Here is a 144,179-nt window from a genome sequence, read left to right as displayed (position 1 = left end):
TTATTTATTTATGTATGTCCAACGAATCTCGAAAACTGCTCTAACGAGTTTGATGGAATTTGAAAATAGTAGATTCTTGATTAGACATGTAATCAAGATTAAATTGCACAGGGTCTCATTCCTGGGAAAACTCGCTGAAAGAAATTGAAAGGATAATAATAAATTCATCCTTTTAAAACAAATGATAATTTCGTCGTCTGTCGAAAATTAAAGATGCGAACGCGTGTGTGGGAGTGAGATAGAATAATTATGTTCAGCTGTTGATCTCACGAGAACTCTGGAAAGAAACTGATCGACTTGATCGACGTATCTGATTTGTTGACATTAGCAACGATATGATAATATTCATGATCAATTATTTTCATCTATATTATGATATATTACGATATTATATTATCCAATATCAATTATTTCTATCTATATGAGAATATATTTTTGCTATGATAGTATATCATTCTAAATTAAAGTACTTACATCAACATTTTTAAATTTAATCATTATTTTACAGTTTTAAATAATTAGTGAGGGTTATTTGTTATTCAATTTGGTTTGTGAAAAATCTAAATTCGAACTTTTCTGTTTTCAAATGTTTTAACTGAAAATTGGACTCAAATTCATAAGTGTATGGAACATAACCTACAAAATTATACATCAAAATTCGGGGAAGAAACAGTTTTGGGCCGTGCCATTTGATCCTTCTCCAATCATTTAAAAGAATTGTGTTCTGTGTATCAATAAATCCTATTATATTAAGCGAGCGATTTCTGTATATCTGTTTATATTTTTATATCTGGTTATTTATGCTCAACGGATCTCGAAAACGGCTTTCACGAAATTTGGAACATAGTAGGTTTATGATATAAAAATTCGATTGCACTAGGGCTCATCCTTGGGAAAACTCGCTGAACGTCATTAAAAGGATAATTCATCCTTGGCTGAAACAGCTGATACTTCTGTCGTCTGTTGTTATTAAAAGGTGAGCGAGTAATTCCGTGGAAAATCAAAATATCGCATCCCCGAAATCCATAAGCTGACATATAGCCAGCTGTAAAATATAAACACGATCATTTGAGAGAATTGTGTTTTGACATGGCTTACTCTATCTATAATAGGCTATGGTTCTGTTTATCTATATATAATTATAGAAGCGGAATGGCACTCACTCATTGACTGACTGACTGACTCACTCACTTACTCACTCACTCGCAGAACTAAAAATCTACCGGACCAAAAACGTTCAAATTTGGTAGGTATGTTCAGTTGGCCCTTTAGAGGCGCAAGAAATCTTTTGGCGATATTTTAACTCTAAGTATGGTTTTAAAGGGTTTAAAGTTCGTCTTTTAGCATGTATATTCTTCTTATTCCAATATCTTAAAATTATAATTGAAATGTCCATACCATATGTTAATAATATAACTATAATCTAGAGAGAGTACCTATTCGAAACAGTTGTTCTGGTAACTAAATTGAAAATTTTGTCAGGTTAGCATTAAGTTGAGTTGACTTTGTTAGGTTGGCACCAAGTTGAAGATTGAAATGCATTTATCCAGGACCTCCTAAATACCAATTTATCCAGTACCTCCTAAATACCTATCTAGGAGGTCCTGATTTATCGCGGAAAAATTGATTGGGTACTGCTACTTCAATCAGAGCTATTCCTGGGAATATATATTACTAGCCGTCAGGCTCGCTTCGCTCGCCATATCCGTTTAGCCAGACGTTTAGACTGGATCGTCCTAACATATGATGAAAATATGGCATAACATTTCAAATTTGGTAGGTGTGTTCAGTTGGCCCTTTAGAGGCGCAATAAGAACGGATTTGGAAAAATTTCCAAAGATACGACCAAAATCTGAGTTTTTTCAGTTTTATCGAGAACAAATAAACAGAAAATGTTCAAATTTACTACAGAAGCTCAGCTGGGATGCAATAATGTTGTGTTAGAAGGAATTTGAAATAACGCCAAAGATACGCACAAAATTAGCGTTTTCTCAGCTTTTCTGCGTTTCCTCACCTTTTTCAATAATTGATGGAAATATATTTAAAAAAATTCAGTACACAGGTTTAGCTGAGGTGGAAGAATTTTGTTCGCCAAAGATACGCCGGTATAGTAACAGGTGTTTTTCGAGATCAAATTGACATAATACGTTCAAATTCGGTACAGAGGTTCCGCTGAGGTCTACATGTAGGCGAGTGAAGCGAGCCCGCTGATCTCATTTTTGGACGATCCAGTCGGGGGTCCATGGGGCGGAGCCCCCTGGCTAGACGGATATGGCGAGCGAAGCGAGCCTGACGGCTAGTCAATAGATAAAAATAACGAGCGAAGCTCGGTGCCCCGATATTAAATATAAACCATGCTTAAATGCTTTTGTACTCCAGAGCAAAGCTTGGTGCCCCGATATTCATCATTAATTAGTACGATTATAACACTGTTGCTTGGCAATTGAGTTATATCAGCTAAGTACCGTACGTTCTTGAGAGTATTTTGTAGACACATCTGAAGTTGGATTTTCGTTTAATAATAATAATATGATGAGTAATTAATCCTTGTACGCGAAGAATCGTTTCAATGAATCCTTTCAGCAGCCTATAGCATACAACCACAGATAACCAAAATAGATGTATCTGTGCTGGAACCTGGAGGCAGAGAAAACTTCTATACTGTATTTTGTATTATTATTCTGCTGTATTCTGTAATGTAGGGTAAAATAATTATCAAGTATAACCTGTATGCAGACACATGATTCCTAAAAAGTTTGTTATCTAGAAGAATAATAGTACTTTATGAAAGGAACACGGTGCGGAATAAACCAAGAGATGCCTGGGAAATCTATTCCATTCAACCTGCGTGAAAGTTATTGAAATAAATTGAAGGCTCACTGTTTCTTCAATGTTCATAATGGCAGATAGTTGTTGGAAAACGTCCGCCCCTCAAATCGATACGGTCTGGAAGTCAGCTAATACTTCAATAGAGGTAGCAAGAAAGACCGAAACCTTCAGTCGACATAAAATGTAATTGGAAACTATTAAAAAGCAGTAAATTTCGTCCACAGCTGCTGAAGCAATAAGTGTGTGTCATTATTGTCTGGCTTTTAGCAGCTTCTTCCTTCTTTTATCATTTTCTATTTTCTTTTGGCGAACTTTGTAACTCGTGGAGAAGAGGTCCCCCCTTCGGAATTATTATTTCTGTCACTGTTGTTATTCATTATTTTTCTTTGTATGCGTTTAATTGACGTCACTTGTCATTTTTAGCAACGTATCGTACATTAACATTAATATACGATCGACAAAATGCGACAACATGTTTTATGTTTCCTATTCATTGATCTTTGAGTGAGAATGCAGCACAATGTGAGGCGCTGTATATTGCAACGATTTATCGTTATCTTCAGCAGACAACGTATGAGCGAACAAACGGTCTCTTCAAGACGTGCTCAAGTACTCGTGTAGCTCTCCAGGTGTTTAGGATGCCATAAAACGGATTTATCCTTCGTTTTTTGAAACCGTTTCCGGTCGGAAATCAAAACTCGAAAATTCAAATGGAGAATTTACTCCAGCAAGTTACAATTATCGTCAATTTTAAACGTGTACAAAAATGTTGTTTTTTGTATCAATACTGTCTCTTGATTAAAGTCTCCTCCAGAATATTGTGTTTCGAAAATGTGTTGACCATATATAATAATTAGACCTATTCTATCATATTATAGCTATTATTAATGTACTATTCAATAGATAGATAGAAATAGATTGATTGAACAGAGGGTAGCATTTGCAACCATATTAGGCGTTTTTCAGTCGTTTTCGGATGATTAGGTAGGGCAGGAAGCTCTCCGATTAGCTGATTATCAGGTAATTCATGAACAATCAGCCAATCAGAGAGCTTCCTCCTCTTCGAATCGTCTGAAAACTCCTGAAAAACGCCTGTATGATCTCGATCGTGGTCATTTTCAAGCGAATGCTAGGAATCGAGTCACCTGTATCAAGGTATCTAGAATACATTGTATTCTAGATACCTTGAGCTGTATAATCTAAGTATATTAATCTTATCTGTTTAGCCAAACTTATGAATAGTTGCTAGTCACTAGATTCTAGTTTTTGTTCTATTATTGTCCTATGATTCAAGGTACTTGGAGAATCTCAAGTATGTTGTTTTCAAAGTATGATGAATAATTTACTCAAACATTTTTTTCTTACTCTCATATCTTCTTCATTTTTCTCCAAAATCAGGTATTTTCCAATTTGAGTAGTTCTTGTATATCTTTTGAAAATGACCCTTGGGCTTGCGATAATCTCATCAAGCTTGGGACAACTTATCAAAGCCCTGTCTTAGCAAAAGAAAAATTATTCCATGCTGTATTGAAATACTTTGAGATCAAATATAAATTGACCTTTCAGTTGAAATTTCATGCTGGTGAGCGTAAATAGTTCTATCGTGATTGATTCATGTTAATACGATTCAAGAGTTAAAAGTCAACAATATTATGGTGTTGGTATACTTGAATTTTAACAAGAGATCATGACTTTTTAATTCACAATTTACGTGAAACGAGTCTCTTCAGATTATATAATTTGTGATAGTGTCCATAAACTTTGTGATAATCTCCACATCATCAAAGTTTGTTGAACCGTGTGGGTTTCTGTTCAAGAATAGTGTTGACGTAACTCACACCATAGTCCTAAGAAAGCGTATCAAATGTGTAATGTTTTGATGAGTGAGAGAGTTTTTTGGGGTGAAAACAAGACTACAACTGAGAGTTTGAGTAGATGATCTATATAGTCGTCTAGTAGTCGCCAACGATTCCCAAACAGAAAAAAATTGGCGCTGCCTTTTGAAACGGAAACACACAACCCGCTGACATAACAAACGCGGATGGTTCGTTTCAAACGTACCTCTCTCTTCATTTGAATCACCCTTGCTTCTCACTCTTCTCCTTTCATCTGCTTTACCTATTCCTCTTTTTAATCACCTTATTTTTTCGTCTCAGTCTTTCATTTGGTCTTCTGGATCGTCGTTTTCCTCTTCTCTTTCACTTTCTTCTATTTTCTCGTCATATTCTTGGTTACCCCTTTTTTCTATTCTTTTCTTCTCTCCTTCCGTGTATTTTTCTTTCTCATATTGCTTCTTATCATCCTTACTACTCATACTCAGCATGATCATGTCATATTCTCCACTCTCTTCTCTTTCTCCATCTTCTTCATCTTACTCCAACTTTGTTCTGTTCATTCACTCTTTCCTCCCTCTACTCCTTCTCTCCTCCATTCTGATCTTTCTCATTCCTCTCATCAAACTATATCTCTTCTCCTACGATTTTTTTCTTCCCCACTGATCTTAACTCTTTCTGCATCGACATCCTCTGTTTTCTTACATCACCTTATACACTTTGTTCAGTTTCTAATTTTTTGTTATTTCTTTCTTATTACTATGACCTTTTCCCCCTTCCCTACTTCATTTCTCGTATATTTGGAAAATTCCTCCTTTTTCTTACTCATCCACCTCATCTTCTTCCACTTTTTCTTTCTTCTTCTCTTGTCTACAATTTTTCTGTTTCTCTTGATAATTCTTTCGTTTTTCTGTCGTTGTTTTCTTCTTCATTCTTCTTCATTCATCCCTGCTACTTTTTTCTTTTCTGTGTGGAGCTTCTTCATATCTTGTCCAGATATTATCGTCTCCACCTCGTTTTACAAGTTCATCACTTTCTTCTTCGCCTTCTCCTACTCCGTTATTTTGTCAACACTACTACAGTTCTTCCTCTTCATCCTGCTTTCTCCAACTCTTCTCCACTCCAATCCGCTCCCTCCCAGAAGACGCGTGTGAGATTCAGTTGGCAAGCTGAATGGGAAAGCACTATCGCTTGTTAGCTTCTTAATTTACTTAGTAAAAAAAACTCACTCTCTTCCCCACTCGGCTGAGATGAGATGAGCTGGCTGTGCCAGCCGAGGGTTGACAGCAGCAGTCTTCTTAGGAAATAGATGTAGTGATGATGCAGTAGCTTACAAAAACACAAACACATCTTATTTGTTTTGAGGGATGCCTGTGAATGGCGGGGTGTGGTGAGGACGATGAGACGAAGAAGAAGAAGAGAAAGACGCGTATAGGCGGAGAAGTGAGGGAGCCAAAAGTCTGCATCCACAAGAGACAACTGTGTACCTACTCTTAAAGGACTAAACACTATAAATATTTATTGTGTCTTTAACCTACCTCAGTTGTTGTTATTCAGTGAGGTCTACTCAGCCTCCCCAAGATTTCACAACGCTTTCTTAACCCTTCTCAGTTCTTCAATCTTGTCTGTGAGAGTGAGCACTCTATTCTCTCTCCAAGATGATATTATTAAGATCTAAATCTCTTTTCCTTTCCTGATCTACTGCTTCTTGGAGATAATGTAAATGAGGATAATTCAAAATTTGTTGACTTTCTCTTGTGTTTTTAACACATGCTGTACAAGATGTGGACTCTTTATGACAAATATAATGACAAACAATATGACACAGTACCTATTGAATATTCATAATAAGGTCGTAAATATAATGGAAGCATAATGATTAATTTTTTTGTCTATAATTATTAGCAGTTCATTATCATACGCTATTATTGATGTTTATATACCATTGGATGGTATTACAAGATTGCTACGATTCTTTTCGTCTCTATGATCTTATTTTACTTCTTCTATTATCTTTGTCATCATATGATTTTGTTTCTATCTTCTATCTCCTAGTTTTCAGAGAATGACTCTCATCTTCTAAACTTCATTTCCCCTTAAATAAATCAATATTATGTCTACTTAAATGAAGGTCAATCTTCTCAAAAAGTGACTTGATTCTGAGTGAATTGAATTGAATTGAATTTGTTGAAGAAGTGAAACCTTTCAGATCTTGGATTCAAGATCTGAGTTGTGAAGTTGTGAACAAACATAATGAGTTGTGATTGAAAAACTTGTGTGACAAGATTTTCAAAATTTTATTTCAATAATGAAACCACAATCATTCCTCATTTGCCATAACTCCTTCATTTTCATTTCAATTATTCTTGTGAGCAGTTTACCTTGACGAAGTTTACATTGTTCGAATTGATTCTTTAGAATTAGCGATAAATGTCTCGTAACAAATTCAATTTTTTCAGGTGATTCATCTTGTTCTTATATAAGAATGAATTATGACCTCGTTAGAATCATCTCAATCACAATAAATTAGTTGATACAGAAAACCAATCACAGGTTTACAATAGTTAGAAAAGAATGCAAATTTGAAATAACCTTCCTATGCAATGGGTTGTAATCTATTGACTGAAAATATGAAATACCGCAATAGAGGCTATTGGAAATGATTTATTCTATTGTTTTTTGTGATTGAACTATTTATTCTGAGCAGAATTTCTCGTTACATCGAATAAGTCAATTTACAACATCATTGGTTTATGTGTTTTTCTGTTGTTGTTGGTACAGTAATATGGAATGATTCCCTTTCCTGTGCTTGTAGCATGATCGAATCATGTAGTTATTGAATATGACACAATGAATTAGTCTACTGGGAAAAAATATATAATATCAATGTTTAGCAATTCAATTCAGGTTGAGAACCTTCTGAAAACATTAAAATTTGAAGAAAGACTTGAGAATAGTTCATTAAAAATATCAGAGTACAATATTCACCTAAAACCAGATTACGAGAATATATTAGTTCGAATCATGATTACAAAATTGGCGTACTTATTTTAAATCACAGTATAATCGAGACTTCTCATTTGTTACGTTCTTTATAACTCAAGTTATAAACCAGGCTACTCAATAGTACATCTATTGCTGCTCATCGCCAATGTTTGAAACGAAATAGAGTCTAATTTATAAAAGACTCCATTAGCGATAATACTTTAACTGGCTGAGATAATGGACCGAACAAAAGGCTCTGAGCAAAAACAAAAGACTTGAAATAGAACCAACAAATTTGAACAAGTGTTGAGAGAAAATATTAGTCATATATCTCTCAAATTTCAACGATTGACGAGCTGCACATGTTATTGATGTAGCTCAGTATTGATCTGAGAAGAGTCGCATGCCAAAGATAAACTCATACTCAAGATAAACAATATGGTTCTCACCACTTATAAAAAAGGTGAGTGACTTCTCTAGATGAAATTCAAAGTTTGGCATACCGCCAACCGCCCAGCATGAGGGGAGCTTGTTGTGAGATTTCAGATCAGGCTTAAATTGTTGATAATATATTATTATGATAGTGTTTTATTATTCCTTTAGATTTATAGGTCATCTTTCACCTGAAGAATAATAAGAAAAAATTCTGTAATAATTGGTATAATTTTGCTTTCCAGAAGAATTTATTATACGTAAATTTTACATTCGCTTGATGTAGTTATTAGGGATGGGTATCGATACATCAATGTTTAAAAACATCGATGTTTCAACATCAAACATCGATGTTTACTGTTCAAAGTTTTTCACTTATCCATGATTTTACCTAGACATCGGTCATCCGATGTTTTTCCCAACTAAAAGGAATTTTTCAATCAGGCTCTTTTGTATTTTTATGTGTGACTGTTGGATACTCTTAAAGATTTAAACAACTTCAGAACTTCTGTAGCACTTGTCAAGGTTAGATACTTATTTAGAATTGAATAAGAGGTCGGATTCTTCGTTTCTTAGGGAGAAAGTTTTCTCTTACAGTATTACAAGTGATTTTCTCAACATACGTTTAACACCAATTAATCTAGCTCTGGAATAAAGGTCCTCGTATTGTAAGGAGTGTAGATATCCATATAAAAAACTTTATTCATTTTAATTTGCTGAATAAACCAATCAGGTATCGAATGAATACGATATGAGTATCAATGATTGATAAAATCAGCTTATGATGAAAATTCCAAGACAGAATCTTCGAGGATACCCCGAGAGGTTTCTGACTTAACTATGAAGATGACAAGTCTTGTGAACTAGAGTTGATGTATGTTTCTAGTCACAACCTGACTTTAATTATCCGAAAGACTGCTACTTGAATACCAAAAGTCCAAAATCGTTGTAATTCCAGTTAGTAACTGTTAAAATATTGGAAAAAGCTCCAGCTGAAATTGTATTGACTTTATAAGTTTTTTTTGTACTTTTAAGTATTTCAAGTTCTATGAAAAATATATACCTATAAATCAATCAACTTCCGAAATAATTGAGTAATATCTATACAGAATAATAAACTAATACTCTTTAAGCTTATTAAGCTGTATAAGCTTAAGAAGTGATGTGGGTTCAATCAAATTGATTTCACCCTGTTTCATCAGAAGAATAAGTGGCAAGTATCATATACTTTACATTATATCATTTCAACTTTATTAAGACTAATAAAAATCTATTCATCCATCGTATCTGACATGTCTTTTGAGTATTTATCATTCAAAATTATTTGATGTCGTCCGATGAGCGATTCGGGAAAAATAGTCCACTGAGCGATCCATTTTTCAGAATAACAATAAGGATAGGCAGACGCTAAGAATGGTAGGACTCTGGTGTCATTAATCATCAGGGACTGTGACAGATGAAGGCTAAATGTTTAGTGTCACTCGCAATACGATATAATTATTGATGATAATGATTGAATCAGAACTTCAGAACCCACCACCTTCCATAAAAACAAATCATTTGTTGAATAATATTTTATCCAATGAACTGTTATCAAATTTACAAACTGTTCTCAAAAGTCTGTGCAACTGACTAACATTTTACTGGTGATTTTAAAAAATCGATTTGGGTACTATTACTGGTGATAGTAAAAATACTCCTTAAGGTGTAACGTTTGTAGATTGGCATAAACTTGGAATTTTTGATTGCTTTTGAATGTAGATTGCTTCAGATGTGAAGTTGATCTTAAATCTTCTTGATATGTGTGAGATACTTCATACCTCATCTATTTGCAGTAGTGTTACTCATTCACTTTAAAAATTCAGATGATTGATAGAACTTGTTTGAAAATTGTACATTTTTATACAAAAATATATTATAGGCTATAATGAAGATGAATTTGTACTGTTCGAAGCTGAAAGCTATTCGATCTTTGCTTAACAATTACTGATTCCTTTTTATGGAAGGTGGTAGGTACTGATTCAATCATCATCATCAATATAATATCGTATTGCGAGTATACACATACGCTTGTGGCCTTCCTCCGTTACTGTCCCTGATAATTAATGACACCCAAGACCTCCCAGTCATAGCGTCTGCCTATCCTTCTTGTTATTCTGAACAATGGATCGCTCAGCGGACTGCTAACCCCCAAAATCGCTCATCGGACGTAAAGTAACATTATTAGTTCAACTTTATTCTATTTACAAAATTTGGACATAAGAAGAATACCGTCTTAATTTATTATATACTAAACAAATATTCAAATCTATAAAACAATATTTTAGAATATTGGATTCTCTTTTTTATATTCGATTAATATCGATCTCCGTTGCTAAACGTCAAGTCTGATTACCTACAACTAAAAATATGTATAAACTTTCATTTTGCCTGTTGCCGATCAATATTATTCCTTTATTGTTGACTACTTTTCAATAGCTCTGTCCCTTTCTTTTACATGTACATAAAAAAGGAAATTGATTCCACTATCTGAGTTACTCTAAGGATATAATTGTCTTCCTAGTATCATCCGTAAAAACGTACGGCGATTCATCAATGTTTAAAAACATCGATGTTTAATTTTCGATGATTTTCACTTATCGATGTTAAGGTAAAAAATAAACATCGATGTTTTGTCTTTCGATACCCATCCCTAGTAGTTATGGTGTAGTTTATCCCACGTAAATTGAATTGATGCATCTGTTGAAGCCAATCAGGAACCTTCTAATACTTGAATTTTTTTATTTAACCGAGTAGTATGTATAAAGACGCAAATTTCCAAGTTATTACCCCGACTGCAAAACTTGAGTATTCAATTGACGAGAAGTGTGAACTTATTACTCAGCGATTATATTGGAGGCTGTTCAACAAATGATTCCAAACCTCAAAAAAGTAATTCTATGATCAGAATGCTCATTTTTAGCTATTCCTGGACATGGAATTCATTTAAAATTACCCACGTACGATTTCCAATTCTATTCGGTCAACTGGATATCGTAGGGTTTCCCTACACTGACAGATGTTCCTTTATCTTATTGCAATATCTAGTTGATAGCATGTAAACTCACACCATTTATATTGTGATAATATTAACAATAAAGTGGGGATAGGCTCAGATTTCAGCAGACCAATAACACGAGTGTGAGCTAACCACACTGTAAAGCATCGAATTTGGGTAGATAAAAATCCCTAACCGAAAATCCCTAACCTAGTAATAGGTCTGAAAATAAAGTAACTGGCTAATATCGCCAAATAGATAATAACTAAGATTAGATAGCATCAGCTTGTTCTGGCTAAACGGTACAAAAACCTAAAAGGATTTGAAGGAATTTGTTGCTAATAAATATTATTATATAAAATATTTTGAAGATTGAGGTTAGGTATATGTATTCAGGGATCGGTGACCTAGAGATCGATCAAATCGAGCAACGTAGAATCTGACCAAACCCCCTTGCAGAGCTCTATTGCAATCAAACAGTATGCAATGTGAAAAAACACATGATCACGTGGCTAATTATTAGGTAGCATGACAAATATTAGTGTATAGAATATTAGCTAGCATGTAGAGAGCATAACCAATAAAACCAAATAAAAATAATTAAGTGTATTCAGGAAATAGGAGGTACCAGGCGCATGAATACCGAATAAAATTTGCATGCACCAATAGCAAAACGGCAGTTAATAGGCGGCAACTGTAGGCCAATTCAAAAATATTTCTATATATTTATATAATGTACTGGATTTGTGTTAAACTTTTGTATAGTCTATGTTATCGATATGGCTCGAAGGCAAAGAAATTATTAAACGCACAACCTGAGTAATAATTTGATATTTTTTGTACGATCTATTTGAACCTAAATGGCGGAGGACTAAGATATTCAAATTTTATGTTAATTTGAAAGTCGGAAATAAGATTTGTAAAATTGAGAAAGGAGAACCAACACTCGCCAGCCAAATGCCACCATGAGAGGACCCCAAATATTTTAGAGCATAGTACCTTGCTAATAAATTTGTAAAAGTTAAAGTTAAATCAAATTATAAATTTCTTAAAAGACTTCGTGATGCTATTGTAAAGCAGAAGTCATTTTCAATTTCAAATAAATTTATAACCCCTTGGAAGAGACGATTCCGGCTACCATATTCCAGGACCACATGGAGTTGGATCGACATCGGCGGCTTACAAGAAGATTTTCGACACGTAAGTGATAAATATTGAATTAGTGATGGGCGCCCTAGTGCTTCGAATCTATCTAATGATCAAAGCTAGCTCGTCGAAAGGGTTTTTATTATAAATTAAGAATCTGATAAGAAAAATACTTGCGCAAGTAAAATTAGTATTAAAGGTATTTTATTGAAGAAAAAATATAGATCAATACATTTCAGAAAATTCCATTGGATCAAAGAAGTATAAAATCTAGGCTATTAAAACATATGCATATGATATTTAATTTTTGCAATATAATTGCGATAGTTTGTTATAGCTCTAATTCACTAGATGAATGGCTCTACCTATTCCGTCAGGTGCCGAATCTGCACCCTGAGATAAAAAATATATATTCAATACAAAGAAATCTACTAAGTATTAGAGAATTTAATATATATATATTTGGATTATTAGTGGCTAATTTATCAAGTTGATCTTAAAGAACCTATTTTTTAATTGAATTGTCTAAGTCAACAAGTATTAACAAGAGCATATCGCAGCTACATGCCAAAGGATGCATATGAATTTTAAGATAAAGGCACATGGTAATGATTCGTGCCATAAATCTAGAATATAAAGTTTAGCCTGTGATATTTTACTGATTTAAATTATTGTTCTATTTTTATATTATATTTTTTATCGCTCTTTATATATTTTTTGCCTCGATCTATTGTTTTGCATTATTGTTTAATATATGTATGATATGTTTATGGTGTGCAATTTATTTTTATTCCTCAACACTATAGTATAAGTATCATATTTATATATATTTATTTTTATTGAATTACAAGAGTTATAGGAGAAGCCCATACCTAGGCCTAGAAGATTTTTATGAGACTGAATCCTATTAAAAAACCACGACCTAATTATATGATTATATCAAATATCTCATGCTTTACCGACTGATGCCAAGCAGGAGGCTAATCGTTATTTAAATATAAAGAATAACGTCAGAACACATATGTGGAATGATACAGTAGCGAAATTTGAGTTGTGATTCATCGATGATGAGACGAGTATAGGTGGAGATAGAAAGAGAGAAAGGCATGAATAGTCTTGAACCGGAGAGAAAGAGATGCACTATTCAGAATGAAGATGGAAAAAGATAGAAAGAGAGTTTAATCACAGTATATTGAATCATAGTAATCCTCACGGACTGTAGATGTAAATATGATTGTGGCTGAAGTTAGCGAAATTTTTGGGTTATTTCTGATCTTTTTCCCAGTCTATCAATACCATCAACTCTGTCAGCCAAACTCACTTAATCTACAACCTATATGAGAAATTTCATGGATTATGGATTACGGCGAGAAAAATATAGAGAAAGAGGATCAGAAATTGAGGGGGGTGCGATAGAGCGGGGCTATCTGATATGTATTCTGATAAATAACAGAATGAAACATACAATGGAGAGAGAACGTGATATTTCATGGAGTGGAACTATATCAATGATCATTGATAGAATTTACCGTATGAAAACTTATTTGTTTGGGGTGTGAAGGGTAAATCTATTTCAGCAATGGTCACCCTTCACAGCAAACCCCTCACTGTCTAGATCACGTTTCAGCTGGACGGGGCACCCAAAACCCAAGGTGTCAGCCATTATAATGACTGTTATCAGTGTGTTTCATCTTGATGCATTTTTATCAGTCATCTCCACTCCGATGCCTGACAAGCGAGGTCCCCTCCCTACCAGACATAATACTCAGAATACATAACAAAGCCGAAATCGTCATGTTCGCCATTATATGGAGGTGTTTGGTACGTGGTTACTGAAGAATAGTGGGGCCCCACTCGCTATTGTGGCAACTGGCCTGTCAATTCTCAACCACTGGCTCAGATTGTATCATATCGGAGATCTCAGCTTTTTTCACGTCTCTGAGTGTGAACTGATTCAACCAACGGGTCTCAATATTCTCAGGGATCGATAGCTTTCTCATCCTCTCTCTCCCGCTTTTTTTGTCTCTCTCTCTCTCTCTCTCTCTCTCTATTTTTCCATTCCATATCTCTGAATTATGTCCATGAATGAAAAAGGTTATTGATCATTGATCAACATGAGCAATTCATAATTGTAATTTGTAATTTGTAATTTTGGGACAAGTGTAATATCCTAGATACATATTCATCAATTTTAATACACATAGGCGCAGCAGTATCAGTTCTCTTCAAGACAGTAGTAATTCAATCTAAAATTGATTATATTGGAGATTTATGTTTAATGTTGAAATAAGAAAAGCTATCAGGATCGAAAATATGATGAAAATTAATAATTCAGAGAATTTATTGTTGAGAGTTCCAAACCTTATAGTTCCATATTGGCCACCACTGATATTATTTATCATAGTCCATAGGGAATATTGAAAATGAAAATTTCGTAAACTATCAATAATCATTATGATGATATATATTTAATCGCTTTTGAAATGTATTGTCCAATATTGTGATTATTCTCATTTGAAGGGGACGTATAGGCAACCAGCAAGACACTGTAATTTTTTACTTGCGTCATCATTTTTTAACTACAACTTCCAATGATTATACTTGAACATCACTACAGGATTTCTGACTATAATGCATTTTCTCGATACCTTAAATATATTCACAATATGTCCTAAGTCATCCGGTCTCAATATTTTCAACACTTCTTATAAAAAGCTTATAACATGTTGCTTGACTCACAAGATTTTGCTATATAAAGTGCTAAGAAACTCAATGGAAACCAATCATTCATCATTACTCAGACATAATGTCGAACTGATAATAATGATAGCAATGATTGATATAACTGATAATAGTTTATGAACTTATTTCAATCTTGAAAAGATTCCTGCCCAATAAATTTATTGAAAATGTTTATATTTGATGATATCACCCTTAACTTGCATGCTGTGATTATTCCGTAGGAAATCTACAGTCAATCATAATAATTCATTCTTCAGGAATAGATTCCTGCCTCCAAGCAAAATAGAAACTGATATCTTAGAGAAAGTTCCAACAAACATTATCTAACACTCATAATCATTCCTTGTTCCAACACATCGAATCAATGTTCGAATAAGGAATGCTCCAGTCGTCTCTCCGACGCTCGACTGATTGCATGCTTATGACCTACTTAGGCCCGTTTGCACAAGAGCCGGTTAAATTTTAATCATGATTAATTTCACGAGAACCAATCAGAGAAGGCTTTTTTATAAGATGGCTACTCTGATTGGTTCTCGTGGAATTAATCACGATTAAAATTTAACCGGCTTTTGTGCAACCGGCACTTACATTTGGTAAGTCCAAATCAAATTTTGATCGATGCAAGTAGCATAACTTTGCTTGATAGCAGAATAGTCAACATTTCCACTCATCTACTTTTTATCATCATCCAAGTTTTTTCAAATGCTTCAATCAATCAATCAATCAATCATTTATTTCTTTCCAAAACATACATGAAAATGTACATGAAAAAGTCAAAAACTAAAAACTTAAAGCTAAAGAGAAATTAGTGACTGTATAAAATTCATTTTTTTACAGTAAACTCGTCTATACTGTAGCATGCTAAATCCATCAAATATGCTCTCAGCAATTCCTTAAATTTTGATCTATCAGGTTCATGTCTTATGCAACCTGGAGACAACCAATAAATTTTATTCCCATGTACGTTGGACTTTGTTTATATTTTTCCTTATTGTGTTTCTTTATTGTAAAATTATTTTTATTTCTTGTGTTGTAATTATGTATATCTACTTGCCGTGGGAATCTAGATTCGTTAGTTTTTATACATAATATTGTCCTATAAATATACAGGCTGTAAACCGTCATGAACTTTAACTTACTGAAGAATGGCTTGCATGATCGCTCTCTATCAAAATTTAGAATTATTCTTATTGCTTCTTTTTGTAATAGGAGTATTTTATTTAAGTTTGAGATGCTTGTTCCTCCATATATTTCAACTCCATATGAAATGTGGGAGTGGATCATTGAAAAGTACACTGCTTTTAACGTTTCTAAGTTCGAAATTTTTGCTAGTCGTCTCAGCGCGAAAATTCCTGAGCTTAATTTTTTGAATGTGAACGGACCAACTAAGTGTGTTTTCAAGATATAGACCTAAAAATTGATTTTCTTCCTTATTATTTACGGAATTAAGTTGTTTTACCTCTGAATTTCTACAAGTAAAATGGAGGAACTTTGTTTTTGTTATCATAAGTAGCAGATATCTATGATTTAGGTACTTTTTAGTTAATGATATAGAATTGTTACATTCAATTTCTGTTGTGTTCCAGTCCTTATCAGCAATGCACATACTTATATCGTCAGCGTATAAGCATAATTTACTATTTTCAACTAAATCGCACATATATTTTGGCAACCCCCCTAAGTAGCACAGAAACAAAAATGGACCTAACACCGATCCTTGTGGTACAGAATAGTTATTACATTTTAAGTTTGATCAATATTGTACTGATTTTTATTGCTTGTATACTTTATATTTACATACTGTTGCCGTCCTTCTAGATATGACTTGATCCAGCTAAGCTCTTTACCTCTAATTCCGTAATTTTGAAGTTTATTTAATAATAATTTATGATTCACACTGTCAAATGCTTTGGTTAAATCCAGGAATGCTCCTACAGTATTTAATCCCTCATCTAAGTTTTCTATGAACTCTATCAAAGCAGTAATGGTTGACCTGTTTTTTCTATAGCCATGTTGTTCTTTGTCAAGTATACCATTAGTTTCAAAATAATCAATTAACTGAACTAGTACACACTTTTCAAATATTTTAGATAGGGCAGGTTGGATGGCAAAGTCTGTAGTTGAGAGGATCAGATGGATCTCCTTCTATATGCTGGTATTACTTTTGATATTTTTAATTCTTTGGGTACACTCCAGTTATAATTGAGGCATTGATTACGTGCAAAAGAGGTTTGATGAGTGATGACTTAGCATCCTTGATTATTTTTATTGGTATGTCATCATAGCCGGCTGACCACTTTGGTTTTATCGAATCTATTATTTTACTTAGTCCTTCTCTTCAATTGTATTACATCTAATGGATGACAGTCAATGAGATGAGAGACAGTCAAAATTCTTCTCATTCCTTTGAAGTGAGTAACATACAAATATTTGTGAAAAGCATACTTTATCACGTCTCAAGAGTCTATAACTATGTGAGAAAACTCATCAATGACACAAAATCAACAATATCACAGAATTTCAAGGTTACGGATTTGGAATTTATCAGATTCCAGAATGGTTTATTCCAACTCATTATCTATCCATTAAATAGGCAAGTTAAATACAATCAGATAGATAATAATGTACAAACAGGCTCTATGTATTTTTCAATGGAAGTTCTCATCGATTCATAATCTTAATATAGGCTTATCAATGACTAGAATAGTTGAAGTTGTTTCCAAGTTATTTGAACAGAACTCCAAGTTATTTGGAATGTTATTTCAGTTCGAAAAGAAAGAGTGTATGAGAGTATTTCCGAAGATCTCAACATTAGTCAACATTATGATATTTAGAAATTACATTTTTTCTACATCAAACAGAGACATTGAATTTTTACTTTCCTTGCCCTATTACCATAGGTAAGAAAGTATCGCTTTCCGAAAAAATTAAGGTACCCCAATTTCTAAATTTCTATACGTTTCAAGGTCCCCCGAGTCCAAAAAAGTGGTTTTTGGGTATTGGTCTGTATGTGTGTGTGTGGTGTGTGTGTGTGGTGTGTGTGTGTGTGGTGTGTGTGTGTGTATGAGTGTATGTGCGTCTGTGTGCACGATATCTCATCTCCCAATTAACGGAATGACTTGAAATTTGGAACGTAAGGTCCTTACATATAAGGATCCGACACGAATAATTTCGATCAAAAGCGATTCAAGATGGCGGCTAAAATGGCGAAAATGTTGTCAAAAACAGGGTTTTCGCGATTTTCTCGAAAACGGCTCCAACGATTTTAATTAAAGTTATACCTGGAATAGTCATCGATAATCTCTATCAACTGTCACAAGTCCCATATCTGTAAAAACTTCAGGAGTTTCGCCCATCTATGCAAAGTTTGATTTTAGATTCTTGATTATCAAGCTTCAGATACAATTAAACAAAAATTTTGAGTGGAATAGATTGAGCATGAGAATCTCTATAATTATGTTCAGTAACATTTTCACCTAAAATTAAAATAACTCGAAAATCGAAAAATGTGATTATCGAATTGCAAACTATCAGCAACTGTTGATTCTATTAAATGATTCACTATGAAGAGATAGCAGACCTCGTGTGTTTATTTATAGACCAGCGTTATTACCCTTTCACCAGCTGGCTCTAATCTTTGAATAGTAGACTTGAAATGCGCGGGAACACTACCGTAGCGTCAGGTGATCAATTTTCATAACGGCAAGGAAAGTTGTATGAGTGCGCCACACCAGATTTTTTCTACATCAAATAGTGTGAAATACTAATACCAATAATTATCGCATGTTTCTCAATTTAGTGAGAGAAAATAAAGTGATTTTAGTAAACTTGACTTGAATAAAGTGTGAAAATTACTATTCATCAATGAATTGAACATTGATTCGTGAATGAACAGCAACTGCAGTTTTAATATCCTCAAATATTGTTGTAGAAATAATGCTGATGCATTGTTGGCCTGATCGCAGTCCATTGAGAAAATTGTTCAAATTGTTGAAGCAAAACGCTGAAAAATTCAACTATTAAACCACCCTCATCCCCTTAGCACATGAGTTAGGAATGGGGACTTTTGATATGTTCTCATCCTAACTAGTCTCAACAAAGCTGCAAATCGAAAATTATGTTTAAAACAATCCCTCAAGATTCCTTTGTCAATTGGTCTATTGATGCGAAAATGGAGATTTCACACTCAACATTAAAGCTGTTGCAAAAGGTGTAGGGAAATTTGTAAAAGTGTGAAATTATACATCAAATTAAAGAGAATTTGTTGCTCTATAAGCTCATAATCAACATGGATTTTTCCCATCGATTTTTAAAAAGTTATAAGAGCAAAAATAGAAAAAAATTGGTGACAACATGTTTTTTTCAAAAATGAAACCTCCAAGAGCGGATATCTCGAAAGCTAGAGGAGATATGAAAAAAGTTGTGGGATAAATATTATAGCAAATTATGTAAGCTTCAATTTGTTATATGACAGTCAAGTCCTTAGGATGCATAGTTTTTCAGTTTTATGCGAGAAACCAAAAAATTGTACCTTTGAACCACCCCCACCCCCTTAGCACAGAGGGTAGGGGTGGGGACTCTTGATATGTTCACCTCCTTACTACCCTTAACAGAACTGCGGAGTAAAAAATCGTCTTCCAAACATTTCCCTCTATACCCTTTTTACTTTCCTTGCCATACTACCATAGGTAAGGAAAGTATTGCTTTCCAAAAAAAATTAAGGTACCCTAATTTCAAGTTTTCTATACGTTTCAAGGTCCCCTGAGTCCAAAAACATGATTTTTGGGTGTTGGTCTGTGTGTGTGTGTGTGTGTATGTGTGTGTGTATGTGTGTGTGTGTGTGTGTGTGTGGTGTGTGTGTGTGTGTGTGTGGTGTGTGTGTGTGTGGTGTGTGTGTGTGTGGTGTGTGTGTGTGTGTGTGGTGTGTGTGTGTGTGTGGTGTGTGTGTGTGTGTGTATGTGTATATGTGTGTATGTGTGTATGTCTGTGAACACGATAACTCCATTCCTAATCAACCGATTGACTTGAAATTTTAAACTTAAGGTCCTTATACCATGAGGACATGACAATAAGAAATTCAATAAAATTGAATTCAAAATGGCGGAAAAAATGGCGGATAATTACTAAAAAAACCATGTTTTTCACGGTTTCCTCGAAAACGGCTCTAACGATTTTCTTCAAATTTATACCATGGATAGCTATTTATAAGCCCTATCAACTGACATGAGTCTCATTTCTGGGAAAATTGCAGGAGCTCCGTAAAATTCTTGTGAAAAATGGCGGATAATCACTAAAAAACCATGTTATTCACTGTTTTCTCGAAAACGACTCTAACGATTTTCTTTAAATTCATACCATGGATAGCTATTTATAAGCCCTATCAACTGACATGAGTCTCATTTCTGAGAAAATTGCAGGAGCTCCGTAATATACTTGAGAAAAATAGCGGATAATTACTAAAAAACCATGTTTTTCACGATTTTCTCAAAATAACTTGACCGATTTTTTTCAAATTCATACTCTGTATAGTTATTTATCAGCTCTATTAACTGACATGAGTCTCCTTCCTGGGAAACTAATGGGGGGTCCACCCCATCCTTAAGAAATGGACTTTGTAACCTCCTTCTCGTGATTGGGGTAGGTAGGTAGAGCAGTTCATAAAAAGAACACATAGTCGAGATATTTCATCTGTAGAAAAGCTGTCTGACGACTTTAAAAAAATGACGACTAAAAAAATCATCGAATTTCACAATTTACACAAAGGAAAAAGTACTCTGAAAACAACATATACAAAAGTCTTAACGTAGTTTCAAATATGAGCAAGGAAAGTTGTGTGAGTGTACCACACCAGATTTTTTGAGTATTCATTGCCTGGACTAAATTCGTATGGCTTTTGTTGGTGGGGAGTCCCTTGCGGGAAGGTCCCACCGCCTGAATATATAATTTAAGCCGTCAATGGGCCTTACGAATGCCATACTTCAGCCGGGACCGACAGCCCATCCGATAACACGGGAGTGATCTGGTAAAAAAAAACGTTTAATAATGAGAGGGTTTGAACCCGGGATCACTCTGCTGCTACGCAAGCACTCTATCCACTAGACCACGGATCACTCCATGAACCAACCAACCAACAACAAAGATCAGTGATTTAAATTGATTCTCTAATGAATATAGTGGGATTCAACTTGAAAAAAAAGGTTGATCATCAATATTCGTTCTTCTGCATTATTACATGGTCACTATCCCATTCACCATCTCGGTGAATAATAATCTCATTCCAATAAAACTTCGAAAATTCTGACCGAATTGATCCTGATTCCCCATTTCAAACTGATGAAAAACGATGCATAAAAAGATTCCGTAATGGATAGAGAACTTCTCCCAGGACTCTTGTTTTTATTCCGACCGTATCTAATCTTTATTATCACAGGATTCCTTTTGTTTTATTTTGGAGGGATGAGAGAATTGTTCTTAGCCCGCAACATGAGAAAGGAAGTCACTTCTCTGCTGTGAGGTCTTTATCGATCAGCCCCAGCTAAGCCAGCTTGCTCAGTGGAAACCCACCTTTCTAGAGATGCGTTCCCCTGCATTTTCAAATGGAACTTCTACGTATTTCAATATATTTGTGGTATTGTGGCATAAACTAGAGTATGATCTTATCAAATTTATGAATGAATATTACATTAATCTAACAAAACTGAATATTTTGTGACTGAAGGAGGAGAATACATTTATTAAATTTATAAGAGTTAAGTCAATTATAGTTTGAAATACGCTGAATTATAGCATTAAATCTATTTCATTTACAAGAATTTTGAGAATTTTATCTTATTATTTTTTCAATAATACCTCTTGTTTACGAAAGGAATATATGAGAGATTACATTAAATAGAATACTAATGAATATATAAATATAATTATATTAATTATGAGCCAAAAGCAAAGTTGTCAATGATACAGTTATCTGTTTTTGTTTATCTGATTTTTATTTGCATTTTTTCAAGAATTAAATATATTCAGGCATTTACAAAATATGTTTTGTAAATGTTGAAGAAGAGACTAATCTTAATCAAGACCGTGATCCTTAGATTGCTTTTCCGCAATAGATCATAATGAGATTTGTTTGTACTGAGAACCATAAATAATTAAGTATGTATCTGAAGTGATGATGTATATAGAACTGAGAATTCAATAATCATACCATGAGATCTGTTACAAGAATCTATAATGATAGAATACAAAGCAACTGCATCAAGACAAAGTAGCAATCACTACTTCATGAAATTAGTTGACTTATTCTTAATTTGAGGAGTGATTGGGTAAGGAACAGGAAAGTAGATTGAATGAACTCTTGAGATAGGATTAAGACTGAGATCATTGACAGATTCTAAGAAAAAACTATCTTACTCAACTTCAAATTGCACAACCACAGAAGCAAAGCACGCCAAAGTTAATGAAGCGTGTCAATTATTACGCGTCTCTTGAGCAGGTCCCCCCCTGCGAAGAGGAGACCCTATCGATCGTACCTCCCCACCATCACCAAAAATGCGAGAAGGAAGATATTTGACTGGTGAAACAAAGAGAGATTGAGAGTTTTCATAGTTAACGAACAGTTGTTTCTTTGTTTTGTTGGTTAAATGATAGTAACAGTAAGGGAAAGAGAAAGAGTGAGAGAGATAAGTAAGTGTGTGTTTTTGTGATAAAGAGAAAGAGTAGCGATGGGAGAGGGGTGGGAAAGAGAATAAGTGAGTGTGAGATAGTGTCATTGTGTGCATTGAGATATCTAGATGATGAACCAATGAGAGATTGAGAGTTGGAGAGAATTCCTCTATCTCTCTCGTGAGAAATAGAATCAAAGTGGGAGAGAGGCACAATGAGTGTAGAGGAAAAATGAGTGTGATGGATAAATAATGAATGGACGCATAATAGATTATTTTAGATTACCGTATTCACTTGGATTACAAAGCATTTAGAGGGATAGAAGAAGAGAGACAATTTATTTGTATGAGAAGACAGAGAAGAGAGTGAGAAATAGAGAGATATTGCGTGTGAGAATGAGTGCTTAACAAAGAATGAGATGGAGAAATAAGCTTCATGAAATGAAGGTGGTGCAAGAGTGAGTGGAGGAAGAGGCGATTAAATATCGGTATGATGTCGCAGAGTAGAGGAGCGGAGAGTGGTATTATGGATGGAAGTGGGTAGAAGTTGTAGATGTAGGCCTACGTAGACGTTGACGAAGGACGGACGAACGGAGACGAGAGAATAATTTGATGGTTTGGAAGGAAAGTAGCGTTTTAATGGTGTACAGTTGCTGCTGTAGTCATGCTTCCCGCCACCCCCCGCCACAGAGGAAAGGAGCTAGGTTGTTGTTTGTGCCTCACTCCTCACCACCCTCAGACCGCGATCTGCCAGTGAATCTCAGTCGCAGATCCATAGCGGCTCACTGTCTGGGCTGAAACCTATCCGGTAAGCGTCGAGCCGCGCCCCGATTGGCCGTCGCCATGACAACGCCCCTGGAGGCGGGGCTGCAGGGGGGCGTGGCCTGTTTGGGCATCTGGCCCAGGGTGCTGGCTAGTCTTTAGTCGTTGGTCGTAGAGAGAGGCGCGTGGTGATGCTGAGCGAGCGTGAGCCGAGCATGGCGCTTTCGCCTCGGCTGGTAGTACCCAGTCCTGTGTTCGCGTTACCTACCCTCAACTTCACCGTATCGCAGGTAGCAGCTGTTTGCGAGACCCTCGAGGAAAGTGGAGACATTGAAAGGTTAGCGAGGTTCCTGTGGAGCCTGCCCGTGGCTCACCCCAACATCGGCGAACTCAACAAGAACGAAGCTGTCCTCCGCGCGAGAGCCATCGTTTCCTTCCACTCAGGCAACTACCGCGAAATGTATGCCATCCTGGAGCAGCACAAGTTCACCAAAGACTCTCACGGCAAGCTGCAAGCCATGTGGTTGGAAGCCCACTATCAGGAAGCGGAGAAACTGCGCGGCAGACCCCTAGGTCCGGTGGACAAGTATCGGGTGCGGAAGAAGTTCCCGCTGCCGCGGACTATCTGGGACGGCGAGCAGAAGACGCACTGCTTCAAGGAGCGGACGCGGAGTTTGCTGCGTGAGTGGTACCTGCAGGATCCCTATCCGAACCCGACCAAGAAGCGTGAGTTGGCTCAGGCGACGGGCCTCACGCCCACGCAGGTCGGCAACTGGTTCAAGAACCGCCGGCAACGGGATAGGGCCGCTGCCGCTAAAAACAGGTCAGTCATCAATCATCAAACACAAATATCAATTTATGAAGTCGATAATGAGGTGGGATTTGGGGTAATAGTATGAAGAGGGTAACCAAATTAGCCTATGAAATGGTTGTGGTTGTGTCACAACTATCAAGAAACTGATAAATTTAATAAATAGTTAAAGTTTGAATCATCAGTTTTAAAGGCCTGTACTAAATAGGCCATAAAAATTATGTGTGAAAACTGTCAATTAGCTCATGATGTGGAATATGGGATTTGGAAAGGTTGGACTAAATTATACGTCCAATTCCAGTAACTTATATAAAGTGCAGTTAGCTTAGGAAGTATCTATGAAAGTGAGAAATGGGATTTCAAGGGATGTACTCAATTGACCATTCATTCCAACTGCAACTAGCATTCGGTCGAATAAGGTTATGTTCATATTCACTACTAGAACTAATGAAGTACAAATAGGGTTATGCTCATATTCAAATTCACATCAGATAAGTAGTATCAATTCAGAACCAGCAACCAGGAAAAAAATAATCGCATCAAATCTGTTTCTCAATCTCATAACAAAAATACTTGTCATAATAAGCGTAGTTTCTACATCAATGAACATTCATTGATATCATCAAAACAATCTCCAGAAAGTCATAAATCTTCCAAACGAATATCACTATCAATTTTATCCTAAGAGATTCTTATCAGGCTACCAGTAACTTAAGTATGTGAAGTGAGTATCTGTAAATGTTCTTTGGTCTGTTCCTTGACAAGGCAGTGTTTATGAAGTGGATATTCATTTTTCAAATAAGATTTTTTGATAAGTAAATCAATAGATAAAATGTTAACAGAGTCACAAAGGGTACCGCTTGTTTTTGGGTACCCTAAACGTTTAAAACGTTTGTTTTGAAAAATGAAAATATTCTATTACTTTTGGAGTGCTTAATGTTTAGGAGAATATCTATCAAATACAAACATTCTACAATATTTTAGTTGCTGTCAGTCTTCACTCAAAGTTGGTGATATATTCAACAGAGATGCAAAGTTTTATCTAAATTCTCATGATTGTATGATTGTGGTTTAATAAGAAACTATTTTGATATCACTGCAATAGGAACTTAAGTCGTGATTTTTGAAGATAAAATTATCAGAATCTCAGAATATTATTTCGTCAGGTCTTGGATCTGATTAATTTGGTTTCTGGAGTGATGAGAAAGGCTCTATGCAATGTATGCAATGTCAGTATTAAGAAAGAATGGCCCAAAATGTTAAAAAAATGTTTTTATGGAAAAACGTCTCGAAGCCTAGTAATTTAATTACAGCGTTTACTTTAAAATCCAGGAATATTGCTTATAACAATGAATAAATTCAGGAAAAAATTTATTGAATGGAATTATAACGAGGAATGGCCAACCTCAACATTCGTTCAAAACCTTTTTCAAAAAATCCGAAGATAAATAGGTAAAGAAGCTTAGTGGAGCAGCATACTTGCAAGATGTATTTATTATCCAACAATACTGGGGAGTATTTCATTTATTTACAAGACCTGATGCAGAATAATGTCATTACAGACGATTGAATAAGTAGTATATTTTTCAGATTTGATTTAACCCTATGGTGCAGGCTTGTAGAACTGAATTTTATTTTTACTATTAATTTCATTTTCAAGTTGATAACAGACTTGAAGCACCTTTTCTTACTCAGTTACGTATTTTTCCCTTCTCAGATGTTCTATACTCCCGATCGATCCCTAACCTTTCAAAAAAGATCCAAATTCTACATAATATTGGCAAACTGTAAATCGATATTTATGTGATGATGTGGAAAAATCATTCATGGATCAAACAAACCAACCGCTTATATCTTAATAAGGTTGCACATACGTATGCCTTTATTTAACTGAACTTGACATGATATGAGTAAGGTACAGGAAAAAATGGTTTATGAGCCTATTTTATGAACTGTGATCTTCTGTTCTGTGAACACTCCTTGTTCTTATACTTCTTGTAATGTGGTAGAATCGAATTTAATAAAACCTAAACATTTCTATATTATTCGGAATTAAGAAAGTATATGAATTCTCAAGATATAGATAGAGCAATAGGCCTGAAATTATTAAAAAAGTCATTCACTAAACTGTATATGAGAATATCTGGAACAGGAATAGGATTTTCCTATATGAAGGAGACTTTAATTCATGATATTATACAGTGATTGTACTGCAGATCAATCTTGCGAGATCAATCTTTATGAGGTGTGGGGGAAATCAATCTTATTGATAGTACGATTAGATAGTGATAGTGAAGTAGCAAAGACCTAACTTACAGATTAGCTTATTTTGTCAACAACTGACAAGAATAAAATTCTAAAATATTATAAGACCCGGTAATTCTACTACTACTAAGCGTATTGTCATTATAACTACAAATTAATATACTGTACATTGTCTTCCCATTTTTTGATATTTAATCTGGCATAGCTAAATTATTGTAAAATGAAGTTCGAATCTTATAGTTTTTCCGTGGATTGCAGTGTGTTATATTGAGAAAAGTAATAAGATCAATAGTCTAATAGCAATAGTTTATCTATCTACCATCCGTGGTTTATGGAAAAATGCGTTCTTCCCCTTGTTTATGTCTTGAGAATATGGGTCTATTCAATAATCATAAAACATAATCGTTCTTGTCGTTTGTCAGTTGTTATTCCAATTTTATGAATTTAATAAAAACGTAAATCAAAATCTACTTTGAAGTGCAAATAAATATAATATTCAGTATTTCACTAGGTGATATTGAACAGTGAACTTTGAAATGTATATTTATTTATACATTAATACATACAATATCATTCTCATATGTTATAATATTATAAATCAATATATTCTCCATGTTATAGTGGAGATCAACTAAAACAGCGTTTGGTATCTGTGGCTATGAAAATGAGAATAAATGTAGACTATTTGTTGAATATATCGAATATTTGTGTCAAAATATAGGATAGATATTGAACTTCGAATAAATTGAGAGCTGCTCCCTTAATGATTTTTAGAGTGAGCACTTCTCATGTTAATTTCAATTCCCCAGTCAAATCTAGCCTATCAATGATTAGTTATCACAATTCCCTCAACTAGTGATAAGTTAATTAATGTATATATTATTCAATCTCACATAATGCTCCATCAGATTATCTACTGATGTCCTGTCCTATCATCGATCATCGAGTTTATGTAAGCCTAGTCCTTCAAATATTCTGGATTCATTCTAGTAGAAAGTCTAGAAAACTTTAGTAGGCTACAATACGACTTTTGATTTTCTAGTTGCATATCACATGTTACTGCCTAATAATAGCTGGCCATATGTGTATTCTGCGTGCTTCTATCATGATAATACAGTCATCATGGAGTTCCCCAACTATTTTTATTCGCATTGTTGGCATAGAGGAATTCAGCAATGCAATCCATTCCGTATCATATCGACTGTTAACATAGTCTTGAAAGTGAAATTACTTGAACAATTATTTATTGATTCTGGATCAATAATTCATCGAGAAAATTGGAAAATGATTCATCCCACCAATCGACTACTTAGACTAGTATGTTCAGTTGGAAAATAATTAGTTTCTATTTAAGCATAGTATATGGTATACTATAATACACTGTCTTACAAATTATTCGGTGCTAATAGTAGATTATCGAAGATATCACATAGATTGTACTGATTTGGCCACATGGGTTAATTAGCTTGGTTTCACAATATAAATGGTGCCACATTATTATGGTATGATATCTGTTATAATAGTACATATCTTAGTCACTGATCATTGATCCAATGTCACCATATCAGCAGGATTCCCAATGACTGTAGATTTATTATTCACTGTTTAATGTGTGCAATGAATTGTGGAATTGTTAAGTGCAATCAGGTAGCTGATTCGTCAAATAATTAATTTTGTACCTCAGTAAGATTTTTTCACCATAAAATGTGTCTAGCTAGTATGCAAATAGCTGATAAATCTAGACTACGTCAAACATAAATATGAATAAATTAAAATTTGTCAGTGAGGTTAGCACGAAAAACAGTACTTGCATAGTTTAAATTCCATTTAGTGACATTGACATTAAATAAAGGAGATGAAAATAGTAGCTCAAGTCTACATCTCATACATTCAAACCTATTCCTAATTCCATCTGTCCAGGAAGGATACAACATTATCAATTAGGATGAGCTATAAAGTAGATCTTTAATGTTGTGTCCACATATCCCACTTGGTGAGAGATCTTCTACAAAAATAGTTTCAATAAATTGAAATAGACCTGATGAAAATCATCCAGTAATTCAAGGCAACAATTAACGAACAAATAAGATCGGATAAGTTTGGAAATATTGTTATATTGATATTGTTAACAGCTTTTAATAGCCTCAATAAGATACATCTTGCTATAAGAATAGCTTGCGGCTTCAAGATTCCAGATAATTCAAGTTTTTTGGCTGCTATCGTATCATAGTTAGGCTAATATTCTCTCCGGTATTTTCCATTGCGCAGTTCTTTCTGAATTCTTGATGATTAGTGATTGCTGTGGAGATATTTGTCTAAATAAGGCGATTGCCAAGCAAAAATTATTGAATGGATTATTATGAGAATTCATTATAGAATAACATTATTTTGCTCAGCTACACTGCCGATAGTTTGCTTCGAAATAGCCTAATTAGAAAATACAAGAATGTTTAGCAAAAGAATATGACAGAAATTATCCTTGAGTCTAATTTCTGAATTTTTAATCATGATTTCTGCTTACTTGTTGCAAATGTATTTTCAATTCTGTTAAAGTATATTTCATTATTTCTGTGAAGTGGGAAAGTAACTCATATAACTGTTATCTGATATCAATTCTGAAACTCAAATAGAACAAATGCAATAATCCATGTGTAATTTCGGAATAACTTCTCAGCGGTTTAAAACAGCCCTAAAATTGTTAATTAATCTATGTGACATTGTCATCTTCCAGTTATCTCAAATGTAATATTGCTTGTATTGAAATACAGAGCATTAATAAAACTCTTAAGAGTTTTTGAAAATGTAGTTAAATGTAAAACTCATACAAGAATGTTCAGCATAAAACAGTCATACCAATACTAAACAACCTATCTATATGAAAGAGCGTATGGTATTCTTCCATTTGAAGCCGATAATTAGTTAGAAGGGTGAAAAATTGGTAAACATTGATAATTGCAGTTCAGATGAAAAACATCACAGACGACACCACTTGTTTGCCTAATCGGTAATACGTTTACTTAATTTGTTTACAGATAATTTGCTACACTTTTTAGATAATCACTTGACAAATAATAAACGGATACTGGAAACTATTAGAACCATTCGGAACAAATTGGAATCGATAGTTGATTTGTCATGGTTCTTACTATAATTATATGAATTAAGATTTTTCAAGCGGCGCCTAGAGAGAATTTGATTCGGTATTCTCAGTTGAATAGTTGAATAATTAATGGTTTTGGGAATGAATTTTAGGCTTTGTAAGTTGAAGAGTGTACTATGTGTGATAAATAAGCTTGGTTTGGGAACAAATATTTTCTGAAGAGGGAATAATGTCTAAAGAGGTGGAACGATGGAATGGACGATGACAAAAAAGAAAAGATTGAACAATTTGGGGATAAGAAATGTCGTGCCGACCTGGAAATAGAAAAGGACAAAGATTTGTTGAAATGAAGGAGTAAGTAGAGTGACGATGAACATTGAGGGATATAAAGAGAAGCAATTTTGAGAAATGTAACGGAATAGAAAGGAAGTGTATGATGAAGAAAGAGAGAAAATGAGGAAGATGAGGAATCAGATTGAAAAGTAAGGTGAGCTAATAAAGAGAAGGAGTAGGGTGAGTGGGAGAGAGGATTGAGAATAATAGAAAGGGATAGAAGCATTTCGTGGATATAATTGTCGTTACATGAGGCGAATTTCGTTATAGAAGGGGGTCTAGGAGGGAAGGTTGGCTGGCCAATTATCATATCAAATCAAGTTTGATTAGCATTCATTACGAGATTGAGATTTATCCGTCCAAGGAACCGTGTGGCACGGTGGTGGGAGGAAGGGGAACCATCTTGGTCGATATCTCTTCAGTAGATTGGTAACGATTTATTTCGGCTGCTACCTAGTTTTCGTTATTTTGTTGTTTCTTGACAACATAACTTCAACCATTGATTGATATCGATAGAGTATTCTCAGGGTTGACTCCGAAATTATTCTTTGTGATCACTCTGTAGAACTGGACATTATTTCCTAATTTGTTCAAGATTCGATTCCTTCCAATTTCATATCAACAACCAAATCTTGGGAATCGATTGAGTCAGAATAATATTCATCCCACATACAATCGCTTCCAGTCCTACAATCAAAAGAAGGGATAGTACATTTCAGAAAAACTCACTACCACTCTTAAGATGGAGCAACTAGCGATCTTAATTCATAAAAATTCAATAATTGTCAAATTATCAACTTGCATAATAATTTACTAATTCACTAATAAAGATTACTTCATCAACCTTAATAATTTTGTGAGGTCACTCTGAATACTGTATAAGAAATTAGTAGTCAGCTTTTCAACTTCAATTCCAATAAGAACTAGAATTCGGAACAGATCTTTGTCCTATTGATACAAGATAATTGAGTTCTTGATATGAGTACAAGAAGCTAACTATGCATTGATTTTAGTGAAGAAGACAATCAAATTTCTCAAATATTTATGATTGTACATTGTGAGGAACTATCTATATCCATTCTTTTGATACATATCTCAAGAATGTTTTGTAATGACAATTACAAATTGAGAAGAATGATAGAATTTTATGCTGTTACTCACAAATTAGTTGAATGTTTTAGAGAATTCAATTTAGAGATTTATTGAATTACTAATATGTAATATATCATCATTGCAATAAAATCATCATTTTTACTAAGATGAAACTAGAATACAAGATGAGTGTAATTGAAATTATTCGTATTAATATACCCGCAAACTCAGTTTCTGTTATCTAAGTTAGCTAACCAATGAATTCTCAAAAACCAAACATCTCCACAATTTTCATAACTGTTTCTCTATCTGTAACCTGTTATCGATCGGCCTAGCCAAGTCGTTCTGTCTAATAAACATCTCCAATGAACAGTTACGGTAAAGTATATTAAATTTTCGAGTCTCGATAACAATCCTCAATCTAGTTTTATGCTATTTCTTCTCATAGTAAAATAAAATAAAAATAATAAAAAAAGAAATATAACTGAGTAGAAAAGAAAATATTAATAAAAGTTGAGGATACCACTGAAATACAAAAAAAAAAATACATTTAAAAAGGAAAAACTTAGAAATTGACTACATCTTGAATTTTTACTGCTAAAGTATAAAAACTGGCTCTACAAAATTTCAAATAGTCGGTAGCAAAGCAATAAGCTTACTTCAAATGAATTTCAAAACTTCGATAGATGACGAGTGAAGACCAAGTAAAAGAAGAGAACAATTTTGATAATCAGAGAGTAAAAGAGAAAGCTACTAGAGAAGGACTAAAATGCATTTCGGTAGAATGAGACAGAAAAATAGAGAGTATAATTGCTTATCAAAAAACGGATTTCAACTTTCAAATAATATTGTTAAAGACAATCAAGCTTTGTCTCTTCCTATTCAATTTCAAAAATTAGAAGGAGAGGTTCTTTTCGGAAACTTAGTTCAATAACAAGATAAAAATATGACAAATGAATTTGAATCATGTAACAGTGATTCCATTTTCCTTGATGGCTTCACACTTGTCAATTCATCAGAAAGGACAAATCAATCAGAGCAATATCAATACAACTCAATGATTCGCGCAAACTGATGAAGGAATTGGAGCATCGATTGAGTAATCAATATTCAACTGATAATAATTTATTTGAGGCATGGTTACTGATTGATATGTCACGAAGTCTATCACATCAAATAAATCTTGCCGCTATCATTCGGTTTGATCATTTGGTCCCTTCAGGATTCAGTTATCATTTGTCTATTTGGATATGAGTGTAATTCATCTAGGGCTACAACAGCAAACTTCAAGGATACAAGATATATTGAATGATTTGGTTGAACGTTTTTATAAAAAATTGAAATACTTCTTCGCTTCAACAAAGCATTCAACTTTTAAGCATTCCATGTTGTTGTGAATGTGATTTTGTATGTTAAGTGGAAACGGCTTGATATTCAATCAAGACGCGTTTTTTCAATATGGATTTCTATCACATAATTCTACCTGGCTGATCCATTATTGATTCATCCAAAAAATTATTCATTAATATCGTCACAAAAACGTACAATTCATTAGCAGAAACCTGAATCCACTGCTAAAAATCATCAAGGAACGATACCATTTCCAAGTCAAGTCGGATCTCGAGCATGAGGGTATGCGCCCTCACTCTCCCCACCTCATTCGTTTGAAGCGCGGAGCGTGAAGTTGAGCTTAACATCGTTCTAATGGTACTTGATTGAATTGCTATGCGTTGTTATGAGAGTTCGTTGTGAGCACGGTAACAAGTGATAGATAGACTACCGAGGAGGGATGATGAAGAGAGAAAGAATAAAAGATGACGAAGAAGAGGAAGAGGGTGGAGAACGAGTAGAAGAGAGAGTGAGAGAGTCAAGAGGTAGAGGGTTCAAGATGCCTGCATGGAAGCGTAGGCCTTCTACCAACTTCAGCAAGTCAAAAACCTTCTCCACCTCTACCTCTTCCTATATCTATTTACAGTATACAACTTTAGCGTTAATATTCTCTGTGGAGTAGTTAAGCGACGTAGAAACGAGCCGGAAGTAGCAAAGGAGCCGCAGTCGGTAAAGTTTCAGCGACATAAACTCATTAAAAGTTGTTATCTGATGTTTGCTGTTGTACCTAGTGAGCGGAGGAAGAATAATTTGTGTTATGCGCAAATTGGTGACGGGCGCTTACTTCTCCCAGCTCAGGCTGGATAACTTTTATTTGGGTTTCAAGTGAATACGTTGGTTTGGCGAATGCATTATTTGGTAATTCGTAAATTAATAAACTCTACAATTATCGTGTTATTTTATTAGTGTATTCAGTTTACACATTACATTAGGAATAATCATCATCCCAAAAGTTTCAAGAATAACAATTTTTAATGGGATGGAATAAATTATTGAAACTGCGTTTGGAAAGCCGTGCTTCTTTTCAATTAGCCTACGAAGAATATAAAGTACAAAGAATAAATTCAATTCACGGTTCAAATCGAATCAAAATTAATATATCTCCCATAATATTACACACAAATCAGCTTCCTTCAATTATCATAAGATTCACTGTAACCAGTTTAAATCATTCCAATATTATTTAATTCCCATTTTTCAGGTCATTGTGATTGTTACAGTTAGATGATGAGGAGTGAGGGTCTCTGTACACGTGTCATGTCAGTAGGAGCGAAAATCCTGACTATACTGAGGGAATTTCCCTTTTTGCAGCACACAAGAAGAGACGACAAATATGACATTGTGCTGCTGCTGCAAGACAGAATAACTCATAAGCCTGTGTAATAGGCCTGCCGAGCCGAAATAGCTTTGTTGTGGCCAGATTGTCTTTTGTCAGCCAGCCAGCCGTAACGAATGAAAAAGAAATTGTTATATTTGAGCCCCCTAGGGGCGGGGGTGGAGGGAAGAGGCGAGTTAAGGGAAAGGGGCTCTAGGGATAAAAGGGGACGAGAAAGAACTGTTTAGATCACGTAATTCGATTCTCAGAATGGAATACAATTTTTGCACTCCCTCACCCGCTCACTCGGCGTACTTATATCGATTTTCAAATTAGGACTGAGATTCGGATAGAAGGGTCCGACTTCAGGCTATCACAACGCTCTTTTCAAGTCTTTTGTCGACCGCTGCATGTTTAGAGGCCAGGGACACTGCTCAATTTATCCGAATTCAACAAAATCAGGCCTGACATCGAAAATCATTCAAACTCTCTGAAATATCACAAGAAATATACTGTAGAGCCCTGACATCTCATATCTTATATCACGCTCGTTTCAATGAATTATTTTTGTCAAGAGGTATTTTTGAAAGAAAATGGTCACTTGAGTCTAATGCACGATTACCGTACAATATAACAGCGTTCTACCGTTGAAACGAAATCTTATTGTACGTATTGTATTCTCACTATAGAGAGAAGAAACGTCAAAAAACTATGTTTACTCGCCTTTTTCATTATGTTTTGTTTCGAAGGTGATTCTGTGGTAGGTATATTATGAGGTTGGAAACAACTACATATTGTTAAAACCACTTATTTATCAAAACAATTCGAGATACTTACCACCATTATCAATCTTTAATGAGCTAAAACTTTCAAAATTGTGCATCAGAATATATTATAGGGTGAAGCCCTACGATTGGCCATCAACAGTTGACCAATGAAGGTTGAGGTCTACTGCCATAGGCCAAGACAAGACAGGCTTAAGTATCTCAAATATGGTCATGAGAAACGTTTGCTAGAGATTGTTTACAACCGAAATTGGTACATAAAACTATTTGCTGAATAAGTGATTTTGACAACATTAAAACGTTTATTCAACTTGCCTTTATCTTTACACAGTGATGATCCTTCACGATGAATCAGCCAAATTAAGGTACATCCAGAGAATTGAGAGATGCAACTTGTTAACAATAACTAAAAAGATAAATCCTATTTATATAGTGTAAAGAGAGAAGGAATGAATATTGATTTGTTTAAAATCTTTCATCACTATAGTACAGGTTGAATCCGATTATGATATCAAAGAGAAAAGCCCTACAACAGGTGTATAAATAACTCCATATTTTTCAACAAATAATTAGATAATAACCACATTACAATTTATATTATTGTTTGTGAGATTTTTGAAATTATAACGACTCAGCTACAGTAATCGGATGGAAGGTATTGCAGTGTGAAAAGAACTGTTGTCAAAGAGCTTATCTCGTCTGTACAAACATACGTGCGCTTTTGTGTTGAGAACAATGCCGGCCACCCCATGCAATTTGGAGGGGTCGCATTAGACAATGCTAGCTTATTAGTTGCCGATATAGAGTGCGTAAGTAGAGTGGAAACATGTTTAGTTCTGCCGTGAGGGATGTTTGTCCCAGAAGAAATGAATTTTGCCATTCAAGAATGGTTCTCTCCCCCATCAACTGTGAAGGATCAAAACATCAGATTTGAATTGAATCTATAATACAATAAATATTATTTAAGATTTTTTTAGATTTAGACGTTTTATGTATTTTTGTCATAGTCATTCAATTTCAGCTGTTTTACTTCCATGAAATCAAGCCGGTAAACTGGTACAAAAACCGCCTTTTAGCGCTCCAGGTGGAAGTTTTGTCAACTAAAATCTAGACATTTCTGTTTCGAAACTTGTAAACTAGGTTATGTTTATAGAATGCATGTAGTAATGTCAGCACAAGCAAGTAATGTTTCCTGCTTCTCAATTATCCTTTTCTAGATTATTATGACAAAAAATAGTGTAAGTTACTTGGACGTGAATATCTTTTGCAGTGCTCGAATGAAATTCTAGTATCGGCTAACGCCTCGACTAGAAACATCATTCTCGCCTGCAAAAGGCCCCTTCCCGTCCTTGTGACTTAAGATACTATTGCCTATTTGGAATTTTCACTAATATTCCGGGAAGAAACAGATTAGCCTACCTGTTGATTCTTTCCCAATCAATGCTAATGATCTGATTCGGTACTTGTAGAAATAAATCAAATGTATTGAGGAAGAAGATTTTTTAAATCATTCATCACCTTAGATTATACCTCAACGAAATAATTATTTTTTCATTCATCATGCTGTAACTTTTGCAAGATCATCCACTAAACTGAGCTTTAGCCTATAGTTCATTTAAAGCTCAACTATCAAACACATAATACTCCAGCAGTCTATTTTTCATCTTACCAGGAAGAAATCAAATTCAAATTAAGATATAATAATTATTGGAGAGGGAGATAATTTGTACAACTTAATGGTGTAGTTGTTCAAAAAGCCACAAATAGGAGTAGATGTTTCTAGTTGGAACAGGTACTTTCGACCAAATACTTGAAATATGACGACGATAGTAATTGATTTCCAGGTCTATCAGTTTCATAGATTAATCAATAGCCTATGCTAAGAAATTGATGAAATATTATAGAAAGATTGGTGATAAATGTAGTGATATTTTGAAGACAGTTTGTACCTGGACATCATAAATTCATCTGTTATTGCGACTCCACTTGGTATGACAGCAGTGCAGCGTGGCCTTCTAGTTGTAAATTCCAAGTACAACGTTGTATGAGTTCTAAGCGATCTTGTATATCCAGAATAGGTACTTTGTTATTCCTTCAACTCCGCACCCCACCTCACCCAACTGATATCCCATCTCATTCAGTTGCAGCGAGCGGCTAGCAGTAAAGAGAGTAGGTGTCATACTTGAAACAAATCGTTCTCACTTTCTCACCGCTTTTTTATTAGTTGGGAAACATGCCAGATGCGTTGAGGTTATTAATAATGAGCCGGCCGAAAAAACGCTGAGAGCTTCATCAGTGGGCTCCAGTTTATCACCGGTGATATACAGGGTGGTTGATGATGAGGGATCCGGTGTCTAAGAGGACAGGACGCGGCGTGAAATCGATTGAGAAGGCCGTGACTGATGGAGTCATCAGCGGCCGAGACGGACGGACGGCGGGACGGACACCTGGCCGATCATCACCCGCCAATGACAAATTGAGCCAATCCTTCCGCGGCTCCTTTAGTCCTTAGCAGCCGCCCAATCAAGCCCGACACTTGGGCTCAAAGCGAGTTGAGTGAACACCCCGGACGACGCAACAAAGCTGCTTGCTGCTGCTGCATTGTTTCTGTGATCGATTCGCTGCTGTAATTGAGTTGTCGGTGGGATGGGATGCGATGGGAAAGGTTGGCTGGAAATAAGAGTTAGGCAGTTTAGACTGTAGGATTGGTTCAGCTGTGATATTTGTTTCAAGGGAAGATGAACTAAGGAAGAAAAGTGAATAATAAGGAGAGGAAGAATTGGAGAAAATGAGGATTAATTGATTGATTGATTAAACCTTTATTAAAAAACCTTAGAGGGCGAAGTTAGGGCGCAGCCGGCCATCTCCTACAATTTCAATCCTCCAATACAATAATTCTTAGTAGAGTAGGTAGAAACAAAAAAAAGAGAGATGGGAAAAGAGACAGGAGAAAATTATAGCATGATAAAAGGAGAGGACGAAGAATAGCTGCCTTAAGAAGAAGAAGAAGAAGAGGAGAAAAGAAGACGAAAATAAATAAATGGTGAAATATCAGGGAACAAGGCAAATAGGAAATAGAAAAATGGGAGGGGATGAAAGGGCAGGTAATTCGAACTCATAATTAGAAATGCAACTTGCATTATCTCAGCTGTTAGACTCGGTTCGAGAATAGAGAGAAAAGTGTTGAAAAAGTGAGGGAAGAATAGAGAAAAAAGAATGAAACATAAATATAGATTAGGGAGAAACAGTAACAGGAGTGGTGACGAGAGTAGAGTATACAAAGAAGAAGCAAGACAGGATAGAGACGATGTTTATAAGCTTATAGAAAATACTGACTATGGTTACTGTCAGGACAAAACTGAATTTAAGGTTTCAATAATTAGAGAACTAGGTACTTTCTGTATTAATTTTGAAGGGAACTATTGAATTTGTTATCGGATAAACACAATATATTCTCACCAACTCCAGCTGTAGGCTTATACTCTCGGTATGCTATTGTTAGTGATAGTGTATTGTAATGAAACCTCAACTTCTCACCCTGACGTGCATGTTGTTCGAGCCCTCATGTTGGTTATCCAATTGCTTGGGCCAACATAAATTCTGCAGTTTTTCAACCGTTATTGCAAATGCAATTATATTATTACTGCTGGGAGAAGTCAAAGGTGATTAAGGTCTGCTTTTATGAGCCATTTAACCACGGATACCCAGAAGAAGGTGTGAGAGATTGTTCACAACAAGACTGTAAAATATACAGATATAATACGACTCTAATAACATCATAAAGTTATTATAAGTTAACTAATCTATCATTAACATCTTTCATACGTTTACTTTCTCAAAGTCATGGGTGTTCATTACCATACCTATCAGGAAACGTTATTCCAATATGAGTCTTTTGATTTATATGTTTTTGATCATATAATCCGTGATGCATTGAGCATCAAGCAATTCTCACAAACAATTCATCCCAACTTGATGGGATATTCGTGTTTATCGTAATTTGTGACATGATGTATTTATGTTTGACACATCCAACTCTGATTGACAGTGAATGTGTTTATGATTTCAGGTGAGGTTTCAAGCAGGATTGTACTTTATGTTCAGATTGATGAACTTGAACCGTGAGTAACTAGTTTAAGAGAGGAGACCGACATCTTGTATCATAATTATTCAGCTGACAATTATTCATTTTCAGGTAGGTAACATAAATGAAACTCGATAGTCATTGGTGGATGAGAAGTATTGTTCATAAATTAGAAATAAACTTGTCACTTTGAACACTTCCACTGACAACTACAAGAGCCAAATGACGCTGACAACGATAAGTAGTACTTGTTGCCGCGGAGATTCACTTCATACTGTCATTATTCCCTGTAAATAACATGAATGTTCCCCATTCAACCAACGCAGACATTTCAAAGTGAAACTCGCTATAACTGAATCGCCTAAAGCAGAAAAGCCTGATGACAAAACATCGACTAACAAGTTGGGGGTGATAAAACCTCATCGTTTACGAATGTAAATGGGGTTGCAAGTCAAGGGAGGGGGGACTTGATGCTTCACATTGAATTGCTGCTTAGGAGGAGCAAAGCGCGCCAGTTAAGTGTCAATGGGACTGGCTGCTGCACGGTGGGGGGAGGCGACGTACATGTTTTAGCGTGTCAATATCGATTAAGTAAGACGCGTTGTAGTTAGGCATTGTTTCCCTTTCGGTGCCATCTCCGCTCTCATCATATAGTTCGCACACCACTTATTTTCTAAAGGCAGCAATTAAAAGTTGAAGAATCGACCAACCGCTCTCCAGTCGTTTAGAATACACTGTTGCATGGAGGAGTTCTTCCTGAACTAATTCATTAGCAACTTTCCAACCCTTCACGTCCCTCGTTATAATAGAGGGTGGGTGTTTGAATCCTCCAACAACGGCCTTTTGACGTGGCCTATTTACTGGAAACTAATGTCAAACTGGTGAAAATGTCGCGCATCCAATTAGTTTTGGATTGATATTTTTAATCAATCTAGTTGTGAATGAATCTTATTTTGTTGTCTTGAAGGATATTGTCGCTATGTTCTTGGCCTTGCGATCCGTTATCGTGCGGGTATGTTGAACCAGTTTTTACAAATTTGTTATTCAGCTACCACATAGGGAATAGTTCTCTTGGAAGGACAATCATTTATTATTGCGACCGTAAAATGACCGAAGCTCTTGAACCATCGTTTGCACATAGCAATTATTTATTCTGATGAAACAATTCCATCATTCGCACTTGCTGTTGAACACTATAAATAATTCAAAAAAAGGGTACTAAGATTTTTATTTTTATTTCTATTTATTTTTATGGTAATTTGGCAAGACCTGTAGCTCCATCTAGACGGCTTCAATCAGTTGTCACAGTTAGGAAGTCCTTAAAGTAAAACCCTATATTATTCCATTCCATGTGAATGAATGTTAATGTCTGGGCTTTACAATATTCATTACACAAAACTTCATCCTGATCAGAACCTCATGACTGTGTTTGATACATGTTTTACAGAGAACTTCATTCTCATCAGATGCTCTCAAGTGGAATACACAAAGCTTCTATCTCAGGCAGATCAGTCCATGTTACTTAGTATCATGTTATACCTGGAAACGATCTATTCTAATCCAAAAGCCGAGCTCCATATCAGTTATTTTCGCCGGTAATTAAACAGTTTGCGTGTTATGAATAATTGACGCATAAAACAGCGTATTAATTCGTTGCACAAGGGGGATAATATCGCATAAATGCGCGCACACAAGCACATATTGAAACCTAATACGCCTTTGAGCAAGCTGCTTTCCCAGGCGATGCTTGTGGTGAGTAACCACTGGCGATGCTTAAAGTATTATACGAGTTGAAGGGATGGAGGTGAGAGAGAGAGGAAGAGTGAGTGTGTGATGAGAGGGAGGAGGAGAGGAGGTGGATTGCCACTAATGGTCGTATCTTGAACAGTATTTCGTGAGCCTTCTTCATGCTACACGAGCTCGAAACGCAACTCGTATTATGCCACATACTTGTAACACGATAATTGGTTACATGCGTTCAACAGTCGGACTGCACACCGGACTGACAGTCGTGCGGTTACATCTCCCGGGTGGGATGACCGATAACAAAAATGAAAATAGAAGAAGAAGAGGGAGAGAATACGGAATTAAAAAAAGGAGGAGAAGTCGAAGGATGGCATGGAGAAGAATGAGGAAAAGGATGAGGAGGAAGAGAAGTGGAAAGGAGAAGAAGGATGAGAGGCAGAAGAAGCAGAAAAAGTAGAAAGAGAAAGAGGACAAGATGACATGTGTGGAGAAGGAATGGAGGCGAAGATAAAGGAGTAGAAATACATGCAGAAGTAAGTAAGTAAGAGGATTAGGTGGTAAATAAGGAAGTGAATGGGGTGAAGGAGGAGAACGACAAGTTGGAGGAGGATGAGAAGTGTAGGGGAGAAGAATAATACGTTGATTAGAAAAAACATGGGATGAGAAGGAAAGATGAAGTAACAGGAGAGAGAGATAAGAATGTTAGAATTCAAGGAGAAAGTAAATATAATGTAAGATGAAGAAGTATGAAAGGGTGATGAAAACACAAGAAGAAAGAAAAAAGAGAATATAGGCAAATAATAATCATAATACAGGATGAGAAGTGTAGGGGGAGAAGTGTGGGGGGAGAAGAATAATACTTTGATTCGAGAAAAAGTTGATGAGTAGTAAAAAGAAGAAAAGTGGAATGAAGGAGAAGAAGAAGAAGACGACGAAGACGAAGAAACGTGAGAATAGGACAAAAACAAAATATATCAAAAGAAAACTGGGAAGAAATCAAAGGGAAACAAGACATGTGAAGAGACAATGTGACGGGAGAAAATATATGGATGCAGGAATAATTATGTGGAGACGAATAGTTTGGAAAAGGCTAATAAATACATGAAAGACGACAAAATGGCAAGTCACATGGAAAAGAATAGAAACAAGAATAAGAGCAACTGCTGAAAACTAGATGCTCTCTCAACTGTCGGCGAAAATTTGACGCATGGATAGCTGAGTTTGACTACCGCAGCAATCACCACATGGTAGCACGCAAGCATCAAAGCTCGTAAAAGAGTCACTCCTCTTCAAGCCTCGACTCAAATTCAAGTTGATGTGCAGTGGAAGATTGTGTTCATTCTTATATGTATTTTTATTAGTTGCATACAAGCGTCAAGTCTCTCAAGTTGCCAGAAGAAACTGGACTACGTAATAAGTTCTCTGAAAATTATTAAAATATTGAAAAAAATAATGATGAAGAGAAGAACTGTATTGAGAAGATAACAAGATGTGAGTAGACATAGATGTAAACTGAGGTATTTTGAGATTTGATTCACAATAGAAAATTATGATTGACATTCCTTCATCATTTTACTCAGTTATTTTGTGGAAAGCATTATAAGAAGGTATTCAGTTATTTATTAAAAGTATTCTGTTGTGACCTTATGAGATATTATTATGATTGATAATATTAAACTGAACAACATAATCGTCAATTTCAACACCTTACTTAAATAACAAGACACCAACACCTCATCTCTTCAACATTCCGTGACAACATATAGAAGATTTCAAATCTCAATCCTACTCCCTCGAATTATATCATGTACATGTGAAACAGAATGCTGTAGATATGTTATCCTTGTTGTATTCAACTTTGATTATCATACAGGGATAATTTGAAGCTGAATACCGCTATTGATAACGTTCGTTAGATATGTTATCCATCCTGTCTTCAACTTTGATTATCATACAGGGATAATTTGAAGCTAGATACCGCTATTGATAACATTCGACGAACACCAGCAGAGTATTTCACAGTTCGCTGGCTTCATTTATTGAAAAGAGCTGATCGAAATGATTCCGCCTAATCGGGTGTAAGATTTAGCTTGGAGGAGTTGCAACACATCACCCCTGATTGCTACTGCTGATGCCACTGGACTTGAATGACGCTGAATGAATGAATGATACCACGTGAATTATTCATCAACTCTGGCGTCGAAGTGAATAGGCTCACTATTATCTTTGCTATTTACATCTATTTACATAGCACCCTTTCGCTGGCCCGGCGTAACGTGTCATTTGAAACATCCCTCTCGTTATTGGAATTCGTTAGTTCTGTCGCCACCCTATTTGCATCTAGATTTTCTCATTACGGGAGCTACTTGGTGTGGGAATCTTCAATCTTCAAGTACAGTGAATTATTGCTTCAGTATTTTGTCAAGAAACACATGAATTACAATAAAAATAGCAGTCTATTTATGAGCAGATTGAAGTAGTTCAATGCTTTAATGATTTGATAAGAGACATATGATGTACAATGAGGAGTATTAGCCTGTCCGTAAGCAGATACAATCCTTTACAATTCATTTACAGTATTTTGGAAGGAAATAAATATTGAAATAGTATACAATATTTGTAGCTAATAGTATAATAGTATTAGTACTATATACCACAGTATGCGATTCAAGGGCAGATATTTGGAAAGTTGTGTTTCAAATTCAATGTGATTATCATGATAATTATATGAATCATCATGATATTAATAATCGATCACTTGATAACACTGTTATAGCTTGTTTGCCAATTCCCAATCAGCTTACTACCGGCAGTTCTTTGGATTTTCGTCATTGGTTTTCATCATGGATTTGAACTGGAGATTTCTTCCATTTTTACCAAATTCAATTCACAATAATTGATGTACTTGACCATTACAAGAGAGACATTCATTTTTATAATTATAAATGATTTGATGCGCTGTTATCTTTCAAAATATAATTTCGATCATATTCATTCGATTTGAGATTGATTCACGATTCATCAAGCTTCAAATTCATTCCACAAGTATAAAAAATATTGCAGAGGAATATTAAAGAACTATTTCGAGCATTGAAAAAAATCAACTGGAGCGATAAATTACATAGCTAGAAGTGTTGCAAAGATGACATACTATCAGAGATCACACATTGCTGGAAATGTGTGAAGAGGAAGCTGTTAGAAGACGTGTGATCGAAGGAAAGTAGAACCAGAATAGAAGTGTGAAAGTAACCATTTGCCCACCCCTATTGAGTGAATGATGACTCAATCACCGAATCATTGTCGCCGACGTGTTAAAGGAGGGGATAGGTAGGTGAGGGGAGGATAGTGATAGAGGGGAAATAAGGGAAGGAGGAGAAGGGGTGACCTCTCGACCTCCCACAGAGGCTGAGGAGGCACTTGGCTCACTAAACACTCGCGTCTTGTTTACGTCTCTTTAATCGTTCTCCCGGCTTGTGTCCTTTGATTGAGTGTGTGTGAGCTGGGAGAGTGATTGATGAAGAGACGGAGAAAGGAAGTGATAGAGGATAAAGGATGAGAGAAAGGGACAGAAATTACTGGCTTAGGAAATACGATAAAGTGTGCAAAAGAAAAATAAATGAAACAAAAAAGAGAGAGAAAACAGTGCTGAATAAGTGAGAGAGGACGCTGTGATTGTTGAGGAGAAGCTTTTGAGGAAATAAATATAATAAGATGAGGGTGTGTGTAGGAGAGAGACATTTAAGAGAAAACCGATAGAGAGATAAAGAAGATGCATTTTGAGAAGGTAACGTAGAAACGTAAGAGAGGGGTAATTCAGTGAGAGAGGGGGAACATTTGAATGACCAAGAAGGAGAGGAAGTAATCGAGAGAGTGATTGAAAAGTACCAAAAAGCGGATTTGTTTCTTGTAAACAGGAGTAGAGTGCATAGTAGTCGACAGTTTGCCAATAGAGGGTGCCGCTCGATTTCAATTTGACACATCAAACACTTCTCACGGCTGCCAGCTTAATGGAAACCTCGTTAAGTTGAATAATTGGAAAAGAAGTTCTAAGCGAAGATTGTTGAGGATGCTGGATTGTGAAGATATGAAGAGGTCAAAATTTCTGTTTATTCGATTCTCATTGGTGAATTAAATGGGCAGTAAGAAGAATTAGACAGAAAGATGAGGAAATCGCAAAGTAGTTTTGAAATTTGTTGGAATGTTGCTCATTTGAGAATCAAATGAATAGTAGAATAGACTGGTTGAGAAAAAATTATCGTTGAGGAAATTATGACGTATTACTTGAGAAGAATATCAGCGGTACTTTTTTGGACTAAGAATATGACCGGGAAAAATATTGGTACGGTTTTCAAAATTCAAAAGAAACGTCAAAATATGAATTAGAGAAAATGATCTATAAATGAGACTGGCTAGTCAAATTCATTTGCTTTCAGCTATTGCTCTATCGCCACTCAGTGTTTTTCTCTCACTATGAATGCATTCAAACTCCCTAAACAAGCATAATTAAACTGAGATTAAATTAATCTACCATTTGGACCGCCAGTTATACTGTTTTATGTAGACAGTTTTCTCTCACTAGTTTAGTTATGAAAGTCCTCATTGCATTCTATAAAGTTATTTATATTGCGTAACAGCCTCAAACTATATCATGATTCAGTTTAACTGTTATTCAAATATTGATTATTGTAATTGGGCCAGCTCTGATATGCAAAGCTGTGAGAATCATAAATAAGAAAGATAGTGATCAAGATATCCAGCTTATTCTGAGCTGGAATTCATGAGCGATAACAGATTGTGATGACGTTTACTATTATCTCAATTTTTGAACTAGATATATATATATACTTTCATAGTGGATATTTGGCCTACTGAATGTGAGAACCTACTGTATCAAATGCAAATAATGAAAGTCTCTGAGTATCAATTATGGTTTTGATGTTATAATACGCTCCCATTTGTCAAATCCATGATTCAAACCTGTGAAAGGAAAGTATTGGACTAATTTAATTATGAAATTCGCTTGAAATATGGTGGAATAGAAAACGTCATTTCACTCTTATTTTCCAGCTCAATCTTCCTTCAAAAAAGTGAGAAAGACGTATTAGTTCAAAACTGAATCTTTATTCCAAACAAAATCGCTGAAACCAATTAGTGCTCAAACTTTTTAACTACTATGATATAGCATCAATTGTATCCTAAACCTCCACTCTCTAGTCTTTACGATTTTCTCAGCTTTAATAACATTATAAACTCGATTAGTCCAGTCAAGAAACTGTAATCTTCCATAAATTGGATACTGATAGCTATTGACAGGATGACAAATGTTTTTATTGTTATTTAGTAGAGATTTCAGCATTATCAATTACTTGACGTGGGCCTAATAGGATAAGATGACTGTTAATCACTGTTTTAAATATTACTAGTTCATTCACTCCCTTTTCTACTCTTTTATTGAAAATTCAAATTTATTAAAATATTTATTGGTCGAGTAGGATAGATTCATTATTGGTAGTGTACATTATTGTGATCAGTTCATACAGTGATATATGAGGACATACAGTTCATACATTAATATGTGATTCTTACTTATAAACAGAATTATCAATAAGGCCTCCGTTGCGATATGGAACGTGATAGATAGCTTCATAGTGTTCGTGATAGATATCTCCATGGTGGAGGTTATGTAATTTCTTGAAGAAAGCCAGTATCTATGATGCCATGATATACAGTATAACCTAATCTCATCTATCAATGTGGAATTTCATTTTTCGTCCTCTCCGGTAATTTTTAGTTTTCGTATTTTCGATTTCAGTGTGATTCCACCCAGTATTCAAATATAAATATCCTGTAGCTCTCAAATCAATTTCCAGATTGATTTCTACTACTGAGTTTCAGTGTTATAGTGGATCATAAGCCACCTATAGTGTTAAAGTACAGTATCTATAAGCATATATCCTCAGTTATCCTCAAGTCCGTGCTGCTATTTGTGTCAAGAAAGCAATCTCAGGAGCTGTCTCCGTTTGAACAAACAAGATATTAATGATCGTCGGAGCTATACTGCTGAAACAAGGAGCTATACCGCCATAACAAGAGGCATCATCCATTTGTATTATAGCAGATGAGAAATGCGCTACTAGGAACGACAAAGGTGAATTGGAGTGTATTATATCGGTGCCGAGATGAGACGGGGATGGCAAGGTATATAAGAGATGATTAGAGGTTTATAATACTCGACTGTCGTACACAGAGGCACGACGCAGAATGCGTTTGAGAGTGTGACGCTTGCTGCTTTGCTGCTCGCGATGGAAGCAATTTTCGAAATGCAATCAATGATAGGACACAGTAACGAGATTAGGTGTGAGCGTTATACTTGGGGATGTTAAATTATTCCCTTTGAAGAACAAGTAGTAAGAAACAACAGTGGTGGGGAAGGGTGTTATTGTTTGTAATCACGTAATATCCTTCGACTTATTCTTCTTCTTTTTCTCCTTCTTCATCTTTTAGTCCGGCTTTCATCCCCAGCCTTACCGTCAGGCTTGATCTGCAGACACTTTTCGCTTACTGTGTCTTAGGCCGATGCTTTCTCGCACCCCCTACCCTCCTCCTACAGGGATTAATTCTTCTCTCCTTGATCTTGGCACACTCCGCCGTAACACCCTCCTTGTTACACCCCCACAATCACTTACCTACTACTGCAGTACCAATGCAGGAGGGGATTCGTCTTTGTGTAGCTGTTCACTGCAGATGTCAGTTAGTCTTTCCTTCCCTCTTTTTTCTCATTTTCTCCCTCCCATTATTCGCCTGTATTTTCTTATTTACTTATTCATTTATTTCGCCCATCAGCTTCTCTCCGAGAGAAGAATCTGGAAAGAAATTGCCAACAGTTTGCTGAAGAGATGATGAAACTCGGCTGTGCTGTTTGCATGAGCTGGGAAATTCACAAAGCTAGTCGTTCTTCAGGGCTTAAATTGAAATTGGTAAATTGATGTCAGGCTCTCATTTCTATTGAGTTTTCAGTCATCGAGAGCTTTGAAAGCGTCCAATATCCAGTTTTAAAAAGCAGCACAGTTCCTTGTGAGATCTGCAATGACTCATTATCATTATTGGAAGTAATATGGGGGAATAGTATATGACTTTTGGGAGTTTTTATTTTCGAAAGTGAATTATTTTATACCTTATACCTTGAAAGAATTTTTTTATCGTATGCACTATGCTATGGAGCTCAAATCTCACTCATAATCTCATTTGATGTTGAGTGATCCGTCCTACTTGATCTCACTCAAACTTTTGTTTCTTACACAAGCTGTAATAATAGTCATGAAAAATCTCCTCAGTGTTTCCGCAACATTTCCATGGATCATTTATACTGTATTTTGTTTTTCAGTAAAAATCATTCATCGATATAAATGATCGTGCCTTCAACCTGTCAAATCCTTCACATTAACCCGTTTTTTCATATGCATATCTTGGAGTTCCATAAGGATTCTTAAAAAAATGTCGCTAACATTCCAACACATTGCATAATTTTAAACTTTGTTTCAACGTAATGAAGTATTTTTACTGACTTGAGTGACACTTTTACACTCCAAACACAACTAACTCTTTCTCGGAATTCGACTTATTTCCAAGACAGTTCATTCGTCTGCACGACTGGCTTGCACGCTTGTCCAGCAACAGTCACTTCGCTTTGCCACATATAGAAACACGTGTTTTATGGTGAAAGTCACAAACAAACTTGAATACTGAGGAAATGTTATGGAGCTGTTGATGACGATGATGTTGTTAATGATGGTGATGATAATGATGATGATCATGATCATGATGATGCATACTGATATAGAAGATGCTAATATTGATGTAGAAACTACTCAGGACCACAGAATCACAGAATATAGTTCTGTTCTTAGGGCTTCATGTACACGTAGATCTTACTTTTACGAGCAAAGTCCAAGCACGCCTGAGCTAAGCTCATCCTAGTTTGTACTTACACTCATGTACACACTCACATACTTATTGTACCTATAAATGACTCGTTCCCATCTGTATTAAAACTATGGTTCCCACTTAATTATCTCAAAGCAATAAAACAGAATCGTAATCCTATTAATATGTTGAAGGAGAGTCTCAAGACGAAAATTACAAGACACGATTCTTCACTCTGACCATATTTGACTTGAGAGTGTATTTTAATGACACCCCATGAAACGGAGATGTCTCTATATCTTGTTGAGTATAAAGCTTATGACTTCCAAGAAAATGGTGCCGTTATATTAATCATGATTTTATACCCAGCTCGTTTCCAGAATACCAATAATATTATTGACTAGTTTTATTTCTAAACTAATATCTCTAACCTCATGTACCAAATCCATAAAGGCGATTTCTCATGCATCGAAATAATATAATAAATCACTTCTGTATTTGAAGCATGGAATAATAGAGGTAAAAATAATCAACCAATGTGAACCAGAGTGAATAATCAAAGTGAAGAGAAATGAAACTAGTCAACAAGTGTAAATTTACAAAAAGGAATTCATTCTATCTATTTTCTGTTTTTTTTTTGTATCCTTCCAAAATATTGGAGAATATTTTATACATAGTTAAAATATCTAGCTAGGTTGTAGAATATTGGACGGTGGCAGCATAAAATAAACACTCCTAAAATGATAATTCAGGAATCAGAGTAGTCTTGGAAGAAATGATCTTGATACACTTCCTAGTTTGAGTTCTGAACTATCGAAGGGACTCTATGTGGAGTAATTTCGGAATTTTTAGTTACTTATTTCAACATCAAAACAGGAAGAAATGCTTTCCTACAATGACCCCAATCAACAAAAATATTGATTTTTTCATAGAATGAATGACCTCCCAGATTAACGTAGTCTAATTAATGAAAAATTAGTGGAACCTCTAGATTCTCTTGTGTAACAACTTTTCAATTCCTCATTACTGATATAATAAGTATCAATCGGAGTAAGAAATAAGGAAGTCTGTCAAGTAAGAAGCAAAACTTTTAAATTTCAACTTCGGTTGCCAAGTGTATTTAATAGGAAGTATTGTCATATTTGTTTAATTAATGGAGAGTGGAGTGATTTCATCTAGATTTTCTTGTAATTCTTTGTAGTCTCTTGAATTCTAAAAGCGCCCTAACTTCGCTCTCTAGGAAAAATAAAGGCATTATTCTATTATATTCTAAACTCCGACTAACAATAAGGAATGAAAATTGTTTCATTTCCCGATACAATAAGCTCTGTCATATTTTTGTAATAAATAAAAAATGAGTGAGAACTTCTTGATTTTCTCGGTAACACGTTGTTGTCTCCCCCAAGCGAGTTATTGTTGACAAGTGGGGTGATAATATTAGCTTTTGAAAGGGAAGCGCTCGGCAGGGTGCGGCAATGAAAATGATAGACTGAACTAGATTGGATCATCCCTAATCAGGCATAAAATAAACTGCGTCTACCTCTTTTTATCGCAGCCACCCCCTACCCATCCATTGCCACCCCCTTCATCACCACCCCTCACCCCACAAGGCCCGCCCGCCACTTTCAAACGCTCTAATAAAATAAAGACTGCTTCAGTAATTTCTTGTCTGCCGACTTGTCATTCTTTCACTACCAAATCTCGTTACTCCTTGGTGATCTTTTTATTCCGCCGCTCTAGATGTCTCATCAGAGATGGAGAGTCAGAAGCTGGCTTAGTTGTTAGAGGCTTCTTTCCTGGAACAATATTTTGCTTCTCATTCTTTAAAACGGTATTATATTTCGAATAAGAATACTCACTCATATAAAACAGATTCCAGTGTAGTGAATGCTGAAGAATGATAATCAATTTTCGGCCTACTTGGAAATGATAGATTCCAGAATCTATTATGAGATTTCAAACGTTGTGATACCACTTGTTTGTGAGGCAATCAGAATAACATATTCGCGTATAAACCCGCAAAGGAGTGGCAGTAGAAAAAATTCACATTGATATTACAGAGTAATCAACTAGTAATTTCATATGACACTTCTGGTAGCATAAAACCTTCTCTATGGCCAGTGAAAATACTTTATTTTTCCAAAATACAAATCAACGTCCAAGTGGATTGCTCAAGATTTTCTTACCATTTTTGTTCAAAAACATTCTGGAATCAGTAACCTATAGGAACTTTCTATGTCAAAATGAATAAAGAAAAAATCGGAATACCCCAGGACTGTATGATTGACACAAGATAAAATCATGAATTTTAATCATTGTAATTGCATCAATTTACTCCATTCGAGATCACTTTTGCTACATGTCCAGCATATTATATCCTTCGCAATCAATTTCCACAGCGAACCAAATAATTTCGCTACTCATGGGATAAGTAATATATCAAACTTGTGACAAATGAATTATTTATCATTACGTTACAGGAATATACATCTATCTACCTTGTGCTGAGTGAAACAACTTATTTCTCAAACAACATTTTGATCAGCTATAAAATTCCAATCGAATGAAGCCAATAGAAGGAAGAATGACCAGAGAACACTTGAGTGAAGGACACAGACAGCATACAGTGGGGAAGACTCAATACAATGGCAAACAACATGAATCATCACCATATCTTCCGATGAATGTGAACGGAGTTTTTCGAAACCACTTGTCCATATATTCGAGTACCTGTTTCCGTTCAGAAACAGTCATCGAGCACACGCTCGCTTGCGCGTGAGTAAGCAGCCTGCAACTGACCATTCATTCATACATATCTCATTCATGAACAGCTTCGTTACGTTCAAGAATGGATGTGTAGTGTGGAGACTGTAATCGTAGTAGCTACTCCAGTGATTGGGAACAAAGGATTTATGAATGAATTTTTGCAGGGTGTCGGGCAGTCGGGAAGAAGACAAGCTAAGCTATTCTTTGAGAAGGCAGGAAATGCTTGTCAAACAGATCCGTAATGGGGACCTTATGCTTCAAATTAAGCTTAATTCTGTAGTATAGAGTATAGAGATTTCCTCCTGAATTATAGTGAGATGGTATACCGTTGGTTGAATAAATGCTTTGCATGGGGAATCTGCACATCATCTGCTGTAGAAAGTAAGAACTAATTTTGGCAACAGGCTGAGTTACTGAGCTAATTCACGGAGGATCGAGTTTGGTGAGCTTAGAATTTCGCTGTGATTATACTGTTAGACTAATTTTGAAGAATGCAAGGGGTATTCCTGTATAGGAAATTATCTCCCGTTTGGGACAAATAATGAAGGTTCTTCCATCAGAATTCAAATTATAAATACTCGCACCTTATATGCTCCAATACATTCGCAATGTGCCAATGATTGATATTCCACTTTTCAATGGAATAGACTCAATAATACCGAGTATGATAATTGATGAAATAGGTAACTGAACTTTCAATCCAAAATTGGGCCTATTCTTTCATCCCGTTGAAGAGCCGTCGACCCGTATTCACGTGATAAGTGATAACTACACTAAACTTAAAGTTTGTATTAAAAAGCTATATAACGAGCATAAGCTATATCACTTGACTATTATTCATGGTGGATACTGTTGTTCATTGGTGCTGGTGGTCATTGCTGATTGTTAATGTCATGAGTTTGACAATTGAACTGCAACATTTATCTGCAAGACCCATCTACATTAATATTGTATATTAATCGAACATATATGTTTCACACTATCATACAGTTTGTGAGTCTACAAACTGACGCACTATCCCCAATTATTATTTCATGTGTCCCACTTCCCATTCATCCCATCTCATAACTTTCTCACTTGATTTACATCACAAATCTATATGGCAACATTGTGGCTAGCAGAAGGGTTGGAACCAATAGTGAGGTTTCTTCAATCAGATTTTAGATTAAAAACATTCGCACCGTAGAAGGGAAGAGGAGGCTGACGTATTAGTGATTGACAGCTGCCGGGAGAGAGAGTTTAGGGATGCTTGTTTCGAGGTTCTTAGCTGGGGATGAAGGGATGTTTATTAAGGGCTGTGTTCGGGAAAGGATTAGGTTGGTCCGTCAGTCACTCAGTCCATCGTTTGCAAATCTTCTCGTTGTTGGCGTCTCGCCTTTCGCCTACCCTTTCCAACAGGCGACAATCTACATGCCCTAGACCCTTCAACCCCCGACTACCCTTAGGGCCGATCACTGCCGACCAGATCTGACGTCCTAAACTACCTCCGCGACCCTTCAGCTCGGCTCCCAACCTATATTCTGATTGGACTCAATTTGCCTGGCTCCTCTCTATAACAAGAGCCATTCCCTGGAGACCCCTCCACCCCTCCGATCAAGCCACCTCCGTTCGCTGTTATCATTTTACCGAATTGATTTTTGTCCGACTCGATTTCTTCTCGTCTGCCTGCGCTCGATGGAGATGATAAGATTGCTGGGCTGCATCGATCGCCCAAGTGAACCCTCAATAGAGGGCTGGACAGTGTTCCACATCCCAACAATTTAAGACGGTTATTTTTATCTGTTCCAATTTGCAAAGAAAACAATCCATCCTGTAACAATAATTTTTCAAACATCTCTTGATAAGTCATTTCTTATGATTTGAAATCAACTCAGGAGATGTAAAGCTATTATTTGATTACAAGAGTTCTGGTAGTCTATTGAAAATTTCACATCATCTATTAAGTTCAACTCTACAATGATTGGCTGTTAAACGCTTTTCATTGCATCGAATTATTTTTGCAATTGATTGACAGCTGGAGATCAAAAAATAGACCAAAAAAAAGTGGTAGGTATGTCAATTATAGTACGTTTATTGACAGCTTAGATGTAAAAATTGAATTGTCTACAATATTGTGTTCATCTCACCCACTACGGATGGCTTTATAAACTTTGATCAATATAAATGGGAGTGATTCTTTGGGGATTTTCCAACAGAGATACAACAAGAATGGTAGCAGTGGAGTATTCCTCAATATCGTAGTGGAATAATTATTCGCATAGAATAATTAAGTATTAATCTTCTTTTGAGGTTTCTATCCTAAATTGAACTATTTCAACTAACCTTTATTATATGATTTACCTTGATTTGCGATGGATTTAATTATGAATAGCCAACTCAATACAATCCAAAAAAATGATAACAAAAACAATCTTGAATGCTTATTTTGGAACAAATAAGGAATATAAATGAGTTTAGTGAATAGCTATGGATCGAGGATTTCATGCTCACACCATACTGAGTCCGATACAGATTACGCATAATTGAGTTCAGAAGTCTGTTAATCATCTCCGTTAAAAGCGTTTGATGCTCTCGAGATGATTTGAAGACCGTCGGGTCAAATTATTGCAATCCCCAGATATAGAGCACAGAACTATTCCGATTCAGAGGGTTGTCGAATAATGAGACAGCTCCAAGTCGATCTCAATCTGAATTCTCTCTCAACTTCATCTACTCAAACCTCATTCAACTCGGTTGAGTTACACTGCAAGTTGGCTTCAAAAAGGCATTAGACGTCGAAAACGCACATCAAACGGACAGTAATGTGCTTTGTAGACCGACCCTCAGATGGTTTAGAAACGCCTCGAGGCCACATTTGCTCACCGTTTAGCGCTCTATCTGTTATTTTATGCTTACTCGTCGCTGTGATCATCATATCTCCACTCACTTCTCTCATTCCTTCAACATCCTCATATTGTTGAACCGTTAAAGTTGGAGCCTACGCAACTCATCACAAATATGTCGCTATTTTGAATATTATCTTTAAGACCCAATAACAATGCAGGTTGAATGAGAGCAGTTTAATAAGGATTTGTAGTACTCGTATTATAAGGTCTTCCCAACTATAGTGAGTTATATTGTTATTCTAAATAATTTCCAATCCTTATGACCATATTACTTACAAACTCTGCTATGGAGGAGAGAAGAGATATCGGAAGATCATTAATGAGATGATTGTGAATTGGCAAATATGCCCAATCCTTGAAGGTAAGAAGAACAAGGAGAATTTTGAACTACTACATCATACATTAACTTCACTGAAGTGTGTCAATTTCTATGTAATATGAAGTTTTCAAATGACCTTTCGACAAAAATGGATGTATCTGAGTAGTTGGATGGAGCTTGATAGTGTGATAAGGTGTTATACTCAGCATAATAAATTTAGCAAACTACTTGACAAGAAGCGAACGAATTTTTAGAAAACATTGTAAGTATCTAGTATTGTTGATATATCCCCTGTTAGAATTGGAAGTAAGCAGAATAGGAGTTGGGTAACCACTCACGGTAGTTTAAAAATCTTATAAATGAGGGTCCCAGAGTTATTTCAGTGTACCACTCTGGTATTCTAATACTATGTGCTCCAATACTCAGTACATGAGTATAAAGCATCACAGTATGAACTACATGAACTTTGAACTACTACACCATGAACTTTACTACTACAGTCTTTACTGCAGACTATACTAGAGATTGTCGATTTCTAAAATGTAGACTTGACGCCTCTTTCAAAAATGTTAGCCATAGATTCATTTAAAACTAGCAGGTAACCGTGCCAACCGGGCAGATAGCTGTGCTCCGCAAGGTTCTATTTCAAAACTTGACAAACTGAAATCTTGACGTAATGAGACTTTGAAGAATTGAATATAGGCCTATAACGATCCTCGGTTAATTAAGATCCTATATGCAAAATTTCAAGTTAATCAGTCCAGTAGTTCAGACGTGATGATGCGTCAAACATAATTTTCCTATCCCGTACGTAAAAGCCAGTTCTTTACTTAATCATAGTAGGCTATAGATGGTTCCTACAGTGATACTCTAGATTACGTTCCCATTTAGTGTTGACTATTTACATATATAGACTAAGTGCCTTATTATAGATAGTATCTAGATTTAGTAACTCACCACCTTGAATATAGATAAAGCTTACTTGATACTCTCTAGATGACTAGATCATGTACCACCCAGCGCACGCCGGATTACCGGATGTCTGCATGAAACCTCAATCCACTTAGCATCCAGTCGTCGCGACTGGCTAAAATTTCCCCAAATTAGGTAGGCCTTTGTTGGCCGGCCTTCTCCTATCTGGCAGGCCTTGTTGTTCCAATCGAGTTGACGCACCGCATCGTGGTCAAAGAGACTCCTCCTGAACCTCCTCAACTGCCTGGAGCGTTTTCGTTTTGGGCCGACGTATCCGGTCACCGGCCCCATATCGCCTTACATTGTCACAAACCCCTATCGTCACCCACCGTCATCTTCTATATCATCGCCCGATAAATAATATCGTTTATCGCAGGTGCGCTGTCCTGTCGGTCTGTCAGACGTGCTGCCCAAATCTTTTTTTTTTTAAACTTTCTGAAATCTGTGACACGATACCTGGCGAGTGTTTTGTAACTGGATACAGCTGATCGGCAACTGTCCGCCCGTTCATAAAAAACACATTATTTCGTCATTTAGGCACTACGGCACAGACCATTTCATTCTTAAAAAATATCGGAGCACCGTCTATTGACAGGTAGCAGTGGGTGGTATACCTGATGTTCTCGATTACGGTTTGAAGCTGAGAGACGAAAATATCTTAGTTTATCTTGATTTTAGAATTTTCCTTACGTTAAATCTGTGTCTCTATCTGTTCAGCATGTAATGCATTGATAGGACATGAACTTCATTGATAAAAAATAAAGGTTTCTGATATGCTCATTTTTCAATAATAATTTTCATCTACATATTTTTCATTTATTTCAATAGGGCTACTTGAAAGTTTCATTTCACAGAATTACTAGTCGTGTCCAAGAGATAATAAGAAAGGGTTCCAGTTATTCGATATAAAATCTCTTATGTATTAAATTTCAAGTGGAAATGAATATCAGCTTCGATTAGAATTTGTTACAGCTAGCTACTTGAAACCATGTTTCCTTTACCGTTTTTTGATATGCACATCATGGAATAATTTGGAGAATATTCTCTCTCTAATACCTTCTCACCCAAAAATGTTTCAAATTCTTCTTCCGTAATTTTTAAGACACCCCGTCTCTCGGGTGTGTTGAGCTATTCCTGTAAATGGGGAGTCAAAAATTAAAAATGGCACTAATAAATTATTAATAAAGGGAGGAAATAATCCTTGTGAGTTCCGAATACGTATTTGATTGTTCGCCACAGTTATTAAAGCAAAGTACATTAAAGAATTGTTTTTGGATTGCTCATAGTCTATATAAAATTGGACTAATCATAATTTGACAAATTAAATTTGGAAAGTGTTGAAATCTCACTATTGGAATTTCAAAAAAAAATTCTTTTCGATTATTATGATATCAACTTCAGATTATGTAAATAATAAGCACTCATGTCGATGAACTTAAAAATAGAGGACATCTTCATGAATTCACCGAGTGTATGGTGAATATGTTAAATTTTTCCTCAACTAATACAAGCGTCGAATGAATTCATGAAATAAAGTATTAATAGTCGGTTTCCGAGCTCGGGATTTAGCTAAGTTCTAGTCTTTCAACAGCTGGAGTCAGAAAATTGGCTTTCCGAAAGAGGGCGTAGTCGTAGTCCACGTTTAAATTAAATTTCGAAAAAACTAGAAAATTGAAATGAAATAAAGAGAAACTAGTGTAGGGTTCCAGCTATTTTTAACTATTTAGGAATATTTCATTTCGTCAAGGAAAAACGTTTCCAATAATAGAAATGAGAAAATAAAAATTACCATAAAAACTGCGACTACGCCCCGTTTCGGAAGGCCTATTTTTTGACTTCAGCTGTTTAAGAACTTAGATGAATCCCGAGCTCGGAAACCGGCCCTAAATACTTTATTTCAATATTTGAGGAAAAATTGAACATTGATATCCATACACTCGAATTCATGAATAATATCCTCTATTTTTAAGTTCATTGACATGAGTGCTTATTATTTACATAATCTGAAGTTGATATCATACCAATCGAAAAGCATTTTTTTTTTTTTGAAATTCCAATAGTGAGATCTCAACACTTTCCAGGTTTAATTTGTCAAATTATGATCAATCCAATTCCATATATGGGCAATCCAAAAACAATTCTGAAATGTACTTTGCTTGAATAACTGTGGCGAACAAGCAAATACGTTATTTGGAACTCACAAGGACTATTTCCTCCCTTTATAAATAATTTATTACTTCCCATTTACAGGAATAACTTTTAAGGCCCTAAATAAAGGCCCTAAATACTTTATTTCATGAATTCATTCGGTGCTAGTAATGATTGAGGAAAAATTTAACATATTCACCATACACTCAGTGAATTAATGAAGATATCCCCTATTTAAATTTTTGAATTCTCCAAATCACCAACACTTAATTTGAACTCTTAGACATCGGGTGAATGGAAGGAATCTTATGTCTGACTGAAATTGAGACCATAGAAGAACGCTGTACGAGGGGCACTAAACACTTCCTGAAGCAAAACAGTCGTTTAGGTGTCATGCGTCTTAATCTTTAAACGGTATTAGTTACGTGTCTTCAATAGCAGACATGCAGAACTGCATGAAGAGAAGCCAGAAGTGTGCTCTCGCTCTGTCTTGATTGTCGCACAAATCTGAAGGGTAATGGGGGTTAGTTTACACGCAGTCTGATTACTCAACCACAGACTGGCAACTTACTTCTTCAAGTTTGAAGGGAGCCTAAAAAGGTGAAACCCTGCTTTGTACCGACTTACGTTACAAGTAGAGTATAATATAGTGGTCATGGAACGTTCAATTATGAAATTGGTCTTGAATAAGTGACCAAGCATTCACCATGATATAGATTCTCAGAGTTGATCCTCTAGAAATTCAGTTTCATATGACGAATGAATAAAGTAAAGTGAAGTAGAGTATGATATTTCAAGGGTTTACTTTAAACTACGTCATAAAAGTTTTCTCTGCTAAATCAATAAATTTATCTTGATTTTGAAGGGATTTGGAATGATTTGAGAGTATGGATGGATAAGTATTCTACAGATAAAAAGATTATAGAAGAAATCAATCCTCCAAATTGACCATCATTTTAAAAATCGATTTATTCCTTCTTACAACCTCCAAGCTTTGATAGTGAAAAAAATCAAGATGGAAAAATTAGCTCATCAACAAACAATTTTCTTCCCAAAACTTTTTACATGTCCTGAAACAATGGTACATTTCTACCTTCCACGATTAAAGCTCAGACTTATTTAATGTTTAGTCCAACTATATATAATCTCTGATATTCTTTATATTTAATAAAAAATCTATTCTAATCTAAAATTTGATTTTACTTTCATTCTTCAGTTTTGGAAACTATATGACCACTTTGACAAGTTACGTAGTCTTCAGTATTGTTGGTAATTTTATTTGTTGTAATTACAAGATAAATTGTTGAGACATAAGAATAGATCAATTTTTTTGTAGCTAAGTTTATCACTTTACAGACTTTTTAACGCACGACTTCTGCAGCATCTTTTATTACTATTCTTAAGAAATGAGATACGGTAATTATTGTAATTATTATTCGTGAGTGCCATTAAATTATTTGAGATACCTGAAATTTATTAATAAGGCTATTTTAAAGAAAGTATCCATCAATCATCGGTTTCATCAAAATCTGTCATTGATGAGTAGACTCGATTTCCTATTGTTAACTCATTTCCAGGGGTAGAAGACGCTAACAAAGCATAGATGATTGTGCAGATTGCTACCACAACGATCGTGGTCGTTCATTGCTTCAATTGGTGGCCGATAGAGAGGGACACAAGAAATCAGAAACCAGGGCGGATATCGAATTGGAAATGCAATATCCTCGGTGTCTAGCCTTGGAGCCAGTAAGATGTTGAGACAGGGACGCGTCTCGATCAATGAGTGGTCCATTTTCAGGTGGTTTGCCATTTGTGTGTGTGTGTGGCAGAAAACATAGAAAAGACACACACAGATGTACATTACTCACTAATACACACTCATGCGAACTACTGTTGTGGGCATCGGAACACAACAATATGGTCACATGGAGGAGACACACACATACACATACACAGACCACAGACGAATACAGACAGACGAACACAAACAGACCAGCCAACATTTGAGCCAATTTGTCTTCAACAAAGCGGAAAGGTAACCCCATTAGCAATGGCCGGAAGTCGCACTGAGAGGAGAAGGAGGATGGGAAGGACGAGGAGGTGATAGAGGCGAAGGAGGGGAATGAGGAGGTGGATGATGAGGAGGAGGAGGAGGAAGAGGTGAAGAATGAAGGATAAAAATCAACGAGCATCGAAGATGAAGACAATGACTGGACAATGGACGTATGGCGCCTGAGAAGCTGTAATGACGCTTCAGCCAAAGATGTCAGTGGCGCCAAACGGAGTCCCACAAGGAACCTCCCTCTCTCCAACCTTCTTCACAATCTACTTCAACTTCTTAATTCATCCTTCTTTTTATTTTTCCTTCCACTACATCGTTCCCCTCTCCTGTTCCCCATAGTCTTCTACTCTCTGGCCTCTTATCATTGATGTTTGTTTTCATCTTCATCATCTATTCTCCTGCATATCTGTTTCAAAAAAAAAACATTGATGAATCCTTCTTCCCTTTTTCTCTGTTCTCCCTTCCATTTCCCTTTCCCTTTTCTCTCTTTTCTCCCTCTTCTCATTCACCATATCCTTCATCTACCTCTTTTCTTTCACTGTTACTTCTTGATTCGCCTATCCCACTCTTGGAACTTGATATTTATTCTCTTATTTTGTTCACTTTACTCAGTTCTCTTCCCCTACTCTCAATCCTTAATCTATGTTTATCTTGTCTCCCATCCTCTCAGTGGTTTTGTTCACTTCAACTTTTAAAATTGAATTATCTTCCATCTCTACTAAACATGTTCATCTCTTCCTCCTTTTAATTTTCTATTTTCTCCTTAATTTACCACCTATTCGCCGTATATTCCTCTCACTTATCATTTTCTCCTTCTCCTAATCATTTGAATCTCTTTCTTCCAGTCTTCTTCTCCTCTTGTTTCATCCCTTTCCTTGGTTATCTTCTTCTTTTGATCCACACTTCACCCTCTTCTTATCCGTTTGCTTTCTCTTTCTCACCTTCTTCAACTTCTCCATATTCTATCATCTATTCTTCTCCCTCTCTCATTTCTTCATCCTCTCCTTCTCTATCTTCCATTTCCCCATCTTCTTTTTCTGCCTGTTTCATTTTTTCATCTCCTTCTTCTCCCTCTTTCATTTTTCCATCTTCTTCTTCTTCCTCTTTCACTTTTCCATCTTCTTCTTCTGCCTCTTTCATTTTTCCATTTCCTTCTTCTCCCTCTTTCATTTTCCCATCTTCTTCTTCTATTCTTTCTTCGACTTCTTCGCTCTTCACTCTTTTTTGCCTTCTTTCTTACTGTCTCCATAATCACTATCCCCCATTAAATATTTCTACCTGAGTATCGAGGAGCTTCTGTATCGAAATCATCACGAGAGGATCGCATCCTCAAACACTCGTTCCTCTCTTCAACTACTTCTTGTCTTCCTTTGTCTGCTGTTTACATTATTTCATCCCTGGCTCCTTTTGTTTTGATGGCCAGTCTCGAGTGGTGGTGGCATCTCACAGCAGAAGAAAAATATTAAGAATAAGGAGAAGAAGAAGAGAGAAGTGGTTGCAGGAGTCTCACAAAGTTTACTTTACCTATTCTCTTCATTGTGCTCCATTGTTCCTGTTCAGCCATCATCCCTATGCCACTGCTTCTGTCTTTCTGAGTCTGTTTTTTGTTTTTCCGATCCATTTCCCACCACAATCTTTCAACAAAGATTATTATCATCTACGGTTTTGTCTGTGGTTGATACCATTTCAAAAAGGAAAAACAACTTATTATTCAAATACCGAATAGCATAATAGGCCCACAACTAGGCCTGTAAAACTTACAAATACTGTATTCAAATGATAATGAAATCTTATTTAATAAACTTGATAAATTCATCATCAGACCAACTTTTTTCAAGTGAATAATAGGCCCCAGTTGTATATAGTTGATTTGGACTACTATACAGAATCTGGAATTCAAACACATAATACAGAAATAAATTAACTTTCTTGTAGTTCAGACACTGTGTTACTTGTAAATATTTGAAAAACACTTACTTTTCTTGGAGTATTGAGGAATGCATTTCACTCCTGAGGAGGAGCTTCATCAGCCTGAGGCCAAGAAAAGTGAGTGTTTTTCAAATATTCACTAGTAACTCAGTGTCTGAAGTACAACAAAGTTATTATAGAGTGTTTCGTCAAGAAAAGCCACATCAGTTAGAAATAAATTCAGTTTTAATGGATCAGTTTTTATCAGTCTATATCCTGCTTTGGACATTTATAATGTTGAAAATATCTTAAAGTAGTGGAGCTCAGGCTGCGATTTCTATTTATTCTGATTCATTAGTAGATTATAGTTCTTATTTAACTGGATTATGAATAAGTTGAGTTTGAAAAAAATCGAATTTGAAGTTTGAGTTGGCATGGCACGTGGCCACGGGCCAAGGCATCTCATACCGTGACTGAATGCTAATTTCATGCACTATTTTCGTCCACGAGGGTCAAGGCAGGAATGCTCTCATGTCAAACAATGCATTCATTAACTGAAAAACTCGCATTCTTGGTATATGAGTGTATGGAATTGAATTATAATTGCTTGAAACTCGCCAAAGTTAGGCTATAACTCTAGAAAATATAATACAATTTTGAAATAATTGTGTATTATTTCATATGACTTCAATATTTATTACATTTCTACTTTACAGGTAGGTAGGTGGTAGAAAGTTGAAATTTCTTTAAACCAGAAATCAAATTACACATGTTTTTTTATAAATCTTCTTGGTTGCTGGTATTCTACAAATAAAACTAAGATTAATAATTATTCAATACCCACCATATTCTATAATGACCATCCATTCTATAATGTTACATCTACTATTCTATAATGACATATAGATGAGTGCCTAATAACACAACACTACTTTTAAAGGTTTAGTTTGGCCGTTAAATTAAAACAATTTGAGAAATGAGAAATAAATGTATACCCTTGTGATCCGGATTGACAGTATATTCAGGTAATCCAGGATGAGATGTGGCATTTGTTTTGATGAGATTACTGAATGGCAATTTCAAAATAGATTCAACATGAAATACCAAAACAAACAGATATTTTTTAACGGTCTGCTGAAAGAAAAAGCTATTCATTACTCTCCATGTTCCCAATTCTCATGTGAAATCCAACTCAAATAACATAATATTTTGTCCGTCCTTTTTACAATACAGATACTCGAGACATCATTCTTGACAAAACCTCTCAGATAAACAACAAAAATTGACAGTATCAGACCACAATATCGGAGTAACTGCTACAAAGTAGAATGGAAGGCAGTGCAAGACGACTCCTTTTGAGACGCGTGAGAAAATAAAAGCTCTCCTCTGAGACATCCGTTTTCTTATACAAAACACAATGGTGGGAAGAAGCTGGGGGAAGGGTCAAAATAATGTCTGCCTATAGTTTATATTATGTGAGAGTGTGTACAAACATGGTCTCCTTGCCCGGGAGCGGGAGGATATATTGGATTGAAGGATGACGATGTACTAAATTGAACTTGAAGCGATGCTGACTCCACCATTGAACTATTTGAACAAGCTAAGTGGCATTCACAAAAGCCACATCGAGCTCTAAAAGAGAGATGTTGACTTTTGCTTCCAAACCCCAATCCATACCGAGTTCCTCCACAACACACGAGTTGGTCTTTTTTTCTGCAGCCCACAACCCACCGTATTCTTCTTACATGTTTGCTTGTTTGTTTGAAAACACTAATAATGATATTTATTCAGCTCTTCAATACTATTTTCCTACGGCTCTCCTGCCGTTGTTACATTTGAATATTGTTCTGTAATTCGATATCAGCAATGGGGACGGATGCTGTTTAAACAGGAGTTGATCAGCTACTTCTTGCCTATCCAGCGTTCAATTCTGATTCAAATATCGGAGCAGGATCAGAGTCACGCTTCTGGCTCCTCATACAATATCTGGGACTTTATGATCCAACTGGTTATGTGATTCAAATCAATGGATTTGATAGAATAGCTTTAATACACTGCATTCGATGTCAAGTGCTGAGTAGGTACAAGCACGAGAGGTACCCAATACAGTATTAGTACACACCTAGCGGGTCATTCATACAGTATAAATAACAATCATAGAAAGCTGTTCAGTACAAAATGTTATTTGAAGAATATGTTTGGCTATTCGTATTATCTTCAGTACCAACAATGCTATCAATCATACATAAGAGTTTACTCTGAAATCGGTTTTAATGGTCCTACACAAAACCTATTGAATTCCATTGACTCTAATATGTATAGTGTCCTTTTGATACAAAGTATGTAGGACTGAAAATATAAGAAAACTCTTAGAAAAGACGTATGTGAAGCCTATACATGAGAGCATATGTTGATGATATTTTGTGTTCCAAGATACCCAGGAAATCATAGGTCTAATGGATTTACGAAATAATTTAAATTGAGACATAATCATTTAGAAATTCCATGCAAGCAACATTGAAGGGTGCGTTGTTCATATTATTCCTAGATATTATGAGAATGATATATTTTATCATTTAAAGGAATATCTGAAAGTGATAATTATCAGACTACTTTAAGAGCGTTAGATTCCTAAATTCAATGTACAATGCAATAATTCCACTCAAATTTATCAACTTCATGGTCATGATATTTTCTTGACTTCTAGATCATGGTTAGGAAACAATTTAACCGCTGTACGTTGTAGGCTTCATAAACCTGTGTCTATATTCAGCCAACATGGTATCAACCAATATAGAATATTCAATCGAAAGGATTTATCCTCAAGTTTGATCAGTAAGCTATCCGCTAAGTTAGGTCTGACATGGAACAGCCAGCCAGCAGCCACCATTCTAGAATGAGAGGAATGACTCGAGTTAAAAGCAGACAGGCTCCTATAGACAAATAATAGATCCTGGTATCCGGATTATTAGTAAGCTTTTACGCCTTCCCTCTCACCTTATATCAAGATGAAGAGCTTTTCTGAACAGCAAAACACACACATACTCACACTAACATGTATACATATACTAGCACACACCACTTAAATGTGTAAGAGAAACGGGGACAAGAATCAACTAACCAGTTCTTCAATCAACGCAGTTGTTAAATCGAAAGGTGCCATAATTATGACTCAGCATTATTCAATTTCTTTGACAGTAGCTTCCAGACGAACTTCCAGCTTCGAGCAGTAGAATATATATGAAGGACTTTTTTGAAAGCTATTAAAGTGTGTTGGTTATTGGATATGTAGATAAATTTTATTTTCGTTTGAGCTTGCTTAAGAATTGATCATCATCCATCAATTTGTTCATAATTTTGGCAGGATATTCATGATTGACATTAAAGGTATTGAATATTGCAAATATTTATGAGTAGGATACTGAAGAATAGACACATGGAATATAGAGGTTCTGCTTCAGCATCACTTTTACTGGAGAAATATTTGTTTTATCACAAATAATGCAACCGTTTATTCACATTTACTGGAGAAAATTGTATGACACCGTTGTTTTCGCCAGTAAAACGGCTGCTAAGCTTTGTTGCAGCGGGTGGTGTGAGGTCGACCCACAAAATCAGCCGAGTATTTTGCCCGATTCCTGATCTAAATAAGAAGCAAAAATGTACAACGGTATTGAATTTCGCTATTTTTGCGACAGGACACAGCAGATGGGAGCTCGCGTCGTTCGCCGCTTTGCAATCCGATCTGTCCTCTTGCCATCTGCTCCTTCACAACCGTCTTAACGTTTTCGCATTTTGTTTTTCTTACCTCTCTTTTTCCTGTTCTTTCCCCTTTCGTTCATCTTGGAATTTCTCTTTCTCGTCATTCATGATTTTCATCTTATCCTTCATCGTTGTGCTCTTCTTTAGTCACATACTGTTCTTCCATTTGTATTTCTCTTTCTCACCCAGATCTTCACCTCATGTTGTCTCTCATGATCTTGTATTCTATCTATCATATTTCTTCTGTTACTTTCTAAGTAGCTGTGAATGTAATATTGAGGTAGTTATCCAAACTGATGAATAAATGTCACAATACCACAATGTCTTTTCATTGAGATCTTTTTCTTTATCCAGCTTTATTCCTTAAGATATAAAACTACTTTTCTTGTCTTAGTAGCCCATAAACTCTTCTTTGTAATCTTCATCCTCTGCTCTTTTCTTGACTTCATTTGTCTCGTTCCATTTCTCCCCTTCACAACTCTATCACTATTCCACCTCCCTTTCCCATTTTTCTCTTTTTAATGTTCTTTTTTTGCTATCTTCTTGAATCTCCCTTTTCTGTCTGCTTATCATTCCCTACGCTTTTTTTGATCTCTTCCATCACTTTTCTCTTTTATTATTCACTTTTGCAACTTCCTTCTTAATCCCTCCCAACTTCTCCCTGGGATCGCTTTCACTCCTTCGGAGATCTTTTTTATCACCTTCTTCATGCTTTCTTCCTCCTAACATTTTTTCCATCTCCTTCTTCTCAGTTTCAGCATCCCTATCCCTGATTGATTACTTCTTCTTCCGTCTCTGTTCTTTATTTATTTCCTTATTTTTCGTTTTGTGATTCATTCTCCTACTTCATTTTCAGCTAGTTCTTCTGGTTCCTTTTCTTCTTTTTCTCTGCTGCCTCTCTTCTTCTCAAAATTTCCATTCTGCTCCCACTTTGAAGATCGAACAGTTCGGTCATATCCATTTCACTCCCAAATTATTTTGGTCAACCTCCCCTGAAAGTGAGCCAAACCCTTCTTTTTCTTTTGTCGAAGAAGAAAGAAGGAGAATAGAAAAAATGAAGCTTGATAACCCTTGTAACATATTTAAATTTGGGTAGAGAAAAAAACCTAACAGAAATAGTAATAGGTCTAAAAATAAAGTAATTGGCTAATATCGCCAAGCAGATAATAATCAAGATAAGATAGCATCAGCTTGTTCTGGCTAAATGGTACAAGAACTTAAAAAGGATTTGAAGGAAGTTTATTACTCATAAATATATTATTTATAAAATATTTGAAGATTGAGGTTAGATAGATGTATTCACAGATCGGTGACCTAGAGATCGATCAAACCGAAGAACGTAGAATCTGACCAAAACCCCTTGGCAGAGCTTTATTGCAATCAGACGGTGTGCAATGTGAGAAAACACCCGTCCACGTGGCTAATTATTAGTTAGCATGGAATTAATATTAATATATATAATATTAACTAGCATGCAAAGAGCATAAATATAAAACCAAATAAAAATAATTTAATGTATTTAGGAAATAAGAGTTACCAGGCGCATGAATACCTAATAAAATTTGCATGCACCAATAGTAAAACGGCAGTTAATAGGCGGCAACTGTAGGCCAGTTCAAAAATATTTCTATATATTTATATAATTGTAGTAGATTTCGTGTAAAAATTTGTGTAATCTATGTTATCAATATGGCTCGAATGCAAAGAAATTATTAATCATATAATCTAAGCAATATTTTGGCATTCTTTGTAAGATCTATTTGAATTTAATGGCGGAGGATTGAGATATTTAAATTTTATGCTAATTTGAAAGTCGGAAAGAGGATCTGTAAAACTTGAGAAGGAAGAACCAGCACTCGCCAGCCAGATGCCACCATAAGAGGACCCCAAATATTTTAGAGCGAAGTACCTTATTAATAATTTTGTAAAAATTAAAGTTAAAGTAAATTATTAATTTCTTAAAAGACTTCGTGATGCTATTGTGAAGCAGAAGTCATTTTTCATTTTAATTAAATTTATAAACCCCTTGGAGGAGACGATTCCGGCTACCATATTCCCGGACCGCATGGAGTTGGATCGACATCGGCGGCTTACAAGAAGATTTTCGACACGTGAGTGATGTAAATTTGAATTTAGTGATGGGCGCCCTAGTGCTTCGAAATAATCTGATGATCAAAGCTAGCTCGCCGAAAGGGTTATTATAAGTTAAGAAATTAATAAGAGTAATACTTGCGCAAGTAAAAATTAGTATTAAAGGTATTTAATTGAAAGAAAAATATATAGATCAATATTTTTAGAAATTTCTATTTAATCAAAGAAGTACGAAATCTAGGCTATTAAAACATATGCATACAATATTTAATTTTTTGCAATACAATTTGCGATAATTTATCATAGTTCTAATTCACTAGATGAATGGCTCTACCTATTCCGTCAGGTGCCGAATCTTGCACCCTGAGATAAAAATATATATTCGATACAAATAAATCTACTAAATACTAGAGATTTTAATATATAGATATATTTGGATTATTAGTGGCTAATTTATCAAGCTGATCTTAGAGCACATATTTATGATTGAATTATCCAAGCAGACAAGTATTAGCAAGTACATGTCACAGCTACATGCCAAAGAATGCATATGATTTCAAGATAAAGGCACATGGTAATGATTCGTGCCATAAATCTAGAATATAAAGTTAGCCTGTGATATTTTTATTGATTTCAAATATTGTTCTATTTTTATATTATATTTTTTATCGCTCTATATATATTTTTTGCCTCGACTGATCTTTGCATTATTTATGTAATATATGTGTAAAATTTTCATGGTGTGCAATTTATTTTATATTCCTCATCTCTGTAGTATAAGTATCATTTATATATATATATATTTATTATTATTGAATTACAAGAGTTATTGGAGAAGCCCATATCTAGGCCTATCAAGATTTTTTAAGACTGAATATTATTAGAAAACCACGCCCTATTATATTAAATCTCATGCTTTACCGACTGATGCCAAGCAGGAGGCTAATCGTTATTTTATATAAAGAATAACGTGACAGAAATACATGTCGTGCCAACGTGGGACTGATGATGAGAGCCAAGCTCATTGAATAATTACTTGAAATTAGGTCAATAACCATAGTGAAAATTATAGATAACTTATACGAGTTGTGAGGAAAACTGGCGAAGGAATATTTGTATTACTTTTTGGGGAAACAAGAGCTTTAAATAGAGAGAAATTATATGTTTTAAAGAAAATTTTATATTATTAGTACTGTGAAAAATTACATGTTTATAGAGAGAGATTATATTTTATAAGCCTAAACTGCTATTACTTTCTAGTCAAAAATATATTAGGTGTTTAAGCCGGTTGGAAAATAAGTCGCAGCCTGTAAACTAGCCAAAAATAAATCAACAAAACATTGAGGGCGCTAGAGCATTGTAAAAAACTTAAGTATAAATACCTGGTTGTAAGAGTATCCAAACACTTTACACATCACTGTTCACTGTAAGTCCCGGTTGTGTCTCTTTTTTAAGCATTTTCGCTTATCATTCTTATCACTGTTTAATTAGCATTTATCACATTGACATAATGAATCACACTCCCGCAAACTCTGAAGTTTCATATATGTACGGCGGTTGCACAGATCCCACTTTGTCGACTCCGAGCACATCAAACCCCACCACGGTAGATGCCAATACGCCACGAGAAAGGGAACCAGGAAGCGTCGGGTCGATAATTTTCGATCCACCAGGTCTGCAACCTCTATCCTCCACTCGAATCGACGCCGCTGACACACCATTGAATCAACGGATAGTAGAGATCAATTTTGAAGGGGGCGAAGAGCAGTCTGCAGAACCCGCATCGCCGGAGGCCGAGTCACACCTGGGCAAACAGAGTATGTTTTCAACCACAGAACTAGATCCGCTTCAAAAGGTAATAATGGAACAAACGAGTAGCACTTTCAACATTATGTTACAAAAAACAATGGATAGTATGATGCAGGAAATTAAAAAGGAGATTGCTACAGTAAAAGAGGAAAATAAACAGACAGTGGAACAGGGCATGAAAGAGACCACAGGCGCTATAAAATCAGTAGAACAACGGTTGGATAATATTGAAACTAAAGTAGAGAGTCATAGGGAAGAGTTAAAAGCAATGATAACCCTACAAAAAGAAAGTCAAGATAAAGTTACGGCAGGATTATCGGAAAGGTTAGATACGGTTACATGTGAACTCAATGAAAGGATAGACAACTTAAATACACAAATCGCTACACCTATTCAGGATATAACAAATAACATTAAGGCCGATTGCCACCAAGAAATCCACAAACAGATTACCGTTGCCAATCAAAACTTAACAACTACAGTTGACAAAAATATTAACAATATTAAAGAAATACAAAACAAACAGATTAATATGTCCACAAAAATGAACCAACTGCAAGGTAGCATCAATCAAAACACTGAAACCTGTAAAGCTTTAAATGGAACTCTACTAATTCAGAAATCCACTCTGACTCAACTAAATCAAGAAATAAACGCAAATAAAATTACACATAATAGTCAATGGCAGATCACACAGGAAAAAATAATAGCATTGGAAAATCATATTCAACAACAACCTCAAGGAATTCAAACAGACAACCTCAACGTACATAGTATATTACAAGGACTAGGAAAATTTGATAACACTGATCGCCATTTGCAACCTCAACCATTCATTGATCAGATAAAATTAGTACAAACTCTTGCACCTACCTCTTGGAATTTTTGGCGTCTCCGTTTGACTAATTTATTGATTGGCGAACCCCTGATGTTTTTTCGGAGTAGAGCCCATGAGTTTACATCATTGGATGAGTTTGTCGCTGTCTTCCTGGAACAGTATTGGAGCAGAAGTAAACAGTTGGACGTGCTAGCGGACATCATATCATGCGATTTCAACCCTAACTTAGACGGTGCATGTACCACTTTCGTCACTGCCATACAATTTAAAAATTCTCAACTGAGCGAGCCCATTAATGAATCGGCGTTAGCAAGCATTATTTTAAAGAAGCTACCGTATCAAGTTAGAATGGCACTCGCCACACAACCCATTACTGATTGTAAGCAGCTGATTAATCATTTATATGGCATACAGTCTGCAATGGCAATATCAACCCACCGCTCAGACCAGAGATACGCATCAAATCAGCATAATTCAAAATTTAATCCGCATAACAGCCAAAAATATGAACCGGTATCATATGATCGCTACCGATCTGCTCCCCATTTGAACGCCGCTATGAGCACAGGCAAAATGGTAATTGGAATAATGAAAAATTTCAAAATCGTACAACCAACCACTATGCCCAGCAGAGCAATCGTAGGAATCACTATGATGGCCGTGATCGATTAAACTCACATAATAATAATACACAAAACAGTTACAACAGAAATTATAAACCACCACCTCAACAAGTAAGTACAAACTATACACTAACACATGCAATAGGTTTGAATCAACAAAAAACCCGGAACCCAACACCCAACGACCCGCCACCAGACATACAGAAAACTACAGCTAATAAATCAGGACTATATGATAACCCCAATATCCAACCACAAAAAACCGCCGCCAAAAATGCAATTAAAACCAGCCGCAAGCATCAACCTCTATTCAGTATTCTGTTCCCCACCGAAGAGCAACCCGCCGAAGACCCATCACCGCAGGAAGAGCAGCCCGCATATCCAGAGACCGTCACCACACTACCCGCCTTGAACGTCACACTCGCGCATCAAGAGACCGCCACTACACCCGCGCATCAATCAACCCCACAGCAGACCAAGGCCCGGAGACGGAGGCGCCCGAGGACACCCGACCGGCATCAGGACGAGGAGAACGGACTACATGACCGAAAAAAGAACATGCACCGAAAGGCCCGGAGGCGGAAGAAGCGACGAAGGAGGAACCGCGCGCGCCGATGGAAGCCGCATGCACGGTTTAAACGCCCGAGGAGGATACCGGACCGGGACCAGGTTGGAGAACAGACCACCGACGTCATGCATCCGCGGCACATTCGCTTCAAGAGGGCAAATCAGCGATGTGACCGGCAAAATGGATTGAATGAATGGATTAAAACTGGAGCTACTGATAGGACTACTATGGATTCGTGCATGGGCAACAAGGAAATGGAAGATGGACTAATGAATAATGGAAGGTGGTTAAGAAGAGTGAAAGAAACAAGGAATTATATTAATAAAATGGGAGTACCGGGGCTATTATATGTGGAAAGATTATATTATTAAAGAACTAATTAATGTTTTGATTTATTGTATTGTGTGGATTACCATGGCTGTGATAATATTGAAAAGTGATGCTATAATTAAGACCATGTTATTGTTGAAAGAATTTATTAGTGTTGGTTGGAAGTGTTATATTATTGAATTGTTTATTATGATGATGAAGCCTAACAATGAATTTAAGTGGAAAGTATTGGATGAAGTTGATTGGAAGCTTTATATTATAAAGTCGTTTATTGGTGTAACTAGAATTATAAAAAATGCCACTAAAATGAAAATATTGAGACTCAACGGAATAAAAATAGAAATCATAAGGAAGAAAACAGAACCAGATCAAGGAATTGTTTTAAAAGATACACCAGATACCAGGGCTTTAAATTCATGATGAAAAATTATCAACTAGGACAGCCTCAACAATCAACAAATCAACAGCAGATAACCTAGCCAGCCTACAACAGCTATAAGCAGAAAACCAAAAGATACGGGAAAGCCACGAAATTTCTACAAGCCATATCACAGAATTTGAAATAAATATGATAAGAAGTCAAAGGAAAACAACACTATCAAGCCAATTACTAACCTTCCTTAATAAATTTAAAATTGGTATAGGACCTCGTGGCAACAATCCAATGTTTTAATTCCTTCCAGCCGTCAGAAGCCTGCAATAAGGAAAAGAACAATTTTTAAATATGTAATTAAATTATATACATCAGATAAAAAAGGACACAAGCGGGGATAATAAAATTAAAATTTGTTAATTACCTTTTTAAGAGAAAAAATTGAGCAGTTAGGTTAGTTATGAAAGTCGATAGCAAATTCTGCTGTAACATGTAACACTATGAATTGTAGAACAGCGAACAGCTGACCAAAGCCACCCAAATCAAATGAATGTAATATCTGTTGAACATATGTTTATAAAAAGAAGTACTGTACCCAAAGAGTTATTTATTATTGTTATTTATTATATTTATTAATGTCGATATATTTATTTATATGTTTTTATATTTATTACTTTTAATTATGCCACGTTTGTTACCTGAAAAGATTTAAAGTGAATACCAATTACCAAAACCAAAGAGCCATTAGCAAAAGAAAGTATTGTACCTGATGTATAGAAAATTATTTATATTAAGACCTAAGAAATACTATAAGATATAAGCCCAGAAGTTTATGAATCGAAATTATTGTCTAAAAGGAATCATTTATGAGAATTATGAAATGTGTGTAGTTAAGTTGGCAGCCCTGCAAGCGGCGAATTCAAAAATTACTGTGTTGTAAATGGTGTCAGGAGGAGTACGTTTAGAAGTTTATATTTATGATATTTTTATGTGTGTTGAGGAGGAGAATTTGTTATTGTATTTGATAAAGGTATAAAGGAGATGCAGCAAATATGACTGCGAAATGTGATAGAAGTAGGAGAGTATAATTTATAAATAAAGTATAGTGTATATCAGTGTATTTGAAGGGTGGGTTTTCATTAAAAACATTGTGATTCTCAAATATTTTGAATTCAAACCCAGGGGCGCGTGTAACATATTTAATTTGGGTAGAGAAAAAACCTAACAGAAATAGTAATAGGTCTAAAAATAAAGTAATTGGCTAATATCGCCAAGCAGATAATAATCAAGATAAGATAGCATCAGCTTGTTCTGGCTAAATGGTACAAGAACTTAAAAAGGATTTGAAGGAAGTTTATTACTCATAAATATATTATTTATAAAATATTTGAAGATTGAGGTTAGATAGATGTATTCACAGATCGGTGACCTAGAGATCGATCAAACCGAAGAACGTAGAATCTGACCAAAACCCCTTGGCAGAGCTTTATTGCAATCAGACGGTGTGCAATGTGAGAAAACACCCGTCCACGTGGCTAATTATTAGTTAGCATGGAATTAATATTAATATATATAATATTAACTAGCATGCAAAGAGCATAAATATAAAACCAAATAAAAATAATTTAATGTATTTAGGAAATAAGAGTTACCAGGCGCATGAATACCTAATAAAATTTGCATGCACCAATAGTAAAACGGCAGTTAATAGGCGGCAACTGTAGGCCAGTTCAAAAATATTTCTATATATTTATATAATTGTAGTAGATTTCGTGTAAAAATTTGTGTAATCTATGTTATCAATATGGCTCGAATGCAAAGAAATATTAATCATATAATCTAAGCAATATTTTGGCATTCTTTGTAAGATCTATTTGAATTTAATGGCGGAGGATTGAGATATTTAAATTTTATGCTAATTTGAAAGTCGGAAAGAGGATCTGTAAAACTTGAGAAGGAAGAACCAGCACTCGCCAGCCAGATGCCACCATAAGAGGACCCCAAATATTTTAGAGCGAAGTACCTTATTAATAATTTTGTAAAAATTAAAGTTAAAGTAAATTATTAAATTTCTTAAAAGACTTCGTGATGCTATTGTGAAGCAGAAGTCATTTTTCATTTTAATTAAATTTATAAACCCCTTGGAGGAGACGATTCCGGCTACCATATTCCCGGACCGCATGGAGTTGGATCGACATCGGCGGCTTACAAGAAGATTTTCGACACGTGAGTGATTTAAATTTGAATTTAGTGATGGGCGCCCTAGTGCTTCGAAATAATCTGATGATCAAAGCTAGCTCGCCGAAAGGGTTATTATAAGTTAAGAAATTAATAAGAGTAATACTTGCGCAAGTAAAAATTAGTATTAAAGGTATTTAATTGAAAGAAAAATATATAGATCAATATTTTAGAAATTTCTATTTAATCAAAGAAGTACGAAATCTAGGCTATTAAAACATATGCATACAATATTTAATTTTTTGCAATACAATTTGCGATAATTTATCATAGTTCTAATTCACTAGATGAATGGCTCTACCTATTCCGTCAGGTGCCGAATCTTGCACCCTGAGATAAAAATATATATTCGATACAAATAAATCTACTAAATACTAGAGATTTTAATATATAGATATATTTGGATTATTAGTGGCTAATTTATCAAGCTGATCTTAGAGCACATATTTATGATTGAATTATCCAAGCAGACAAGTATTAGCAAGTACATGTCACAGCTACATGCCAAAGAATGCATATGATTTCAAGATAAAGGCACATGGTAATGATTCGTGCCATAAATCTAGAATATAAAGTTAGCCTGTGATATTTTTATTGATTTCAAATATTGTTCTATTTTTATATTATATTTTTTATCGCTCTATATATATTTTTTGCCTCGACTGATCTTTGCATTATTTATGTAATATATGTGTAAAATTTTCATGGTGTGCAATTTATTTTATATTCCTCATCTCTGTAGTATAAGTATCATTTATATATATATATATTTATTATTATTGAATTACAAGAGTTATTGGAGAAGCCCATATCTAGGCCTATCAAGATTTTTTAAGACTGAATATTATTAGAAAACCACGCCCTATTATATTAAATCTCATGCTTTACCGACTGATGCCAAGCAGGAGGCTAATCGTTATTTTATATAAAGAATAACGTGACACCCTTTCGGTCTTCTCTGGTTTCAATCACAGACTGCAACCTCTTCCACTTGGAGAGCACATGCCACATCCGATTTGAAGTTCAACGCCAAATACCTTCATCATTCGACCTCACTTCCTCTCCTATTTTGAAAATGACACCAATTGCGATACTCCAAAACTATTTTGAATGTTCAAAAAATCATTTGAAACTTCTGACTCCATGGTTTTCAACACTTTGAAACTTGTATATTCTCATAAGCCTCAACTTCAGTGATCGAAGAATTCGTTATTTCAAATTATTTCCAGACCAACTCAAAAAAATGACGTGTCACGAACATAAAAAAATTGTAAGCTTCAAGAATGGGAATTTTTACTGAGTACAATTTCCTCATCATCACTGAGCTTGAGCATCAGTTATGGATGGGATGATGTTGAGAGATGAAACCACCTACTAAATGACTATGGTCTCAGTTACATTTATCACTCTGATTAAAAATGTTGGTAGTGCTCATAACTCTCTTTTTCTCTTTCTAAGATGAGTGAACCTACCAAGTAATCATATTCTCTATATTACTTATTACTTTTATTCATAATATTGAGTTCATAACTTTAAAATGTAATATTTTCTACACAATTACTTGTAGATGTAATGGAAATTGAAAAGATAAAATGCGACACTCAAATTGGAGAATCAGATCAGCCCAGACCATTCAAAACACATTGAATGTAGTGCAACTGATCAAAAGGTGTGTAAATCCAATTGAGATTTGCTCATAGTAGAAATGTTTGTTTATGGAGCAATAAGACAATAAAAGCCGGTGGAGTGATAATTGAATGGTTGTTCAGTAGATGGAGATCAGAGTGGTGTTTGGGCTGATCTGATCGTTGGCTGTGATAAGTGGTTATGGCAGAAAAATGTTGACCAAACCAGCTTCGAATGCCGTTAGCCAAGCAGTGGAAGAAGTATTAGCACAAAATTAGCATTAACGGCAGCATGGGCACTGATTTTCTACTCATATTGCATGAGAAGCAGTCGAATGCAAGGGTGAATGAGAGAGGATATTGGATAAAGAATAGAGAGGAAGAGAGAAAAATGCTTTTGAGAGAGGAGCCTTGAGGTGCTTCTGTAAGTTAATGGGCGCAACCACAAAGATTGGGCCACTGGTAACAAGAGCCTTTCTCTCTCCTCTCTGCCCTTTTCACTCTCTCATTTTCTTCAATACCCATACTTTTTTATCTCACCTCTCTCTTCTTTTTCTTTTCCCTCCTCCCTCTGGCGCATGCCGCCGTTTTGCACTCAATTTACCTTATTTATTTCTTCATTAGCTGCTGCATTCTCCGCCTTCAATATTTTCTCTCTCTCCTGAAAATACTCTTGTATATCCAGTCTCAACTTCCATCTCTCTTTCCTCTTTCGGATCTTTCATGACTGCACAATGTTTGCTTCTCAACCACTTTGTACTTCTTGATTACATGAGCTTCTAATAGACTCCCCTGTATTTGGACTAGTATTGAATTGAATGTTATTTTTGAATGGAATTCATCGAGGTTTCTACTTTAAAGTGAAGCCTGTCTCATTTTTATCCTTTTTTGAAAGTTTTACGTCAAAATCACCCATTATAGTTGATAGGTTTTGGAGACGAGGGTCTAAGACCTGATTATTATTTTATTTCCTGAAAAGAATTTCAAGGCTGGTGTTGGCGTCGGGCCATACGACTGAATGAATGAATAGTTGATAGGTAGGTAGGATACAATCTGAGTAGCTAGTGAATATTTTCAAAAATTCACGGCACATTACTCTTTTTGAACTATAGGTAGATAACAAGTGTATCTCATGTCAGGATTCAATTTTGAACGTTGGAAAAGTACAGAAGCTTTCAATGTTGATCAATTTCATTTTAAATGTGTTTACATTCTAAGTTGAGGATTTGACCGAATAACCCTTCTTATGCATTTGCTTTATCAAGTTGAATACGATTTTTCACTGAAATATCAACTTTATAATTCACGATTTTAATCGAAATGATAATGAATGTAAATGATTGTTCAATTATAGAATATTACTTGTATCCTTCTGTTATATTTTCAAGAAGCCCTATTGATAGATATTTTGAAAATGAATGATTATATTCACAAAATTCAAGTTATAAGCGGAATCATTTTATCCTTGCAGGTTTAGAAAGTATTCAATCAATGCAATGCAATACAGTTTAGTCTAAAATCAAGAATATTGAAAAACATTCACTTATTCTTAAACTTCTCTGTTAAAAATATTAAAAATCAATGCCCAAATAAAATGTTCTGAATGTGAGCTGACAACTCAATGTTTTAGTAGCTTGAAGCGTGTGATGTTCTCTACCCTCTCAACAACTTTCAGAAGCTGCTCTATTGAACAAACCGTTTATTATCTTCATCCATTGTAAATTGCCAAAACAAGCGAAAAGCATTCTTGTATTCTATTATTATATTTTTTATTGGATGAAATGATCTGGTATATCCACTTACACGCTCTTAAAAGGCGGATCACTATCACACTCGCATACTTACTCTCAATCACCCTCTCTTTCAAACTATCTCTATCTCCCTTGCTCTCGAAACGTTCTATACAAAAACGAAGCTGCTCTCTCCTTTCCAACATTATTTCTATCTCTTTCACTCTTGTTAGTTCTGTAAGACCCTCTAAATCCATCTACTTGAACAGGCTTGAATCTATAGTATCATATTACACACCTCTATTATACACAGAAATAATAGAGTTGAGTTCAATGATGATGATGATAATGATAATGGGCAGTACAATGAGAACGTATACAGCAATTCACCAGACGGACTGGGATAGTGATATAATAATTGTGCTTGGTATATCACTATACAACTGCGAGGTACAAATTTATCAAGAGGGTATGATATCAATAGCATGGTACTCATGTAGGTTACAATATTGTTCTATATTTATATTTACTATAATGCGTAGTAAATGATACCTATAGCTTTGTCTAATCACAGGCTGCCATGTTAAGTGTGTTTCATTCATAGGCGCTGCTTGCTTTGACATGGTAATCAAGCTGGCTGTACCTATTGTGCAGGCTGTGACATACTGGGTAGCAACGCAGCCCCTATTGCAGCCTATCCTGTTTTCACCTTCTAGTGGGAAATGATACACCCACTGACAGTTGATTCTTGTTCCGTTGAATTTTTTAGGGGTTTATACAGATCATTTCGAAGAAGTACTGTATTTAGTACTGAATTACTGTGGTAGAAATGAGAAGAAACTGTAACGAATTTTGTAGAAGATTTTTGGTGCCTTAATTATTGGAAATTGGAAGAGATTATAACCAATTTTGTAAAGGTCTTTGAATAAGGATTTATGAGATGCCTGCCTATTCCATCCAATTATTGATTGGAGCATTACAAACTTCCCTTTATTGGAACGATTACGAGTGGGCTATACTTTGGACATATGTTAGTATTTATAATATACCATCATACTAAAATTATTTGAATTCGATTACAGCACATCAAATTCACTAGATTGTGAATAGGAACTATTGAATGAATACACGAATTTCTGAGCTTTGTAAATTGACGACAATCAGCTCCATCTCATTGAAATGACTGGCACATTTCACACCAATGCTCAGCCATATTCCTGTTGCAATTAACTCCTGTCACAATAACAATTATTCATTAATGATAGCCCTAGCTACACATCCATCCTGTCTTGGATCCTTTTTCGGTGCACGATTCTTACGATTTTCAAAGGTGCAGTACTCCATTTCCGCTTGTTACTAAGAAAATGATAGACCAAGAAAGTTGGTTCTCTGGCAGCCAGGAAAGCTCATAGATCCATCCACATTTACAACAATGACAGGGCAGTTTCTGACACGTTCCATTGTTCAGAATAAGCCAGAATGTATTGTGGATTGTGGCCATTTCCGGTCTGGTTTGTACTGTGTATCTCTTTTTACACCGCGTAGAATCTCTTCTCACTCCTAATTTCAGGCGGTAATTTGACAATTTAGTAAACAAATTTCTGTTACGGTCGGCAGTAAACAATTATAACAATGCCTGAGGCGTAACAATGCAGTGGCAGAATATCTGGGAAATATTCGTTATCACGAGAAGAGACAACAAATTTAGGTTAGCGATAGGTAATTTATGCGAAACCAATACACCTACAGTGATCAGTTACAGTTGCAATCTCTCCCGCCTGATATTGTAAGTTTGTGAATTCCAGTTCTTGATTTGAATCAAGCTCTGAGTGATTAAGTGATATTTCGATCAAACTATTCTATCGGTGGAAGTAGTATTGAGTTTTGGCATTTGACTCTGATTGCTGCCATGAATAAAAAAATGGATATGTTCAACAACTACATTACCATACACATTAAGACAACAATGTTCTGCCATTCTCTTTGCATATTCACCAATATCTTGAAATTGAGGTGCTGTCACCATTGGTTGGAATTACCTCGTCTTTGTTCAACATAACGATCCCACATTTGCCAATGGGACAACTTGTCGGAAATGTGTGTTCATAAACGATGCAAGGAAGCGTTCTTAGCTAATCAGGCCTTGGGGAAACAAACAAAATCATCAAACCAGCTGAGAAAATCGTTATGTTAGATTCCTTTTGGTTGATGCTATTGAATCAAAACGTTACTTCTCAAAGTGGCTCAGCTACTTATCCTATACATAGAAGCTCTATAGACAGTTTTCCACATATTAACTTCAATTAATTATTGAGAGCCAACTGAAACACACTTCGAAGATAATATTGTTCGGAATTTGTTAGTGAAATACTTCAGGTAAATTCTCAACTTTTTTAAAATAACAATGAATGATATTATTTACTAGTAATATCGAGTAAGTGACCCACATTGACTTAGCAAAATTTTCTCGATGTATCTATTCGATATGTTCTTGTTAAAATGTTGTTCTAGCTTTCAAGTAAACATTAATATTCCCCTCAATCCACATTGGACCCGAATCGCAGTAAGTGGTATCGAACGCATAAGGCGATTGATACTTCGCGGTCCAACTTTGGAAACCATAGGATGATGATAGCATGAGTTAGGCCAACAAAACAGAGCTCTAACTCTACTTTGCAAGAGGATTTCGAGCTCTTTGGCGTCATCAGACACTTCACTTGACTCCGAGGCACCACTTTGCCTAAAGCTCTCGCCTTGTGTGCGCTATGCAGCTTATGTAGTGCAATATTACACACAGTTAGATCCACAGTCTACTGTCAGTATTTCTTGTAGGTAGCACCAACGCTTCTCATTCAACCAATGCTGAGAGTTTGAAGAGAATCTGACTGAGAGCGTCACGAAGTAGGATCAAGTGCGAACTGGGAAGCATCGAAACATGCTCGGAGACTGAGAAGCCTCTGTCTAATCCTCTTACAAGTTTTGCAGCGAAGAGTGCCGATAGCTGGTGAGCTGGCGAGGCTCCATGTCATGTGTGTGTCTAGTCTGCTACATGCTTTTAGCTTCTTAAGGTTTCACTCCTCTACAAACAGAAAGCTCTGCTGCAGAAATGATCTCGGTTCAATAACATCGATAAGACTCTTCCAGATTGATTAAGAAGTTAAGTAGATAGTTGATATCTACATTGAAATTCTTGTTGGGGTTGTTTGAAGTTGATAATGTTCAAAATTGAATAAGCAACAATAATCAGAATAATCAGAATAAGCGACATTAATACAGCTAGATTATAATAACACGTTATACAATAAACTAGATTAAATTTTTTCACTTTTTGTTTAGATGAGAAGTTGATATTGTGGTAATTATTCATATTGAATGAAAAATTCTGAGATAAACTTATCAGAGATAAACTGAGTTCATCAGAGATTGACAATGGTGTAATGACCGAAACCGGTATCAATAAATCTGTGGTTTTTTGACAATTTCTTAGTCTTTTTCATTCAATAGATTGAATGTGTATCGATATCAAATGAGAAATATTATGTTATCTTCAACTGTTCCAATAAATAACTTGAGTGAAGTCCTGGAAAAGGAAGCGAATAGTGTTATTTTTATTATGTCAATTTGAAAAGTAGGTATTTATTGACAACTTCCATTTATAAATACCTGCTCGTGATGTTCTTTCACATGTCATTCAGGTAAAATTTCATTTTTTCAAAAATATTTTGGCTGAAAAATGGATAGTAAAATTTAAATTCGTGAATGGTATTTCAATACAACTATTTACTGCATAGGTAATACTCTACGAAATATCTAATATATGGGGCGATCAATTCGACAAGAAAAATAATGCGTTGTACTGTATGGGGTCATTTCGGTATGAACGAGTTAGTGTCGAGAATTATTATTATCATCAACTTATCAAGTTATTACTCCAGAAAGAGAAGCTAACTTTACCGATCATTGATAAAAATATATAAACCTTTGGAGCAGTTCAAAGTCTCCAACATTATTCTCTTCCTCTTGCAAGGAGTGAAACCTGATTCAGCTACTGTTAGCTACGTAGCTATGAGTGCATCCAATTATTTCCATTCTCATTCCACTACTATTACAGAGATAAGAACACGATAGCACACCCTCTGCGCGGAAACTGATTTATTTCCTCATTCAAATGTCACAAAGCACATAAATCGAAGGCCCAATGAATCTCGTCTAAAACAGCAATGTAATGTGGCATAATAGGTGTATTATTTCTTACTGCAGTAGTTTGAAGTTGATAATGTTCAAAATTGAATAAGCAACAATAATCAGAATAATCAGAATAAGCGACATTAATACAGCTAGATTATAATAACACGTTATACAATAAACTAGATTAAATGTTTTCACTTTTTGTTTAGATGAGAAGTTGATATTGTGGTAATTATTCATATTGAATGAAAAATTCTGAGATAAACTTATCAGAGATAAACTGAGTTCATCAGAGATTGACAATGGTGTAATAACCGAAACCGGTCTTTCTAAGTATCAATAAATCTGTGGTTTTTTGACAATTTCTTAGTCTTTTTCATTCAATAGATTGAATGTGTATTGATACCAAATGAGAAATTATGTTCTCTTCAACTGTTCCAATAAATAACTTGAGTGAAGTCCTGGAAAAGGAAGCGAATAGTGTTATTTTTATTATGTCAATTTGAAAAGTAGGTATTTATTGACAACTTCCATTTATAAATACCTGCTCGTGATGTTCTTTCACATGTCATTCAGGTAAAATTTTATTTTTTCAAAAATATTTTGGCTGAAAAATGGATAGTAAAATTTAAATTCGTGAATGGTATTTCAATACAACTATTTACTGCATAGGTAATACTCTACGAAATATCTAATAATATATATGGGGCGATCAATTCGACAAGAAAAATAATGCGTTGTACTGTATGGGGTCATTTCGGTATGAACGAGTTAGTGTTGAGAATTATTATTATCATCAACTTATCAAGTTATTACTCCAGAAAGAGAAGCTAACTTTACCGATCATTGATAAAAATATATAAACCTTTGGAGCAGTTCAAAGTCTTCAACATTATTCTCTTTCTCTTGCAAGGAGTGAAACCTGATTCAGCTACTGTTAGCTACGTAGCTATGAGTGCATCCAATTATTTCCATTCTCATTCCACTACTATTACAGAGATAAGAACACGATAGCACACCCTCTGCGCGGAAACTGATTTATTTCCTCATTCAAATGTCACAAAGCACATAAATCGAAGGCCCAATGAATCTCGTCTAAAACAGCAATGTAATGTGGCATAATAGGTGTATTATTTCTTACTGCAGTAGTAACTACTTGTAGATGTAGAATTCTGGTCAATTGCAATTATATTACATCATGTAGCTAGGTGTAACCCACGCCACTATCTTGATCATACTTATAATAAGTTGAACCAATATAATATAATATGTTTAATGCCAAACAAGATTGTCTGGGTTTATAATTGGGATTGTGTTCACAATAATATTGTCGACCTGAAAATATTATCTAGTGATCAAGTCGGCGAACTGCTATTTCTTTCAATCTTGTCTCAGCCTACTGCTAGAAAGGAGATCAATACTTTGATAAAAAAAATTCGACAATAAATCTACTTTCTATCACATACGGTTTCTGTATTTAGGTTACAAGATAAATAAAAATTGTTTCAAGTGGTCTACAATACATGCTAGTATAAAACTTAATAATTGAACTATGAACTATAGTTTAATTGATCATTGAACTATGTGCTTATAAATTGCAATTCCAAAATAATGTTTATGTAGCAAATAAGATTTATTGGAAAGGAATAGAAAACTTGGCTCATCTACTACTATTACTCTTACACAGTGGAAGCTAAGAATTCAAGCTGAAGGAAGTCGAAATTATCTAAATTGAAGAGGTCAAGGAATCACACTAATTGAACTCTAAAAGCCACTTCATAATTCAAATAGTAAATTTCCATGCGGTTAATGCTCTGTGACATTATGATGAAACAATAACATTTCACCATCGAGAAACTATAGTTTCTATGATTTTCAACCAGAGGATATAGGAATAGTTCTATGAGAATACTTGTCTGTTCCTTTGAGGCTATGCACCACGCTTTTGAAAAACATTTTACAGGTGACATTCTTGAAAGTATTCAAATTTGGATATTATCAAGTTTCCCAAGGAAGCAAATTCCCAAGGAAAAACTTCTTTTACGCTTCGCGACATGAGCAGTTCTAGTTAAAATCTTGGGGGAGATCGATTGCCGGATTGGAAGCAAATAGATTTATGAAATTTTGATAAAGATACATTCTACAACATACTGTCTATCTCATGACATATTTGATTTTCCAGCATATCAATTTTGAGGAAATTCATTCAATTTTGAAAAATTACTCAAAAACGCATCTTTCAATGCTACACATGTCTGAAATCATTGTAATCTATTGAAGATGTCTATTGTTGAGACGAAGTCGCTAACTAATCAAGTGAAACAGACTCCTGATAAGGCACCATTTTAGGAGAGACTGTATCTGAAAATCTCCAACAAATTATTATGAAGTTTGCTGCCTAGTCCATTACAGCTTATCATCGGTTATCACTCGGTCTGGTTATCCCATTCCGATTCACCTAATTCACTCACTGTATTTAGAGGCTGTCGCGCCACCATATGGACAGTAGAAACCGAAAGATAGACCCACAGTAACAGTAGATAGATCCGAAATGCTGAAATCGGAGCTATGGAGCTGAAATGATTTGGTAGCTGGGTACCACCCAGTCCACAAAACCTAATGGAGCGGACTTCCTTTGGTCTCCATTTAGGATAAAACAAAGTATCTCCCTTCTTTTCTATCTGGGATGAGAATAGAACTCTCCATCCTTTTCTATTTCGGATGACAGCAATCAGGCCTTCTCATTGGCTGTGGCTCCCGGCCGGCAATACACTGTAGTAAACAATACGAACAATGAATTGAGTCTGTGTTTTTATCCATTCATAAAAGGACGGCAATTGTTGAAAAGACGAGAGGCGCACCAGGCTTCCCCTTTCATTCATTCATAAATTCATGCCGGACGAATTCATTCATGGCTCCATTCACAATAAATGGGTGGCAATTATTGCTGCCATTATTCCATATTGAACTCGTAGGAAGAGCCGATTACAAGTGTTGTAAATGTTGTGGATAATATTGTGATATTCTATTTTTTGAGAAGAAGAGTACAACCAATCCTTTAGTATAGAATTCATTGTTTTGGAAAACTTATTTATACCTCAAAAGCAATTGTCCCTCTTTATTTTTTTTGACGGATGATGCCCATATGAGTATAAACTCGTACTAAAGTGATGACAGACCAAATAGACGATAAGATATCTGTGCTAAATTGAGGCCCGGTTCCTAGGACATTTATTGATTGTAATTGACAATTGAATCTATATTGAATCACAACATGGTCCATCAGATTTATTAAGAATCCTGGAAAACCTGGAAAATCAATGTTGATAGAGACGTGTAACAAAATTGAATAGTATTGCTATATGAGGAATATTAAACCAAGCGAACATTGTTTTACACTGATTCTGATATGGTTGTATCAATTTGAAATTATCTCGTTCAAAACAGATAATAAGGAAGAATTTTGACACAAAATTGTACGTCTCAAGACGGACTAGTCTTGGTAGTCAGTCATCAAAGTAGAGAAAACTTAGCAGTACCTTTTAGATTGTAATCATCTGTAAAACCTTTCTCTATCCATCTTACTGCACATAATACTATGTTTCCTGATCTTACTTCTTCGTTGGCTTCCAAACTTAACATTATATTTCCAATTTTCACATACAGTATGACCTCTATCATACTTTGGAATTTGTATCTTTATGTTATATTGTGGGCTATTTATTTATTTATTGGATAGAGCAAACATGGATGAATCTTAAATGAAAACCTGCAGCAACAGAAATCAAAACGATTGTTAGATTTTTATTGACCTCAGATTGAGCTCACAGATTTCCTTAGCGTGTAATACAAACATGTCTTGACTTTTCAACGTCTCAACCTAGTGTTTAAAGAGTAGAAAGTAACCTGGATCCCTTCGTCTACCTGCAGTAGATGAAGTAGAAGATGATTAGCGAACTTTGTTACAGTCTGTATTCGTCACCAGTTTCTAAAAGTTGTATTTTGTTTGTTTCAGACTGCAACAACAGCAACTGGCAGCCCAGCTGGCTCACTCCCACCGAGGGGGTGGCAGGGGGCCACCTCCCTCGCCTCCACCCCCTTCGCACAGTCCTGCCACCTCTGACAGTGACATCAGCCTAGGGGCGCCTTCGCCGGGGCCTCCACCACCTCCAATGCTGCCCCTTTCCACCGCCTCCAATATCCTCTCAACCGCCTCCAGCAACCTGTCAACTCGGCCTCAGCTGGCGCTTCACCGCCCCTTCACACCGCCTCCACCCAGCCCGCGGTGCATCACGTGATACAGGCCCCCCCACCACCCGTCCCATCCTGCGGCGGGCTGGTGAGGGCGACCTAAGGGCTAAACACAGTATAGCACCTGTCGTCTAAAAGAACTATCAAATTAGTGTATTAGTTCAGCAATGAAAACACTATTGTCATTCTATTGCGAACTGTGAAACGAATACGATTTGTGAAATGGGTCAGCATGAGAACTATTCTTCTAGCTTATATAACAATGGTGGAAATGAAACTTTATAAAGGGTCAAGCTATGCATATTTACAATATTATTCCAGGTTCTATAAGAACTGTGTCACTAAGTTGTGTGTGTGTGTCCAAAACAAGGACTTTGTGTAAACAAGTAAATAAATTATTATTAGTGAGATGGTTCAGGTGGCTCTGATGATTCTGCAATAATGTTATTGCTTGCTTACTCATATGGGAAAAATGTTATTGCTTGCATACGGTAGACATAGTGGTCCACTACCACAGACTGTTATAATATAGGTCGGCGACTGAAAAAACATTTATAATGCTATCTACAAAGTGGTTAAGATGTTAGGAACAGTAGAGAATTGATTTATCTAAGAAAACAGATTATCAAGTAGCCTAGAGACTGTACAAGAAATGAATCATCAAGTAGCCTATTATTTTAGCTTACATTTTTAAGATTTGAGTATTCTTGTATGTGTGATAATGTAACATTGCAATATTCTACATTCTGTGCAGCCGGAATAGCACCTTTTGAAAATATAGTTGTGAGTGCAGTAGGTTTCAAGTGCTGAAACACCAAGTGATTGTTTTAAGCAAGCTGTAAACTGGCTTAGGGCACGAACAGAACGGTCAGGTAGATATGAAGATGTAAGCTCCCTTGTGTTCTTATATACATCCATATATATTATATATCTATATCAATTACTTCAAATGTTTTTTCAGAGCTATTAGTCCAAGTGGCATATTTCTTCACCATGACAGTGATAAAAACATATAGAGTCATTGATATAGATAAAAAAGAATGCTAGCGAGCTGCAATCTTCATCTCGACGTGACCGTTGAGTTCGTACCCTCACTAAATGAATAGAAAATCACTTCTTCATTACACAATATTGAAAATCTCTAAACAAAATTCAGTTTGCAAACTAGGAAGGAAATTGAGTAGTATATTATATATGAACTAATATTGAAATTCGATTTCACAGAATTTTTCAACCAAGTCGAATAATATTATTAGGTAAAAGAGCCCGGCCACACAAAGATCCCATGTGTTCCTATATCTATATCGGGATCTCCATTTCATCTTGAATTTAGATAGAGAGACCTACAGGATCGCAGATTGCAGATCACTCTCTGTGTGGCAGGGTCTCATTTGAAAATAATTGAATTAAATTAATTTTTCTATTCATTAATTGTTTCTCTGATATTTTCAAGCCACAAAAATAACTAATTTATGTTTGATGAGAGATGAAGGTACTAGGTAAGAGAGCAAATGGAATGAGTAGCTCACTAAATGCTACTAACAAATTATCAAGAGGAATATAGACTATAGCTACGCTTGAGGCCTAACTATGATATTGTAAAGCAATAGAAACCATGTAAATTACTAGAGCACAGTGTTGGCCCATTGCAATGTAAATAGAGTTTGGATGATAGAATTAAAGACTATAAGTATTTCTGTTACTTTAGTGTGAATAATTTATTGTGAATGAAAGATTATTAATGCTGTTTAACATTTCGTTAGTTCTATTTTCTGTTATAACATTTTATCATAAAGTATTTATATCGTATGAATTACTATCATGTCGAGATGGAATGTTGGGCTAATTGTTGTATTTTTTCAATATTGAATAGGGATAGTTCATTTTACAAAAGTTTCACAAAAATTTACAAAATTTGTGTTTTTCAGTAATATTTTTATCATTTATGCAGCATGTAAGTAACATAATTACGTATACAATGACGTTTTCAATTATTGAATAACATATTTATTGGAAAAACACAAGAAGGAAATTATTGGAATAACTCTTCTGAACGAGATTTAGAGTATGTATAGTCTATGAAGTAGTTATCAATTTTATATCTTTTAAATCGTATGCTATACCTTAAAACTGAAAGAAGAAACTCAACCCTTGGAACAGAGCTGATAGTTCGGAGTTACAAGAAACAGGTTTTTTCTACTTTTTCATACTCTGACCATTTTGTTTTGGAGAGACTCGACTAAACGAACATATTTGTTCTCCATCTTCCAAAGATTGATACGTTATGTAAAGATTGATACTGATGGGCTGCTCCTTATAATACAAATTAATACGGTTTCCAACTTATAATCCTTGTGGAATTTCTAAATCGGTCAGTTTCCTTATCTTCGTCGAAAACGAAAGCTTTGGCTCATTATAATGAGCTTATCTCCATGTTGAGTTTCTGATGAGCACTCATTAAATAACCGAAATTCAGAGTACAGAACGGCAGACTCACAAACCATCTGCAAGAAATCATCCAGTTGATGAATTCTTAGCACCTGGAGAACGCCTCCAGGAGATAGAAGGAATCTGAATCTGAAATTATCAAGATTTTAAACTCCATAGGTTCTCATTATTAACTATCAACTAAGTATTGGTTCAATCATTCGATTAACATTTCCCCTAATCATATATTTTGATAATTCATCGATTGAAATAATATTTTCTGACATTTTTAGAGACAATGACAGTTTGATTATATTATTCAATTATTCAGATCTGATTCATGAGCCACATCTCGTTGAGGTCATTTCTAAATTACTAGTGATCAATGCCGGATCTGATCGATGTGTTTTGGTATAGCGAGGTCCTTATTTTAATGGCAGTGTTGGATTGACATTGATGTTGATAACCTTGTCTATCATTTGACAAAGCAGATAGCGCTATCCTTTTGTGCTCCTCAACGTTGCCAGATCGTTCAATAATTTGGAAATATAATTAGTTAACAAAATATTCAATCTCAATAGAAAAATGTCTTATTGAATCATTGGAAAATATATTTTCTTGACGAATAAAATATGATTGATTATTTTAAACAAGAATGAACAGTTAATATTACATCACATATATACTGGTATCAGCTATCCTCTAGAAGGCAGTGGTAAGGCAGAGAATCAGGAACGCTGCTGTCGTATATTTTCCACTGACATTATGACGTGGACCTCACTGAAGATTCAACAAGATACCAACGATGGGAATAGAACTAAAAAAAAATTGAAAATTTCAACTCATAAAACACCAACTTTTTCAATTCATTTTCTACTCAATTGAAGTGTATCAATGACTTCACATAATCCACTTATTTATTTATCAAATTAAATAAAACACTTTTCAACAAGAACAAATTCAATGAAGGTTTTAATTCAACTCCCACTATTGATTGGCCAAACTGCAATAACATGTAGCCAAAATATTGTTGAGCATTAAAAATTACTAGATATAACTGCAGTAGATAGCATTGACACTATCTCTGCATTGGTAAATAGCAATACATTAAATATAAAAATTTAATATGACTTATAGGACATTTGAATAGGTTTTAAAATTAAACATCATTTACAAGTTATTTCTACTCATTGTTGTCAAACATCATTGTCAACCCCATTTTTCAAATGATTATTGGATTATTAATCGCGCGCGCAAGGGTCACCGTGGAGCAGGGAGCTTTTCAATCAAATTAGCGACATAATTGAATTAATACCGTATCCGGTGCACGCTGTATGAAATAAAGTAACCGTTGAAACGAGTGTGACTACCCAAATTGAATTCAACGCTCACAGAAATAGGTTCCTAGAACTCGACATGTGGTATATCTTTATTCAGCCCACTGAGCTCTAACCACTATTCCTTCTCACTCACACCTTACCAACTCCCATAACTCTTTCTCACTCCCACACTGAACCAATTAGCGAGTCCAATTAAATGGAATGACCAAGCTTGAAACTGCTGTACTAACCATATGATCATTGAAGGCTAAGCGTTTAGTCATGAGTGAGAAATGCCAGTATTAAGACGTTTCTCGCTTTTCTTAACTTATTGAATGGGGTTTTACTCGCCTGCTTACAAGCTGTTCCCCGTTAATAGATTAGCTTCCACACCTGAATAAACTGTTGGATACAGGATGTCGTTAATTCGTTAGATGATTCAATTAGGATCTCTACCTGGGATATGATCACACCTATCAACTAGCTCTATGCACCTTTTACACCTCAACGGCTCAAGTCGTTTGTACACAATTGAATTTCAATCAAGTAGAGAAGTATTTTTCGTCTAGTGAAGAAGTTTGAAATACTTTAAGGCTAGGTTACCAGGCTATAACGACTTCAATTCAACATAGAAATATTTTCAAATGACTTCTAAGTCCAACATCAACTTTGTTCAAATATGGGAGGAGATTTCACGAGATTGAAAGCATTTCAACAGATTTCTTTCAGATATTTCATTTGATGGAAACTTGATTATACAAACGGATTTTTATCTCAAACAAGGCTATTAATCATTGAATTGATTAGCATTAGATCAATTTATGTTGTCAGTTCTATTCAGGAACACAACTGGATCAATGAATCAAAACAGAATGAATCAATTTACAAAAGTGAATTGAATTTATCAATAAGTACTAATTGTTCAAAATTTAATATTTTCATCGATTACCCTGTTCAAAAATATTGTACCATGACGGATTTAAATTTAGCGATTTTTCTGTAGTAAGAATACAATAGTATTTTAACTTTGAATTGTATAGAAGCAATTAGCTCAGCATGACATTTTCATGTAAACATGTATATAAATAATCATGATACAGCAATCACAATTATATTGTATAGAAGCCTCCTATTTATATAATAAATAAAAGTAATATTATATGAATACGAAACTCAACGATTCGTGCAAATGGTATTAGTTATGTAGATATTGTGTATACTCAGCTTTATATAATATTATCGGAGAATATTTTATGTTGCAAGAAGTTTGAATGTGTACATATCGAGAACTTAACAAGTGATATTATTATAATGATAGCGAATATTATATAATAAAATACAATTATTAAGATTTAAGTTGAAGGCGTTGTACTGATTTATTTCCCTAACCTTCCATTATATTAAACTTGACACTCATAATACCTTACAAAAGTTATTGGTTTGACCTTGGTATGATAATGAATCAAACTAGTTATCCATCACAGAGGTGGAGTCAAGTAAATTGACTTATCATGCAGTTTGAAAGGTGTGAAAATATTTATCACATTCTATGAGACTGGTGAACCTACTTTTATAATAGAAATAACTCAGACCAACAACTACTTTGAATCTAAAACTAGTTTTTTAGTACTTCAATTGATGACTTCATCATAATTCTCATGCTTTTAATAACATTTAAGAATGGTTTAGGAGCTGCGACTTGATCTCTCTAGAATACTATTTCTGATTTGAAGTTCAATCTGAGATTTTCCCAGTTCTCAGTTGTTATTCTCAAGACAAATAGAAAATCTCTTTCTTGGCTTAAACCTAGCTGACGTTGATTATTGAAGTGTATTCTTGTTTTCCACATGGAGTGAAATCCATGTGAACAGACAAGATTACAGATACATAATTATAAGTTGACCATGGAAAAGCATATGTGCTTGCGAAGTGGCGGAGTAGCCTACATAAACTCCTTCAATGTACTGTAGTTTGTTATCTCACCAAATGAAAGCAAGAGATCTCGGCTTCCATTACGAGTACTTAGATACAAGAAGACTATTACTTAGGAATAAATAGAAAGATTATTACTTAGGAATAAATAGGAAGACTATTACTTAGGAATGAATAGGATAATCTTCTTGAGTATAGTGAGTTCAGTTGAAACCCCGTGCTTCTTTTAGAAATTCCATAAACTAAATTTTCTCAACCTAGGATGGAGCCTACAACCCCACTACAGAACAACTTTTATTTTCACTATTCTGTTAAAATTCATGCTGGGTTTTGTAAGTCGGTAGCAACTATTCCGAATCAACTACTTATCAATAATTTGATTAAGAATAATTCATCTCAGGTGCAGTAAGAATTTATACTTGTTGCAGTTTAGAATAAATATGTTTCTCTTTTTCTCAACAAGAATGAGACTTTTCACAATTTAATGCACATATTCTATGTCTTGGGCTCCAGAGATAAAGTAAATAATGAAGTACAATAGTTATTGATAATATAGCCTTTGCAAAAATGACTAATTTTTACTCATCATTTCAATCATTCTTGAACATCAATTCTAGGTTTCATCAACATAAAACATTCAATGTAATTGGGTTTCAATGTAAAACATTGATGAATTTAATCATTCTATTATCATCAGGAGCATTGTTGAATAGAAACGTTAGGAGGGTAATCGAAACATCATTGAAAAATGCGGAAGTTGAACTGTGCTTTGAAACGCGAGAGTATGATCAGAGCTATGAACTCTGTATTGGAAGAGTACCGAGCAATGTAATATAACTTTTCGTAATTGATGGGAAAGAGTCGTGAGCTTCTAGCTTTCGTACGCCTTCCAGTAACCTTCCAGCAAGTATCATGGACAGCAATCTCGATGGTATCATCCTAGCTAAGTAATAAATAAGCCAGTTTACCAGTAGTATATACTAATTGTGTTGGAAGCATAGGGGGTTACGCCTCTTAAGGTTAAGCGCTGCTAACAAACGCTTTGCGCCATTAGAGAATAAGAAAGACATAAAAATTCATATCTGGTTTCGCCAATAATAAAGTTATACCGCGACGTTATTATAATCAATAATAAATAATTTGAATTGATTGTATCGAACCGATAAAGCGGTACTTGCTGCTTCTGCTGTGTTCTTTATGACTCGCATCATCATTAGTGAAGCCCGATCCGATTACTGATACCACTCAATTTTATTGCTTCATTCTTTATGTATTTCCAAAACTGAAACGATCAGATAGTGTGAAATAGTACACCAGGTGAGTTCAAAGGCAGATTCTATTGATAAATTTCATAATGGAGATGTAGAAACTTTTTATCGGTCTATTTAGGACCGGTTTCATACAATGTGTGTGCTTGCACGCGGTCTACGTGATAGTATTCCGAATGTGGATTTGTTTCACCGCAGTACACTATTGCGGCTTGGGGAGGAATAAAGGCCGAGCCACATGAGGCGCTTTCTAGACGAGTCGGAAGGGCAGGAAGCTCTCCGATTAGCTGATATCAGCTGATCCCCGAACGCCAACCCAAGTAGCCGATCGGAGGGAGAGCTACCTGCTCAACCGACTTGTCTGAAAAACGCCTCATGTCGCTCAGCTACAAATGTGTGAACAGTAAGCATTTTCATACATCAATCGGTCAGTTTAAAATCCAAAGAGTAGCTAGAATATTGTTTTACAACTTATTACATGACACAGGTTTGTTTGACAACTACAGTATCCTGGAGAAGCTTCAAGACTGAAGTTATTGGTCTTAGTGGATGTAATAGAATAAGAAGAATATATAATAGGTGATATATAATATAATAATTGAACGACATTCTATAAAATATAATCATGGAGTTTATTTTTTATAATGACATATTCAGAAAAATGGTAACAGCAATTTCGTATTAAGCTAGTTTTGTCATTCTCCGATCGAATTTTCAAAATGTTGATGAAAATGTTGTTGTACGATAACTACCATTCACAATTTCCAAAGTATTCAAATTCACATTGACTTGAGCATTGGACCATACAGTATAATTATCAAGTTCTGGTCTCCATCTGCATCTGCAACGATAGTTGTTACTAAACTTTAAAAAATGTGTACTGTTCGAGAACTAATAATATTTTTGTTTGAAGAGAATTCATTTATGAGCCGTGTAAAAGAAGCTTTTGGGAATCACAATGAAATATAGCGAATCAGTTTCACAATATACCTCAGACCCATGTACCATAAATGAGCAGTTAGCACCAAGGATAGTGTATAGCATCTATATACCATTCTTGAGTTAGCACTACTGCAGTTCTGCGCTATAGCTAACTAGTAGTTCTGTGAACAGTAGACCTCACGCAGTTTTCTCATCCACAAGTATCTGATGTTACCTGCTTGAAATGTTGACAAACTCAGTACACATTTGAATTTGTATTCCATATGATATAATTCATCGAGTTCCGTGATAATCTTTTCATCTGATGAAAATTATTAAATTATAATTTCTTCAGCATTATTTAGTTCATTTGTTTATTTTCAATCACTTATTTAATTAGTTTTTTTCAAAAGTGAGAATATTGATACTGATGGGCACACATAATAATACCATGACTGCAAAACAAAATATTGAAACCAAAGACCTTAAAGATGCATACCTCTTTAAGATCTTTGATTGGAACAATAGACCTTGTAGAAATTGATAGAAACGGTTTCTCCAGACATCTGTGAAATTCACTTGTCATCTGATTGATTATGAATAATATTCTATAGTCCGATTAATCCTATCTTCGGAGTAGATTATATATATAGTAATATCGGAGTATGGAGGATTTCCTTTTCTTTTCATATTATCCTTAAAATGCAAAATTTCAAAAAACCTTGTGTATACATCGACGCGCAGTTGAAAAAGGAATGTTCCTGCCAAATCTCATCGAATTCTATCAACGCGTTTGACCGTAATTGCGTTACATACATACATTCATACAGACAAAAGAAAATCCGAGTTAAAACATAGACCTCACTACGTTCGGTCAATGATCAGGCATTTGTAAAGATTTTCAGTACTCATTTCTCACCAAAACTACAATTCCCAGTTACAGTTACAATACAATGCCGTATTGAACAGGTGAGACGATGAACAAGTGTTAGTAGCGAGGACTCAAGGAGCAGGTTCAAGCAGTAAATAGAAAGGATAGAAATTGCGATTAGAGCGCTTTAGCGGTGATAATGGGTACTAGAAACGGTTCTGCCATTTTATCAGCGCAGCGCGCACTACCGGAGCGGTAGTCGCTTTGATTTACGCACTCATTTCCACATTAACGTGCCTAAAGTATATATTTAACATCGGCTTCCTGCCGCTGCGAGAGAAAGAAGATAAGGAAGTAGGAGAGTGTGATGAAGAGAGAGAAGGAGAAAGACAGAGGCTATACGTATCACGCCACCGGCGACGGTTCAAAGCCGGGTATAATAATGATATAGACCTCTTAATAACAGAGCCAACGTTCGCGATAAATATATCAAGACATTTGTATTAGCGTTCATTGTACGTGAGTCTATACTAGTCTTGTTGGGCCCTCCTCCATGTCACACCTTGCACCTTCCTTACTAACCCTTCATTTTGCACCACATTTTCTTTTCTTCTTCTTCTTCTTCTTCTTCTTCTTCTCCTTTTCTTCTATTTTTCTCTTTCCCTTTGCTTCTTAATTTTTGTTCGCCTCACTCATTTCTCCTTTCTCTGGTATTCATTCTCTCTGTATCAATCCACCAGCTACATTGTTTCACACTGCCTTCTCTTGTTATTTCTCTAATCAATATAGCCTACACCTCCTCCCTATCTGTATTCCTTCTTTCTCATATAATTCAACAATTTTTCTACACATCCAACTTTGTTCCCATCCATCGTTATTATCTCAATTTTTATTGAATAGCTCTTTCTTTCATTCTATAAGCCTTCTGGGGTCATTCAATTCCTCCTTCGTTCACAATCACTTATACTAACATTTCTTCACTGCTTCTTCTACTCCTGTATGTCCTTCTCCCTGTTCATTTCAAACTTCTTGCTTTAACGCTTTCCTCTACAAATCCCTTTACTTCTGCTGACAAGTCCATCATCATCTCCTACCAACTCATCTTTTGCGTCTCTTCATTACAATCTTCAACTTTCTTTCCCTTATTCTTAATTAATTTTGTTTTTATTTTCCGCCTTCTTTCATTCCTCTTTTTACCAATCCTTCTTCCTTCTCTCACTTTTCTCCTCAATCTTATTCTCAATAACCTCCTCCTCCTCCTCCTCCACCTCTTCCTCTTCCTCCTCCTCCGCCTCCTCCTCCTCCTAAGGACCTTGTACTTTCCAATAAATAAATAATTGCCAATCTACTCATTCTCTTTTTCATTCATTCTGTGCTTCTATCAAAGCGTTCACTTCACGTTGAGATTCATCTACTCATTCTTTAATAACTGTATCTTCACCCTTAATTCTCCTTCTTTCATTTTTCCTTTCTCCTTCTTATTCATATTTCCTCATTATTTTTCTTTCCTTATCCTTTTGTACTTCTCCTTCATCTTTTCTCATCTCTCTTTTCTCAACCTACACCTCCTACATCCCTTCCTGCTTCTTCTCCCTCTCCCATCCACCACCTCCAACTTCTCTTCCTCCTCCTCACCAGCTCCCATTCCTACTTTTCCACTAGAGCCTCCTGCATATCGTTGCTTCGTATCTTCACATAACTAATAAGCCAGGCCCGAATCGCTGCTATGCTAAGCTATAACACCACCGCCGCTGTAATATATCTTCTTATCTGGACCGACCGGCGTTCCGATAAACAGCACCGCAATGTATTTTATTGCTTTGTAATACGGTACGCAACCTGCAATAAAATGCTCCGCGGCGGCTTCCCAACACTCAAAACAAAACACCAACACATGAACTTACTGTTCTTTCTGAGCACCTGTTTCTGTTTTTAACCAACCACTCACTCTCTGATACGTCTTCTTCGTCCAGTGGATATCTCACTTTTGTGTGCTTCAAGTCCTTTATCATTTGAATGAAGATATTTGTTTCTGAATTACATTTAATAAAGTTTTTTTAAATTGCTCTGTTGTGGTTCAGACACTGTGTTTCCAAGTAAATATTCAATAAAATTTACTTTTTGTAGAGAATTTAAAACAACATAGAATGGTAATTGTTACAATAATATTGTTAATACAATAGTTCACCGAGCGAAGTGAGGTCTAAGATTCAAGTCGACAGTTTTGCATTTCTCTTTATGTTTTTATTTATGTTCCGCATTTACAGCGAAACGCGGCTATAGATTTTCATGGAATTTGACAGGTATGTTCCTTTTTTAATCGAGTCAAGGTATAAATAAGGTTTTTTGAAATTTTGCATTTTAAGGATAATACAAGAGGAAAAGGAGTCTCCTTCGAACGCCAATATTACTGTAAAAATCAGACTATAGAATAATTCATCATAAATCAGCTGTCGAGTGGATTATTAATTGCATGCAATGATGTATGCAATTAATAACTGAAATAACATAGTAATTTCTCTCGACCTTTCTCTGCTTTCAAGTCGGGTTGACCTGTTACCAGTATGTCCTGAAGGAGATTAGCTTTTGATGTTTGCATTTCTGATACACCAACCCCAGCAGCCATTAGCCGTTCTCACACCGATATCTCGCCGACACAACAGGACAGGACAGAATCCACTCTGATGGACAGTAAAAGAGGAGGCTGTGGTTTATAACTGCGCAAGGTCTACTGTTCACAGAACTACTAGTGTAGTCAATGTGGAGTATTTGGAGTGATTCGTTGACAATTGAGGCTGAAAGCACTTCTCATTACTTCCTCATGCTGCAAAGAGCATACCGGAATGATGGAATTATTTCAAAGAGCTTGTAAGAGAATTGAGAAACTTTGATATAGTCATAGTTTATATCCAAGAGTATAGAAGGAAGATTTAAATCAGTTTAAATGCTCATGATTTCATATTACAGTAGATAATGATCAAAATAAACGAAATGCAATGAATCAAAATTGGATTAAAAAATAAGTGTGTTGGGAAGATTTATATTTGAATAAAGATCCCACCTATGTAGAGTCCAATCGATGAATTAATTGATTTCCAATCTATTCCATACATTGAGAAACCTTTCAGTAGGTCTACTCAGTCTTAGAGATTTCATTGGGTTAATCTTCAGGGAATAATATTTTCAAATTCATTATATGATTTTCGGACTTATCCACTTTTGGACTTAGTCCATGATCAATGTCATCAAGTTGATTAATGACTCTTACAAACTATTACACAACTTGGGAAAGTTAGTACTTCAAGTTAGTATTTCATGAGTGAATTACAAGAACACTATTCTCCAATTTCCCACATTTTCAGCAATTTTCTCAGCTCTGACTGATTCCCTTCCACCAAATTCTTTCACACGTCACCAAGGGTGTCAAGCATCACAGATTCTTTTGTAGATAGCTGTTGGCACTTTCACACTACACCATTCCACATTCTACGACATCGGTCTATCAGTAGACCACAATCTAGGGGCTGATCGACGTCTCACTAAACCGGCGTTTTAGTGACGCATGTAGGGTCAGTCCACACCAGAAAAGAATAGACGCAGGGAGAACAAGAAAAAATAGGAGAGCAGGAGAAAAAGACATTGGATGAAGAATAGAGACAGGTGAAAAGGGAGCAGACGATAGAAGAATGATGAAAATAGGGAGGAGCTGGAAGAGTATTGATTGATTGAGTACTTTATTTATGCAGATCACAATATATACTGGCTTATATATTTATATACAATAGCTTTACAATAGGCTACAGCAAAATTATAGATGAATTTACATAATATAGACTAAGAAAATGATTATTGAACTGTATATGATATGAAAAAATCAGTTTGGAATAACTATAGATACTGTAATTTTGTTATGCATCTACATAAATCGGCGGAGCTTAGAACATATCAATGTCCATTCTTCGGAAAGAATATTTAAAATAGCCTTCCCATTAACTCTCTACCAAATACGTATGAGAAAGGAAAGAGAAAATGAAGATGATGGGGTAGAAAGAAAAACATGATGGGTGGATGGGGAGGAAATAGAAGAAGAGAGTAAAGAAAAGGAAGGAACTCAGAAAAGAAGAACACGAAGGAAGTGAAAGGAGACAACAGAAGATAGTTAAATTAGAAATTAGATGCAAGCAGAAGAATACTGAATACAGGATAAGGGTGAAGAAGTAGATTCTAAACAAGAATATCAGGACAATATGATGAAAAGAGAATACAATAGAATGATGGAAAAAAATTAGGCGAAATCGAAATGAGTCGTTATATTTTTTTATTGAATGGTTGAGAATGAGATTCGTGACAGTACAACAGTGAAGGAAAAATGCAATGAAAGGATAGGGAAAGTAGAACGAGGAATAAGGAAGCTAATTGATGCAAAATCGTTAAGTATGAGGAGAAAGAGACAGGAAGAGGGACAGAGAACGAAAAAGTCGAAAGAAAAGAACGGTAGATGAATAATGGTGGCAAAAGAAGACAGAAGCAGGAGACTGCAACAGAATAAACTGATAAAAACGAAAGATGAAGAAGATAGTTGAAGAAAGAGAAGTAGAAAAAGAAGAAGAAGAAGAAGAAGAAGAAGAAGAAGAAGAATAAGAAGAAGAAGAAGAAGAAGAAGAAGAAGAAGAAGAAGAAGAAGAAGAAGAAGAAGAAGAAGAAGAAGAATAAGAAGAAGAAGAAGAAGAAGAAGAAGAAGAAGAAGAAGAAGAAGAAGAAGAAGAGAAGAAGAAGAAGAGAAGAAGAAGAAGAAGAAGAGAAGAAGAAGAAGAAGAAGACGATTAAGTGAAAGAAAAACGATGGAGAGGATAAGATGTTGCTGATGATGAAGATAGTGGTAAAGATGATATTGGTGTTGCGTCCATTGGGGGGTGGCAAATAGCAAGGGAATGTGGGCACAGAGCAGCGAGCAGCCCTCATTTGGGTTGACAGTTAGCCAAGCAAGGTCCAGCTAAGATCCAGGTGTGACTTGGCTAGGTGTTGCTGCTCGCTGCCCCATGCCTCAAATCCGATTGATCCTTTGTCCTGTTGTCCAAGTCCTGACACCAATCACCCCGAAATCCCCATTTGTCACCCACCAATCTGCGCATGGCCTACTGCGCATCCATGGTGCTGAAAGAACACAACTCCTATATACTTATTTCACTATGGTTGGAAGAGACTGCTTAGGCGATTATCGTATATACCGGTTTAGATGGATACAATGCTAGTTTTCTCACTCATGAATGGGCAAATCGGCTCTCATTACAAATCCACATTCCTGTTCCGTACTAATGATGATACGGCTACTAGGTGACAGACAGTCAGTCTGTGGTGTACAAGTCAGTCAGTGGAGTAAGTGGAAGGGGTGGTGTGAGTAAGAAGATGCAGTTGTGAACTGTGGTTGGAAGGGATAAGATACTCGGAACCCACTCCTGCATCTAGTGATAGGACTAGTAAATGTAATCAGAATACAAATTGAATACCTCCTGACTAGTATTGTCGAAAGTGTCGAGGGGTATGATGCCAGTTTGTAATGAAGTCTTCCTACATAAGGCTCTCCTTGGAAATGAGAATGATTGCACAGGACATTCAATTCATCTACCAAAATTTCGTAGATTATGACATTTCTTCCATTGAAGGCTGGTCTAATTTTACCAAATAAGCTCAAACTTAGATGAACGGTATAAGTTGAGGTGGCAAGTTGCACATGCATCAATCATATTTATACATTAAACATTACATACATTACATCAATATATTTCAACCTCACATCATTTATTGAACAAAATGCAAAAATACCAATAATCAAAAATGTATTCATCCTTCTGTTCTTTGTAAATTACAGTATTTAATAAAACATGATGACATGTGATTTATAGCCGTATCAGTTCTTGATTTAAACATATCTTTACACATGATCAATTACTCCAACAATCGTACAATCGATTAGTAGTATAATAGAGAAACAATAGCATAAGTAGATATCCCATGGAATAGGGCGTTTATGTCACAACTTTTACTGTTATCCTAAGCCGATAGTTCACGTAGTTCTTTCCCATGCAGCTGTATGACGCTGGTAGTCTCTCAAATTGTGCCGTTCATACACTCTCACCCCAACAAAACAGTAAAAATTGACAATAGTCGACAGTAATCGACTCGAGATAACAGAAAAAGTTGCGACATAAACTCCCTATACCATGGGATATCTACTTACGCTATTGTTTCTCTACGATAGTATTCTTTCTTGGAAATAATGCGGGATCAATGCTTCTGCTATTTATATCATTATTTCTCAATTCACACATTACAGATTACTTCAAAATCCACAATTCATTGCAACCTCATGACAAATCCGACATGTAAGCTTATTTTGGGGCTTGTCACTTAGTTACTCAACAACGATAGATTGACAGCAAATCGCTACAATTGATGTCGCCACATGTTTCACAGAGCAAGCCGACAACATTGCAATATAATGATCGGTTGCGTATAATGAAAAAGCGCCCCTTAGTTAACTGTTGCCGGTGGGGGTTGAGCATGTATATTATTCGAGGCGCTTTTTAGGGCTGCAGTTGTTTTGGCAGGGATGATAACGTGGGCAGGAGGATTAGGGGAGAAGGGGTGATGGTGATGTTTTGTGAGCAGCTTTGTTATGACGGGATTTTAGTTACCGCGGTTCAAAAGTAGTGGGGAGCAGAGTAAGTTTAAAAGGGATATAATCAGTGAGTTTTAGTGTGTTGAGATTTGTTTTTTGCTCAACCCTAGATATATATGTTTTCTAATCTCTTGTAGCGGCCATGATGTGAAATTTTCAGATATTCAGTTTTGATGAACACTTTGTTCATCTAAACATATATATTAGTCCCTGAAGAGAGTTTTGAGTACATATATTATATATTTTGTGTTTTTACATATCATCTAGTTCAACATTCCCAATTATTTTGATATAACTGACTGGCTGTGGAGAGAAACTTATAATATCTAAATAGTTATATTTTGGTGCATTATGAGCTTCCCTCTACATCCCATATCCCTTTCCAACATGGATATCTCCGTATTAGGGTTTTCTGTTCATCAACTGTCTAGCTTTTAGCAATGATGCCAGGCTATGCTGATGATGCTCTATCAACGAAGTGTAGCCTCTAATCCGCGAGCCAGCCAGCCAGCTGTCAGCCCTGAGCCCCTCTCTCCCCGCCCCAAAAAGCGCGAATTGTGGGGTTGTGGCATGAAAATGGATGCCATTAGGCTGAAGAGTGGAGGGAGAGAGGCAGATTACAGATTATTTCCACTCCTGTATTACCTAACCTACCCCGTACATTATACACAGTATTGGCCCTAAAACACCACCCTGTGGAACTCCCTCCAGTGAGACCGCACTTATACACTGTATGTATATATTCACCGGACACATACACAAGCACTCAACTAACAACTCGTGCTTGTATAAATCATGAAATCTAATTTTCAACAGCGTTCGCCAGTTGTTTAGGTACGGGCGAACCGGTAAACAAGATTTTGTTTGACATTCGTTCGGTGAAATTCGACATTGTTTATTTCCGCCACCGTCCATAATATCACTACAACCACTTTACGTTTCCGTTTTCCAGTCGGTAAACAAACACACCAACAATATACATGAGCTGTATTTTTCCTCGATGGTTAATTTCAAAAGATAACAAAACAGGGAAGCGCTGCCGCCTATAAGCTGTCCATATTTTGACAGACCACTGCATTCGGAAATAATGGTTCATGATCGCTGAAAGTTGGAATTTCATAAAAATGAACTTCAATGGAACCGTATTAGGCCTACTGTGATTCGAGTCGAATTTGTCAATTTAATGTAGTTTGCGACATCAGCATCTCATCACACTATCCATCATACTATCTACCTAGGATCTATGTTATCCTAGTTTTAGAAAAGCAATAAAAAATTATTTCGTAGAGGACAACCCCTTTTATAGTTCGATTGAATTCTATGAAAACTCATTCAATTAATGTTTTGTCGTATAAATACTATATATTATACTAATATGTGTATACAATATTGTATTGTATATTAGTATAATATATAGTATTTATACGACAAAACATAAATTATTATTATTCAAAAGATACATCATGAATGTATCCCACCCCAAAAAGCATATTCTTCAATTTCTGGAGAGGATCTCCAAAACGTACCGGATGCCAACCTGCGAATGTTGAGAATTTACTCCAATTCTTTTATTTTGTATAGGTACTTTACAAGTTATTTACAATATTCAAAATAAAAATTCCATTCCTACTCCAATTCTCCTCATGGACGGTATGAGCACACAAAATATGGGATACAATATTCTGTCTGTAATAATATAAAAAGGTAACATCCGATTGAATTGAATTTCCCATCGTACTACACTTCTCTTCGACATGGTTTTATGATATCAGTGATATCTAATAGTCATCATACACCTTGATATTCGTCCTTTGATAGACGTGGCCAAGGTATCTTTTAATGTTAATCATTCTGTCCATTTTAAACCGGCGTAGCATAGATTCAACATTGAGAGATACAACGACCGCTATTATATACTACATGATGGAGAGAAATGTAGTACTATTGGAAATCCAATTCATATGATATTGAATGTCAAAGCTATCATTTCAAGCAATATTTTTATCGATTTTGAAATTCTAACTCTAATTTTTACAGCAAATCTCTGATCAATTTTAATCCAGAATAAGTGTACACTTAGCTACAGCTGATTTAATATATTTGATCGTAGTTGGTGTGACCCAGCATCAGGCATTTTTGTAATATGAAAAATAGTTTCAAATTGAATCAAAAAACTAATCCCATTTTGATTTGAAAGAAATGTCCTCTCCACAACGCAGCACAGAATCCCAGATTTCAAGTATTCGTCCAACCTAAACAAGATCATGAAACCGGTGGGCAAACTGTGATTGTTATGATTGCAGTCAAACAATCTCGAGGCGTATTAGGAGGGATGGGCAAGAGGGGAAAAACAAAATCCTTTGTGACTGGCAGCCATCATCCGATTTATCAAGGGAGTCTATTTAGGAACTGTTTATCTGAGAACATTTTCAGCCTAAATGGCATGAAAGTTGTGGAGAAGGGAAGGCCCGCTGACAAAGAGGTGCTTTTCGTCGTATTTTGGGAGCGAGTGTGCGTATTTCAGCACGGGAGGATTATGTCACCTTCTCAGGTAGCTAATCTCCTAAGCTCACCTGGGCTCAGCTTCAACATTGTAATAATACCATCTCGCCTTTGTCATGGCACTTCCTGCCACATATAATGCCACAAAACTATTGTTACCCTCCTATCATCGCTAGGAAGCTGTTCTCTCAACAAATACTCGGGGTCCATTCTAAACTTGTAAGAGTATACAAATCGTCGTTCACTGTATATTTCTTTTTGAAGAGCTGCGAATGGGATTTCATACACTCTCGACCGCAGAATAGAGTTCCAGGTAGTTGGCTGGTGTATGTTCCATCCGGTCTGGATCATTATCTTCGTCACTCTGTTGTGTATCATTACTGATGTATCATTTTGTTAGGGGTTTATATCAACATTGGTCACAAATATATAGGAGGACTTTGATGAAACCAAGAAAGTATTCTCAATATACAATTTATTTTCATTTTCTTTTGAAATATCAATCCACTCTCCCCATGAACACTAGGATGAAGGGTACTATCAAAGATGGCAAAGATGGTACTATCAGAAATATAAATAATAATATATTTTTCTCTGGTACTATGGAGTATAGCAAAATACTTCAGGTTCTTATCTCATAGATAATTACGCAAATTGAAAACACAAAATTCTACGGGCATAGAAAGATCGTATGACCTCTAAAAATGTTTGCGAGTGGAACAATAGTATTGGAAGCAAAAGGTCGAGAGAATCCATTAGGGTTCAGAGATTAGTAGGTTTACACAGAGATGCGATATGGCATATAAATATTCTATCTTATCCGTGTTCAGGAGTGAATTTTATTACTTAATGTGATTTTGCGATATAATAATAATTGTTCAAGTAAATTCCTGGTAGCAAGTAAAGATATTACAGTATATTTTCTGAATATACTGTATTCAACAATATTTCAGAGAAATTATTTCTATCACATCTGAGATTTCTATCACATCTGAGATTTCAATACATTATGATATAAAAAACAACAATTGAATCTTGCGGGGGAAACGGAAATCGTAGAAATTTCATACTTGGGAGCTTGAACCAATTTGAGAGGAAAGGAGCTCATAATTGTGTTGAAAGTATAAAAACAAGTATCGAGAATGTATTAAGAATAGTATCTTGTTCAAGACAAGAATATCTTGCTCTTTTACGAGCACAATTAAGAAGAAATGATATTATAGAGCAGCCTTACCTGCATCATAAAGATTTTATTATTTGTATTATCATCAGTGTTCTGGTCCTAAATAGTCAATTATCTCTGATTACGACTCTTATTCAGTGATAATTTTATAACTTGATTCGCGTGGTATGATTCAACGTGTCATTACTAATTTGCAATCCAAGAATAGTGTTACGTTTATAGATCCACGTCATTAGTGGAATTCTTTATTGGAGTCTATTCTTGTGAAGTCTAGAAATTAGAGGTGCTCTTGATTTCAGCCACAAATTGTAAATAGAGTTTTCTTAGTGATAATGACATCAAGATGTAATACTGGTTTATTTTGTGCTGATTGTTGATGATATTTCCATCTGCTAATCAGCTTGTAAACTAGGAAGTTGACGTAGTAGAATTGGAAATAAAATATTTTTTGGATTCACACTGTAACTTCTCCAGTCCTCTCCACAACGCAGCACAGAATCCCAGATTTCAAGTATTCGTCCAACCTAAACAAGATCATGAAACCGGTGGGCAAACTGTGATTGTTATGATTGCAGTCAAACAATCTCGAGGCGTATTAGGAGGGATGGGCAAGAGGGGAAAAACAAAATCCTTTGTGACTGGCAGCCATCATCCGATTTATCAAGGGAGTCTATTTAGGAACTGTTTATCTGAGAACATTTTCAGCCTAAATGGCATGAAAGTTGTGGAGAAGGGAAGGCCCGCTGACAAAGAGGTGCTTTTCGTCGTATTTTGGGAGCGAGTGTGCGTATTTCAGCACGGGAGGATTATGTCACCTTCTCAGGTAGCTAATCTCCTAAGCTCACCTGGGCTCAGCTTCAACATTGTAATAATACCATCTCGCCTTTGTCATGGCACTTCCTGCCACATATAATGCCACAAAACTATTGTTACCCTCCTATCATCGCTAGGAAGCTGTTCTCTCAACAAATACTCGGGGTCCATTCTAAACTTGTAAGAGTATACAAATCGTCGTTCACTGTATATTTCTTTTTGAAGAGCTGCGAATGGGATTTCATACACTCTCGACCGCAGAATAGAGTTCCAGGTAGTTGGCTGTTGTATGTTCCATCCGGTCTGGATCATTATCTTCGTCACTCTGTTGTGTATCATAGCTGATGTATCATTTTGTTAGGGGTTTATATCAACATTGGTCACAAATATATAGGAGGACTTTGATGAAACCAAGAAAGTATTCTCAATATACAATTTATTTTCATTTTCTTTTGAAATATCAATCCACTCTCCCCATGAACACTAGGATGAAGGGTACTATCAAAGATGGCAAAGATGGTACTATCAGAAATATAAATAATAATATATTTTTCTCTGGTACTATGGAGTATAGCAAAATACTTCAGGTTCTTATCTCATAGATAATTACGCAAATTGAAAACACAAAAAATCTACGGGCATAGGAAGATCGTATGACCTCTAAAAATGTTTGCGAGTGAAACAATAGTATTGGAAGCAAAAAGGTCGAGAGAATCCATTAGGGTTCAGAGATTAGTAGGTTTACACAGAGATGCGATATGGCATATAAATATTCTATCTTATCCGTGTTCAGGAGTGAATTTTATTACTTAATGTGATTTTGCGATATAATAATAATTGTTCAAGTAAATTCCTGGTAGCAAGTAAAGATATTACAGTATATTTTCTGAATATACTGTATTCAACAATATTTCAGAGAAATTATTTCTATCACATCTGAGATTTCTATCACATATGAGATTTCAATACATTATGATATAAAAAACAACAATTGAATCTTGCGGGGGAAACGGAAATCGTAGAAATTTCATACTTGGGAGCTTGAACCAATTTGAGAGGAAAGGAGCTCATAATTGTGTTGAAAGTATAAAAACAAGTATCGAGAATGTATTAAGAATAGTATCTTGTTCAAGACAAGAATATCTTGCTCTTTTACGAGCACAATTAAGAAGAAATGATATTATAGAGCAGCCTTATCTGCATCATAAAGATTTTATTATTTGTATTATCATCAGTGTTCTGGTCCTAAATAGTCAATTATCTCTGATTACGACTCTTATTCAGTGATAATTTTATAACTTGATTCGCGTGGTATGATTCAACGTGTCATTACTAATTTGCAATCCAAGAATAGTGTTACGTTTATAGATCCACGTCATTAGTGGAATTCTTTATTGGAGTCTATTCTTGTGAAGTCTAGAAATTAGAGGTGCTCTTGATTTCAGCCACAAATTGTAAATAGAGTTTTCTTAGTGATAATGACATCAAGATGTAATACTGGTTTATTTTGTGCTGATTGTTGAGGATATTTCCATCTGCTAATCAGCTTGTAAACTAGGAAGTTGACGTAGTAGAATTGGAAATAAAAATATTTTTTGGATTCACACTGTAACTTCTCCATGATAGAAATAAGAAGAATGATTTTGAATTTCAAAATTATAAATCAGCAATATGTTTTCTACCTTCCCTTCTTCATGTAGGATACTCAGGTCTCGTTTGAGGCTCTCTTATTTATTCATTTATTTAGTCAAGTACGATTATCACACTTATGTGAGAAGGCACAACAGGAATTCTGCCCAAAACGGTCCCTTCTCAAATTTATACTACAGTCCAAATCAAAATATAGGTTAAGCTACTAGCTCTTGATAAAATGACAATTTCCACTTGAAAGAAAAAATAAATCTTCAATCAAGAATAGATATCATGAATAACTAGATCTCACAGAATAAGAAAGAATTATTATCCAAAAAATCTGAATTTCAAATAAAACTGGAAAATTATGAACCGAAAACTTCACAAAAAAAAGAGAAAAGCTGGGCAACAGTCCTCTTTTGCTAGAAGAGAAACGACATCAGAACCACAATTAATAAGAATTAAAATTATAAACATCAGAATTACAATTAATAATATAATAAAGGGAATCATTGAAATTTTATCATTTTTGAATGTGAAAATTAATTTTTGTCCATTGAATCATTCCGTGAATATTTGAGATTTATTGTAACCCTAGTTCCGTATTTTGATAAAATGCAAATTTACCAAAATTCCAGATACCCCCTGAATAATACTAAGGAGGTACCTGGGATTTTGGTAAATTCCAGTCAAATTTTGGCACACTCCTCAGGTTTCAATCAGTGCTGCTTTCTATCATCATTCTACATGGTGGGTCGTGAAGAAGCATTACGCTGGAATGCTTATCAAACCAAAACATTCTTCCTAACACCTGGAGAGTGCAAAAAATCTCTTGGAAATGAGTGGCTTAGGGCTGAGAAAGTAACTGGAGCGCGAGACAAACTTGTCACCTCAGATAAGATAGCGAAATGATGCGATTGAGGTATGGCTCACGCTGAGCTAAAAAATTCAAGCTCTTAAGAGCATGATCTGCACTTTGAAAAACCCAAACCCCCAAATATTCTGACAAAAAAATGAAGCTGGTCTCCAGCCTCAGTTATATGTCCAGACATGATATCGAATGAACTGAGAGATTCCGTTGAATACTAAGAAGAGGATACCTCTGTCAAAAATGCGGATGATAATTTGTAGATTCAAATCGTTCAGATATATTTAACGAAGCATACGATTGTAACTAATCCAAGAATCGTATCGTATTACAAGTCGGAGCTAAATCATCAATAGGTGTATCCCAGAAGACATTCACTGTTTTTTTATAAATCGTATTTCTATATCAATCCAGAACAAAACCCCGTATCAGTTTCATGCAGAAGGATATCTATAACATACTAGTATTCTACCTGGAACAGATGATTCCCCTTTCGGAATTTATCAAGATACAGTATTTTTTCTCAACTTTCAACATCTGGTATGCTCTGTGATTCCTCTTTCACAAAGGATTGATGAAAGCTTTTTAAATCTCGATTTTGATACCTCAAGTATTATTAAAGCAAAGAATTTAATAAATTTGTTTGACTTGTAGCCGGATTAATGGATCTGCATGAACCATTAAGTGAAATGAAATAAGTAAAATGTGGGAGAACTAATGAAAATACTCTCAATTAGTTTGAATCCATCAACCCAACAAAAAAGTAGGTTTCGACACAATTCTATTGTTCAATAGCTGAAACTCTCATAAAATTCACGGTATTGATGAAACATGATTCATAGCCACTTCATGATCACTCCCTCCTCCTGAAACTGCCTTGTTTGTATTCTGCTACAGTTAACTGTTTTAGAATGAAAAATAGTTCACTTTATAAATTGCATTGATGTCAAGTAACCTCCAAAGCAGAACCAATGCATATTCTAATTATTATGCTATTACCATCCAGAATATCTATCTATCAGCGTATCTCTACACGATTTGAGATTTGTAATCAATACAAGATTTGCTAGGCGCAATACTAGAGGTGCAATACTAATCCTAGGGAATCCTGGTGCAGCAGTATTTCAAATAGTACAACACAAACCTGTGCGATACTTGTCTTCAAATATAGAAGTCTTCAAAGAAAGTCATCAATTTTTTTCAAGGTATAGTCTTTATATTTTAGTGGGATAGACTTCCATACTCTTGATTTGTATCAATCAACCACCGTAATCCCAAGCCTCAACCTACATTAAGTACACACAACAGTGAATTTCCATTTTTTATAATTTTCATGGATAATAATAGCCTCAGTGGTAGTCTTCCACTCACAGTGATTCACAAGTTGAAATAATGATCAACAATACTAGGATAATGAAGTTCAAGTTCTTAGAAGAACTATTATTCCATTAGGAATGTGTGAATGAACCGGATTCAGGCATCGCCAGTCAACTTATCTCACCAATGTAATGATATAATTCACAGATCACTCCTAATGAAGCCAGGCCTTTCCTGCTACCTTGAAACAGGATAGCTGTGCACAATTCTCAGATAATGAGTGCTGTACCACCTGGGTCCTGTTACTGCAATGGTTTTTGGGTTAGTGAAGGGGGGTTAAGGGTTTTCCCCCTTTCATTCATGATGTGCCATCGACAGTATCGTACAGCCCAGACCCAATTTGACAGTTGTTTTCTGAAAAAGGACCCTGTACCGGTCGGTCATTTACTCCCTTTCTCTATTTCTTCCCTGCTCTTTCCATTCTATGTCTCCCGTTCACAACACACTAATTGGGTGCTGACACTTGTCCAGCTCCACACAAACCAGTAGCGAGATCTTTTGACTCATTTGACACCAGCTTTCATTTTCTGTTCGTGACACTTACAAACTAACGTAAATAATCACACAAACACAAAACTAGTTCCTTGCTGCATGTTATCACTCCTTGTAATTTCCATTTTCAAACTGAGATTTTGGGTTTTCTCTTCTCTCTCTCCATTTACAATATTATCTTTTTCTCCCTTTTCCTCCATCCAACTTCTATTTCTGCCTCTTTGTTATTCTGACGCCCCTTGAATCTTGAATTAGAAATGTCTCTATCTGTTTCCTCTTTTTATTCTCAATAAATCTTCTCATCTCTTCTTGTTATTCTACCTTCTTCGTTCTTTTCCTGTTGTCTTTTTCTTACAAACATGTTTCTTCTTCAATCTTCTTTTTCATCTTCAACTTTTCCTCCTTTTCTATCAGTTTCCTCCTTCTCCCATCTTCTTTTCTTCTTAAGTATACTCTTCTTCTTCATTTTTCTGTTGCTTCATCCGTAGTTTATTTAGGTTTTCTCCTCTCTTGCCATTTCATTCTCTTGTCCTTTCTCTCTCACTCATTCCTCCCGTCCTCGTTTCTCTATTCCTCTCGCCTAATCCTTTCCTGTCTTTATCTTATTCCTCTCCCTATTCTTGTGCTCTGTTACAATCGCTGTTGCTCCTGATATTTCCAAACATGTTATACTAATCTACCACATGTTTTTGTTCTCTCACGTTTCTGGAAATCCTAGGAAGTGTGAAACCCTTTTCCTCTCAGAAAGGGCCCTAATCGCCCTCTTTTTAGTCCATAAAAAGACAGGCTGTTAAGGCCAAGTCATCATCCATGAGCTCTTTCCTCTTTTCATCTCGTGTCACATAACACTGTCTGTCACATTCGGTGACAAAAGTAGGACAAATTTGTCAGCCACATAGATTCTAATGGAGTTACAGTCTAAAACGTATTTCAGAGGATTGTTGTAGCCTAATTGAAAGAATCGGGAAGAGTTTGTAGAAAAGATAATTATTTATTTATTTCGAAATTTTTAGCATGTAAGTTGTCCATTCAATTGTGGAAACTATCACTGTTTAACAAATTGACGATACAAATTTTGCTTTATTCTACGTGACAATTTCAGCATCTAGTTGTTATTTATTGGTGATTTTAGTTAACAAGCTCATATTTGGATACCTTAATTTTGTAATGTTTAATATAAGAACAAGTTTCCTGTTGAAAGGAAAATGTTGACTCTAGCCCCGAGTTTTGTAGGAATTTTCATACAGGAATGCGCTCTATCTCTCTCTCACACATACACACTTTACATTTATTAGTTTACATTACATTTATAAGTGGTTCAATTTAGAATTTTACTTTCATTATACAACATTGCTCACAATTTTAGTACAAAATGTCTTCTTGTCTCTCTCGTATTAATAAAGGTTTCGTTGAAGATTTGGAGCTGAGACCCGGGTTTGAATCTGAAACTCTCTTCACTGAATCTCATTCCTACTCTCTCGCCTAGTTATTGACACATTTCTATTACTTTTTCAATACGAATATAATATACTGTATTATCACCTTCAGCACGATACGACGAAGACAAATTGGTATCTTACGATAGTCGATCTAGTTGTTCGCAACAAAAAGTCACAAGCAGTTGACATGGTTTCGTTCAACAATACAGGGATCAAATCTGGTTCATGGCATGATCTATCAAGTATAATGACTTGATTGCTTCTTAGTTCATGAAAGCCAGTTAGTCGAATGTCATTATTAGAGCTGACGAATTGAATGAAGTAGAACGATGGCACCGAATAAATATCAGATTTCGTGAACGATTCCATTTCGAGATTTATCTATGTCACTCATAATTCTCGAACGATCACCCCTACCACCATACCTAGAGCCATTAATTGATAATACAAGGAATACAATGGGAATAATTCGTTTCAGTTCTACTAGTTGAATTGAATTGACGTGGCGTCGCAGCAGAAAAAAATAATTGTTGAAGAATTGAAGAAATGATACGGTTGAATGGAAGGGATGAGAAAAATGAGACAACAAATGATCTCTGGCCTGAATAATGGACATATGAATGATTTTGGTCGATCGGCATTCATGGTGAAGGCTAGATGAGTTCTGACAGATGAGAAACCAACATTGGAGAATTAATGATTCGAGAAGAGAAGGAGATGAAAAAGAGAAGAACAAAAAGAATAAAAAGCTATTAGGATATGCGGCTGTTGGTAGTGTTGAAGAGAGAGGGAGTGAGAGAGAGGGAGAGAGAGATTTAGTAAGTTGGGGAATAGAGATAGTATGCCGGGTCAAATGAAGGGCCTCGCAAGAATAGCGGGAGGCTTAATACGTTAATAGCTCCGATTTCTGAGGCTATCTTGTTACCTTGAGCAGCATAGACCGCCCTAATACAGCACACACTATAGTAAGTAAGAGGACCAATCCATAGTCTATAATGTACCATCCTTTGAGATCTCTATTGTTAAAAAAGCCAGGGTCTGTTTTCAGAGTAGATACAGACTTTCTATTGAAATGTCAGAAGTATAACTTGTAAATTGATATTATTTCATAATTGATGTTTGTGTATTTCTCTTCGGTTATTGTGTATCATTAACCATAGAAAAAGGTGATATTTGACTTAGTCCATTAGTCCATTTGACTTTCAAAGAGTTTGCTGTTTTGATATGAAAGCTCTATCAAGAGTTGAGAAAAGTATTTTGGCGTAGTGTTCAAAATTCGTAGAGGACTGGATATTTACAAAGCACATTGTCCGATCAGATCACAAAACCTTCGCTTCATTGGTGAAATCCAAAAACTGATCACTCAGCCTACAGTTAGAGTACTTATCTGGGTGAATAAATATATTATGTTCTCTTAAAAATGTATGAGAAATGATTAAATACACAATATATAATTCAATATGAAACGATAAGGTTCAATTACTCTTCAAGCGTTTCGTGTACCAGAACCATCAACTCAAACATAACTAGAACTCTAATCTTCTAATGTAACAAAACTATCAATAACTGTACCTCAGTAGTAAAAGAACGGTAATCTCCACATAAAAAAATAAAAAATGTCTTGTGCTTTCAGGCTCAACTCAACTCAATCAATTCAGAGTAGCAAAAAACGCAAAGGTGCAATATCAAGGGAGCAAGCTGTATCCAAAGAAAAAGCTCGACATCTTCTCATTGATCCGAAGGAGGTTTCAAATTCAAATGAAATGCAGAAGGTCCGATGGTGATTGCTGACTCAAGACAGTATCAGCCAGACATTCTCAAGCTCCATTAAATTGTTGAGCGGAAGGATAACGATTTCGATTTGTGGCTGCTCTCCACTCACTTTCTGTTCTTTTCTGTTCGACTGGCGAATTCTGTTTCTTGCGGTCTTTGTCTCTCGTGTATAATGTCGTAACCGCTGATTGCGGTTCATTTGATATGCTAAACGGCAACTGTCCCCTGCTGGGGTCTGGGCTTCACTTCATTGATTGTGTCACACAATTACACCCGCGCCGGATCGTGTTTACATAAGTAATCAGCTTCCTCCCTCACCCCTTTCTCCCTTTCCCCCTTCCTTTTGGTACCCTCCCCTCTCTCCAACGTCGACTTTGAGCCCTACCTAAATCAAAAACACAAATCCTCCAGTTAGGAGGGTTCCCCCATGCGTTTAAACTCGCTTGTACACTGCAAGCTCTGAATCCTTTGGTGGAGTAATCATCGTCACTTCCACCATCTAAATAACCGTGGAGATAATCGTCATCATCTATGGAAGTATTCCTGTGGTAGCATGTGACCACTTTCGACCCTTTGGCTACATCTCACTAGGTGAAGTGAATTATCGACAAACGATGAACTGTTTATTCAATAGATACAGATTATTTATTCATTGATTAGTATTTCAATCTATTCAGAAACACATTATTATTCCAGCTCAACATTCTGAAATATCACTCAGATCATTCATTCTTAGTCTTATTAGTGAGCTGATATTATTATCATAGCTCATTCTTGAAATCAACACTCGATCTCATTAATGTGATTGAACGAAATTATTCTGTCTTCAAATTTCTTTGAATCAATGAATAGCCTATTTGTGCAGTGGTTGACATAATACAAAGCGGGATTCTTCAACTATTGTGCAGTGGTAATGAGTGCAACAACTGAACAAATTACTCTTTCTTTCAATAAACATTATCTGAAACAAAGATATCTGTTACCGGTATCACTTACTATAGTAGTTTTCCTTCAACATTAGGGGCATCGTGATTTTCTCCCAATAATTTGATTCATTTCACATGCTACATCTTTGATATTGATTTATTCATTTCATCAATTTTTAATTTCCTTGCCCTATTACCATAGGTAAAAGGAAAGTATTGCTTTCCGGAAAAAATTAAGGTACCCCAATTTCCAAATTTCTATACGTTTCAAAGTCCCCTGAGTCCAAGAAAGTATTTTTTGGTATTGGTATGTGTGTGTGTGTGTGTGTGTGTGTGTGTGTGTGTGTGTGTGTGTGTGTGTGTGTGTGTGTGTGTGTGTGTGTGTGTGTGTATGAGTGTATGTGCGTCTGTGTACACGATATCTCATCTCCCAATTAACGGAATGACTTGAAATTTGGAACTTAAGGTCCTTACACTATAAGGATCCGACACGAACAATTTCGATCACATGCAATAGAAGAAGGCGGCTAAAATGGCGAAAATGTTGTCAAAAACAGGGTTTTTCGCAATTTTCTCAAAAAACGGCTCCAACGATTTTGATCAAATTTATACCTAAAATTAAAAATAAGCTCGAAATTCGAGAAAATATGATTGTTCAATTGCAAACTATTGGAAAATGTTGATTCTATTAAATCATTCACTATGAAGAGATAGCAGACCTCGTGTGTCTCCAGCGTTAGTGTCCTGTCACCAGCTGGCTCAAAATAGTAGACTTGTGAGGCGCGGGAACACTAGCGTCGGATGATCAATTTTCATAACTGCAAGGAAAGTTGTGTGAGTGCGCCACACCAGATTTTTAGAAACGATTTGAGGAGTGACACGAGGCGCAGCCCAAACATGCTCCTTTCCCAAGTTTTGATAAGATTATCCAAAAGTAAAGTTATCGTTTCATTTTATCAACTTGAATCCAATTGTTAATAAGCATGATGGATGATATGTTTCTTATCCGCATGCTACAGCCTATATCTCAAAATAGACGCATTTTCTGCATTAAAACGATCCTGCTTTGCGTTGTATTCAACATCGGAATTTACTGCAGACGTCCAATATCGACAGCAGGTCCTTAAAAAAAACGTCTGTCCAGCTTCCCCGAATTATCCATCCCTTTAGAGGCGGTCTAGTCACTAGTGAGCGGTTACCTTGTAATAGAATTTAGATTCCAAGGGTCTGTCACACGGTCTCTGTTAGTAGTGACCCCAACATGTCGTTTCACCCTCTTTAACTTACGTATTCGTGTGGTGAGTTATGCAAAAGTCCCCTCAACGAACATCTTCCTTGCAACCTTACAGTGCTTGCTACTTCTCATTTTTATTCCGGTTACGATTTTTCCTCCACGTGCTTATCATTGTTTGAGCAACGTGGAGTATTTCAGCTTATCAGTCAAACTCGATTTCCCGATGTAATGCATGTAAGTAACGTGGAGGGTGCATGAGGTTAACTGTAATGATGCATGGGTCATCCTGATACATGGCTGGAGTTTTATTTGCTCAGTAGGAATAGACAATTTGGCAACCACAAAAAAAGAGTATAAAACAGATAGAATAGAGACGAATTGGGGAAAATACTTGATAAAATTACTACAGGTGCCATCTTGAGGCTGTACAACAATATCATTGGTTTTATTGGTTAACTGGAATGGTAATCATTTCCTTCAATTTAAAGAAAGAAAGTTCTTGAGAAGTGTATCAAAAATGGATAGACACTTTAATTGAAAGAGTGTTGGCGAGTTCTCACATTTGACTTACTGAGGGCAAAAGTCGTTGTCCGTCTGTTTGTATGTTCTAAAATAACTTTAGTAATAATTGATCAATCAGCTTCCAATATTCTGAACACGCATCCTCCGAGCCTTTTTATAGGTCAAGTTCGTTGGACAACAACATTGACTCACTATTTCATTCTTTTTCAGGATATAACAAATAACAATGAAAGTGCATAAGAAAAAAATTGTTTTGATTTATCTTTTAGTCTTTCTTTTATTTTTTTCTTCCTTTCTTCTATATTTATTCTTCAGCTGAAGAATTCATTGCATGCAATTACCAACGTTAGTGCACGCACTACTAGCTTAGTGCAATTACAATTTTCCTTTGGAACTCTGCATTGAAATCATGTATCACATGACCACCTTCTGATTTTAAAAATGGATTTGGATTCATATGAGGGACAAAAAAATTTTAAAGCGACAGAGTAATATTTTTGAAGAGTAGTTTTCCATTTCAAATAGGATCCCCAATAAAACCCACTGTCAAATTATTCTTGTAAATAAATATTCAGCTGTTTCCATCAATTTAATCAACTCTGTATAAAAGTTGCTGGTTTCAAAGATTACAATAAAACTATTCTTGAGCGAGTTCTCCAACCTAGTGGGTCACTAGTGGTATTATCAAATGATTGAGGTAGGAATTTTATTAGCTGTGAATTGACCAGTTTGTAATTTATACCTTATCAGATTAGAAACAATCTCATTGGTTCTCCATGTACAAAATGAATAACATCTTGATTACTCTCAAATTTAGCAAGCAATTTAGACAAATGCTATTATACTAGTTGGAAAAAGCTCAAACACAATTCGTTACGGAGGTTTCACAGTTGAATGTATATGGAACAAGTCTACAATATGAGGGGCCAATCAATTGTTGGATGAATTGTCGAATCAGAACACGTCGCGAAATATTGCTTGGAGAGCGGAAAAAACAAACGTCCCCTATCCGGTGCTTGATTTGCGAGTAACTGATGAAAAAACGCTAGTCCGTCGTTTTCCAATTTTGTATTTTTCCAATTTCCAATCCAAAAATCGTGTTTTTCCAATTTGGTCTCGTTGAACGACAGTCTCGCTGATGAGACAAGATTGCTGTTATCAGTGAGAAAACCAGGCTGACGATCAAATAGCCAGAAAATAAACAATACAGCTCACTGCTGAAACTCGCCCGTGATTTGATCGCTTGCCGGCAAATTGTTTATTTCAGAGCTGTGATTTTTATTTGTTCAAATATCCTATTGAAATTCTCATGCAAGTTTTTGAGTAAAAAATAATGACTGTACTAGAACATTGAGGGTGAGCCTGCAATTTCACGTGGTTACCAAAACATCGATAGTTGATTTGAAAGCTTTTAAAAACTTTTAAGGGTACCAAAAGCAGGTTTCTCATTTTATCGATGGATATCAAGCAAACTGCTGAAGTTATTCTATCATTCTAATTTCATTCCTCTATGATTGATATAATATTGAATTTCGCATAATATTTACCCTTCCATTTTCACGTTGCATTCAATCTAACATGTATAGTACTAATGTAGTAATAACTATTTGTAGATAGCTAAGATAATCATCTTTTAAGAAGCATCCACAAAACAATCTCTTGATACTTATAGTAGTGGAACTATAGTGAACCTTCATATGCAACACAACAAGATGCATCAAAAACTTAAACTTGAAATCAGATTAGATAATAAATCGCATAATGCACGATGAAATGGAATATTGCAACCCATTTGTCATAGTTATTAGTTATTTGTTATAGCCAAAACCAATAACATTCAGTTATGCTCCGGGATAACTTACCGATGGTTCATCTCTTATAATCTCCGATCCTTTGGTGGATTGTTTCATTTGGTAGAGATCCTTTGGTAGTTTGGTAGAGAGTTAGTGAGAAGGATACTTCGAATATTCTTTCCGGAGAATGGACATTGATATGTCCAAAGCTCCGCCAATTTATGTGGATGGATAACAATATAATTATCCATAGTTATTATATTACAAATTGCTTTTTCATATCATATATAGTTCAATAATTATTTTCTTTGTTTATATTATGTAAATTCATCTATAATTTTGCTGTTTTGTAAGCTATTGTATATAAGTGTAAAAGCCAGTATATATTGTAATATACATAAATAAAGTACTCAATCAATCAATCCCATTCAATATATCGTATATTGGAATTATCTGAGTATCATCCTCAACAGAATATTTGTAAAAAATATGATAATATTATCAATAGCATCTATACGATAGTATTTCTCATTATCATAATAAGCGGAATTAATAATTGGAGTTTTAGATCTTTGTAGAGACAAAAAGAACGAGAGAATAACTTGTGAGCAAGAAGTGAGAGATTGTATGTGAGAGAGAGAATGAGTGTTGCAAACTGTCCCCCAGTACAGCTGATGGTGTTATGAAGGAGGGTGTGCGCACAAAATGTTTACAGTGACAACAGAATTTAGTTAAGTTGCATTGGGATTAAATGGGGCTCGGCTACTGTTTTGTCGGGCCTTTACCACCGCTCAGCCCAGTCCAAAGCCCAAACCCAATCGTGTCCCTAGCTATGTTAAAACACCTCATTCACTCACTCACTCACTGCAGCCGACACCCTATCACTCATTCCTTCCACAACTCACGTTAATTCTCTACAAATCTTTCTCACTCACTCTCTCACACACACACAGACACACACTTTCTCTTTCTTATCTACCCAATACTCACTCTCTCTCGCTTCTCTGCCCTCTATTCCACTCTCTTCATCCTTTTCTCCTCCCCATCGTCTTCTATCTAACTTTAATCTCCTCTCTCTTCATCACCGTCGTCTCTCTTTCCTCAACTGCTTTCTCTTATCTCCTTCTCTATCACCTCTCTATCATCCTCTCTACTCTTTCCTCTCTTATTCTATTATCTCTCTCTTTTCTTTGTATCTACTCTCTCTCTCTCCTCTCTCTTAAGGGTTGTGTGGCAGAGAGGAACTACAGTCCTAGCTCCGCCATTAATAAAGGCAATTATTCAATTAAATTATTTCTCAATCTCTCTCTCCAATATTTCAACCCTCTTTCCTCTTTCCTCTGCTTTCTCATCACTCTCCACCTCTTCTCTCGCATCTCCATTTTCCTCTCTACCCTTTCCCTCTCACTCCCACCCCTGATCTCCCCTCTATATTTTTCTCCTCTCTACATTCTCACTCTCCCAATTCCTCTTCACCTATCTTTCACTCAAGCTCTCTTTCTCTTTCTAATACTCTCTCTTCTAATGCTATCTCTCTTGTAACGTGGAGAGAGATCAAGGTGATGTGAGAACCTCCACCTGACTAATGCTAGCCAATCACTTCTCAGCGTATAAACAATCCGCTAATTTAAACCAAACAGTGACTGAATGCAGTGAGTAAAGGTAGGCACTGGCAAATCTGCGATGAGTCGAGTTAGACGGAAGCAAGCTCGAGTCTGATAGCTAAAGGTGTGCAAGAGTGTGAGCGATTTTGCAGGCACGTGCACAATCTATACATCTAGCAAACATGCTAGAGTATGTGAAGGCAATACACTGGATGAAAAAATATAAAAGGCACAGAATAGATGACATAATGTAAAATAATCAACAACCACGTAGTTTAAATGTAGTGTTGATGTATGATGTAGTGTTAATGTATTCGTAATATGCACAGAAAACTAATGTGAACTATTACTGAGGTCCTTTGTAACAATCACCAAATTATTAGGTCCTGGCTGAAGTATGATAGTCGTGAGGCCCATTGACAGCTTTAACGATATGTTCAGGCGAGGTGGAACTTCCGTCAGGTACTCTCCACCAATAGAAGTCATACGAATATTATTATTACCCTGCATGGAACTTACAAATTCAGGAACTATCAACATGGAAAGAAACACAAAACACAGAATCGATCAATAATCATAAAAAACAGAAGTATGCGAGTTGCAATATGTATTACTTGTTTAAATTTCTATCTTCACCTTAGTGATTAGAAGATCTTGATGAATCATGAAATTAGTACCATTTGTGTTTCCATGGTTGACTTCAATAATACCCACCGTCGTGATTGCCTTCACTTTTGAATGGCATTTGCCTGAGTAGAGTGGCATTTTACCTGAGAGCTTGCCTGTACTGTGTTTTTCAACCATTTTCGACCATCGAAACTGTAGGCTACTGCTAAAGCAATTGACGAAGAGGTTGGACCTCAAGAAATGAAGAGATAAGTAGATAGAACATCAAGAATAAGGAGAGTGCATAATGAAAGAGGATGAAGCAATCCTTGAAGGGAATAAACCTCAAGGATTGGAGAAAAAGATGGATTGGGAAAGACGTGGACGGGAAGATATGCGTATTGAAGGGGTTGAAGAAGTTCAATACCTAGGCTACCACGAATTGCCTCACAAGAACGGTCATTGAAGAATAATTCTCCATTCCAAAGCATAATAGACAAGATCCCCAGATCATCAGCTCCTTTTCAAACACTGTCAAGTGATCTATTACGGAGATTGGAAATATGTGGATACAGTTCACAAGTATAGTTCAGAAGCCTATACAATATACAATTATGAAATAAGATAGAGATATGTTTGGTTTATTTGGTATGAGCATCACAAAGAGCTCTTGACACGGTGAAGCAGCTAACTTGCTACTTCACTTGAGTGACAGTTGAATCGAACTCTACTTGTGGTTTTTTAGACGATTCACCCTCGAGAAGAATGAATCGTTGATCAACCCTTTTGAATGTAGCGATATGTGAGAAGCAACATTGTGCATCACGATTTCATATCTTATATTATTCGATGATTTGTGGTTACTCAACCCTATCTGAGAGAGCATTTATGAAGCAAGATTGATTGATACTTCTTGTTGAAAGGATTGAGCTCAACCTTGGAATATGCAGTATTTTTCATTTGAGTTGGTTTAATATACCTATTATTTCTCTTACCTAGTATTTTACCTATTATTTCTCTGGTATCCTTATATGTTAAAATTATTGTTAATTTTTTATAATTATTGTTTGTAATCTTAACCTACTAGATACTTTGGAATCACAGGAAAAAAATAATAATATCATGATAAAACAAAAAACATCCTCAATCAATAGAATTGATAAAAACTTTAATACACAATCCCGATGTTATTCCACGTCTTTTCTCTGGTAAATTAGTTTAGAAATTTTCGAGCATTGAAATTTTGGATCTATGCAACAATCATTCCAATTTTTATTGTCAAGCTCAACTCTGATGATATCGAGAGTTATCATTTCTCAAACAACATGAATTCAGTTGAAATAATGAGTATCTTCACCATATTAGCTCTTCAACAAATTTCGAATTCCATAGATATTTTTCAATCAATTCCAAGTAGAATTCTTGCTCTCTTGATAGTATCGATGAAATATAAATTTCCTCAAAAAACGTATTCTGCCAACATGTTATTTCACCAATTCAACCTACATTCAATCTGTTGATACATGTATTGTAGTAATGTATGTGTTATGCAGTGATGTAATGTCTTTGAACAAACATTATTAATCTGTGATCATCCAATCTATTCATATCCATGCATCTATCGTCTATCCGATGATCTCTTTTCGATGAAGATTACTGATCAAAGACGACTTCATCTTGAATATTTTTCAACAGTTGTTCGATTCAATATTTCCTCTTCGGTTCACAATATTCCAATCACAATAAAGTTTTTGTTTCGCGCACACATTCTCAGAAAGCCTATTAAAGCAAATTAATTAATTTAATCTATTAATTTATTTAATAGACAGCCTATTAAAGCAAAGTTGTCTCAAGTGACAAACAATCTGTTTGCTACAAACACCAGTAGCTCAGTGAATGGTGATCGGTGTGTGAAGCTCATATATTATGAGACTGGCTGTATCAGGACAGCTGAGAGCTCTGTAAACTGAGGCCAGGCTCTGGTCAGTTGGCTCTCAGCCTAGATAACCAAACAGCTAAACACTCAGCCATCCTGTCCATCCATGGTTTCAGTAATCACTGCGTCTTAAGGCACTTGATCACTGTCCAAACGGCTTTCAACTAGGAGGACTATTGTGAACAAGAAGATTTCAATTCATTCTATGTGAATCTTATTCCATTCTGGATTAACTCGAAGATCTAGAGAGCACTATGGATTATTCCAGATCATTCAAGACTAAATTCACCACATATTATCGTTCACAATAGTATTTCATATAGAGATTATAGTATTCTCAGTAGTGTACTGTATTGAGACTGTAGTCTCTCACTCTAGTACAAGATCATGGAAATTTCAATTTTCTCTCATTACATAACTAACGATTTTAAAATCATTGTTTACACATTTTCTATTGCATTATATGTCCCAGCAGCAGTCATGCCTCATGAAACTGTATTATCATCTTGCAAACTGATTATGAAAATTATTCGCAGATGATGCAGTAAATAGTGATTTAATCATTGAAGTGACAGAAATAATTCCATCATTCAGACAGAAAAAGCTATCGAGCAAAGCATCGTTGTTATACTAACTATTCGTTGTTATACTAACTAAAAATTCTCTGAGATAATTGATAATTCTGATTCATAATAAGTAATGGACAGCAATTGAATATATTCAATATAAGATCTTTTGTAGATCTCACTATCTTAACGTCGACCAATATTTTTTAGCAAATATACAAAGGATCAAACTCTAATACGATAAAATCACACCATTTATCGACCACAGATTTGCAGCTGTCCAAACGTGACAAATATAATGACCTCATGCTACTAAATGATATTGTTGACCTGTGGCCGCTTGTTTTGACCTTTCTTATTTTCTACAAGAGCTCATTATTGTCATCTCATCCATTCATGATGCAGGAGCTGTAAAGCTATAAGAGGATGACCACCTGGTTGAAGTAACATTGATAATATTGATGTATAATCTTTGTTATATATTTTAGTGCACTAAATTCAACAATACTTTCGGCTTTCGACAATGAGAGAAGAACGCTGAGATGGGGTTTAAGTGGATATGCATATAAATCGCATGTTGGTGGGTGGAAACTTTGGGTGAGTGTTATTTTAGGTGGCGTTCGAACCTTAGAGATGCGGTAATGGACGGTCAACATACCAGATGCGACTGACTGGTAACTTGAGAGGCGAGTAATTGACAATAGCCACTTGAGTACAATTAGCGAAGGGTTAGAGTATTTTTGTAAAGGGTGGCTACAGCGCCCTATTATGTAATGGTTCAAGGGTTTTCAGGTTATTATTTGTTCCCTAAAGAATTGAGGCTGGCCACTTGGACGTTGCAAAGGCATCTGATGCGTTGGCCAGATGTGCATCGCAGTCGAATACTGGAGAAGCACTTATCTTCGTTCATCATTAAAATAATACTGATTGAACAAGAAGGGTTTTCGAAGCAGAAACGAATCACATTATATAAGTACTATATTGTATTGCTGAGACATATTTGGCATTAGAGAAGTAAACTGGATTATTTAAATCTGATACATTCTCAAGACACTAATTCTATTGTAAATTTAGATCTGGAATACATGTACCTAAACTAGTACTAAACCTTGAAAAAAACATATTAAATTCCAAGTAAATTGGCGTCGCCAATGCGATCACTGCTCTTAAAAAAATTATTTAAACATTTTACAATATGTTTTCTATGAAATATTCAATTCGCCACATTCCTTGTACACGGCTCAATTTATGATACTATCAATATCGCTACAAAACATTGCCATTCTCCTCATTCACTCATTGAGTAACTTTATTATTAATAGGAGTTTATTAACTAATTACATTGGAACTATTAGCAAATGGGTTAGTAAGTAAGTCAGTTATCAGTTAGTTCAATGAGTAAATTAATTGTTTTTTCTGACTATTTTATTTATTAATACTCTCTTTCTGACTGTGAAAAATGAGATAAAAATGATCTCGTACTACTTCTTCAATAGTGCATTATCAAATATCTCAACGATTCATCAAAAACCTATTAAAAATAATTAAAACACTACTGATTATGAACAATTATTTGTAGTGATTCTCAAGATTACTGTTCTGTATTACTGTGATCACTCAATATTACTCTGAAGTTTCAAGAAACCGTTCGAAATAATTAATCTAAATGAAATGAAATTTCAATATTACTGTGTAAATTATTTTTTAATTAGAATTTAGAATAATATACATTGGGTTCTCAATTTTGTATACATTGATACTATAAATATACTGATAATAAACCAACCTCCAACAATATTTCAAAGAAACAAATGCAAATAAAAATATTCTGTTCTATTCTCGATAGTTATCTTGCTCAAAGCTTCACGTTCCATGCTAATATGTCTACAATCTAAATCGAGAACTCAAATCTTTACTGAATAAGATCCTCTTCATTGGATTCCTTGCAATACATCCAGCAGAGGATTCCTCAACCTGAAACAGCAATAATTGCATATGATTAGGTAAGTACCGTGCGCGCGAAGATTGACTTGCATGCGGACAAATCAAAGCAGGAATAAAACTGAACTTGGGACCAGCAAACACTACACCACCGTACCTGTTAACGACTCAATCGCAGCCGCGTCAAGGTTGTTCACGAGATCGTAAATCAAATCGCCGCACCATCAGAACAATATATACTTGGGAACAACATATATATTTATACATTAACAATATATAAATTACAAGCTCTTAGGGCTATTAGGACGTGCGACTAATATTCGTTTGTGAGTGCCTAGAACACCTTTTTTAAAGACTCAATTACCGGAGCCGTGATTTTCACCGGAGTTAATTAACTCCAGGATGTTAATTGATTGGCGGAGCACGCGATTCATAGAGCCGGAGCCGCTGGTCCATCACCGGAGTCATTTGTCACCATTAAGCCCAGATGGGCCAGCACTCATTGACAACTTAATTTACATTCCTGCGTGCGGTGCAAGCAATAGCGGCAACACCTTTGTTTTAGACCAGTCATTACCACAAGGTTCACAAGGATATCGATGAGAGTGAGAGTCTGATTTGTCTCATTCTATATTATAAATAAAAGTAGATTAGTATGACTTTTTGTTGGAAGGGAGCCGCTTCCTTGGAAGGTCTCACCTACCCTGTATAATGTTATAGACAGTATAATGTTATAGAATAAGCCTGTTACAGATTAAGCCTAGCCTGAATAATGTTGTAGAATAAGGGAAGGCTCCACCTATAATGTTATAGATGAATCTCTGGGCTTGTCAATCTCAGAATGAGGGCTACATAATTTATCGAATATTTATCGTACATTTATTGATATTTGCAGATCAATTATTTTTTATAATATATTCTAAATATTCCGTGTGTACTTATCATTTCATGGATACTTACGGTTCCCATGGTTCACGGTTTCAAAATACAGTATACGCTTCATTAAGGATAGCTTTGTGCAAGATAATAATTGAAGTAAAATAACTGGACTGATAGTCTTTAAAGGGATAAAATACGACATATTAACATCACAGTATAACCAATATTGCTTTGACATCCAAGTTTTGCTTTGTCTATCTCATTCAACGTTTAGTTCGTACATTACTAATACAAATTAAAAGTGATTTACATTAGAAGGGTGAGCTTCTCATTCGAATTCACTTCTTGGAGACTACTAGACTACTGGTAAATAAGTTTACTATCTCACTTGTTGCTTTATCGAGCTCTCATATTCTATTGTTGAAGCATTGCTTACTACTATAACTACTAGTAAATAAGTTTACTATCTCACTTGTTGCTTTATCGAGCTCTCATATTCTATTGTTGAAGCATTGCTTACATGTGGCATGTGAGTTTGTCAATTGATTTCTAATTCTGATGATAACGAATCTCTTCAATTCATTTTATTATTGTTTACCAATCTCTCTTATCTATAATTTTCGGTTCATCCCAAGTGCTAATTTATTCAACATGTTATACTTCCATATTCTTATACTTCCATATACTAGAATCATCAATCACTAAACTTTAAGAACATTCATATTCTCCCAATTTGAATGGAATTACTCATCCATATGGAACATTTGAATGTATTTTGATACAACACTTAACAGTCATTTAGCACACGCAATCAATTCTATAACAGAGTAATATATGTTACCTTAACGTATTATGACTGATAGCACTTTAGTAATAATCACTATTTTCAGTAGGTGTTATTCCTATTAGTGTTGTGCTAAATTACAAATCTCATTGTCTGGAAATGAACGCTAATCTGTCCATTCAACTGTTCATTTATCATTGAATCAAATTTGACAATTAGTTTGGTGTAGTCTAGAACAATGGATCACTCATCTTAGTATCCTTGAGCAGCTAATAAAGTGATCTATTATCACCTTGATAGGATATTAAATCACGTGTTCAATGAATTAATGTGATTGCATTGTGAAGACATGCGATAGAGTATGGAGATAAGTCATGCACGTCTATTGGGTTTTGTAATTGATAGGAAGATGAAACAAAAGTAATTGAATACAAGATCAATCAAAAAGACCGATTGCTATTTTCCATTGCGAATGGATGAAAATGCTGTAAGTTAATGATAATTTGATATAGTGTGAATTTAACAAAATTGTCATGAGATTGGCCTTATGTCTACATTTGTTTATATTGAATCTGTAAATTTATAAATATTCTTTTTTGGCGAGGATGTCTTCCAACTCCTAGATCAAGCTTCATGGTACTGTATATGTATGAACATGCAGGCTCGAAAAAGTCTTCAGCTTGGTTTCATTCCAAGTAGGATTCAAAACTACGTGACAAGACCTCTTATCTACGCATTTCGATGACTTGATCGAAAAGTAAGCAGTCATCCATGTATTGTGATAGTGACGAGACCTGATAATACTGACGGATGTAGTCGTGAGGTTTTTACAGTGAAAACCATTCTTCAGAGACGCGGTAACGAGGTGGAAGTAGCATAATGATGGCGGTAATGATGATGACAAGTGGTAATACTGGCGACGAGGATATAGGGAATTAAAAGATGAGAAGAAAGATGATAGCGGCTGTCAGCAACGAGATAGACAAGGAGGGGAAATTGAAACATGGACAAGAAAAATTGTGAATGATTATGATAATGATCATGACGATCAAAGTAATAACAAGGCGAGATGAGATAGTTGATGGTCTTGTCATAAATCCAGGTGCTGATGCGTGGTTCTGCACACAATAGGTGTTCGAGATGAGTGGTGAGGTATTCCACGAGATATAAATATAGTGAGTGTATCCGACAGTCAATCCAGTGGTAATGAAGCTATGGTCGGATTCACTACAAACTTTCAGCATTTATTGGATGGGAAGACTTGATGCTGTTGATAAGGTATGCTGACAGTATGAAGTGAGTAGGGTAGAGCCATGCTTAGGCCACTTGCCGAAACAGTAAGCAATGCCTTATGCCTTGACAGGCTCACTGTAACAATCCCAGTAGCAGACAGGAATACCCGAGCAGTCGTGAGTGAGGAGGACGCACGAACAAAGACCAAATCGAACTGAAAGAAAATATATAATTCGTGATCGGTGGCTCACTCTGTAAATAATAGATCGTTAGCGGTTGATTCCCATCCAAGGTGTTTATTCTATTCTCATCCATATCTTCATCCTTTTTTCGTCATCATCTACTCATCCCTCCTTTTTCTCCCATCTGCTTCTAATCCTGCTCCTGCTCCTGTTCTTCTTCTGCTACACGTTTCACTTCCACTCACTCTTTTCCTCTTTTCATTCCTTTTCACCCTCATTTTCCTCCTATTTCGCTTTCATCACTCGTCATCAACCTATTTTGCATTCCTCTCCTTTCCAACTCCATCATTATTTTTTTCTATTGGTCGTTTGGTTCTCCTCTTCTTCTCCATTTTCCTTCTACCCCTTCTTTCTCAACTACTTATCCTCCTTCTTCTTCAACTACCTATTCTTCTCTTTTTCTGCTTTTCCTGCTTCTACTTCATCCTTCTCTTGTCAATTGTGTGGAGACCGCCAACATACAATAGAAATAATTCGTGGATTCCTTTTCCATTGCATTGTACCATTATTTATTTGGACAGTCGTGAATCAGCCCCACTACTTAATGATGGATCTGTTGCTGAGCACACACAAAACTTTAGTTCAGCGACGCAATTGTCGCTAGATAAATGCACTTTTAACACCTCTCAGTAAACACTGTAACATGGCTAGCCAAAATTCACAGTTGGGATAAGAATGGATTTTCCAAACACTAATTTACAGCAAATGAAAGGGGATAAATAGATTATCCATCGGATAAGAAGCTAAACAGAGTTTCAAAGTTATGTTTCAAGCTAAAAAATCTCAATGTTGTTGCAATGTATAAAAAAATTACTATTATAACAACTACCACTATAATAACAATAATATAAAAACTGCAATGAAATAATTATAATTATTGAAAAACGAATTACCAATAATAATTGCGTACCATTATTAGATGTGGCATCTGATTGGAATATGATTCAAAATATCTGAGAGCCATTTTATTAAAGATCCTAGTAGATTTAAGAATATATATTAGTTTTTAAGTATGAGCGATGTGGATCCACGAAAATAAGTAGCCTTCTCAGAACACAACTCATGCCCAATCCTTCAAAGATTTCGCTTGATGAATGCTTGGAATTTTTCACGCCCCTTCATTGTCAAGATAATTTCCTGTGTTTAATTAGAGTTGAGACAGCTCTCAGTTGAGCTGGATGTCTTTCTCACCTTCAATTGCGGCTTTTTAGGCTATCAGTAATCCTTCATGCACATTCTTTCATCCAACTGCCCAAATTATCATTAGCCACATCACGTTTGAGTCCTGTCATCTCGACCGCCTTACTTCTATCCTCTACAAGAGGTAATAAATCCCTGTAATGAAGAATCTCATAATAGGCCGGGCTGAATTATTTGGCCGATCTGTAATGACCGTTGAGTATAATGTGAATAATTTGATCGTGATAACTGGCCTAGTGGTTTTCTCCTATATGTATATCATTGTACAATGTAGTTTTACATTACCTTCACATACAATAAATCACATTAAATTAAATGTTAACAAAGTTTGTAACTATTCAAATAAGGCAAAGATATTCTGGAGTATCCATCAAAATATTGTACTCTGAAGAGCTATTGTTACTAATGAACATTCTCTTGTTCTACCGTGTAGTGTGGAGTAGGTCTATAACACAACAAACCCTCAAACACAAGTTATAAATCCATTTAATCTTAAAGAACTCACATAGCCCTATCAATGCTTGAAGGAGGATAATTTTCACAGGGTCGCCAAAACCACAAATTTCACACAGCTAGCTACATTTTAGTCATGAGCTTCAGATTTGAAAACTTTACTTTTAGAAATTTTCAACCATATTGTTAGGATTGAGTGCATCCCAAAGTAATATCAGAGTATGAATATTCAGTGAAGGGCTTTGAAGTGCAGAAGGTTAAAATATATGTGAATGGTTTGCAACCATTGCATTGCAATCCCACTCATGTATGGTACTATCAATATTCTCTCGTACTACAATGTTAGATAAGTCTCATGATTTTGAAAAAGTCAATATCGATGTTTATAAATGTTTAATTCAATTGAACCTGGGGATGGGATGAATCTCCCGAAATGCATAATGTTTTTGATGGTTTTATAATTTTTAAAAAGTTCAATGTTTTGAAAAAAGAAGTAAAGAGTGATTTCTAAAAAAGGTACTTATTCAATTTTATTCCTAGTACCAATGTGATTTAGTTCCATCTATAGCATTGATAGAACCCAGCCTCTCTCTACAATAGACCCCAAAACTGTTCTATATTATTCAACCCACATAGAGCACAGCGAACAGTAGTGCTGTTGAGACTCAAAGATTGTTTCGTACCGACACATTGAATGCAAGCCCGAAGACACCGCCAAGAATGGGCGTTTATAAGTTGTTATTAATGATGATTATTACAGCGAAAGAAAGCGAAGAGACGAAGATGAGAAGCACTGGTGCACCGCCGACAAAAGACCTTTTTTAACGTCTCAATTCTGATGATTCGTCAAATGAAAAATGATGAACGCTCCGAATCCAAGTGTGAGTTGTCTTCTACTTGATGGTAGGTGTCCGGATGATTCTCCGGACGGGAACGGACGTTCATAAAACGTCGGCTGCGGTCGATAACACGCTCGCTCCTAATAACGCCGCCGTTGCTCCCGTTGCAATAATGAAAGCCACAACTCCCTTCACCACCAGAACAGAGCACGAGCCTCAAATAATATTCATTCGCTTTTGTTCCAAAACCTGCTGCATTCAAACCGCACCGCTTTGATACTGCTGATACATAAAACACTTCACCTACTATGAACAACCAGCCTTTTCACCATCCACAAACAGATTAATCTTAGCTAATAGAGAAAATCAACACAGCTATTTACTTCTTTTTGCAAGGGATAAACGCTGGTACATTAAAAAATTATACTAAGATTTACTTTAAACTGTCAGCATTAGTTGAAGCATTGACGCTACTATACTTCATATCTAAAGCTGATATTTTAAAGTGGATCTCACTATAGTATTTTCTTTCTCTATCCTATGAGCGCTTCTTTCTGTTTGCACTGTTTGAATGGATTTAATCCTACAAAGATTACATATGAAAGAAGCCTGCTATGATGAACTGTGAATCCAGCTTTTATAGAGTATGAAAGCATGCAATAATAGACTGTGAGTCTTGATTTTTATAGAGTACCAGCTACCGCGCTTCTATAGAGAAAGGTTTTAGGAGTTAACTGTTCATTAATGATAATGTTGCTGTTTATAACTTTTCAGAAGAAAGGGGCGAAGGATTCTTGCTGATGATTTGTTAATATGATGGAGAGATCGCACGTGATGAATAATGAATCAAAATTGATTTGAAAGAGGATTGAGGGTATTTGATCTTAAAAATTAATGCAATAAGTAACGGTTCCTTGAATTGTAGAACTGATTGAGAACATTAACAGACAAATAAGTCTTCTAATCTAGTTCATGGAATATTAATTGATGCAATAGAATATTCGCTGTTTTCATACCATATGAAACCAAACACGATAAGTTATATTTTGTATGTAATATACTGTTGCACATAGTACTTCGAGTTATAATTGAACACCTGGAATATGTTGAAGACCCTCAATGTTTAGAGAACTATTTCTGAGAAAAACTTGATAAATTGTTCTCAAAATAATGAGATAATTTTTGTTAATGGAAAAAATCATACAAAGGATTCACTTTTTAATCATAGAGTAACATCATACATACATCTTCAAAAATTATACAATACTTGAACCTTCAAGGAGCCGGACCAATGAAATGTAATTTTCAGTAGACATACATAATATCGAGAATCACCTATCAAAAAACACGAATGTAACATTAGGCAATATTTTTAAAATGAAATTCCAGTAAACATTATGAAACTTATCAAACATGAATAATTGAAGCTAATTGTTAAAAATAATTGGAAAATAATAATTATTATTATAGCCCACTCCAGCATTCTTACAACTTCGATTTTCGAAAAATTGAAATTACTCGTACTTCCTCATGACTTTGAATGAGGTCCTTGAGAATTTCGAATTCAAACTGTGTAAAAATGAGAACTGAGTTGATGAATGTTGTCTAGACCAATTTTGAGGGTGGAGGAAAAGAAGAATGGGGAAAGTAATGATGGAAAGTAAATGAGGAGTACTGTAAATCTTACGAGAGGAGTATGAGGAAGAGGAGGAGGGGAGGGAGAAGGAGTGATAGGAGGAGGAGGAATGAGCAGATTGCGTATTCCGATTGTTTGGACTGTCTGCACAAAGCCAGGCCAGGCAGACAGACAGACCATCCTAGTCAATGTTGAATATTCATGAGAGATGCAAATTATAAAAGCAGCTTAGGCCTTACTGAATTGTTAAGGGGCGAACTGAACTGCTCACCGCAATGGTGGGGAATTCTTGGAGTTTCAAGACGTTATGAGCATGAGCAAGATGCTTACTTATAATAACTCAGCAGCGTCCTTAAAATATGGATTACTTACACATTACAAGTAATGCTGATACAGCTACAGGAAAAATAGAAACCTCCTTCGATATTGAAAACTTCATGAAAATAGTTTTTGGGAGAAAATTTATTTGGTTCTGGCTCAGGCTACAAGTATGTTATTGGAAAAAGTAAAATTCCAGACATATTAGGAAATAACAAATAACCAGATACAGCATTCAAAGATGATTGAAGAAATACCAAAAGTAAATGACAGGTAACGGGAATCCATGAGTAGTCATTTTCTGGCTGTCACTTTTGTGAAAAACTAATGAAACTTCAGCATGTTCTGCATCACTACACGTTCTAACGAGATATATCTTCAAAGAAAACGATCCGTTCAACATTATCAGGATATTCAAAACTGTCAGATTAGAATCGACAGTGTTATGACCTTATTGTGTGCTTTTGTGATCACCACATCAATCGTCCCATTACAAGTTTAGAGTTTCATTGTTCAAGTTCTTGTTGCTAGTGAATGATGTAGACCCTGTAAGAAGATATTTTGAATAGTTATCAAAATCATTGAATGGAAAGAATTTATAGGTCTCAAGCAAACAGCTGTATTGCTATCGCTAGATACGATGTCAACAAACTCGAGATTAGATAATAACGGTTATCCAGGCTACAGTTTTGAACAGCCAAATGAAAAGGAAAATAATATTGCTATTTATTTAATAATATAAAATAATAATTTTTGAGGTTAGGTTCTTTAGTACTTACTAGTCGGCAACCTAAATAATTGGTCAAGCCGTATAAATTGAGAATTAGCCACACACCTGTGGCAAATTTAGTTGCATACAAATGGCATTCGCTTAAACTGTGATCAGAGGGTTGGTAACAAGCATGGCATGTCAATGTAAAAGAAAAAGCGTTTTAGAAAATACAAACATATTTATTATGTCATACGAGCATGGACAAAATGTATAAAATAAATAAAAATATTAAGGAAATGTGATATATCTTACTCAGAGCATGAATACATTTGTAAGTTTGGAATACGCCAATCAAAATACAGTAACTGACCGGCGGTAAAAGCGAGTTAATTCAAAATATACATTATTTATTATATAAACGATAAGAATTTGTAAACTATAGATTACCCAGATTTATGTAACATATAAAAAATTAATAATTAAAACTATAATATTTGCTCCTCATGCGGTAACCTAGCAGATTAACACAGACTATATTGAATCATATTATTGCATAGTAGTGAGGCTAGGGATAGCACCAATCAGGGTGGATATTTGAATTATATGCAAATTCAGAAATACGGAAGTATGGTCGTGAAAAGAATAGGGGTAGATCTAAGCCCACTTGCTTGCTAGAGGTCACCGGGAACAGCCACCAATTTATAGATCACAAGATCCCTTTTTAATATTTACACATTTTAGTATCTAAAGTTAAAATTTATAAATTAATTGTATTGGACTCAGTGAAGTTGCAATATAACAGGAGTCATTAATCAAAAAATTCCCTAGGAGGAAACGACAGCAGCCCACCAGGAAGGCCAAGGACATCGAAACAAATTCGGAACGCCATAAAAATTGTGAATTTTGACACGTGAGTTTAAATTGAAAAAGTTATTAAGGGGGGGCCCTCAGTGCTACAAATAAATCACAATCAAATAAAGCTAGCTCGTCGAAGGTTATTTGAATATTAAAATTAATATTGAAATTTGCGCAAATATTGAAATGTAAAGGAAATATTATTAAGAACAATCTATGAGGTTTAAATGTTTAAGTATACACAGATGAAATATTTATTAATTTTTGATATATTATATTATATGCTCACTCAACCATCTTTTTTATCAGTAATTTCTAAAGATTTTAAGGAAGCTCATGATCATGAGATAAATTGATTTATCTGGATTCCACCAGAGGCCGAACCCGATATTTTTTAATATTTATTGGAAGTAAGATTTATAAATTTTATTCGACAAGCGACAACAAGTCGATAACTGAGCTGTATAATTTGAAAGTATATGTTTGCTGATTAAAGAAGCACATGGTAATATTTCGTGCTAAGAAACAAAGCTGTGAGCTATCTGTGATAAATTTCAATATATATTTATTCTCATATTATTTTAATATTTGTTGCTCTATTTTTTTATTATTGCTCATTGATATTTCATGTAATTATTTTTTGTTGTGTTTATTGAATGGTGTACCCTTTAATTATTATCCTATCTCCATGCATGACCAATCTTGTTATATTCTATTTTATTATCATAATTGACATATCATTAAAATTACCAACCAACTGTATTCTTCACCAAATAAGTTGGATAAATCAGTGATATACAGCAGTGATTGTTAAATCTTTGGAAATAATACGTTTCCGTGATTTATGTAAATTATCCAGTACCAACACATCTGATTTGAAGAAACTAAAAGGTCATAGTATTAAGTTACAGCAATTTAAATTAATACAATTTATAAGGTATTCTGATAGAGTATCGCCTTTGATTCCGCTCGGTATCATTTTTCATTGCTGACCACTTTGGCGAATGGTGGCGGGTGGTAGTACCGCATTGTCTAGTACGATAGTCAGAGCCCTTATATCTGTCTGTATCTACTGCATCTATATTTGTGGAATACACCAAATCAGTCACAAAAACTGTGAACTGTTAAAGCGGCCGACGTTTGCAGCCATCGAAAGCAGAGAACTGTTTTGAGCTCCCAGGAGAGCTGATAAGAAATTAGTACTATTGCTCTTTCAGGAATCACAAAAAAAAATTATATATATTCAAAATCTTTGCTCTACCGACTGCGGCCAAGCAGGGCACACGTTATAGAAAAAATAACGTTACAACCCAACAGCTATTTTTAATAACTGTATGTAGAATTAACAGTGTAACATATTTTAATTTGGATAGGTAAATAAAAATCTCTAGTTGAAATATTTATAGGTCTAAGTGAAGTAATTGGCTAATATCGCCAAAGATGATAACGTTAAAGATTAGATAATATCAGACATCCTGGCTAAATTGTACAACAGCTATATAATATTATATAAAATATTGAAAATTGAGGTTAGGCATAAAACATTTACTGATCGGCGACCTAACTTTCGACCGAGCCATACAACGTAGAATCTGACCAAACACCTTGGCAGAAATTCATTGTGGCAAAACAGTATGCAATTTGAGGAACTAAAAGTCTCACGTGGCTAATTATTGTAATGTATGAAACAGCTAATAATCTATAAAAAATTACTTGGCATGTAAAAAGCATATTTAAAAACCAACAAAAATAATTAAATGTACTAAGGAAGTAGGAGGTTACTGGGCGCATGAATACTGTAATAATTTGCATGCACCAATCAAATAGTGGCAATTGATAGGCGGCAATAGTGAGCCGATTCAAAAATATTTGTATATATTTCTACAAATAATAAGAATTTGTAAAAAATTGTTGTATAGTCTATGTTTTGGATATGGCCCGAAGGCAAAGAAACTATTAAATATGTAACATAAGTGATAATTTAATATTTTGGTACGGTCTATTTGAGCCTTGAATGGCGGAGGAATAGAATATTCAAATTTTATGTAAATTTAGAAATCGGAAATGAAAATTGTAGAGATGAGAAACGAGAACCACACTCGCCTGCCAACTACCACCATGAGAGGTCACCAAAAATTATAGAGCATAATACCTTACTGTACCTTGTAATAATTTAAAGTTAAATTGAATTACTAAATTTCTCATAAGACTTTGTGATGCTCATATAAAGCAAAAGTCATTTTTAAATAATTTTTTTAACCCCTTGGAAGAGATGACTCCGGCTACAATAATCCAGGACCACCAGGAGTTGGATCGACATCAGCAGCTCATAAGAAAATTCCGGCACGTGAGTGAAAAATATTGAAATAGTGATAGGGCGCCCTCAGTGCTTCGAAATTACATAAGAATCAAAGCTAGCTCGTCGAAAGGGTTTCTTATAAATTAAGAATTTGGTAAAAATACTTGCGCAAGTGAAGATAGTATAAAAGGTATTTTATTAGATAGTAACGAATCAATCCACATATCAGAAGATCTATCAATCAAAGAAGTCTAAGATCTAGGCTGTTAATACAATATTCATATGATCATTAATTTCTGCAATATAATTGCAATGATTTAATGTAGCTCTGATTCACTAGATGAATTGCTCTATTTATTCCTTCAGGTGCCGAATCTCGCACCCTGAGATAAAAAATATATTTATTACAAAGAAATCTATTAGAAACTATAGAATTTAATATATATATTGGGATTACTAGTTTGTCAATTTGTCATGCTGATATAAGAATTCATTCTAAATAGAATGGTCCAAGTCGACAAGTATTAGCAAGCTGATATCGCAGCTACATGCAAATAAATGCATATGATCATAAAAATGAAAGCACATGGTATTAAGTTACAGCAATTTAAATTAATACAATTTATAAGGTATTCTGATAGAGTATCGCCTTTGATTCCGCTCGGTATCATTTTTCATTGCTGACCACTTTGGCGAATGGTGGCGGGTGGTAGTACCGCATTGTCTAGTACGATAGTCAGAGCCCTGTCTGTATCTACTGCATCTATATTTGTGGAATACACCAAATCAGTCACAAAAACTGTGAACTGTTAAAGCGGCCGACGTTTGCAGCCATCGAAAGCAGAGAACTGTTTGAGCTCCCAGGAGAGCTGGTAAGAAATTGGTACTATTGCTCTTTCAGGAATCACAAAAAAAATTATATATATTCAAAATCTTTGCTCTACCGACTGCGGCCAAGCAGGGCACACGTTATAGAAAAAATAACGTTACAACCCAACAGCTATTTTTAATAACTGTATGTAGAATTAACAGTTAATCTAATAATAAATAATAATTCAATGATCTCCATTTGAGATCAGATTTATTGGAGACTAGCATGTAACCCGTGTTTTGCACTGGGGAAAATTTGGTGTTGTAGAATGCAATCTCCTTATGTCCTGGAAACATAAAAAAATAGATTTACCTAATTGAATAGGTAATACCTAATTGTTTTGGGCGCCCGAGATGCTCACATTTGGGGCATTCGCAGGGGTCAACCAAGTCGCAGTGCAATGACAAGGCCTCGCCCTGGGGGAACCGCCTTCATGATCACGGTAACCCCCACGCCAGGTAAGTACATTAAACGTAAGAAGTTTTGTTCACAATTACGTGGATAATCTCTATAAGAGTTGGGAAATTTTCAGCAAAAGCAAAAATGGGTTTTGAAATGTCTCACTTAAACGCGCGACCATTGATTCATCAACCGCGCTCGCTACCAACTAAGCTACTGAGTTGAGTCACTTGGATGTAGCCCTATTTGATTGGGCTTCTATTTATGTAAAGTTTGAATCATAAATTTAATATATTTTTTTGAATTATTAGAATTTATTTTAGCAATAGGAATAAACCTGTGTCCATCCACAGTAAATTCAGAATCTTTATGCAAAATTTCAAGTTGATCAGTTCAGTAGATTAGACGAGATGATTCGAGATGAATAGTCATTCTACTAGGACTTCATATAGGTTTATCTTATTGAAAAGTCTATAACTGGACTATTTGTATACCTGAATATTTTGTGGGGTATCCCTGGGGAATTACGTTTTCTTGAAAATCTCTGAAAAGACTTGTTATGAAGCGAATAAAATTTTAATTGCAGGACTGAATCACTATAGTGAGTCATCGTTCAAAAGCTGTTTCCTCCAATAGGAATAAGCCTGAATCCATCCACAGTAAATTCAGAATCTTCATGCAAAATTCCAAGTTAATCAGTTCAGTAGATTAGACGAGATGATTCGAGATGAATAGTCATTCTACTAGGACTTCATATAGGTTTATCTTATTGAAAAGTCTATAACTGGACTATTTGTATACCTGAATATTTTGTGGGGTATCCCTGGGGAATTACGTTTTCTTGAAAATCTCTGGAAAGACTTGTTATGAAGCGAATAAAATTTTAATTGCAGGACTGAATCACTATAGTGAGTCATCGTTCAAAAGCTGTTTCCTCCAATAGGAATAAGCCTGAATCCATCCACAGTAAATTCAGAATCTTCATGCAAAATTCCAAGTTAATCAGTTCAGTAGATTAGACGAGATGATTCGTCATTCGTGTATTTCCTATCCCGTACATGTTCAAAATAAGTCTTTCCTCTATTATATTGTAGATAGATTATGAATTCTCTGTCTAGGACAGAGATATTCTAATACATAGGGAACAAAAAATGAATCAATACATTAAACGTAAGAAGTTTTTAAGCTCTACATACATTTTTTCTGGCATTCCATTCTATGGTCGACTCTATTAACAATTCTCCAAATCAAACTCACACAAGTTTTGTTTGATTATCTTAGGAATAGCTTATGAATACGGTCCTTGAAATTCTCTAGAAGTCATCCTATGATTTTTCAATGTACCTGGAAAAGTTCCTCCATCCTCCACGATTAATTGTTTTGGAATTGAAAAAGATGCTCATTCAAGAGATAAATATTTTATTTTCAAAAATATAGATAGTTGATTGAAGAAAATATTAAACTGATCAAAGATATGTTCTAAAGGTAATCAATTTCTGACAGTGAAGAAACAGAAACAGTTGTACTTTCTACTGGAACTAACCGTTACGGAACAACTCAAGAAAAGGAAATGGTTACAAGCAGTTCAGCTGTTTCAGAGACCCATCACAGTTCGTCTCATAAACATTGCAACTTTATGACTACCTCATAGTTTATTGGACAGAGGCGTAATTGATTTTCCCATACAAAGGTATTCCACAGCTGTTTTGTTAAACACGTTAAGAGCACGCTTATGAACAATGTTCGAGCAACCATTAAAAGAGTAAAAGTTTTTTCAATATAGTACAATATTGAACAGAGTCCAGGTGGGTGAGATAGCTAATGAACGGAAAGGGTGGCTGAAGGACTTTTGAGTGACAGGTTATAATTCTTTTGGAGAGAAATTGTAAGAAAAGCTATAAACATTATTGCACAATAGTAATGTTTCAAGTAGCATCGATTTCCTTTAGTGAACTTGTGAATGAAACACAATATTGCTAGAGAGGATAGTTCTCATAACATAATGATGGAAGTTTGCAAGTAGCTGTAGTGATTACACTATTGCCAGTCAGTGCTACCAAAGACAATACCATAATAATTCTTGTCTGTCCAGATATGGTATACTGCAGTAGTAATATGGCACTGATATGAATAACCTTGTAAGTGTTGCAATTGATATTATTCTCTCCCTTGCGCAGTATATTCATGTTGATTTTATTCATTGCTATTGGTGATGAAGTAAACGTTCGCATTCTATTTGATTACAGTTATAACTAATAAGATGGAAATTGAAGATCGTTTATGTTTATTATTAGACTTCAAAGACTTTTATGAAATTGACTCTGTCATAGAACATGAACAATTGTGAGAACAGTTTTGAGAGAAAACAGTGAGTTAGTGAAAGGTCAACCTCCATTCAAATGGCTTCCACTTCAATTTTTAAACAGTGATATCTCATAGTCAGTCTTGTTTGCAACTAAGAATCTAAACTTTGTAGATGAAAGAATATTTGCTTCAATTCATTCATATCGTATTGAGTACACGAACTAGTCTCTAGCGAACTTTGAAGACTAAGCCCTTCACTAGTTAGTTAGTTATTTAGGGACTGTAAAGTTTGAATAGCACCTAGGCCTATACTTAGTGTCAGTACCAGAATGCTGCCTCATGTATTTCATGTAAACTGGCTAAGGAGTTTGAAGTATAGTAATAGATAGTAATGACAGAACATGTTATTTGGATTGATTTACTAGGAGAACTCAATCAATCTGAATCTTTCGACAAACTGGATCTGTTCAATTTCACACATTAATCAATCGATACAGTATTGGCGAAATATCAATAGTTGAATATTAATATTTATGAACAGATTACTGTAAACACGGCAAGCATTCTGGTTGATGTATTGAAAATTATGATAGGAGATCATAATTACCTTGCTAGTTCTCTACAGCTACACAGGAAGATAACATTGGCTGAGGAAACTAAGGTCTCTGATTGGCCAGACTGAGTAGAGAATGAACACGCTCACAAGTAGGCGGGGAAGAATCTTGTGACAATTAATAAAGAGTCATCAAAGAAATGTTGTCAGTATCACAATATCACTGTCATTTCTCGAGTCAATCTGTTTTTGGCTTCATCAAACATAATTGAATTTCTATTGAAATTTGTTTTCTAAATGATTATGGTGAAAAGAACAATGATATAAATGCCATATGAATAAAATCTATAATGGTTTCGATGAATGGATCATAATTATTATTGATTTTTGGAATTGTTTATTGTTGGATTTTAATTCAATTAACAGTCTTGAGTTATCTTTTATTACTCTAGAACCAATCACAACTACATATCTTTACCGATTATCATCACCGTTCCTCATCATAAGTATTACGATTACTCACTATTTACCATAACCATTACCTCCTCATTTCAAGAGGTGTGTGAGGTTGGACTTACCCTCAGCTGAAATGTCCATGATGAACACAGTTACTTTATACTTATTTCAACCTCTATTCTATATCAATTAATCATACACATCCACATTTCACACTTGTGTACCCACACATTCACACATATTCACATTCACATGTGCACACACACACACACACACACACACACACACACACACACACACACACACACACACACACACACACACACACACACACACACACACACACATGCGCAGTTTTTAGTAGCGCGTGCTCCATCCTAATCGTCATTGGTCTATTACTAGTGAGTAAACTATGCTTTGAAGTATTGCGTCTCCACTTCCTCAACAATGAGGCTTTCAAATAAGCGTTCTGTATATGGACGATCGTTCTTAAAAGCTAATCATTAGGAGGCAGGCATAGAAGATGAAAAGTCACAAAGAGGTGGAAAAGAAGAGGAAGAGAAAGGAGTTGAGGCGCAGGATAAAGATGAGGAGATGCGCTAATAATTATTGTGATAGACGTATACTAGGATGAGGCCGGTTAACACCTGATAATTAACAGTCGTTAAAGACGAATAATACAAATGGACCAAGCAGCTCATCTTGCAACATCATTATCTCTTCATTTGAACTCACCCACTAACAGTCACACTGGATAAATAATAATAAATGTGCAGTTTGAATGGTTCAATTCATATTTCAGGAGCTAGCATTGTAGCACTGCACGAGTATTTTCCATCTCATGGGCGCAAATAGATCAATCTTTTCTCATTCCCTTCAAGCTCTTATCAAACCAGAACTATAATTATTATAAATATGTAATATTTATAACTGTAGATAACATAATCACCAGTCATTGAATTGAGTTGATTTTAGTTATAAGAGTAACTTTTTTACGAAATCTCATACTCCTCTCTTATTCCCTATAACTCCAGATAAATTGGAGTTGAGAAAAACTGTGGATTTCAAACATGGTGAACTGCTCTAAATTGTTTACCTCACCACTGCCTCTGAGTGATATCATTCATGCTACTGTGATATCGCTATACTATCTGCACATGGATTGATCATTGATTTAATTTTATCCAATTTCTGTGTTGGAGAAACTTTTTTTCGAATTAAATATAAGGACAGAATTACTTTGAAAGATGAAAGGAATGATCTTGAATGAGGAACAGGTTTAGAGGGAAAGCTTTCATGGGCATAGTGGAGGAGGGGATTAATCTAAAAGTATCATCACAAAATAGATACAGTAGTATCAACGAATATTGAAAAAAACGAGATCAAGAGCGTTTATTCTACACACCTATCAACTAAATTTGAAATTTTCAAATTCGCGAGACACCTTCCGCCAAATCAAAACTGTCGTCACTTTGATATACAGAAAGAGATACGAGTAATATTATGGTAAATCCACTTCCAAGTTTATATCCTTCTTTTAATACAAGTTATACTGTATATCACACTATTTATCAAAATTTTGAATCTTTAATGCTCCTATGGATACAGGACTTCTATTCCCTAAGTATAACGTATATCTATTCAATTCTCTCCATCACACACTTTTCCCGCACCCTCACTTTCTTTCTCACACACCATCATAATCGATTTCTCTCCTTCTTCCGCGTGGTTCTCCAGTTTCCTTCCCTTCTTCCGTCTGGTACTTTAATTTTCTTTCCTTCCCTCCCCTACTCACGTGTGACCCTTCACTTCATGCTGCCCTTGAACTACCTTGACGCTTATTTGTGTGCCCTAAACGTTGTTGACACGTTGGGAGATCAGTTGTCCGTCTCACTCGCCGGCAACTGCATTGTCCGACGCCAAATTCACTTTCAACTTCAATCAACTGAAGTAGCCGATCTCGACACGGACAGCACCAGAGCCGATCGACTCTTCATAATATGTCTGTGAAAAGCGGAAAAGCCCTCTTTCCAACATGTGCGTGTGTGTGGAGGATATCGTTGATTCCACGAACCAAAAACGTATAGTTGAAAAACTTGTTCAACTTATGGTTGAATAATTTTTAGCTATGAAAGGAATTCCTTATTAAACTTAGTTGATCAATTCTTCGAACTTGTAGTGTATTATATGAACTCCATTTAGATGCATTAACATGTCTGTGAAAAGTCCTCTTTCCATGTACAAGTTGATCAATTTCGAGTTGAAAAACGTGTGTATAGTTGACTGAATTTAGTTGGATTGACTATCAATTATGAAACTGTTTCATCTTCGGCCAAGTAGTTGTTGACAGGAGTTAGCATAGTTAATCCAACAAACTGTAAGTTCATAGTTGTTCTACTCAGATGAGTAATTGTTGATTGCTCATTGGCTGGCAACTGAGCATCTCTATTGATTTCCAACCAAACCAATTGAAGCTTTGAAATTCCACTAAAGTGAAAAACAAGTAATCTAGATGTCCATGAAGCTTGAATACTGCTATAATTAATGATATACAAACCAGAGAGTTTACCCAGAAAACCACCCAATGATCCCTTGATTCATCAAAGCTTAACCTCAATACCAGAACTCAGTCATTGAGTTTTTCTCTTCAAAATAAAGCATCGTAGAACATCAGGTCATTCTTCGTTAGTTGGAGGAAAATGCGTTATTATTGGCGAATCGGATTCAAACTCTAGGTTTCCTTCTTCCAAATTGCATAGATACGCCTAAGAAACAGTTTTGCCTCAATAGTGGGAAAATGTCCTCACAGTAGGCTATATTTGAAATTTTGTCAAGAAAAGAAGAAAGTCCGGTTGCATTCTGAGTTTCTATCCATAACTACTCAGGTCTCAACTATTCAAGTTAAAACTTTTCAATTTTCAAAGCAATTCTCAACCAGAGAAAAGCTTTGGTACAGCAAAAAACTATGACTGAAACACGTGTTTCAAATGAACTGTATCAACTAGTTTTTTGATGGAAATCAGTTCAGTTGCGTTGAAATCGTCAACGACTTATCACTAGTGTTTAGCTCAGTAATCACATACGACATGAGTCTGGTTAGAAAGCAGGAAGGGAGCCGTGGTAAAGCGAGTTTTTTCGCACCCCTTACCGTTTCGCTTCCACTTGACCAGCCATACTTTAAAAAAAAATAAAAATACTAAACCGCCAGACCAACGTGTTTAAAGTGTCTGCTCCTCTGACTGCAATATGAATTGATCTCTGATATGATTTCATCCTCAAAAGAAAGCCGTGGAAAGTTGACCTGGAAAAGAATTTGAAGGAGATTAGAAGTTTCCGAGAGACGGTAGGTCTGAAAAAACCTTTTATATCTGAATATTACTCTATTTGATGTTGATGTCATACTGTACAACAAGAAAATTACAAATATGTTCACAAAATAGTAAATAAGTAACTGGAGTTACATACTAGTGCATGTAATCCGTACTTAATAACAACAGCATATAAGATTAGTGAAGAGAAGAAGAAGAAATAAGAACCAGAATGAGGAGAAGAAAAATTAGAGTGTAATGGGGTTAAATATTTTTGGTTTATTTGGGGATATCTTATGTGTAGTATATGTGAGATTGAGACTAGAGACCAGAGACCAGATTGAGATTAGAGACGAACACAAAAGAAACTAATAACAATAAACCGGGTTTTACAGTCATTCTAAATAGATCTGTAAAAGTTCAACAAAACTTACGATTCAGGAAATAGGCAAAGTATGGTGG

At 35.5% G+C, this 144,179-nt stretch overlaps 1 protein-coding gene and 1 non-coding gene across 2 annotated transcripts; one reads left to right on the top strand and one right to left on the bottom strand.

The window, feature by feature from the left end:
- The first annotated feature begins 23,281 nt into the window (after positions 1–23,281).
- LOC111051792 (homeobox protein SIX6) lies at positions 23,282–90,859 on the top strand. The gene is made up of 2 exons (XM_022338351.2): positions 23,282–24,246; positions 85,517–90,859. Exons 1-2 carry the CDS (start codon positions 23,615–23,617, stop codon positions 85,797–85,799), a joined length of 915 nt encoding a protein of 304 aa, XP_022194043.1. The 5' UTR covers positions 23,282–23,614; the 3' UTR covers positions 85,800–90,859.
- Positions 90,860–136,999: 46,140 nt separating this feature from the next.
- Positions 137,000–137,163, bottom strand: LOC120352561. Its single transcript, XR_005571920.1, has one exon. It is a non-coding gene; the product is annotated as a U1 spliceosomal RNA (small nuclear RNA).
- Positions 137,164–144,179: the final 7,016 nt, after the last annotated feature.

The sequence above is a fragment of the Nilaparvata lugens genome, chromosome 7, assembly GCF_014356525.2.
Source record: "Nilaparvata lugens isolate BPH chromosome 7, ASM1435652v1, whole genome shotgun sequence".
Classification (NCBI taxonomy): Eukaryota; Metazoa; Arthropoda; class Insecta; order Hemiptera; family Delphacidae; genus Nilaparvata; species Nilaparvata lugens.
Note: the sequence above shows the minus strand (reverse complement) of the source record. Positions and strands in the feature narration are given on the sequence as shown.

What these genes read in the sequence shown, in the direction of transcription:
- LOC111051792 (XM_022338351.2), top strand. Translation starts at nt 23,615, where the DNA reads ATGCTGAGCGAGCGTGAGCCGAGCATGGCGCTTTCGCCTCGGCTGGTA. An exon ending in GCCGCTGCCGCTAAAAACAG is followed by an intron (nt 24,247 to 85,516) that starts GTCAGTCATCAA and finishes TGTTTGTTTCAG; the next exon opens with ACTGCAACAACAGCAACTGG.